This window comes from Episyrphus balteatus, chromosome 4 (assembly GCF_945859705.1).
Source record: "Episyrphus balteatus chromosome 4, idEpiBalt1.1, whole genome shotgun sequence".
NCBI classification, from domain to species: Eukaryota; Metazoa; Arthropoda; class Insecta; order Diptera; family Syrphidae; genus Episyrphus; species Episyrphus balteatus.
In genome coordinates, this window is record NC_079137.1 from 3,737,963 (window position 1) to 3,865,101 (window position 127,139).

Sequence of the window (127,139 nt, forward strand, 5' to 3'; positions counted from 1 at the left end):
TCAAAAACAGTTCAAACAGTTGTAAATGATGCTAGGTATGAAATTTTTACAAAAACTTACAAGTTTAAAAGCGTAAACGAGACATTCGCTAAAAAATTAAAAAATGTTGATGCTTCCAATTTACCACCGTGCAAAGCAGAGTTGTATCAGCAGTTACTTCGGGCACAGTATGTGACAACTATTTGGAACAACGCGTATTTGCAAATACCTACATTGCTGAGGCCTCAAGATCACGGCTGGGTTGAACAAAATGGGAAAATGGAGTTACTTTGGTTCGAAGGGGACCAATCCCCCAAATTGGTAAATGATGTCATAATACAACCAACATTGACTGATGGGAGCACCACTGATACAGGTACATTATAATCTACAAGTTTACAACATAATTTATTTAAAGTTTTTTTTAGGTACTTTAAAATTTTCTTACTATATATTTTCTTTGGTTTTCCTTGTTTCAGATGAATATGGTACGGATGATTCAATAAATGATGACTTTGCATCAGATATAGAATAAATCATCTTTTTTAATACTTTTATAAACATACATAGCTACTTGCATTTGTTTTGTTTTTTGTTTCTGCCTTCTTTTAATTGCATAAAACTTGTCCTTTTTAATAAAATATTTTATTGTATTTGATGAATTTTTCAATATGTACCTTGTTCTCGATATATTGCAATTTTTATATGAATATCCAGGAGCTTGTTAAAAATTTTGGCATTTCCATAACGTTAGAGGGATTAGATATTGATTAAGGTAAGTTTTGTAACGCTATTGATACATGCCAATAATAAATATGAAGACTTTAACTGGATTAGGGTACAAAATATTTACATTGTGGAATGACAAGTGTACTTAAGACTTTCTTTCCCTTTAAATGGAATGGCCTGTGCTAAAAAAAGCCAAAAGTCAAAAAACAATTCAGAAAAAATCCCTGAGAATACTGATCCCGAACAAAAAAACACAGTTTTCGATATTTTTAGTTTTTTTTTTCAAAAAGTAAAAGAGATTTTGACTTCTAGTTTTCGGTGTTTGACTCAAAATATATAAGTGAAATAAGAATTGGAAAAAAAGTTAGTACTTAATTGGGTAGATTTTTTGGAATAAAAACTGTTTGAACTGTTTTTGAATTTTTTTTCAAAATTTTGTGTTTGAAATTTTTTGTTTCAAAAACTATTCATCAAAAAACATTTATATAAAAACCAGAAAGTGGTATACCTTTTTCCTTTAAAAAAAGGTATCGTTTAGTTTTGAAAGTGTTGCCGTTCTCTTTAAATATTTTTTTTTTTGATTTAAGGTAGAGTTCTTAATTTAAAATTTTTTTCACATTCAAGTGCTTGGCAGACCGTTTTTGCCACGGCTGACTAGACTTTTTTTTTGCAGTTACATGCCTGGGGATGTCCTTAAACATATTTCATATGACTTAATACACAACCAAAAAAGTAAAAAAACTAAAAAAAATTAATTTAAAAAAAATTTTTTTTTTGTTTGTTTTGACTGTTTTGGTAAGGAAATTTTTTTATAAATTTTTAAAAAACATTATTATTATAGGAAATTTAATTCTCTACAAAATTTGTTAAGAACAATATCTCAAAATTATGCTTTGTTTACGAGATATATTGAAAAAACCAAAAAGGGGGCTTTTGCACCCCTATCTCCAGTTCCCACCCTCTCATTTAATAGCACTCCGCGGTTTTATCTTTTTTATAACCCATTGAACGATTCCTGCAATAAAACCCGTGAACATCTTACTTCCTTTCTGAAAGACATAATTAATAGCCGTAATTTTGGCGTTGGTGAAAAAATAGAAGGTTTGGTAATTTTCAGTTTTCTCGAAAAGTAAAAGAGATTTTGACTTCTAGTTTTCGGTGTTTGACTCAAAATATATAAGAGAAATTAAAACAAAAAAAAAATAATACTTGATTGGGTAAATTTTATGAAAAAAAAAAACTGTTTGAACTTTTTTTGAATTTTTTTTCAAAATTTTGAGTTTGAAATTTTTTGTTTCAAAAACTATTCATCAAAAAACATTTATATAAAAACCAAAAAGTAGTATACCTTTTTACCTTTAAAAAAAGGTATCGTTTAGTTTTGTAAGTGTTGCCGTTCTCTTTAAATATTTTTTTTTTGATTTAAGGTCGAGTTCTTAATTTAAAATTTTTTTCACATTCAAGTGCTTGGCAGACTGTTTTTGCCACGTGTCACGAGATTTTTTCTTTTGCAGTAACATGCCTGGGGATGTCCTTAAACATATTTCATAGGGGTGAATACTAAGCAATTACCTGCAAACTTTAGGTCGCTGGCTCTTAGACTATAGAGCCTATTGAAGTCAATGGTGCCGGCCCTGTCATTACTATATTCGCTGTAGCAAACACGTGTTCTTCATGTCTCGTCTGCGGTAGTCAATATTGAAATTTGAGATGCATGCGAGTTGCACACAAGCGTTAAGTGTTAGAAGTGTTGGAATCAATGGTATAGTTTCTTTTTACTCGTTTCAATATAATGACAACTGACCGAAAAAAGCTAAAAAGCTATGTAGGTGGTAAATCCAAGCAGCCATTTTTTTTTGTATGTTTAAATGTTTAGCTTATCAGTGAATTTTTACTAGCCACAATTTTCTTTGCTCATACGATAAATATTTTTGGTAAAAAATTTTCGATTTTGCGAAATTAACCTGTTGAATTCCATGTTGAATTCTTGTATTTTGTTAAATTTCTCAGTTCTTATTTGTCTTAAAAAGACGTTAAAGTCTTTAAATGTAGTTAAACAAATTTCCCTCAGTTTCAAGTTTTTTCTCAACATTTCGTTATGCCAACAGTTTTTCAATCAATCAATCTGTCAATAAATACCTAAGCAAGTTATTAATTATATTTGTTTGCAAAAACACATTTTTTTGTCATACCTGTTGCTTGATCAAATATCAACATCAAAGCTATACAGTTTTTTCGTCATATTTACATAAATGTACATTAATCTTGGGCAAACAAATTCAGCTTAAACTTAAACCGTCTTAATATCAAACATTTGCAAAACAATTCTCAAGCATAAAATAAAAATACCTATATGAAATTTAATTTATTACATTTAAAGACTTATCTTTAGATCCAAAATGATGCCAAAAGGTGAATTTCGCAAAAAAATCTAAAAGACATTGTAGCCAAACTTTTCAAATTTCCCCACTAAGGGCCAATTTATTGAGCCTCCATTAAATTTTGAAATTTATCGCTTTAGTTAACGGCCTCGTTAAACTATTGTCGCCTTTAAGTATACATCATTTAAAATTCATTTAATTCACTCTTCTTTAGTTAAAGTCCTTACTTTTAATGGAAACTTTAAATTTAAAACTCTGTTAAAAATATCCTAGGGATTTTTTATATTGTTTGAAAAATAATCTGTCAAAAGCTACAATTTTGTCAAATCAAATAGATTTGAATTGGAAGAAAAACCAAAAAACTATGACCCGTAAGTATTTTGCAGCTGAAAACGCCAGAAAATGAAAGAGATTAACGATATACCAGTGGTAACCAAAGAATGCTACAACCTACAATTGAAACCATGAGAAGAAGAAGGAGTTAAGTGAAATTTTTAATTTTTTCCATCGGTGTCAAATAACAACTTAAATTTAAGTGTTATCGGCATTCATCTCGTGTCATTGGTTTAGAAGTAAGCTTTATATCTCTTCTTCTCATGGCTTCAATTGCAATTTTATGTATGTTATGTATGTATTATGCAGCATCTCAAAAATGATTAGTTTTGAAGTGGAGAATATAATCTAGTAGATCTAGTATTATCTGTGCGAAGTAGACAAGAAATGCATTAATTTCTTTGAATTTTGTTCTTTTTTATGGTACAAATGCATGTGTGTATACCTACAAAAAATTCTAGTCTGGACTTTTTTCATAATTGTGATGTTTTTTTTTTTTAATAATTCTTTAGCTCATTTGACATTTTTCAAATAAAATAATAATTCAAATAAAAAAATTAATGAAATGACATTTGACACTAATGGAGAGTGAATAAATAGAAATTCTGTTTAAAACCTCCATTAGCTCTAAAAATCCCTCTTAAAAGGTCGATTTTGGTGTTTTAACTAAAACTACTTTTAAATTTAATGCTCAATTAGTTAATGATGCCAAACTTCAAAAAAATCCTTAAAAGAGACTGAATTAAACGAAATTGGTTTTTAATTTTAAAATTCCCTTTTTCAATGGCGATTTAAGTTTAATGGAGAGTCAATAAATTGGGCCTAAATGGTATAAAATAGACTAAAGTTTCTCTAACTGTAAATAATATCGTTTTTTTTTTTTTTTTTTTTTTTTTTTATAATGTTTTAATAAAAAGGTACTTCAGAAAGTTTCTTACAAGTTCATTAATTGAATAATAATTGCAATTCCTACTTCAAAACAATACAAAAATAAAACTTTGTTATCACAAGTAAATATTTTGCCTTGAAATTATCATCACAAAAAAATTAAATTTGAAAGTGAAAGAATTTATTTGAAAATAAATTGTGCTTCACATAAAAAGTACCAAATCGAAATGTTGTGAAAAATACAAAATAAATACATTCATACATAAAATATGCACATATGGTATATAAAACAAATTATATTCAATGTGCAAAGATACAAATAAGAAAGAATTTTAAAAATCTAGTTAACAACTATAAAAAAAAGTGAGTGAAAGTAATACATAATGGATAGTGAAAAAGACAACAATGACGCCCCAGAGAAGGGAGAACTATTTGAATACTTTCCTTTCAATAAAACTTGGAAGAAAATTGGAACTATCAACGATGAGGATAATGAAGCTAATAGACTGCTGCTGGAGCAGGAAGATTCAATTCCAAATGGTAAGTTTGTTTTTTGTTTAATTTTGTTATTTTGTTAAGATTAAAATTCAACGGATACTGTGGCGTATGCGTAACTTTTTTTCTTAATTGAAAAAGTTAGCTTAAATAAATTAATTAATAGTAGAGTAACTAAAGCAAATTATTAGGGAACCCGGCCGAACAGCTCTGATTTTGACGATTTTTTTTTTCAAACGTAGGTAATTAAAAATACTTTAAAGTCTATAGATTAAAAATTGCCGGTGTTGCCGTATTGTTTTTTAAAATTAAAATTAATTTTTTTTTTAACAAAACCATTTTGTTTGCTTAAATTTCATAAAACAAATGATAGCAAAAGATTCTCTAGGTAATTTAAGGAAGATATATAAAAGGCAGTAAGGGACAATCTTTCATCGTTTAAGCGATAAATGCAATTTTCTAACATTCTGACCTCAAACACAAAAAAAAATATTTTGAAAACAACGGCAACACCTACAATATTTTAAAATACATTTTTAAAAAGCCAGAAGCTCATTCTTATCCCTTAAATTTAAATCCACTAAATTTAACTAAGACTTTTTGAAAAAATGGTCCTCAAACTCAGAATTAAAAAAAAAAAATGTTATTAGAAAAATTTAAAATGACTTTTTTCCAAACTTTTTCTAATAAAATAAAAATTTATTTAAAAAAATTTTTGGCCATAAATATTATCAGCTGAATTTCGAAGCAAAAAAGGTAAAATATATCACACTTTTGAAAAAAAAAAATGAAAAATTACTTCAATTTCAATGTTTTTTTTATTAAAACTGAATTTTTGCATTGAAATAATTAATTTTCTCAAGGACTATGGTAAATAGGAACTTTAAATTTTTGCTATTTAACTTTCAACAGTAAGGGTTATTAAATGAATAAAAAATAATTTTTTGTTTAGATGTTGAACTTTAAAAAAAAAAATAAGTTGCATTTTTTTTCAAAACTTTTATTAAAAAAAGTTCTTCGAAAATGAAATATTTTTTAATTTTTTTCATAAACCGTAATACATATTGACATTTCCTTTTATAATTTGAAATCATAATAAATGCGACCAAAAAAAATTGAAAATAAATGCATTTTATATTACGACCAAGTTTAAAAAACGACATGTTAAAATTTTTTCAATAATTTTTTTTTTCAAAAATCTGAGTTCAATTACCATTCTTTCAAAAGCCGTTCATTCAATTAACTTAATTTTAATTTTACATATATGACTAAGCTTCTAGCTTTTAAAAAATGTATATTTGAAAATTGTAGGTGTTGCCGTTGTGTTCAAATATTTTTGTTTGTGTTTGAAGTCAATTAATAAGAAAATTGCATCTATCGCTTGAACTATGGAAGATTGTCCCTCACTCCCATATATGTTTTTTCCTTGAATTTCCTAGACAATCTTTTGGCATCAATTAATTTATGAAATTTAAGAAAAATTTTTGAAAAAAATTTGTTTTTGTTCACAAAAATCTTCAATTAAATTTAAAAAATCAAAACGGCAACACCGGCAATTTTTAATCTATAGACTTTAAAGTATTTTTAATTACCGACGTTTGAAAAAAAAAAGATCATCAAAATCTAAGCTGTTCGGCCGGGTTCCCTAACATTGCCAATTTTTGAGCTTTAGTTACTCCACTATAAAACCAATTGATATGAGAAGTATAACATAAGTAGTAATTTAAAATTTTTCATAAAGAATTCGCATACAAAAATAAAATGCACGACTGGGGCCCGTTTTTCATGTTAAAAATAGTAAAAGTAAAGTTTTTTTTTTTTTAAATTAAAAAAAATGGTTTTAATCTTTAGAAGAATTTTTGGGTAAAAAATTAAAAAATTATTGTTTTGTACAAGAAATAGTTTTTTTTTATATATGTAAAGTTAGTATTTAATAGTTTTTTTATACAAAAAATTTTCAAACATTTTCAAAAAAAAAAAAAAATATGTACGTAAAATAATTATTCGACACAAAAAAAAACAAAGTTTAACAAAATTCAGCGAACGTCCGTTTTGAAAAAATAAGATTTTGTTAAAAAAAATTTATTTCTTTTAATACAACAATATGTTTTTCTAAAATTTTAAGCTTGGACTATACATTACATCAAAACACAAAGTCAAAAAAGTACGAAAAAGTAAAAAAAGCTCAAAATATAAAAATCACATGTATATTTACCTGACATTTATTGGAAAAAAATTAACTAAAAAAGCTCTTTTGTTTTTGAAGTTTTGAAATTTCAAATAAAAAAAAATTTTAAAAATAAACAAATTACAGTCAACTCCATCTAAGTCGAATTGTCACAGGACACGAAAATTGGTTCGAGAATGAAATTTGACTAAGAGGAATCTATTTAATCTTTTTGCTGCAGGCGGTTTCATTAAAAACGGTAAAACAATTTGAGTTAGAGGAAAATTTGACCTAAACGAAGTACGACTTATAGGGAATCGACTGTATTTGAAATTTCAATTGTTTGTCAAAAGAGCTTTTTTTTGCAAAATGACAGGAACTATGTGATCGAAGAGGTACCTTACGGAAAGGATATAAAATATTGTTTGAGTGTATTTGTTTTTAAAACTTTGTGAAAATTGAAAGCTTGGTCTTGTTCAAGCTTTTTGAATCGAATACTTTTTTAAAATGAAAGAGAGATATATAGGGTAGAAGGGGGAGGATTTGCCAGGATTAAGGATTGACTTAACGCAAAGTTTTTACGTTTGTTTTAATATTATTATATCTGATATTATTATTGACTTTATTATCTTCACTTAAATATTTTTTTCATCTTGAAACGAAAAGTGAGGTGGCAAAGCCTCCACATGTGGGAGACTTTGCCACGGGGGTGGGGATGGATTGCCAGTTACCTAAATATCAAAGCTAATACAAATAAAACCAATAATTATAAACAAAACTTCTTTTTAGCTGAAAATACGAAGAACTAATTGTTTTTTTAGGATCCTGCCATCCTCTTTTGAGGAAGCTCGCAAAAGCAAAACCTACCCAAAAACAAATGGCAAATGCACCCCACAACCTAATCTTTCAAAAATTTACTTATAACTTTTTTATAATTTAAACAGCAAAAAAATCACTTCTACACAGCATAGTACACATAATTTTTAAAAAATATTTGTATGAAAAAGTAATTTAACAAGACAAATACCTAAAATCTACGACGGTTATGTATCTTCAAATTTTGGTTTTCAGCATTAAAAAACTAAACTAAATTTCGTGTCCAGCAAAAAGCTGTCAAACTTTGTGGAAAGTTTGCAATCATAAATGTGCAACAGAAAATGATTTTTCGGTATTTAATATTCTGTTGGTTTGGAAAAAAACCTGGGGTGGCAAAGGTACCCCATTGGCAAATGCTTCCCCTTCTACCCTACAAACAAGCTTCTAGGGGGAAGAAGAAAAAACATCTTGTTTACTTTTATGTACTTTTTTGACTTTGTGTTTTGATGTACATAGTTCAGGCTTTACAAAATCTTACAGTTACAAAAAAGCGTTGTATTTTTTTACTTGCTCTATAGGGCAAGTATAATTGGTTTCGTGTAGAAAAAAAAATCGAGGTTTTAATCAAAACCAACATTACGATGATGGAGAAGATAAAAAAAGTGGTTTTCGTCATGCCGTCCGTCGGTCTGTGCGTGTGTGCGTTTGTGCGTCCATCTGTACATGGAGCTAGGGCCTAAACGGATGGATGGATTTGCTTTAAACTTGGTACAGATGATTTTTACGTGATTCCCTAGGTCCGTTTTTTTTATTTTTTTAATATCTCCAATTTAACGCATATCTCCCATATAACGTTTTCGAGGTATTTCAAATTTCTCGAAAACGGCTCTAACGATTTCGTTTAAATTTGGTGTGCGCAGTACTCTTATTGATTCTAACAAAACTGCGTTTTTAGTTTTTCTCAAAAAATGCCGAGAGCGGAAATATGGCGTTGCCGTTTTTCAAAAATTGACATGTTTTTTAAGTTTATATATTTCATCAAAGCATAAGTCAATTTTTTCAAAATTTACAGACATCATAGGTATTGAAGTGTAAAATGTAAAAAAAAATTACAAAAAAAAAGTTTTTCAAAAAATATTTAAAAAATTGAATTTTTTTAACTTTCGATTTTTTTTTTTGTTTTTATTTTTTTTTTCTCCACAAAATCTTAAATTTCCAATAGATATTTAAGATAAAGATGCTTTGAACTACAAGAGCAAGTACGTGCGACCCAGTCGTGCATTTTATTTTTCGTTGAAATCGTTAAAATCGTTTGAGGAAAAATTTGAAAATTTTTTTTTAGAGCTATGTAAAATAAACAATACATACCATAGTGAGAAAAACCGAAAAAATCATTTATTTTCAAAAACGGCTTAAAAGAATTTAGTCAAATTTTGTGTGTATAGTGTGACAAATTAACGATGTTCCTGTCTTTATCTTTATTTTTGACTTACTTGTTAACGATTCAACCGATTTCAATTAATATTTTTATATAAAAACGTTTTTAAAACTTTAAAATTAAGAAACAAATTAAAAAAAAAAAAAAAAAAAAACATTTTTTAATTTTTCAATCTTTTTTTTTAAGTCAATTTTTTTTTATTAAGGGTTGATAATTTTTTTTAATTGTGTGTATGAGATAATTGCTTTTAAGCAACAAATCATTACCTAGTATTTTTTTAGATACATCCATATAGATTTCAAAAACGAGCTTTTGTGATATTTGGCAAGGAAACTCTGTCCAAGCCACTTGTAAGAAAATAATTTAAAAGACCGGTGGTGTTATTGCTCTTAAGCTTCGAATTAACTTTTCAAAAATACCAATTATTCTCGGTAGATTTTCATAAAAATAGCAATTCTTTATGGTGGTTTGAGTTTGGCCTCTAAAATGGCTGTTGTAGGAAGTTCTTTCTTAATCATAATAAGGAACCTACACCTCTCTTTCACCATAAATTTAAAAAAAATGGTACTGCAGTATACAACAACTGTAGTAACATGTATAGTTTTGCAAAAACAACAACATTAATTTAATTAATTGGGTCATTGACTAGATTAATGCCACTTGATCGTGGGTGCAAAATGTAAAACAATTATTTTAAATGCGTATATATCACATTAGATTAAAGTACTCCTTCTAATATGATTAAGGGCCAATTTTTCAATAGTCAGATAAACCTCAGTTAGAGCTTATTCCTAGGAATAAAAGTTTTTTTTATATTGACATTTATTCTTCTGATAGTCTAACTGACGATTGAAAAATCAGGGCTAAAACGAATAAAATTATTTCTAATTCTTTATATTACTATATTGTTCAGCAAACTTGTAGAGATACTTTTTCCCAAGTACACTTGAACTTTACAAACAGTCGTTGTTTTTTCCAGTTCAATTGGCGCGTACAAACTTTAATACTTTAGTTTTTTTTTTTCTTTTGCAAATAGTAGATTTATATATCGTTGACCATGATGTTAAACTATTTGAAAATATATTTTATGAAGAACTTAGATGAACCGACTCTATGACGGTATAACGACTATAATATGGAGATGTCAAATTAAATAATTTAGATTATGGCACCACTTGGCACTTAGTTAGTCACCCAACCATCACTGCCGCCAATCTATAGTCATTCTTTTAGTATGTAAGTGATGCATATAAATTTTTTTTACTAAGAATCCAATTTATCTATGATAAGTTTAGTAATAGACTAGAGAGGCTGATAGGGTAAATAGTTGTCAATTGTCTGTCCCACAGGGTTATTGTCATATCAAAAAAAAACACAGTTTTATCTCTGATTTATTGCAGCTTTGAATCTTTGACGTCATTAAAAAAAATAATCATGAATGCAGTCGAATGCACATTGTCAGCAAATGAAATGCTGTCGATCGGACGTAAAAAAGTGAGTCAGTAAAAATATTGTCGCAAGGGTCAATTCGATGACGAGTCTGATTCCCACGTTAAACAAATTAGACGTGTTCATAATCACGTTGGACTGACTCAACCGATTTATTTTGACGTCTCTCAAAGAAAAATTTTTCTCTAATTCTTTATATATTGGGGGATTTGAAGCTGTACGTCTGAAAGCACGTAAAATGTCTGTCATGGGTAATTTTGGAATCAGGAAGATAAGGGCAACACAATTTGACTATTGTAGAGTATTTGGGCAAGAATGAAAAATACGTCATGGGTGGTTTTGTAAAGAGGGAGAAGAGGGTGTCAGGATCTGACTAATTTGAAGTGGTTGTCCTCACTTAATCAATATTTAAAAATAAATGCTAGGTAACACTCGGGCAAGATGATGATGAATGCTGTCATTTGTTTGTCGTTGAGCTTCGGCTAATTCCTTAGGAATGTCTAGGTTTTGGGACCACAGTTTTTTTGCGCCATCTAGTAGTGATTCGACCGTTAGGAGATCTCTGGATTCCTGTTCCTGAAATCTATATAAAACCTAATGCTTGCAACGTATTGCGAGCTTCTATGGTTTACTCGTTAATGGCTGCGATTCACCTGCCAGTTTCCACTGTAAACTCCAAATTTCAGCGACGATTTTGGGATATAACAGATTCGTCTGCGATTAACCAGTTTAAGCTGTGATTTGCCTACCAGTTCTCACGGCCACCAGTTTCAGCTACAATTTGGAAATTTCACTTGTGATTTATCAGTTTCTGCTGGGACTTGCCTGCGATTTAATAGTTTTTGATGTTATTTACCAGGTTTCCCTGCGGTTGACTAAGTTGGCCTGCTATTTACAGGTTTAGGTTGCGATCTTCTTGGCTAATCTGTGATTTACAATTTTCTCCACCGCTACAATTCATCAGCTTTGGCTTTGATTTCCCAGTTTGTCTGTGATATGCAAGTGCGAATCACTAGTTTCCGATACCATTTTCCAGGTTTATCTACGATATATCAATTCAACCTGTGATTTATCAGTTTTTGTTGCTATTTAGTACCAGTTTTGGATGCGACCAACCGGATTTGCTTGCCATTAGGTATACCTACTATTTACCAGTTCTAGCAGCGATTTGCCAGTTTCGGGAAAAATTTACTATGTTAACTTGCAATTTACCAGGGCCCTATTGCACCAACCACTTTGCACTTTGCATTTTGCAAATTTGCACTTTAATTTTGCAAATTCTGTTGCACCAAACTCCAATTTGCAAAGAGGAAATTATTTTTTTTGAAAAGTAAAACAAAAATTCCTTCTTTGCAAATTTTGTTGCACCAACCACCAATTTGCATAGCACAAAGTACTTTTCTGAAAAGTGCAAAGTTTTGCCAATTTGCAGAGAATTCTTCGATTTCGTTGCACCAACCAAAAAAACTTTGCACTTTCCATATTAAATTCTGCAAAGCTTTGCAATTTCCATTTCTCGTGTAAAGTTTGCAAAATGCAAAGTGCAAATTGGTTGGTGCAATAGGGCCCAGTTCTAGCTACGATTCGTGTTTCGTGCTTCGCCGACTATTATAATTTTGTCTTAAATAACAATTATTATCCACTTAGATGGAATGGAAATGCGTCAAGGTAATACAAGTAGCAATTTATAAGCCCCTAAATGTATGGCAACCTAACCTAACCTAACCTAGAGTTCTATTTGTAGTCTGCTCTGTTATGAAATGCTAATTGAGGACTGTTTAGCTTTCCGCTTGAATTATAATGTCCAAATCACTTACCCATCCTTTTTTCTTTACCAACACTTGTTAACCCTTCAAAAATTTCTCTTAAAGCGGATTTGTTTTACAAGGCCCTATTTTCGGTCACTCAATGTGTACATCATAAGAACCATTAGATTGACAGGTTCTTAACACCAATTTTACTGTTTGCCAAATTAAAAAAATAAAACCTTTTAGTCAAATAGAAAAAAATCAATCAATTTGCCTTTGATACTTTTGTTATACAATCTTTCTTCCATTCTTTATCGTTTGTATAACTCACTTTCAATTTCCACAACGTCAAGTCCATTTTGTCGATTACACAGGTGACATCTACTCTGGTTCCGGTTGTCGCTCCATCACACAAAAAAAAAACTACAACCCCTACAAAAAACAATTAACAATACACAAAGAAAAAAAAATCGACAATGGCAACACCAGTGTGATGTCGGTTCTCATTCGCGTCCATACCTCATTCACCACCTCACTGTATTAACCCCAACCAACCTTCAATCTCTCCAAAAACGCCAACCTTCTCTATGCTTCGAGAATGAATTTACGCTATTTCACGCTCTCGTGATTTCAATTCGTGACTTTTCTGTTTTGCGGTAGGTCAGGGTCGTCGTTTCACCAGTTTCAGGGTAGAAAATTTGCTCGGTCGTCGTCGTCGTCATCATCATCATCATCGTCGAGCACCAAACAAGGTTAATTTAGTTATAATACAGGGGATGTTGGTTTGGTACATAAAATCGTTCGCGGAAGGTGAATGAGCTTAAAATTTAATGAAACAAAGCTTGGCTGCACAAATTTAAATGCACTTAAAGATACATCTACCTTAACCTTCTGATATGATGAGTTACCTAGCTACCATCATTCTCTGACTCTGTCTCTGGGGATGAGGGAGGTTATTCGTTAATCCCATTCATTTAAATTCCCGTCGCTTTGATTGATAGCCATCATCATCATCTGGATGCTAGGGATCTAGGGAGGCCTTGCTCTTTCGGTGTAGAAAATGGAATTTAAGTTTTTTTTTTTTTTGTTGAGTTGAGAATTCAAAGTCAGTTCATGGCTACCAGAGGTTACACGTGAGACGTGACAAGAATTTAAAAGTGTATAACTTGCATTTTTTATGCTCATATCTAGAACTTTTCTCGGGGTATTTGCCCTCGTCCTCGTTTAACCTAGTTGAATGTCTGCGAGGTAACTACTTTAAAAAGACATCAGTATTAAATAAGATTATAACTCAAGACTCAACTAAATTCGTGACGTTATTCAGATGGCCAATTCAATCAAATTGCACTAGTGTAAACAATATTCGAACAGGTACCGATATTCAATCGTGCGGTCGTGACTTTAGTAAGATTGTAAGAATTCCGTCACATAAAATAAAAAATTTCATGTTAAAAAGTCTGACTATACTTGTTGAATGAGCAATTAAATGAACATGCATGCATAATGCGGCGGGAGTGGATATGATTGGAACGTTTATTGTGGCGCCTTCTTAAGGTACATGATAATGTCGTTAATAGTTGCTCAGGTGGTGGTCGTACGGAAACTACATTAAAATGTTAGATTTAATGTAAGCTCCCTTAGCTGTAATGAAATAAACTTTTAACGAAACGAAATGTGAATTCTTTTATACTCGTATGTATAACAGTTTTTTTACTTCAATTAAGCATAGTCCATTGTAAGCTGCATCTCTCTTCATAAAAAGAAAAAATAGAAAAATAAGTATACTTTTATACTGTTATACTTTTATACTTTTATACTTTTATACTTTTATACTTTTATACTTTTATACTTTTATACTTTTATACTTTTATACTTTTATACTTTTATACTTTTATACTTTTATACTTTTATACTTTTATACTTTTATACTTTTATACTTTTATACTTTTATACTTTTATACTTTTATACTTTTATACTTTTATACTTTTATACTTTTATACTTTTATACTTTTATACTTTTATACTTTTATACTTTTATACTTTTATACTTTTATACTTTTATACTTTTATACTTTTATACTTTTATACTTTTATACTTTTATACTTTTATACTTTTATACTTTTATACTTTTATACTTTTATACTTTTATACTTTTATACTTTTATACTTTTATAATTTTATACTTTTATACTTTTTTACTGTTATACAATGATTGTGAAAATGCATTTTTTTTGCATTTCTCTGAGCAAATTAGAAAGAAATGTATTGATTTTAACACTTTTTCATTTATAGTCAAGTTTTCCATGTGATTTCAATATTTTGTCTATTTCTTGGAGATCTGCAAACGGTCAGCTAAGTGTCAGAAATTATTCAGAATTTTGACAGTTTTAACTTGGTGAAAATTATCAAACATTTTTGATTACCAAGTGCACTCTAGTGAAAAAAAAAATACCTTTTTTAAGACTTTCTAAGACAATAAGCACCGATGAGTAGTAAAAGAAAGAAAACTGAAGTCAATCTGTCATTCGTCTAAATGCGTTAAATAATTTATTTTCCTGCGACAGCAATACTTGGTCATAATATTGTGGTTGTAGTAAGAAATACAATTCGAATAAATTGAAATACATTCATGTATATTTTTTCCACTCAGATGCATTTTTGTTTATATACAATTTACCAAACATTGGATGCATATATTCATATTTGGATTTGTTGATTTGTTAAATTGAAAATTTGTGGGTGGAAAGTGAATATTTCTTGTTAAGAATTGGCTAAATTGGATGAAAAGAATTTTTTTTTTTTCAAATCTAAAATTGATTTGTTTGACTTTTTGAGAGGAAATTTTAACTCAGAAGTGTCAGAAACTTTTATACACTCCTATCATAAATTGAATTTACTTTTCAAACAAAAATTTCTTTCACAATGTATTGACCATGTTTTTCAATGGATAGGAATTTATTTGAAATTTTCGGCTTTTAAATTGAATTCGAATATTTGGTGCAATCCAAACATGTTTGCCTTGGCTCAGGGTCAGGTGGAGGAAATCATGGAAATCATGAAACAAAATATACACTTATTTCAAAAACGTAAACGATCTCGAAGATTTACCGAAAATTGAATATTCAATTTAATTTTTTGTCATATAGAGTCAAATTTTCTCAAGTGTGTTCTTTCTAAAACAGTCAATCTTAAATTGATGAAATGAAAGTCTAAAAAAGAAACCGTTTTTTGGCCCTAAGTTCTAATTTTTTAGGTGTTACGGAATTTTTAAATAGCGTTTTGTAATCGGTGAAGCAAGCTCTACTTTTCGCCAGCATATATTTTTGGTTTCACATAACTTAGTCGTACCATTGTAAAAAACATGTTATTTTGCAAAGTTTAAACATCCACAACTTTTTTTTATGATTTGCAATAAAATTTTCTTTCAGATAATGAAAGCTTATGAAATTTCTAATCGAATATAAGAAAAATGGTTTTCGTACATACCCCAAAAGTTAGTAAAAATTCCATTGTTTATAACAAAATCAATTGTTTATAAATAATTTTTTGTTTTTTTGAAAAATTGGTAACATATGTACCAAATTTCATTAATTTCTATTTTTTCATTACTGAGATACAGTCATTTTAACAAAAAGACGTACAAAATTTAATTTGTTTATAACTTTTAATAAAACTTTTTGAAAAATACTTTGGAATATTATTTTTAATATATAAATCTTCCAATGTATGCAAAAAAAACTATCAAACTCGACAAGTCGGTTTTAGGTAGCCCACTTGAGAAACAAATTTGATGAGTGACATTCGGTTAAATTATTAAATTTGAGCCTGTAAAGTTTTAAATTTTTTGAACAAAAATGGTTTGGCTGGAATTTAAAATTGATCGAACAAGGTCCAAGAGACGCAATGTTATTACCACAAGAAACTTCAACCGGTTGGCGGCACGTGTTAGAATTAAGTTAGAGACTTGAAACTTGGGGAATATTATTTTTAGTTTATTTTCAACCATATAAGATCCTTGGAGCATAGACATTCTAATTATTTTAAAATAACGAACACCCTATTGTGCACCTTGCAATTCACATCATGAATAGCCACATTTTCTATTTACGAAAAAGTAGCATAGATTCCGCAGTTTTGGTCAAATTCAATAAAAAAAAATACGCCAATTTGTGAATTTGTGCCTAAATGTATATTCTTTTAGAATATAACCTTACTTTATTTTTTTGTTTGATTTATTTTGCAAAAAAAATTGAGTAAAGTTGAAAAAATTGAGAAAAAAATCACTTTTTCAAGATTTGTGGGATGAAAACCTACACTTAATTCGTTTAAACCATAGACTTATATACATCATTCAAAAGGTCTGGAAATCCTCTTTCCAAAAACATAGAACATATTGAGAGTTGTTAGAAAAATGACTGAGATATTGATAGATTACATCATAAAGTCTGTAAAAATGGTTTTTTGTAAATAAAAAAAAAAAAATGGAGGGTTCCAAAAATATAACAAAAATATTTGTATGCATTATTCGACCATACAAACAGCCTACACTATGTAATTTGTCGGGTGTATTTTCAGTGTCGCACCGTGTATCCTGTTATCGAAATTTGATTAAAAAATCACATTTTTTTTTTAAATCCAAAAACTAAGTTTTTCAAAATTTTATTTTTGATTTATATTAAAATTGTATAAATATGCTTTTGTATACAATTGTTTGTTATTACTTGTTTGGGAGAAGTTCACTTTAAAAAAAAAATGTTCCCCGGCAGGGACCGTTTATAATGATAAACATGTCTAAACATTTTAATTTTTTTGAGAAAATTTGACTTTCACGAAATTGGTTCATGGCGGTAGTGATAGATACTGTTATTTTTGGTTGAAAGAAGTTACTTCCAAAAACTCCTCTGTAGGATTTCTAAAAAACGCTTTATACCAAGTTTGAAGTGAAGCAGTCCATCGGTTTAGGCTATAGTTCTACTTACAGACACACAGACGGTCTTACAAGACCAATTTTTTTCGCATCCACTATTATTGTTATATCATGTGTGATTCCTATTCCAACTTTTTTTCTACAACTTGATAGTAATTACATTAAATACATATGTTCATAAATTACATATATCGCAAGTAAACTTTTAAATTTAACTTTCAAAATAATTCCTTCGAAATCCCTTCTTTTTTTAACCATAGCATAATTATTTAAAAAATGCAAAATGAATCCTGTTTGGCATCCGCTAAAATTATACTTCTCTACATACTCTAGTTATTAAACTTCTAGTTAAATATACTAATTTCTTTTCATATAATTTATTTACCGCAAAATAAAAACCATCAAACCCCCATTTTACCAACAACAACTACCTACAAAATATCGACCACATGGCCCCATCATGATCATCAGCGATATTTCGCACCAATAAAGGTGCAACATTTTTCATCTACATTCCTTCGAAGCTAATTTTTCAAATACCAAAGATATACCTCATTCCTAGCATAGTTTGTCTTGTTCGTGTCGTCTTTGTGGCTTTCCTTTGCTATACAAGAAAATTTCATTTATCTTTCCCACATTCCCCCCATACCCAATATAGCTAGCCACCCAATCCACACCATTACCAACCCTCTAATGAGCTAATAACAATCTCTACCAACCATATAATGGGGGTAAAAAGTATACAAGCCAGCCTAACTCACTCAAATGAATCAAAAGGGAAGCCCCATGAATATTATTTTTGCAAAAAAAAAAAACAAAAAAAAACGAATAAAAGCTTTTAACCTCCCCCAAATAGAATGAAAAGCTCTCTCTCTCTCTCTATTTCTCTTTGGAATTAGTCTGATTCTCTTAAGTGCCTTTATGCCACCCGCAAATGTAAACAACAGGTGATGCGATGGCCTCTTTACAGGACAAAAAACCAAAACCATTCCACTAAACAAAAATCCAAAGGGTGGGGGGGGGGGGGGTGGATGGTGTTGAAGGTTGATGATAGCACGCAAAAAAAAAACTTCAAACGCCATGTGGATACCACTTGACTCTTTCATCCGAAGAGAATAATAATTGTGCTCTGGAGAGTATTTTTCAAAAAAAAAAAAAATCAAACACATCTGAGAGGAAGCTGTGTATCTTTCAGATGCAAAGAATATTTATACGGTATTCGTTTTTTTCATTGCTGCCGCCGTTTGCCGTTCGTCGTATTTATAAAAGTACTACAACATGATTTCAAATGTTCAGTTACTCTTTGGTTTCCGTCGTGTATTGAAATAATGTTTTCGATTGAATATCCTCCGTTTATCCGTTTGAAGAATTGAGATACATTTTGTATCTTTTTGTTTAAGGTCCTTTTTTTTTTTATTTAATTGCAAATAAATTGTTGTAATTTATTATTCGCGCGGATGATTGACGTTTAGTGCAATTTAACTATCTCTCTTCTCTCCTTGCACGTTGCCCCCTGATTTGAAAAAAAAAGTAAAAAAGAAATTTATACAAAGTTTATCCAAAGGATCTGTATTGTGTATCTCGGAGGAAGGATTGTAAACTCTTTTCTCATCTGTTCAAACGTTCATCGTGTCACGTTCAAAAGCGGATGTGAGTGTGCATCAAAGCATTTAAGCACACGAAAGCCAGGTACTCGTACTCCTTGAAGTGTCATAGTGATATCCTTCTTCGACGATTATAACAACGATGTCGTGGGGCTGCTGCTTTTGCTGCGTTTAATTGCAATTGCGACGTCGTTGACGTAAACTACACCAGACCAAAGTCCTTTCTGATATCCTATATCCTTGTCGACGAGGGTGGTGCAGGAAGTGTTGCTCTTTTTTTTTTTATAATCCTGCTGTTGTTTTTGTTTAACGCTACTTTCATGCTTAGCGAGCAGGGCTCTCTCCAACTTGATGCCGTGTATCCGTGATGCTGTGTAGAAGCTGGTATCAGCAGGACCACCAGTAAATTGGCTGGAGTTATCCTTTCACAAGTTTGAATTCCTTTTCTCTCCACATGCTGTGTACTGTACTATCAGAGAACTATTGTGAAACTAACCATCTTTCCGCCCCCTCTGGCCCACCCACCCCCCAAAGCAGCAGCGTGTCTGGACTTTATTGTCGTTGCATAAATAATATAGCAAAGTTGTTAAAGTAATATTTATAGAAAAGTGTGCGTTGTCCTTTATTCCGTGTGCGTGTTTGTGTGCTACATTATTCTGTGAGTGTGTCGTAGTAAAAAAAAAAGGATATTAAATCCTTTAAAATCGTAATTTAAATAATGAATCCTTGCAAATAGAAAGATATTTTATATATATTTTTTTTTGCTTTTGCTTTGCTTGAAGGAATAATAATTATTAAAAGTGGTCCATTGATAGAGTTGATTTGCAACACTAATACAAGAGAACAGAAAAAGAAAGCAAATAACAAATAAAAGTAAAGCAAAAACAAGGAAAATATCCTGAGTATTTATTCAACAGATATCCTGAAACAACAACACGCAAATATAATTCGTAACAGATTGGAAAAGATTCATTTGGGGTGAGTTGTTATTTGTTTTTTTTTTTTTTTTCAGATTTGTTTTTAGAATAAGGATTCTTTTAGACTTCGGGCTGGGTATAGTATTCTACCACCCACATTTCTATTCTAATAGATATAGATAGGTGTATATGGCAATTAGATACTTTTTTTTTCTTTGCTTTTTTTTCCTTGAGCAGCCGGTCTTCTGTGTGCCTGATTTGAAAATAATGGAATGGTTGATATAGATAGACCCAGGACACCTCTCTTTCATTTATAGGCTCTGTTTATATATAAAAATTGTATATTTTGTTATATCTTATCCTGATGGTATTTTGTAAAAGAGGATATTCCTCTGGCTTGTGTCTTGTTATGAGATTGAAATATTATTCACTTAGATACTCCATCGTATCGTAAAGATATTCTTGTAAGAAAATGCCACAAATATTTTTGTATTCGATTGATGTTATGGCGGAGTGGTGTGTCCTTTTGGATCCTTCTTCTTTTTTTTTATAATACAGTCGAATTTATTGGAGATTGGGACATGCTAAAAAGCTTATAGGCGATAGGATGGTTTTTTTTTTTTTTTGTTAGAAGAAGTTTTGGAAATGATTGGACTTTTTTTTATAATGTATTGGATTGGATTATATTTTCTTTTTTGTTTGTTGTTGATATTTTGTGAAAGTAGATTGAAGTATTTTTCTTTGATATAATTGGAGTGATGTTGGGGATTTGTGCTTATGAGGAATTGAGATTTAAATGTGCAGTCAGGTATTTTGTTATTTGTTTTGAAAAAAAAAAAAAATGGGATTTAATTTAATCCTTTAAAGATATGTATTTGAATTCAAAATAAAATAGAATCTTAATGGGATTATGTTATCATCTTTGATTTACTCGTAAACACCAAATACATTTACCAAGTTGGTATTCCTATTTGTAATTTATTTAACATATTTAAGAACTAGAAATGCTTTTGTTATTAATATATTAAATATACTTGATCTATCTGAAAAAAACGAGTGTGACTTAAACATCATCACAAAAATCCATATTGCGTACTTTAAGGTTCACCATGGCGTATACGTAACTTTTTTTTTCCAAACAGTACTTAAAAGAACTTTGGTTGTACAATTCGGGGTTAAATGAACTGAATTACAATGGTAAATCTATTTTCAATATTTCGTTTATAAATTAATTGATGTAGGTACTAAGTTTTGTAGTTTTTCATTTGTTTTTAAAATTTTGAGAAAATTTGTTTAGTAGGTTAGGTAATCCAAAAAAATATTTTTTTATTTTGTTGATTTTTTTCAAAACTATTACTCAAGTAGCACAAAAGTCTAAAATACACCAAAATATTTGGTGTATTTTTTGCACTTTCGTGATATGCATTTTGAATATAAAAAATACACCATTTTCTCGTATATAATAAACTCCGGTGGTTAAAAAAATATACCGATTTTGGTGTATAAATGGCGCTAGTGGTATATTAAATGATCTGGTTTTTGGTGAAAATTATCCCTTTGAAATTGAAGAATACACAATAAATCTACGGATAAAATACACCATTTAAATTATTCTGATTTAAAATTTGAACCAAAGTTTATTTTTTACCTCAAACAGTGTGATGAATTCTAATTCACACCATTTGTTATGAAATAAATGTAAATGAATTTTTATTCACTTTCATAATATTGCCATAAGAAACTAATGGTTAAATATGAATTTGTTTGCCTAATTTTAAAACGAAACACATTCTGTCTACTAATTTTACATACTACCCCCTCTAAAAATCGAGCGCCTCAAAAATATCAGTGAATTAATGATTTTTTTGTTCGATTTTAAAAATCAGTTTTTCAAAAATTTTATTTTTTTTGTTGTTTTTACATTTTTTTTAGAAGAGTTCTTTTATAATATAATAAACCGCATAGAAAAAAACAAATTTCGGGATAATTAGGTCGATAAATATACTATTATAGAAAACTAATTAATTGCTGTCTACTTTTTTTAAATGGCGGCCATTGAAAAATATGTCGTCTCCTACTTATGCATTCTGGTGAATTTTATGTCCACAGGGTGTGCTTTCTACACCAAAGAGAGTTTACAAAATGTACCGTTTTGGTTGATTTCAGAATCGAATAATTTTATACACCATTAATGGTATATTATAAAAACAACTGAATATCAGTGTATTTTTTGCACAGAATCTTAAAAAAATGTTGAAATTTTTTACAGAAAAGACAGTGGTATAATTTTTATACCACTAATTTTGAGAAATACACCATATTTTTTCAATTTCCTCAATTTTACACCAAAATTAATGAATTTACACCAATTTATACACCAGTGTGCTACTTGAGTACACTTTTATGGAACTTTTAAATAAAGAAAAAATATAAATTTACTTGTATTTTATGGTCCAAAATGTTATGTTATGGACTCTCAAAATTTGGTAGCTTGTTCTGCCCTCAAAAAACTGGAAACCATTTGAAACCGCTATTTGAAATTTGGAAAAAGCACGTCTTAAACTTCCAACAATTTTCATAAATATAACAATAGCAATTCTTATGGGTCATTTATGACCCATATTTCGAAAATAATTTTTAACCATCCAAAAACTAATTTTGCAAAATTGAAACTCTTTGCGAGAAGTTGGCGATTAAACATAAACATACCCAGAAAGTTGTAACGAAAACACGTGATTGAGTCTGTTACTGAAAAGAGCATAGAAATCCAAAAAAGGAAAGTGTATCCAGTACATATGTACACTCGTTTGAAATTTTTTTTCTGATAACATTATCATTATTTTTAGAAAGGCTATTAAAAGAATTCAAAATGATCAAGTTACCACATTTTTAAAGCCTTTAAGTTAGCCTATAAGCGTATTTCGTTTGGACCATTATATACTTTTGGGACACCCTGCATTGTTTAAGCTGTGAACCTTATTATATACCTAAATAAAATTATTAAATTAAAATAAAAAAGTTGCATTATATTTTTTGTTTTTTTTGTTTTTTTGGTTATCTTAAAGCTGCGCCCACAATATGTTGATCAACACTGTTTTTGTAGTTTTTGGCCAGCATACTACTCGTCCACACCCTCTGTTGAGTGCCATTTCACTGTCATCAAGCTCGAACGTTTGCAACATTCGTTGATCGGGTTGGCTTCAGGGCAACAAATGTAGCAACACGTCCGTATTTACTCCACTTTGTTGATCAAGCGTGTTGATTATCACAAATCAACATAATGTGGACGCAGCTTAACAAACATACTCTGAGGAGTCAAATCATTTTAAAATTGCATAGTTTAAGTATTAAAATTTCTTTTATATTTTCTCGAAACATTTATTTCAATACAGTTTTTATTACTTCCGTCTTTTTTACTTGCGATATAGGTACTATAGGTACGGTGACCATATTTCTAGAAGGGAAACCCGGGACAGATAAAAAATTCGTAGGATCGTTTTGAAAATATTGATTTATCAAAAAAAAAAAAAATTAAAATTAAATTTTTTTAAATGAGTTTTCATAATTGTTCCTTATTTTGATATCAAATTTCTTAAGGCCATTTTTTTCACTCGGAGTCGAACAAAACTTTAGAATTTTTAATATAAAAATTTTCAAGTTATGTTCAACTCCGAGTGAAAAAAATGGCCCTTAAACTATTTTATCCGAACATATTCTTTGAAATAATGTAAGCCGATTACAAAATCAGAAATCAAGAAAACGGTTTAATAATAAGAATTGTTCATAACTTCTTAGGAAATATATTTTAATCAAAATCGTAAGAGCTGTTTTCTAACGATTTAATTTTATATTTAATGATTTGACATTGTAAAATTCAACTTTTAACATGCTTAAAAGTCTTGAAATTTAGCTTGGTTCTTTACTCTTCCATAAGTAGCTTTTCAACCTGACAAACACAAGCTAGAGCTTAATAATTTGCGAAAAATTTTAAAAACTAATAAAGCCTAGCCCAGAGACGAAACGAAAATGTTCATACAAAACACACTCAACGAAATCGTAAACGAGAGTTTTGCTTTTCGTTGCACATTACGCAACCTAACCAAGGAAATTCTTACCCGTGCTAGAATATTTGGATAGCTTTTAATCGTTTGTCACTCAAATTTAAATTATTTAAAATTTTGAATACAAAAATCAGAAAGTTTGCAAATACGGGACAATCACGGGACAAATAACAAAATACGGGACACTTATACGTCCCGGGTTTCCTAAATAAAAACCCGGGACAAGCTGTAGAAATACGGGACAGTCCCGGGTAAACCGGGACGGTTGGTCACCGTAACTATAGGGCAAGTTTAGAATTCGTAAAAAAAATCGAACTCGAGATAACAATTTTACATGACATTACGATGATGGAGAATGTCAAAAAAGTGGCTCCGGCAATTCTGTCTGTCTGTCCGTCTAGAGCCAGAACAACTAGAGCGATTATCTCCAAACTTGGTAGTTAACAGTCTTAGGCGATTCCCTAGAGGGGAAATTGAAGTTTTTTTTTAGGGCCAAAACTAACGGTACCTGTGATATAACGGAAATAGAAAAGTTAATTTTTTTCAAAAACGGCTCTAACGATTTTAATTAAAATTTGTGTGTGTAGTATTACACATAAGAGCCAACTTTTGCAATAAAAAAAATAATTTTTGGACCTTTATTAACGGTACCTGCCATAGAAAGGTTTTTTTTTTGATTTCTGAATATCTCGTATAAAACTAAACTGATTTCAACGAAAATTTTTGCACGAAATCCTTTTAGTAAAGGTTAAATTAAAATTTAAGAAAATTTTCAAAAAACACATTTTTAGATTTTTGAAAAAAAAATATTTCAAATTTTTTTTTTGAAAAATCAATTTTTTGAAAACGGGTTAGTGAACAATTTTGAAATTTCGTTTTTATATTTAAATTAATTATTTCTTAAAAATGGCATACCAACTTATTTTTTGAAAAATGTTGGAAAATTTTTATATATAAAAAATTATTTTTTTAAAAAACGACTCTAACGATTTTTGAAATTTTTTTCTAAAAATTCCTTTTTATATAAGAAATAAAATGGCATACTTGGTTTTTTGTAAAAGACCATTTAAAACGGTGTTTAATTAATTTTAAAAACAGATTTTACTTCTTTTTTTAACTTCTTGAAAATATCAATATTTAAATTTTCTCTAATTTTCTTGAATAAAAACCTTTAACATAAGAGTTACTTTTAGCATAAGAGCAAGTACGTGCGACCCCAGTCGTGCATTTTATTAATTTAGAGATTATATCGCCTTTAATTTTTAATTAAAGCAATAATTTTAGTTGGATTTTTAACCCTCTACTGCATACGAAGCCAAATATGGTTTTGTCTGTTTCTATGCACTTTTCTCTTCTCTGTCACAAAAAAATGGTAAACATTAACTACAATCCTCTTCTTTGTGTTTCTGAGAACCCATAGAGATAGTTTTTTCGTGTGTCCGACACAAAATAAAGGTGTATTTTATGATCACAGGTGAGTCAATCAGTCGTGTGCAATGAAATCGAAAGTGTAGAATTTATTCATACTTTAAGTGTTAATTACTGGTTTGTTTGGAAGTAAAGTGGAATTAAAAATTTATTTTTGATAGATTGTGTTATTGTGTATGCTATGAACCAATTTTTATTGAAAAAAAATTATTGGCCTGTTCTTGGGAGGGCAAAAAGTACGGAAGCCATATTTGGCCTCGTATACATTAAGGGGTTGTAAATCTACACAATTTGTAAAATTTTTTTGTTGGAAAATTTTGTTTCTTAACATTGTTAATTTGCTTGGAAGCTATGTTTTACTTCAGAAATGGAGCCCCTTCGCTTTTAGAAACATTTTTCTCATGTTAACCCCATTTCCAGCCGCGTAAACACAAAAATTTTAGGGGGAGGGGGGCTCACCTATAATATTTTTCAATCATTTTACTACTTTTAAGTTATTGTAAGATCTGGGAGTGGGTGAAAATGTTGGAGCAAGACTTACTTCGACAGTGGAAAACAAGTGAACCAGAAAAAATATATATACCTAACGGACAAAAACAAATTGCTTTTCTCGGTTCCATGTCTTAAAATGAGCTAAATTTGAATTAATTCTTAACCTTTTGTAATGCAATGTATTTATTTTACTTTGTTTTGTTTTTAAATGATAAATATTTATCTTTTGATATTTTTAATTGTATTTTTTACATAATCTGAATAAATAAAATTAGTAAAATTTCTTACCCCTTAATGCACACGAAGCCAAATTTGGCTTATAAACAAATTTTTTAAACAAATTAATTTAAACAAATTTTTTTAATGAAAACCGTTTTAAAATAACCCAAAGAACCCATGTAAAGCATTTTTTAATTTTTTCGTCCGCTAATATCAATTCATGCAGTAGAGGGTTAAAGGATTTTCATCAGAAATGTCAGAATATATTAAAATTAATTTTTATAACTAGTTAATATAATAATTAAAAACCATTTAAAATTATTTTTGTCACAAAACGAAGTGTGAAAGAAATTTCAAAAAATTCATCAACCCGTTTAAAAAAAAATGAATTTTCGTTGAAATCAACTTAATCGTTTACGAGAAACTCATGAAATACTTACGCTTCAATGGCAAAAAAAACGTCTGCGAAGCGGGCGAGATTTCCTCTAGAAACACTTAAAAATTTGAATAAAAATCTTCTAAGAAACAAAAAAAATATATGTAAATACTTTTTTTTTTTGTAGATACTGAAAAAATTTCAATTTTCTTTCTTGGGAATTACTCAAAACTGTTAACTACGAAGTTTGGTCCAGCTGTTTAGGCTACATCACAGGATTTGAAATAGTTTTTCACTGATATATAACTAATTGTACTCATCATTTTTTAAAAAAGTAGAAATTTAAAATTTAAGCATAAAGTCGAAAATATACAAAAATGAAGCTTTAAAAAAAAATTTAACAAAAGTGAAATAAAATTAAAATTTCCAATCCAACGATCAACATATTCATTCATTTAATATTATTTAATTTTACGCAAGAAAAGTCTTAAACAACCTTAGAGTCAAACCACATTCTGATAAGAATTTTATTTTAAGTCAACCTCAAATATAGAAACCGAAAGCGAATAAAAAACAAGTCATTAAAATTCATTTTGTTAAACATAAATTATGTACATAATCGTAATTATCGTTGTTTTAGTATTTATTTTTATTTTATTTCAAAGCTGATATAAAATCCCATTTTTTTTTTGCACGAGTAGCTAATCAACAAAAATTGAAATTGAAACCGAAACTGAAGCAAAAAAAAAAACAGTTTGTAGACCTCTCTGAGATGTGCGGTCACAGCTGACGACAATGTCGCTCACTTTCATTGCGATTATTTTCATATTTTTTTTTTTTTTCTGAGATTATAAAGATGCTTTCGTTGTCATCGTCGACGCTACTAAGTGGTAATGTTTTTGTTTTTCTGTCAGACATTTATCTGTTTTGTTCGTTGTCATTATATGAATGTCAACTCTAAACATACAAAGTCACTGAATTTACACCTAAAAAAACAACAAAAACAAAAGTGACTTGATTTCATGTGAAACTGTCAGTTGTTGTTGTTTTTTAATTACGTGTTTTTTTTTTTTTTTGTATAAAGCGTTAAAACGCGCTTCGAGCGTTTCAATGTTCTGTTCATTTTATTTTGCCAGACACAAATTGTGGGTGGCATCAGAACACAAAGCCTATCTATACAAACAGAGTGATGCTAAAGAGTTTTTGTTTTTAGTTGTTTTGTTTGTGAGTATAATGACAAGTGAAGCAGCACTTTGCTGCTCAATTAATGACAACAATCGTTTTTCATAATTCTTTCCAATTTAATTGTGTCAAATGTCAAAACAATTAAATTATAAATTCTTCTTTAAAAAATACAAAAAAAAAAAAACAGTATGATTATTATTTCTACACAATCAGGATGAGTATTATGATGCGTTCGGAATGAAGGAAGAGCAAAAATTTGATGTTTGTTTGTTGTCTGATGCTATTCATGTGATTAAAATCTTGAGGATTCATAAATAAATCTATGAATCAGAATGTTGTCAGATGACATCTTTCATATGATTATAAATTTTTTAAATTAAATTCAAGATTTGCATTTGGAAAAAAAATATACATAAAATAAAAATAAAATTTAAAACTTTCCATAAACCCATTTCTATGGTGGTTCACTTAGGCGTATGCGTAATATTTATTTGGGAAAAAATGACAAAAATTTTAAAAAAGCACCAGAAACTTTGTTTTGGGTATTTATAAAATTATTTTATTAAAAATTAAATCATAGGATTGATATAATTTGTTTTAAATATTTAATTTATTCAAATCTTTTGGTTAAATAAAATAAATAACAAACAAACATAAATAAAATTAATATACATTTTTTAAAGTGGAATGGAGTTTATTTTAATTATTTTTTAGGTTTTTCTTATAGCATTAAGAACATTGAGAACGTTTTATTTTAAAATCTTTACTTAGGTATCAAACAATCAATGTTACATCTTTTGTGTTGTAGATATAATTCATATAAGATTATCGTCAATTAAATACCTACCACAAGAAACGTCATCAACAATCTGATTTCTTTCCCCTTATCACCGAATACACACACATAGAAAAGAAACCTGATGGTAAATTGAAAAATAAAAATTAAAGTATTTTAAGTGGAGGAAATATTTTCAATCATCAGAAAAAAGATAGAAATAAGATGAATTTCATTTCAAATGCAAAATATGCAGATGAGACAAATTCATTCACCGAGCGAGAGAGTGAGGGTTAACGAAATTGGCGTCTTCTTCGAAAATAGAATTTTCATTTTTCATGAATTAAAAATGTGATGATATAAATAATTTATGGTTATTTTTTTTGTGTTTGCTTTGAATTTGGTACCGCCGCTTTTTTTTTTTATTTATATTTTTTGATGGAAAATTCATTGAACGTGCGACAAAGCGGTGACAAATTTGCATGTGATTGGCATACAACACAAGGTGTTTTCTAATTACTGACTTTGTATGTAGTGAGAAGTGAGTGCAGGAAATGTGTGTTTTTTTTTTTTGTGGAGAAGGATGTAACTTGTATGTTGATGTTTTAATTTTTTTTTTCTCCATAAATCTATTACAAATGGGAATTTTCAATGAGTGAAGACAATGTATTTCACCATTTTATCAAAGAGCCCAAAGTATTTATTTTAGGAGTTCATAAAATAATTTTTCTGTTTCAACTATGTAAGTTGAAATTATAAAAAAGAAATTATTGATTTAAAGTAAATACTTATTTGGCGTGTTTAATTGGCTTATTGACAAAAAAAAAATAGTTAATCAAACAAAGTTTTAAGGTTCGATTTTTTTTCGAGCACTTAAAGAAAATGTTTAATAATTTCGGTATTTTACTTATGATTTAATCAAGATCAATATATATCATATACATATACAACATATAGGATTATAAAGAATTCCAAAAAAGTTTTCACCAAACTGTCCATAATATCTGTAATTTTTAAAGTTGGGTTATAGTCCAAATTCCTTAAAACCGAAATCTCGAAAAATCCCGAACAAATTTCAGAAAACCAGAAATCCGAAATTCAGAATTTTGAGTCTTTGGAGATTCGGAATTTTCGGAATTCTGGGGATTCGGGATTCTGTGTTTTTTTGGATTCAGAAGTTTGTAGTTTTGTTTAGAACGCTTTAATGATTTCTATTAATTTTTGGCGTTATTAATAACGTTGATATAAACACGGAGATAAAAGTCCACCTAAAAACAAAGGATTCCTCATGAAATTAAGCGGATTTCTGTATGTTTTTTTCTAAGATGACTTCCGTCCTAAATTAAGCGGATAAATTATCGTAATTTCTTGAATGTGCAAATTTAAATGAAACCCACATAATTTAAGCGAGAGATAATCTTATTTTTATGCGGATACATTTTAATAAAAAAAAAAAAGAATTGGTAACCACTGCGATCCAACCTACAACTGTTTGGTCACTAGGCGAATATTTTTTTTCAAATTCGTTTTTGAGCTTAAAACTATTTTAATACTAATGTCAATGGTTTTTATTTTTCATCAGGAAAAAATTTGAAAAAAAAAAAAATAGAGCTATCTGCTCTAAATTTTATCTGCAACTAAAATTTTAAAATTTTTATTTTTTGTCCTTAAATTTAACAGATCTTAAATGGAATCCACTTATTTTAAGCGGACATCTTATTGTTTTAAGGTGACCTTTTTTCCCGTGTATGTAGATTTTTTTTTAATGCCTATACCTTGTAAAAGGCTGAATCAATTTTATTCAATTTTCATAGAGAAATATTTCAATTCATTTAAAAATATTTAAAAAAAAACTAAATATTATTTTTGTATCACTTATCTTTAGATGTTCCAGTAGAATATTTCTTCAACATCTTAAGATGCATCGTGAATTGAAAACCATTGAAAATATTTCCGACTTGTAAGATGTCTGTCTTTGATTTAAATTTTTTTATTAAACACAAAAAAATAAACAAAATAATACGTATACGCCACAGTGAATATTTTTTAAAAATTTAAATAAGTGCCTTGAATTTATTTTATATACATATTGAAGAACTCTATCAAAACCCAAATAAGAAAGATTTTGAATTTCAATTTTAAGGGCTTTATGTTAGTCACTTTCACACACAAGAAAATACAAAACTCACTTCCTGACATTTTCTTATTATTAATTCATACAAACAAAAAAATATAACCATTATCTTATTGAATCGAGCAAACATATTCATCAAAAATGAATCACATATTATGCTGCAGTCTGTCTTTATGGAAGAGGCTTTAAATTAACAACCCACACATTCATTCGACCAACCATTGCACAGTTGGCCAACAAGATTATTTGTCGGCGACAAAATTGTCGGAAAGATTTATACATTACTTAAATTGCATACAAATTCAACTTTTACTTGGTTTTCATGAAAAGCTTACAGTTCTCAATATTTTGGCTCATAAATTATTCAATAGTTAAAGTTGCATGAAATTTACGTCTTGGCAAAAAAAAACAATAAAAACTCAAACTTTTCGCAGGAGTTAAGCTTTAGAGCAAAAAAATTAATGTTTTTTTTTTCTGAATTAAATATTTGTTCGTATCAGTTTTGAAAACATTTTTCCCCACTGTGTCTTCAAGTCCATCGGCATCAGTTTTTGTGAGAGGCCGATGACTGCGAGAAAAATTTCTATAACATTTTCCTCAATTCATCTTTAATGGACTTTAAATGCAACGGCATTTAAAATATTTTTCTTTCTCATTTTTATTTTTTTGTTTTTTTTTTTTTGTAATAATTTATAATGAAAACCTCCCATAAATTAAATTAACGCCAAACAAAGCTGCTGCCAATTATCACAAATTAGCAAACAAAAATCCTGGTGTTATTATATATCTTTTTCGCGTAATAATTCAACAAATTGAAACAAATAGCTTTTTGTTGGTTTTGATCCTTTATTTCGTGTTTTATGAATAAAATACATCTGTTGAAAGTGTGTGTGTTTGTGTTTGAACATTATTATGGTCAATTTGAGCAACTGACCTCCATTAAAAAAAACTCCAATGCCAACTGACTGACCCACCAACCGACCCCCATCATATTGAACTGAAAATGCAACCAACTGAAAATTTGGAATTCGCAAAATTAAATGTTTTTTTTTTCAGTCTTTCTTTGTTAAAGGGACAATTTGAATGCCCTTAACCATTTTATTGCGCGTCACTCGATTCGATTGTGTCGTCCTTTGATGTGTGTGTTTGTGTGCTGTGGTAGGGGGGCCAAAATTCCGCATATATGAATTCCGGCCTTCGAGCGGCTGCCTCTGATTTGTGTTCCTTTTTTGGGGAAATACATATAGGGAGAATGAAAAAGGGGCCAGATGGTAGAGTGTTATGGGAATGATGCGTGTTGTTGGCTAAAGCCACACACTGATGGTGACCTCGGAATAATTAATTGATGGCTGGAATTTTATCAGCCATAAACCGCACGGCCAGCGTGTGATGTTCAATTTGGTGTTGGTGGTGGCTCTGCGCTATTACACATGATTAACTCTGTTAACCATACAAATTCAACTGTCATCACGCACATAAAATCTATGGCTATATAAATGTGTGTGTGTTTTGTGTATATTATCTTGGGGCAAGGGTACATTATGGCGTTAGGTATGAATTGTAATCAGTTATCAGTTATGATTGCTACCAGCAGATGGAATTTTCAGAGAAGGGTAAAAAGCATTGAATAATTACAAATAGAAGTGACACCGCAGATTACTCATGCGACTGTAAGAGTACCGGAAGATAGATGAACTACAGGTTTGCGCCTCAACTATCATGTATTTTCGAGTTGAGTCTTAACTAATAATTTTTTTTAAACCTTCATAAAAAAATTAGTAATTACACTGGTCTGCAAAATTTAACTTATTTTTTCTCCTTCAAATATTTTTTTGATATTATGAAAGGTTAGACTTTCCTGAACCTAAATCTGGTTTCAGAAAAATTCTATCAGGTACCATTTTTGTAAAAATGATTTTTGAAAAATGTGGGTAGTTTCTAAAAAATCAACCTTTTAGATTTATTTGAACTCGTGCAAAATTAAAAATATTTGTAGCATTGAGCTCAAATTTGAAGGACTTATTCCTCGTAAAATGGCCTATCGATTGACACCAAATATGTCCTTTTACATTAATGTTTACTCATATTTTAAAATACTGATTTATAAAAAAAGCAGAAATATTGAAATCCTTTACTTTTAAGTAAATCCAACATGAACAAAAACACCTTAATTATAGAAAATGTAAAATATCAACGCCCATTATATTTAAAAAGTCAAATATGTAAAGAAAACCATAACAAAATACATTAAACAAAATTTTTACGTGTTTTGTAATTTTATATACTATTTATCTATTTAGAAATATCTTATTTGTAATAAACCATTCGATAAACTGCCTTGTAAAGCTTCAAATTTGTTTCTCTTAGAAACAAAAGTATACTTTTCTTATAGTTTTTGATGTGTTGAGTTAGAATCCGAAGTCAAAAAAATTCTATCACTTGAGGATTTTAAGATATTCGCATTAAAGTATCACAAAATCTAGTTTTTTCTTAGAAAATCTCAATAAAAACCACTATATCTCACAAACCAGAGCTGACCGAAATTTTTTGAGTTCGGATTCAAAATCAGCACACTTAAGTTTATTAGAAAAGTATATTTTTGTTCTAGCGAGAAAGATATATTAATTTTTAGAGATCAGTTTTTGTTATGATAAGATAAGCCAAACCTACTAAACTTACTTAAATTAAGATATCTCGGAGACGAAAATAGATATTGAGAAGATTGAAACTGAATTTGAAAGAAAAAAATAAGTTCTTTTATAAACCGTAACAATTTTTATTGAAAAATATTACATTATGCCAAAATATTTCTTCGAAAACAGCAAAAAAATGGGTTTTTGAGATTTTCTAACGGGAATATCTAAAAAAACGTGACGTGCTAGATCAATTCTGACTTCGGATTCGGAATCAGCATACAAAAATCCTTTAGAAAAGTATAGTTTTATTAAAAGGAGGATTTCTTTGCAGACCAGTGTGATAATTAAAATATCAAAACAATATTTTTATTATCAGGGTGATATTTAAATATGACATTTTTGAAATATTTTTTTTATCAATTTATCATATCAATATTTCATTCTAAATTATTGAAAATTATTAAATAAAAAATTCTTAATGTGTACAAATTTAAAGGCGCTTTGTGTTTTTTCGAAGTAAAATGTATGATTTACTTATAACATTTGATCGGCAATAAGATTTTACTTCACATAGTTTATATCACCTATGCTATAATAGAAAAAATAATATCACCACTATTTTATAAAGAATTTACTTTCAATTTTAAAGTTCAAGTGACCTCAACTCCAAATTTATAAAGCGTTTCGCCCAGGTACGACAGTGGGCTCATCAGTTAGATCTGTCGTACCCTTACTAAGACGCCTTATTTTGGTCGATGTTTACCGACACTATATAAAACTCACAGCATGAATATACTGTGAATTCTAATATTCAAAGGGAATTTGTTTAAATTCAGACCTTAGAAAAATGTATGCCCGTGGTCAGGCTGATATAATAACGAAGAAAAAAATAACAAAAATAATAAAAATTATTTAAATTATTTCTATTTTAAGTGGAGCGATTGAATATAATTCAATTTTAAAGTTCAAGTGACCTCAACTCCAAATTTATAAAGCGTTTCGCCCAGGTACGACAGTGGGCTCATCAGTTAGATCTGTCGTACCCTTAGAATTCACAGTATATTCATGCTGTGAGTTTTATATAGTGTCGGTAAACATCGACCAAAATAAGGCGTCTTAGTAAGGGTACGACAGATCTAACTGATGAGCCCACTGTCGTACCTGGGCGAAACGCTTTATAAATTTGGAGTTGAGGTCACTTGAACTTTAAAATTGAATTATATTCAATCGCTCCACTTAAAATAGAAATAATTTAAATAATTTTTATTATTTTTGTTATTTTTTTCTTCGTTATTATATCAGCCTGACCACGGGCATACATTTTTCTAAGGTCTGAATTTAAACAAATTCCCTTTGAATATTAGAATTCACAGTATATTCATGCTGTGAGTTTTATATAGTGTCGGTAAACATCGACCAAAATAAGGCGTCTTAGTAAGGGTACGACAGATCTAACTGATGAGCCCACTGTCGTACCTGGGCGAAACGCTTTATAAATTTGGAGTTGAGGTCACTTGAACTTTAAAATTGAATTATATTCAATCGCTCCACTTAAAATAGAAATAATTTAAATAATTTTTATTATTTTTGTTATTTTTTTCTTCGTTATTATATCAGCCTGACCACGGGCATACATTTTTCTAAGGTCTGAATTTAAACAAATTCCCTTTGAATATTAGAATTCACAGTATATTCATGCTGTGAGTTTTATATAGTGTCGGTAAACATCGACCAAAATAAGGCGTCTTAGTAAGGGTACGACAGATCTAACTGATGAGCCCACTGTCGTACCTGGGCGAAACGCTTTATAAATTTGGAGTTGAGGTCACTTGAACTTTAAAATTGAATTATATTCAATCGCTCCACTTAAAATAGAAATAATTTAAATAATTTTTATTATTTTTGTTATTTTTTTCTTCGGAATTTACTTTCAGTAATGTTTTGTTTATTTTTAAATAAAAAAGAGAGAAAATACTTAAAATAATAAAAATAATAAAAAAGAAAAAGAAAGAAATATCATTATAATAAACTGAAACGTAAAATCTAGTCAACATTGATATTTTAATTTTCAAAGTGAAATTATCACTATATACACCTAAATTTAAAAAATGTCAAAATGATATGATAATCATATCAAAATTGATATTTTAATTGTTGGACGACTTTTGTCACTCAAAAATGTTAATTTGATAGCTGTTATTATCAAATTTTTGAAGTGAAAACTTCTTTAGTATCGTAGTGATTTGAAACAAGATGAAACGAAAACGCGACATGACTTCAACTTGTTATAACTTTTTTGTTTTAATAGGTAGATAAATAAAATTTGTACTGTAGATAGGTAATTAAATAAATTATAATTGTACAAAATTTCAATTAATTTCATATTCAAAATTCGGAGATAACGGTAAAAAGATGTTCTTTTCCAACACACGTTATATCTTTTGATCTAGTGCACATACATGTGGTTTAACTTTAATACGCATGCTGATAACATAAGCTTTTATTTGATATATCACACATAACGTTACGTGCTCTACAAGTTACACAATCTTAAATTGAAAAAAATTTAAAAATACCTCAAAACACCTGTGGAGATCTGTTGGCGATGACCGGCTACCAGTGTAGGAAGTACCGTAATCTCAGTCTGGAAATTCGACATGGTTGACTTTAAAAAATTCTAACTTCTCTTGTAGACATCTTTGAAATAAGATTTATACATCATTATACAAGGTGAAACAATAAGCTTTCACATGGTATACAATTTTGTATAGGTTGTCAAACAAAAAAATTGATTTAATAGCATGAGAACATAAAAATAAATGGTTTTTTTTTGCTTTTTGGATGAAATTTCATCGAGTTTAAAAAATTCTAGCTCTTTTTGTAGATGTCTCATACACCTAATCGATATATATATTTTGAGGTAAATAAGCTTTCAGATAGTGTAAAAATTTGTATAGGTTGTTAGGGACAAAAATGGATTTAATAGTGTGAGAAGATAAAAATACGTGTTTTTTCGCTTTTTTTTATGGAAATTGATCGAGTTCAAAAAATTCTAGCTCTTTTTGTTGATGTCTCATAGACTTGATCGATATATATATTTTAAGCTTAGACAATAAGCTTTTAGATGATATACAATTTATCTAGGTTGTCATATAAAAAACATGGATTTAAAGGTGATAGAATAAAAGTAGGTAGATTTTTTCTATTTTTTTTTTTTTGCAAGAAAAATGATTTTTTAAGGTTTCACTTCTACCACGTGTGAATTGCACACATGATTTTTTTTTACTTTAAAGATTCATGTCTCAAATCCGAGATAGAATACCTTTTTGATATCAGTTAAGTTTATTTTCTTACTAATTTACTATTTAAAACAAAAAATTCTATTTTAAATTTTATCCTGGCCAACATTTTGTATAAAAAAAAATACAAATTCCGGGGTTTTGAAGTCCAAATCAATCAATTTGATTGTATTCATTTTAAACTCATTCAAAAATCCTGTTCAACATAGTTTCTGAATTAGAGATATGTAAAGTTATTGTATTTTTTTTTTGCAAACATTTATTATCAAGAACCACACTTGCGTTTTTTTTTTTTCTTTTCGAACACATACTACGCATATTTGAACGACTTCCGATTTCTTATCTCGCAAACAACAATAATATTTCATTCAAGAAATTTTATAATGAAATTCAGCATAAACATCCGGTAAAGTAAACATTTCGCTCACCCACAAATGTCGAAAAAAAAAATTAAATGTACGACAGACACGAGTAGATTAAACATATACATAGTTCTAAAGAACATTGAAATTATTTTAAGTGTTATTGCTTTAATGAAGCTTTCAATTTGTAGCAAAGAAAACTATCTTCTTAGTCTGCTTTCGTGTATATCATCAAAATCATTAATTTTGCTGATAGTTTATACAAAATTATAAAAAAAAAAATACACAGTAAAGGCTCTCTTTAATGGTCACATTAAGATAACTTCAGAATTTAAATTGAAAAACCATCATTTACGAAACACTGAGGGTGTGTAGGAATTTTTAAAATTGCCTTACGATCTTTCAGAATGTGATTTCTTGAGAATAATATGTATTTTTATTAAAGAAAATTGCTGACTGTCAGTAAAGACACCCTGCACTGTAAATATATTGAAGCATACTTTCTGTGCTCTCAGAAGTGTGTTTATAATTCAAAAAGACATAAATCCACCATCGATAGAGTCAATTTGAATTCATTGAATGCAGGTGCAGAACATTATTCAATCGACAAGCAGCATATAAAATAAAATTTTTAACAACAACTTTTACAGAATAATAAATTATTATATCAAATGCAAATTTATATAAAGTTGAATATTTATTTAGTATGTGTAAAAATTGAATACATTTTGTAGCAACAAACTATTATTTAAATTGGCACTATTTCAAACAATCAATTAGGGTGTACTTTTCATTCCTTACAAGTAGAACAAGTGAATGCAATTATGATCAGGTTTTTTTTTCCATATTTTTCAAAGAAGAAATAAGTAAATTAGAAACGAAGAACATTTAAAAATATTTCTGAAACTAATAAAAATTTACAAATATGAAAAAGATAAGTTATTTCAATTAACTTACTATAAATTTGTTTTACGGAAGCGAAAATAACAACTAAAAGATTTTAAAATTATAAATGACGTCATTATAAAAGTGAAGAAAAACTGTGACAAGTGAATACATCTTCTACATAGGGTGATATGCATAAAAACGTAGTACTTACTTAAAGTAAAAGATGAAAGTAAATACTATAAATTCTAGTAAAAGGTAAAATTCATAGTATATACTTAATTTCGTATGCATAAAAAAAGTACCTGCTAGCAGGCAAATACTTTTAGTATATACTGAATTCATCCAAGTAAATACTAGAATTCACCCAAAAATTATAATAAAATAATAAATAAATAATAATAAATAATATAAATTAATTACATATTATAAATTATACTTTTTTTTAGATTATTTGTATTCGTTTGGTGTTTACAAATAAATTGTTTTGGAAGTTTTACGGTTTAATCCATTATAAATTTACTGCTTCTAAATTTTAGTTTGTGAACATCTGTTCGTGCTATTTTGTGAGTCAAAAGTAAATCAGCAGCAGAGATGAGTAGCAATACGAAAGGTTTGTCAATAAGCCAAATGCACTTAGCTTTTGTGCGAATTTTAAAAGTGCATAATGTACTTATGAGTAAGTCACAGCAACCTTCTTTTAAAAAAGCTAAGGCGGAGGCTATAAAAATATTTATTAATGAATACAAATCTGAAACTGGGGCGACACTAAACGAAGAACCACACGAACCAAAGTAATTTTTGAAGGTTTTTTGAGTGAACTCGAATCTGAAGTCAGAAAAAATTGATTTGCCTCCGTTTTTGAAATATTACCGTTATAAAATGACCAAAAACGTAATTTTGGCCGTTTTTAATGCTATATTTTTATGTGAGGTAATTTATTACAAACAAATTTCTAACGGTTCTATATTTTTTTTTTCCAAAAACTGTTTAAATCTTTCCGATATCTTTTTTATTGCCCGAGATTTCTCAAGTTTAAGTTGATTAGTCAAAAACAAACTTAACTTTATTTAAAGTTTAAGGGCGAAATTCATAGTTGTTACTAAAGTTAAGATTTTTCTCAACTTGAGCATTGACTTGATAAAATATTTTTCTCAATCAAACTCACAATGAAATTTTAATGATTTGATTAAACTGTCATCTAAAATAAATATTTTTTTAATTATTCGCTATCATTTTTTTCCTTTAATGTTATATCGTTAAATAGAATTTTTCAGGTTTCGGATTCGACCTCAGTACCCCAAAAACCTTCAGAAAAGTATATTTTAGTTATTGTGGAAAAAAAAAGAAAATTTTTTGTTTGACCAGTGCTGTCTTTGAGCTAAAGATTTATTTCATCTTAAGATATCGCGGGTAATCAAACAGATATCGGAAATATTTAACGAGGTTTTTAAAGAAGGAAGCTCTTCTTCTTTGTTTGTAATGAATTACCTCTTGTGGCAAAAACCTTATTGATCAGTATTTTTATTTTACTGGAAATTACTTACCAATAAAGTGTTCACTTAACCAATCCACATTTTCCCTTTCAAAACGATAAAGTTGTTTATAATTTGATTCAAAACCCGGTCTTCGATTTTTATAGACTTTTTGGGAATTTAATAGGTACAAATTCTCCCATTTGGAAAAAAAATTAACAACCCTATTTTAATAAATATCAAGAACCGATTGCCTCAAATGTGACTTAATACTGCTATTCATTATTTCCACGGCTTCATATACGGTGTTAAAATAAAAAAAAGTATATGCTATGAGATTTACAAGTTGGTATTTTGTAACCTTGAAAAAATCTAGTAATTCCTAAAGTAAAAAAGTACTTACTAGTTTTTATGCATACGGAATAAAGTATTTACTGAAAAAGTTCATCCAAAAAAAGTAGTTACTATGACTGATAGTAAATACTTATGGCGTTTTCGATTGGCAGTCCGGAAGCGTCCGGAATCATTCTGAAAGCGTTTTATTCGCACAAAACTGATAGTTTTGTGTGAATAAAACTTTTTCAGAATGATTCCGGACGCTTCCGGACTGCCAATCGAAAACGCCATTAATTTTCAGCATTTACTTGATTTTTATGCATATAAAAAATAGTATATACTTGAAAACTCTCTAGTAAAAGCATTTACTTTTTTTTATGCATATCACCCATAGTAAAGAACAATTTTTTTATATTATATTATTAAGTTTATGTTTTATTTATTACCTTCTTTGTTTTGCTTCTAAATTAAATTAGAAACTCATCTTTTTTTTAGAAAATGTATTTATTTTTGTCCTATATATTTCGAGGTCTTACTTGCCTCATCTTCAGGGTCTAAAAAATAATTACAATGCGTTTTAATAAATTTTATTACAAATAATTTGAATTAAAAACAAAAAAAATACCATTAACATATTATTTAAAAATATGAACCATTTCCTTAATTTTTTTTTAGACATTTAAAACAATTGAAAAATCAAAAATTAATAAAATTTATTAAAGTGCACTGTAATTATTTTTTAGACCATGAAGATGGACAAGTAAGACCTCGAAATATATAGGACAAAAATAAATACATTTTCTAAAAAAAAAGATGCGTTTTTAATTTTTTGTGCAAGAAATTAAATGACATCTTTTTTTTTTTTAATTTCATTTTGAAATTTTGTTGGAAATACCCAACAAAAAATTCATTAAAAATTTTAGCCCTTAAAAATAAAATTTAGTATTCGCCCTACGCATTTGAAGATTTCTCATACAAAATACACGTAAGTTTGAGTGTATTTCTTTTTTAATTTCTATAGCTTAACTGAAATAACACCGACAAAATTCAGAAAAATACAAAAAATAGGCAAAAATGTCTCACTGGTGGAAGTCCCAGTAACGCTATTTTAGGCATTTTTATAAATCGTTCAATACGTAGTGCGAATTTGGTTTATACTTTTTCATGTCGCTATAACTTTTTTCTGCCTCAATATTTTATAGAGAATCATATATGAAATTGATGTAGAATTTTCTGAATAATTCGAATATTGTATTCACAATTCCAAAGATATATATTTTCACCCTTATTAAGACACTTTCTTGTGACCACTTTTTTAAAAAATTGTAATTTTTTTATTTTTGTCGTACCAAATTCGCACCAGTGCACTGCAGTGTGCCGACAGAGGGTTAACTCATGAATGTTAGTGATTGGTTTAATTGAAAACTGTACTGAAAAACCCTAAAGTTGGATATCAGGAGTATCGGCCGAATAGTTGGCCAAAGATGTGCATCTATTCCACTCCTACGTTGCACCTGGACCGCAAAATAAGTCTTTTTCAAATTATATATGGTTTTTGGTATTCAGCCGAATGTTGTGGAAGTTTGAGGAACTACTCGGCTATATTCGCCAACTATTCGGCGGCATCACTAATCTTAACAGTAATAGCAGGTGAGGTACATAGGTAGCTAATTGTGTAATTGAACACTACAACTTCTGTATAATACTTTAGTGTCTACTGTCTAGATTCTAAAAGCAACAAATCTTGCAACCGCAAATGTCAATAACATGTTAAATTCATACATATATCCAATCAGTTTCATAAACAGTATCACTGACAGTTCGATGACAGCTTATATGAAACTGAACCTCACTCTGACAGGATAATCAAAACATTTTGACAGCTTTCAATTTCTATTTATTTTTCATACAAAACACTTCAAGGTAAAATTTCAATAGGTATTTGCAAATATGAAAATTCTTAAAAAATAAAACATTTTCTGCAGAAAACAAGAAAATAATTTTTCACTTAGACAAGTGTGCTGAAAATCAATTTCAAAATCATCTCATAACATTTTATTTATTTTCATCTGACAACTAATTACCCTTGACCATTCAGAAACGTCGAAGTGTCAAAACAATATTCTTCGTCGTCACACACAAAATGTGAGTAAATAAATATGAACAAAAATATTAATTATTCTCTTTACCCTTAAAAAAAAAGTTCGCACGAATTTTTCTTAACATATGTCATTTCTCTCTCTTTTTTTCTGATGTATTATATTTAACAATGTAGCACGTTTTTGGTTGATCAATTGACATCGAGACGTAAATTATTTGATGATAAAAGGGGAAGGGTGCAACACAAAGTGGGTAAAAAAAAAGTATATTATAGATAATTAGAAATATCATGCTCAACATGTCAATTTAGCTGTGCGACATTTTCAAATGTCTAAGTGAAACTTTTTGATGCGCCGCACCACCAAGATAGTTTTGTGTAGCACATCAGAAAGCTTTTGTTGCACAGGGACAGATTTCATAGAAGAAAAAAAAAATTAAGGCCCATGTCAAAAACATTTGAAAGAATCTGTTAATTCATCAGGTTTGATCTTTCTGAATAATGGGAACTGTATTAATTTGACTGAGAACTTTCAAATTTTGTATAAAATATTGGAAATTATTGAACACATTTAATTGGGCTAAAATGGCGCCCTAATTTTGTTTAGTCAAAAGCAGCAAATTTACTAAATTAATAGAAACTGTGTTCTTGAAAAGCTTCTTATATTAATCTTCTTCAGAATTATTGCAAATACCCAATTAATAAGCAGAAAAATTGGGCCCCATAGAATAAAATGTGTTTTCAGGCACGTTAACAACCAAATCCACTTCTGATTGTCGGCGACTAAAGTGCGGTATTCTCGTTGTCGTGGACAAAGCATCACAGCCATAACACATCGTGTGGGCATCTTAATTATTTCATTTTGCATGTTTGTATGACTAACTACAAACGACACGACGACGACAACACGAAATGTACGACGACAACGTACCTTCCGCACCGTGTGTCGTACGTCTATACTAAAATATATTTATATAGAGCGTAGATTTTTCTAATGCACTTTACACTGCAAATAAAATTCAAATTAAAATAAAACCAATTTGTTTGTGATGCATACTAATTGGGAGGTGTGTGACGTGTGGCGTTGGTTTATTTTAGTTTTCTGTCTCATGAATGACGACGCGACATTATATCAATAATATATTTTGTTGTTGTTGTTTTTTTGTTTGTTTTTATTCTTATTCTCTTACTTAAGAGTAAATATGTAGACAGATACAAATTTTTTGAAGAATTATTAGTGAGTGGCGACAGATTGTCTGTGTTGTTTGAAATGATTTGACTTTTAGTTTGACTAGTTGACTTTTGTAAAATGATGAATGGGTTTTTTGTTAAAATGTTTGTTTTGAATTTGAATTACAAACAAAACAATGGAAAAAAAACCTTAGGCTCATGTCTCTTAGTTAAATGTTGCTAAAAGATAAATCTCTTGGAGACACGTCTTTTATGAAGAAATGATTCTTGGCAACATGTTTCAGCAACATAATGTCCCCTTGTCTTTTAGACACATTTCTCTTGGGCGAATACGTATTTTGGGGACTGCCTTTTAGAGACATATTATGTATCAATTGGGGATTATGTTTATTAGAGACATGTGTTTTCATAAAAAGTACCTTGGGGACATGTTTCTATGGCTTAGGAGAAATGTGTCTTGACGACAAGAATTTTTTAGAAATGTGTCTTGGAAATATGTTCGTGCGGAAAAATGTCTTATCTATGGCTAGAGACATGTCTCTTGGAACAATGTGTCTAAGGGACATGTTTCTTTTGCGACAAGAATCTTAGGGATATTTGTCTTGAGGGACATGTGTTTTGTGAACAATGTATGTATTTTAAAAACATGTTTCTTCAGAACTCTGCCTCTTCGAAACATGTCTGGATACATGTTTCTTGGGGATATGTTTTTGGGGTTATGTCATTTTGGGTAAGCCACGATTTAAGTAAATGTGTCTTGTTTATTTTTGTTTATAAGAATATTTCCAAAGGTGCTATAACGCAGATCCAACCTCAGTAAACATACATCAAAGACTAATAAACTTTTTAAAAATTGATTTATTTATACAAATATTTCTAAAACACGCATATTTTTTTTCGGGTCAGTGCAAAATTTTTAAATTGCTTTTAGATTTCTAAAAATTTCCCACCCACATACAATTTACTTGAAACAGAAAACAATTTAAAATACCAAACCAATTCAATTAACCAACAATTCGTAATCAAAATTAAAAAAAGAAAAAAAAAACTAATATTATTTTTCTATAAACAAATTGCTATCCTTTCCATATGTAAATATTTTTACTTTGTTATGGCGTTTAAGTTCAATATTTACTAAATAAACACAAATGAACTTTTTTTGTCGGACTCGAGAGATTCTAAAAATATTTATTTTTTTTTTCTTTGGCAACGATTGAGGAAAGTTGCAACACATACGTCGCGCCGCCGGGCGCTCGCAAGTCCGTGTCGACCGTCTCCAGAATCAGATATGCTCAATTAAATCAATTTGGCAGACAAATTAGAATATTACAGCGAGCTGGTGGCAGAATGAATTTATATTTTTGGTACAAAAATTTTGTTTACAGTTATAAAATACTTTTCATGATCAAAGTGTTAGCTCTTCTCCAAGGCCTAATAGTTCGAAGATATTTGTTGGAAAATCTGTTCTTGCTCTAAATGATAACTTAAATAAAATTTCTTTTTTGTCTGAATTGCCATCAACTCCCTTTCTATTTTTATAATGAGAAAATTTAAGATGATTATAAATTGTTCGGAAAGAAATTTAAATGAAGTAGACAACATATAGCTCGCATTCACACCTAAAATATTTTTCTTCTTAATTTTTCATCGAAATAAATAATAAATTTCTCAACGCAAACAAGAAAAGAATTTTTAGATTTTTTTTAGAAAACAAAACCACAATGAAAATAAATTGGTTTAGCCACGCGTAAAATTCGACAATAATAAAATATCTGAAATAATAGCTAAAGTCTTAAAATTATAAGAAAACAAAAAACAACAATATTATATTATTTGGCGTTTCAATTAATTATGTTGTCTGAATTAGTTTTCAAAATTTTCGTAGTTGCATTCAGTGCTGGAATATGGACAATGGGCCTCTTAACACGAGACTAGTACAAATGATTTGTGGGTCACTGTGGCGTATGCGTATTAGAGTGGAGCGTTTTTGGACTTTTCTTTCAGATCACTGCGTGCAACTCATGGTTTATGCCTTGTGCTCTTCTGAACATATTCTGATACTTTTTTTTTATTCGACAATGGAAAAATAAAAATCGGGAAGCCTCTGAAGATTGCTCGTATTTCACGAAAATCGATATTTTATGAGGCGTTAGAACCCATCTGAATTGACTTTATCTTTTTCATTCCACTACCAACTGCTCATAACTTATGCTGAGTGATCTCTAGTACCAGATCTGAACCCCTATTTTGAGTCGTTAAGTGAAAAAACGAAATCGGGAAGGCTCCGAAAAATGCACATTTTCGCAAAAATTCAGATTTTTTAAATTGTATAAAATCCCACCCAGAACAAATTTCTTTTACAACTTGTTTGTATTTGCTATATTTGTGAGAACCTCATTGAACCTAATAAGCTATGGAGCACTCAAACTGAGAACTTTTCTGTAATATTGACGTCGTTTATGGGGGATTTAAGAAAATGCTACTTTGACATCCCCTGACCCATTTCAATAGAATTTTAAACTCTAATACTACACTTAAAAACTTCGTCAATAAATTTCATTTTTATATATAACACTAAGCTTTGTAACTGCGTTTAATTTATGTCGATATCTTAGTTCAATCCTTAGATATTTGACATTTAGGTATTTCCATAATTCTTGCCCATGCTTTTTTTTTTAACTTTACCTGCAGACGGTTTTCTTAAATACCATACAATCTTTTGTTTTCCACAAACTTTTGTTTTTAATATTGTTAAATTCATAAAAATAAATCGTTAAACGGTATAATTATTACGCCATTTTGACTTCGAAATAAAAATTTAGCATGGGCAAGATAATAGTATAGGCAAGAATTATGGAAACACCTAAATGTCAAATATCTAAGGATTGAACTAAGATATCGACATAAATTAAACGCAGTTACAAAGCTTAGTGTTATATATAAAAATGAAATTTATTGACGAAGTTTTTAAGTGTAGTATTAGAGTTTAAAATTCTATTGAAATGGGTCAGGGGATGTCAAAGTAGCATTTTCTTAAATCCCCCATAAACGACGTCAATATTACAGAAAAGTTCTCAGTTTGAGTGCTCCATAGCTTATTAGGTTCAATGAGGTTCTCACAAATATAGCAAATACAAACAAGTTGTAAAAGAAATTTGTTCTGGGTGGGATTTTATACAATTTAAAAAATCTGAATTTTTGCGAAAATGTGCATTTTTCGGAGCCTTCCCGATTTCGTTTTTTTACTTAACGACTCAAAATAGGGGTTCAGATCTGGTACTAGAGATCACTCAGCATAAGTTATGAGCAGTTGGTAGTGGAATGAAAAAGATAAAGTCAATTCAGATGGGTTCTAACGCCTCATAAAATATCGATTTTCGTGAAATACGAGCAATCTTCAGAGGCTTCCCGATTTTTATTTTTCCATTGTCGAATAAAAAAAAAGTATCAGAATATGTTCAGAAGAGCACAAGGCATAAACCATGAGTTGCACGCAGTGATCTGAAAGAAAAGTCCAAAAACGCTCCACTCTAATGCGTATCATTTATTTCTACATCAAAGTCTACATAAGAACAGTTTATATGTTTTTCTTGTAAGTTTTGTATCAATTCAATTAAATTATGCATTCATATTTTAGTTATAGTAACACTGTTGTACTTTGATCCATAAGAGGATCACATTTGCTTCAAATATAACTAAAAAAAAAAACATGTAATTTTGTTTAAAGTTAAAAATGCTGTCAGATTATAATCAGGATAAAAGTGAAAAATCCAAAATCATTCAAAATAATTTAATGATCTCTATAGAAAGGAGCCTATTTAATTACTTTGGATGAAAGGGTGTTTTTTCGATCAAAGGTCACATAGAGATTTTGAATAGAAATTTTATTCGTAGGTATTTTTCGTTACTTCACTTAAAAAACACCCTTTCATTAAAAGTTTCATTGATATTTGTTTAAAATTATTTTATGATGTCTCTTTGTTCTACATTTCTATCCCAAGTTTAATGTTCCTGCCAAATTTCACTAGGCTAACTTATCAATTTTCTGGTAAAAAAAAACACCCTTTTAATAATGTTATTCTTATAGACACTTTAAATTCTTACTTCCAAAATAAAAAGAAAACATATTTAAATTAACCATTTTAACCTTTGATTTTCCTTATTTACAAAAAAAAAACACCCTTTCATTTTTAACAATTTGCAATTAAAAAAAAAACTTGATTATGAGCTGGAGCTTTCTTTTAAATTTAGCTTTGAATTCAACTGAATCCAGCCCTGATTGTAAATTCACTATATTTTCTTCTTTTGTTTTTTCAAAAGATAAATGTTGTAATTAATTTTATTTGCTTTTCTCCTATGAATCTGATTTATTTATATCTACAATTTTTTAAAGATTTATTATAAGTATATCTGAGCCAAATGTTCAATAAGTTAAAATAATAAATTTGTTCAATTCAAAATGACAGCTGTAGATTATATGGTGTGGATGTTTTTTTGAATTCTTTCTTAATTTTTATTACATAAAAAAAAAGATACATTTCTTTTGTGGTTTTTTTAATTTTATTGTTGTTTTTTTATAAGAATTGTTGTTATTCATAAATTTGAATAAATTATTTGGCGTCTTTGAAGAGAATAAAAATTTAGAATGACAAATTGAATTGTTGCATTTTCTATCTGAACGAATTAATTTAGTTTGATTTGTTTTGTTTGTCTGGGTTTTATATTTGTTTGAAAAAGATTTTTTTTTTATTGTGGAAGATTTCCCACTTTTTAATCAAAATCAGTAAACACTTCGACAAATACCGTCATATTTCTTTTTTGTTTGTCTTTTTTTCTGAGAACGTTTAGATTCTGTCTATCTCTTTTTAATTTAATTGTTTTAAACCCAGTTTATTACTCATTTATTCTTATCTTTACCAAAATCAGTCTTTAGAGTTTTTTTGTATCCAAAAATCCACTTGTCACTTGCAATTCTCAAAAATCTGCTTAACTTGTCCATTTCATTTAGTAATTCATCAAAAGAAAAACTTCTCTCAAAAAAATATCAAAAACTGCCCATTGTAATAGGACTTTTCTTATCTTGAAGCTTAAAAGTTTTTCATTCATCGAAAATACAAAAAAGTATTTAACTTTCACAAATCCCCCAAAAATACAAAAAAAAAAGAAAACCTCAGATGAGAAAATTAGGAAAGGATTAATAAATATCCTTTTTCGGTTGTATGAACATTGAGTGAAAAAAATCATCACTGGCCAATGAACATGAACAAAATAAATAACAGAGACTTTTTTTTTCTTCTCATCCTTCGAATCCTTGAAAAGCTAAAACGATATCCAGTCAATCACATTAACGAATTAAACAATTCGCCAAGCAAATAAAAGAGAGAGAAAAAGAAAGAAACAAAAAAAAAAGGGAAATGCCAATCAAATGACAGGATATCGAAAAACAATAAAAACCACAGAAAACAAAAGTCGATGATGGACGAAGGAAGACAAAAGAAGGTAGGAAGGAACACACAAATGGGCTTCGTTATATTTTTTCCATTGAAGTGCACTCTGTACTACTTCGATACTAACTTGTCGTTCTTGGAAACTGAAGTTGGTCCGTACGTATATTGTTTCTGGATCTTATTGATCTCCATCCATTTGTATATTCTCCTCAAAGTAATGACCATACTTAGAGGGAACAGACTTTTTCACTAACTCACGACCAATATGCCACAAATCCCCCCGACTATAACGAAGGAAGAATAGGAAAGGATATACCCTAGCCACCCTCCTATTACGAGTTTTTACCTGATACCTATTCGTTACAATTGCAATCAATTTAGGAAAAAAAAAAAACGAAAAAGAAATCCACTTTAATTCTTCTTTTTCGAAGAAAAGAAAGTTTCCAATTGAGTGAACGATCACAATGGTTTTCTTGCAGTCGTCCTCGTCGTAGTTGGTGGTTTGGGTTTGGCTTACAAAAAAAAAAGGATATGAATGATATCCTGTGATTATGATACAAATAAACTAGAATCTAAATTCCTTTTCTTTTCTTCTTCGTTTCATTTGTTTTTTTTTTTTTTTTGTTCTTTTGTTTTTTTATTCGAAGAATAAGGATTATATGATCGGAAAGTTGTCTACGTTGCGTGTTGCATGAATTTCAAAAGAGGTTTTACAAGAGTAAAAAGGATGTTATTCGTTGAGTCCATCAGAATGAACAAAATAATAAAAGTAGATTTAACCTTCAGCAGGGAATAAAGTTTCAGACAAAGTTATTGTGAATAGTTTCAGTTTAAGCAGATGAATGACAGTTGAATAATCCTACAAATGACAAAGACAGCATTTCAAATGGATTTTAATCAAAGAATGCATGTTACGTTACTTTATTAAGCTTGTTAAACATTGCAGGGGTGTGACACACATACACAAGAGTGAAGAGCGTATAAAGTTGAAATTTTATATTCAGTTCAAAGAGAATAAATGATGTGAATCTTTACAGAATGGGTACTTTAAAGAACCACGTAAAATCAATGAAACATTTCAACCCGATATTATTAAAAGTTCAAAACAAAAAGATATTGTGTGAGACTGCATTCTCTCCACCCTTTTCAGATATTACTGAGTTTTATTATTTGTTTTTTAGTACATGCATTGTCCATTTTACTACTTTTCTCAAAATTGACTAAGATAATTCCACTTCTTTTTCGCTTTAAGCTCAAAAATAATGACGCAAAATTAGTGTTAAATTAAATTTTTTGTATTGTACAAAATTCAAAATTCTTTGGATTTATAAAAAATTCTGCATTTTTTCTGTTTTAGGAAATCAAGTTTTCAAAATTCTTCTATACATAGATAATTTTTTTTTCTATTTGCAGAACTTTGTAAAACCGATTAAAAAATAAATAAAATTTTGAGAAATTGAATTTTGGCAGGAGAGTTAGTAAAAAGAATTTTGACCTAAGCAGAAAACAAATCGCATTTGGAGAAAATCATTGAACTATTAAATTCATTAATGGGTTATCCTTAAATTCCTGTAACCTTTAAGGCAAAATCAATGAATTTGAAATAAAATTTAGGCCAGGGTGTTTCGTAGTTTCAAATGACTGATTTTCAAGCTAATTTCGGTGAGTCCGTGTAGTATTTTTCATCGACTTTTTTGAACATTTTCAAATGCATATCTCCTGATTAATTCCACCAACAAATTTAAGCATATTATTACTAAAAAAATAAATATATTTTTTTTCATTTAATTAAAATAAATCAAATAATTTTAGTGGAGTAACTAAAGATCAAAAATTGGCAATATTAGGGAACCCGGCCGAACAGCTTAGATTTTGATGATCTTTTTTTTCAAAAGTTGGTAATTAAAAATACTTTAAAGTCTATAGATGAAAAATTGTCGGTGTTGCCGTTTTGATTTTTTAAATTTAATTGAAGATTTTTGTGAACAAAAACAAATTTTTTTTCAAAAATTTTTCTTAAATTTCATAAATTAATTGATGCCAAAAGATTGTCTAGGAAATTCAAGAAAAAAAAATATATGGGAGTGAGGGACTTCAAACACAAACAAAAATATTTGAACACAACGGCAACACCTACAATATTGAAATATACATTTTTTAAAAGCTAGAAGCTTAGTCATATATGTAAAATAAAAATTAAGTTAATTGAATGAACGGCTTTTGTAAGATGGGTAATAGAACTTAGATTTTTGAAGAAAAAAAAATTATTGAAAAAATTTTAACATGTCGTTTTTTAAACTTGGTCGTAATATAAAATGCATTTATTTTCAAATTTTTTTGGCCGCATTTATTATGATTTCAAATTATAAAAGGAAATGTCAATATGTATGACGGTTTATGAAAAAAATTAAAAAGTATTTCATTTTCGAAGAACTTTTTTTAATAAAAGTTTTGAAAAAAAATGTAACTTATTTTTTTTTAAAGTTCAACATCTAAACATAAAATTATTTTTTATTCATTTAATAACCCTTACTGTTGAAAGTTAAATAGCAAAAATTTAAAGTTCCTATTTACCACAGTCTTTGAGAAAATTAATTATTTCAATGCAAAAATTCAGTTTTAATAAAAAAAAAAACATTGAAGTAATTTTTCATTTTTTTTTTCAAAAGTGTGATATATTTTACCTTTTTTGCTTCGATATTCAACTGATAATATTTATGGCCAAATTTTTTTTTAAATAAATTCATATTTTATTAGAAAAAGTTTGGAAAAAAGTCATTTTAAATTTTTCTAATAGCATTTTTTTTTAATTCTGAGTTTGAGGACCATTTTTTCAAAAAGTCTTGATTAAATTTAGTGGATTTAAATTTAAGAGATAAGAATGAGCTTCCGGCTTTTTAAAAATGTATTTTAAAATATTGTAGGTGTTGCCGTTGTTTTCAAAATATTTTTTTTTGTGTTTGAGGTCAGAATGTTAGAAAATTGCATTTATCGCTTAAACGATGGAAGATTCTCCCATACTGCCTTTTATATATTTTCCTTAAATTACCTAGAGAATCTTTTGATATCATTTGTTTTAAGAAAAAAAATCGTCAAAATCAGAGCTGTTCGGCCGGGTTCCCTAATAATTTGCTTTAGTTACTCTACTATTTAATTACATAAAATATTAAACTATTGTTTTTTTTTAAGAAATTTACTTTAAATCCTTAAATCGTTACAAATTAAAAGATGAAAATGGTTCTATCGAAAGAATTATAAATGACGCTTCCAAAAATATAATTGAATTCAAAATGACCATCTCATTTGCTGTACCAATTCACTCCAAAGTTTTTAAATCAAGTTTTTAGATAATTGTCACTCATACACCACAGTGACCTATTAAGTTTGAATTAAAAATATATTTTTTTTTCTCTATTTGATCAATACATGAGATGGTATCTATTACTTTTGAATATTATATTTACCGAAGTCATTACTGATTCAAATATCGAAGACAAAAACTCCTTTATTTTTATTCAATACGTATTTTCTTAAATCCATTAAATATTTTCTCACACACAATTCAATTACTCTTTAAATTTATTTCCTGATATACGTAACTACTTACCCAAACAACATCCACATGACACTACACACATAAATAAATTCTCTAAAGTGGATACCTTGAGTGTCTTTAAGTGCCAATTATCCATTAGCTCGCGACTTATACTCGAACACATATAAAATACATTGTGTGCAGTTAATATACATTGGGTGCACCCATCATTGATCCTAGCGCAAGAGTGCTTTTACGTGCTTGAAAATTCAACAATATATACTCGTTTGAATAAGTCCATTGCCGTATTTTATTGATAAGAAAAATATGCATCTTTATATTGTATGATGTGAGATTTTAATAAGGGCGTTTTTATTAAAAAAAAACAAAGCTCAGAAATGCAACGCTAAATTAGAAATAAATCGAAACTTAGGCAAACAAAAAATCAGGTGGAAAATCTCACAAAAAATCCAATCCAAAGTGGACGAAAAAAGGCGTTAGAAATCATGGAAGCAGTTCTGAAAAAATTCGTGTTGAATAACTTTTTAGTTTCATAAATAAGACCTTGTAACATATTCCTTCCACCAAACCAATGTTTTCATTTTTGTTATTACTCAATAAACCACAGCATCCTTGAGGCGACAATATTTCTTAAATCCCCTACTGCCTTACCCACATCTTCTTCCCAACATAAACCACAAAATTAATTGGCAATAAAATTTAACGATTCACCATCACCACCATTAGAGAAGGTGAAGGCGATGCCAAAGGATAACACTTTGACTTTTTGATGCATCAAACGACGACGACGACACTAACTGTAAGTTGATGTGGTGAAGAACCACAAAGCCCACCTTTAAACGGCCAGGTCAAGGGCTAATTAAATAAAAAACCACAATGTTACCTGTCGGTCTGAGAGTAAAAGGACCTTTATACAATATAAATTGAACAAATACTACACAAAACACCACACATACTCTCTCAATCCTCATGCAGCAAGTGTGTGTGTGGAACATCATATAAATATTGCCTGTGTGTGGTTATATGTGTGTGATGACATTAGAAAGATAGAGTGTCGAAGTTCAAGGATTCAACCAGTTGCATGATGATGATGGTTATGGTAAATGATGTTTCCTAGGATGTTGCAACCCATAAGGATTGTGTCCCTATATTCTTTTCTGATGCATCCACTTTAACACACATGTCGTTTCTATATGCAAAAGATGCAAAGTCACTATTTGTGGTTAAGATTATGTAATTGAAGATGCGGAAGACACATCTTGAAAGACTCCTCGTCCTCAGTCAAGGGTTTGCCCCAGAGAAAAAGCAATGATGGGGTCGATCAATGTGATGTGACACTCACAGAAGCTAAACCAAAGGACATGTAACAGCTTTCCAATGAGGTGACTTAAGTCCTTTTGCCTTGGTATTGACTCGATTCAGGGATTTTTTATTTTCTTATATTTATTTTCATTTGACTACATCATTGAGGATGGACTCTTTTGGTCCTTTATAGAGGGACATTGAAACACCATCATATTGTTGGTTTGGTTCAATGTCACTGAGAGAATGTGGAGATTTGATTTTATTGAACGGTTGTCGGCCATAATAAGCACGTGCTATGATTCAAAGGGATTACATGGAATTATCCTTATCGATTGTTTGTTTCTTTTTCTCCTTTTTTTTTTGTGATCTAATGCGAACGTGTCCTAGTGGGCATTGGATTATTATGTTCGATGGAGAGTATCAATGTGATGGCTTGATAATACCTTTGGGTATCGTAAAGTTTTTTTTTTTTTTTGTATACACCTGAGCAAAAAAGGATATAATATGTAAGAAAAAATATTCACATAGTTTATGGACTTTTATACGAGTTATCCTTAACAAAATGACATAATACTCAAAGAATGATATTCATTTTCAATGAATAAATAATTAAAAATCCCATTATTTATTCAAACACTCTCTTGACTTTCTTTTGAATACAGCAAAAAAGCACATAAAAATCCTATTAAAACATCAATATAATCTTCAATTAAGAACTATTAAGATCGATACACAAAACATGTCATTATTAATTATTTAAACCATTTATACACTATAATATTAACACAGACGATATCCATTTATCTCAGAGTCATTCATATATAAAAGCTTATACCCTTGTTTATAGATGGGATTTAATGTAGGTGTAACATAGTTCAATTATTTATCCGTATAGAATTGACGACGAAATTCTTGAAACTCATAGAGAGTGTGGGTTGCAATGTTGCAATTAATCAATCAATAAACACACTGTGTTATGAGTCGCAATCAATAAATATTATACGAGTGCGCCATAATCAATAAGTTACAATAACAAAATAACACCAGTGCACATTAATAAAGCCAACAATATATTAAATGGATGCATTTGAAGCTTATATGAGATTGGGAACAGGGCTGGGTTTGGGTTGGAGGCGAATGCAGTGTATAGTATAGGAGATATAAGCTGATTTTTAAACTTTTATTCATATCAATTGAAATGTGTTAGAAATTTTAGAGACCTTATAAGTTTTTTGGATCTGAGATTGTAATTAAAGTTGAATAATTGTAATTTAAACATTTTATAAAAAGCAGCATCTACCACCCGAACATTTCAATAAAGAACAAAAATGTTGCGCATACGCCACAGTGACCGTTTAAGTTTCAACTATATTTTATTGCAAAAAAGGGATTTTTTCATTCAAGACAATTGTTAAATTAGTTCGGTATGACAGGTTGCTTTATCTCGTAACACATTTATTCTTACTTCTGGGGTAACACCACTCAAGAACCATACAAAAGGTCTTAGTTTGATAAAGGGGGTAAGTGTTAAGGCAATTTTCTTGTAGAGTAAAGGACAATTAGGCACATACTGGAATAATTAAATACATTTTTTAATGCAGATTGTTTTTTTAATACATATTTCGCTTGAAACGTGACATCACATACAAAAATCTCCGTGTATTACAATTTTTCTGAGAGCGGCTCTAACAATTTTGAATAAACCTCGCACTTATAATAATCGCAGCAATTTCAATATGATTGCATGTTTAAATCCAAAAAAAAAAAAACTCAAACTAGAGAAAATTTCTGTTTAATGGGACATATACAATGTTCTAAATTTTATGACTTTTTGTCAAGAAATGGCCTTGCAAATGATTTTTGACGCCATAAAACACCAAATGCACCACTGTGCAGCTAGGAGAATGATAAATAGTCAAAGACCTCTTGATTTTTTAACATTTTTTTCAAGAAATTATTGAAATAAAGATTTCATTAACCTTCTTTAAATTGTAATTTTGCTTTAAAAAATTGTAAGTGTAGGCATGGTTAAGAATTCAATAGTAGGTATTAAGACAAAAGGTTTTTAATAAATGCACTTTTATTTATTTCATATATAATTGTTTTAAAAACCTTTTGTTAAATAAATAAAATCATTAAAAATATATAAATTTATCTTGAGCAGGATTAAAATTTAACGGTCACCATCATTTTTTTTTACTTGCTCTATAGGGCAAGTATTGGTTTCGTGTATAAAAAAAAATTCGAGTTTATAATCAAAACCAACATTACGATGATGGAGAAGATCAAAAAAGTAGTATTCGTCATGCCGTCCGTCGGTCGGTCTGTGCGTGTGTGCGTCTGTGCTTCCATCTGTACATCAAGCTAGGGCCTAAACGGATGGATTGATTTGCTTGAAACTTGGTACAGATGATTTTTACGTAAATCCCTAGACCCGTTTTGTTTTTATTTTTTTAATATCTCTTCTTTAACGCATATCTCCCATATAACGTTTTCGAGGTATTGCAACTTTCTCAAAAACGGCTCTAATGATTTCGATTAAATTTGGTGTACATAATACTCTTATTGATTCTAACAAAACTGCGTTTTTAGTTTTTCTTAAAAAATTCGGAGAACGGAAATATGGTGTTGCCGTTTTTCAAAAATTGACATATTTTTTAAGTTCATATATTTCATCAAATCATAAGTCAATTTTATTAAAAATTTACAGAAATCATTTTGAAGTGTCAAATGTAAAAAAAAAAAAAATTAAAAAGTTTTTGAAAAAAAAAATTTCTAAAAAGTTTTTGAAAAAAATTTTTTTTTTATTTTTTTCTCGACACTAAATAAAATCTTAAATTTCCAATAGATATTTAAGATAAAGATACTTTGAATTACAAGAGCAAGTACGTGCGACCCAGTTGTGCATTTTATTTTAATACAAGATAATTTAGTTTGAAACTGTATTAAAAACGTAAAAAATTGCATTTGGCAAACCTTTTTTGTGATAAAAAATTGAAAACAAGAAAAATGAATTTGTGTATTAAAGTAGAATGTAAATATTACTGACAATTAATCGGATTTTCCATGATGATAAATAATGTTCTTTTTTCATTGATAATAATTTGGAAATTATTATAAGGTTGTGTCGTTCAACTTAAAAGTTCAAAATTTTCGAAAACTACCCAAAAAAGAAAAAATAATAAAAAAAAAAAAACATGAATTAGATTATGAATTTTTCCTAGAATATAAATACTAGACTGATTCAAAAAAAATTTTGTTTTTTTTTTGTTCAAAGCATTGTTGAAAATATTGTTGGAAATGATGAAAGAAAAATACTGTAAAAGTTACAGCCCTTAATGTTAACATTTAGTACCGCCGAAAAGGAAAGATTGTGTATTTGTGTTTAGAATTTTGTATCTTTTTAATGGTTCATCCAAAAGGCTTGAAAAAATTATTTTCTTTTATAAAATTGTCCGCTCTACAAAAAAGCTCTTATTAATTTTTTTGATTAACCCCCGCGTTTCGAAGTTATTCAACTTTAAAATATAAAAAGTAATTTTTTCTCATTTTTTTTCCGATTTTTTGACGAAATTATTATGTTTTTCAAAAAATTTGGCAAAATTTTCGAATATTTGTATTCTATGTTGTGTTTTGGTTTCACAGATCCTTTTATATAACTCACAAACCCCTAAAACTATCATATTAGATTTCTTCAATAAATTCGAATTATTCATTTTTTCAACTAAAAATTATTTTAATTAATTTTTCGCGTCCGTTTTTTTTTAATTTCATAAATGCAAAATGCTTTAACTTTTACAGTATTTTTTGTCGTCATTTCCAACAATATTTTCAACAATGCTTTGAACAAAAGAAAAAAAATTTTGTTTGAATCAGTCTAATAAATACTCTTAAGATTTTAGCGTTAAATGAAAAGTTATTAATGATTCAAATGTCTAAAAAAATCTTGTTTCTTGGAATAACTTTAGGTTAAAAAAAAAGTCTTTTTTCCTGAGGAAACGGCTAAAATACAAGAATTTTTTTTTTTGTGAAAAATGCCTTCAAAGTTTATTTAGCAAATGAACTTTGTATTAAGAGGAACATTCACTAAGTTTTCCTCAGTTACCCTCCAAAATTAACTCCACCCCTGCGTCCACAACCAGACTGTAAATTGCACTTATTCCAAAGAAATTGCATGTATATATTCGCGTATCGCTATTGAAATCTTTACATGGCTTATAATAGTTTGACATAATAATAATTGACATCTAAATAATGTAATCAATCACTTAAAAGACTGAAGTTGCATTCTGTCATTATTTGTCATTACAATCAACTACAAAGCTTAGCTACGGTTATAGAGGGTTGGGTGGGGGTAATTAATGTAGTGAAATCTGTTGAGTTAAATTAATTATTATTTTATAAGCGCGCGAATACAATATTACATCAATTTAGACAGATAATTTATATTCATTTGACAATATGTACATTTGTCTATAATTTGATTTATTTGTTTCAATTGAATGTAAACAATAATATTTTGTTTTGAGTGACTTGTTATCATGTTAAGGTGAATTTGACTATTTTACTGAATAGTCGTCATATGTAAAATAATGTTTTGACGTCATGAAAATGACCACGTTAAGAGATTACAAGCTTTTTTTCTAAAACTATTACGTATTAGGATTTTAAGAAGAAAGATCTGCTGGTTTGTTTTTATTAACAAGATAATTTTTTGAACTTCAATTTTCACTTTATCAAAATCGTTTGTTTTGTTTTTTTGACGAAACTGTTTTTAATTAAAAATTAAAAAAATCTGCATTTATTTTCAGTCAAATTCATCAAAATGCCAACAAATAAACCGTCCCCAGAAAATGACAGTAACCGCTTGCCCACCACAGTTCAAATGACAGCGAAAATAAAATCTACATCACCATCATTGACAATTAATTCGACAAGTGGCGGTGGCGGTGGTGATAACACCGATGAAACATCATCACCTACACCACACAATATCGCCGTAACAAATAATATCAATTTGACATCTTCCAATATTGGTCTAAATAAAGCTGGTGTAGCTGCGGGAGGAGGTGAAAATAATCATAAAGGTGGTGCTGGAGCAGCATATGACGAATTAGACGATGAAGCTGGCGAAGAGACTGATGTCATCGGGGATTTAGTTGGTCATTTTGGCAAATGGCAGTTCCTAATGACAATATTATTGTCACTATTTCAAGTACCGAATACGTTTCATATATCGTCGCCAGTTTATCAGGTGAGTTGTAACTTGACAAAAACTAAGCCTTATCTGTAAACCAAAACTTGTTTCGTGACTTTGATCCGAAAATATCTCCTTCAAAAAAAAAAAAATTACCTATTTCAATTGCAAATATTTCAGCAACCAGACTTCAAAGGAACTTTTGGTTTTCAACTATCAATAGAGCTAAAAGAGACCTTTCTTTTGATGTCTCATTCGATGGGTTTGGAAGAATTTTTTCAAAATCCAATTTTTTTGGGATTTTCCTAAATTTTCCTTGATTTTTTCTTGAAAATCCGAAAAAAATATATATGAATTTTTTTAGATAAATAGATAGGAATATTCATTGTGAACTCGTATCTGTAAACCAAAACTTTTTTTGAGGGTGTGAAAAAAATATATGAAAAAGTTTGAAAAAAAAAAATATTTCGATTGCAAATTTTTCAGCAACCAGACCTCGAAGAAACTTTTGGGTTTCAGCTATCAATAGAGCTAAAAGAGACCTTTCCTTTGATGTCTCACTCAATGGATTTGGAAGAATTTTTTCAAAATCCAATTTTTTTTAGGAAAGGGGTTAACCTTGATTTTTTCTCGAAAATCCGAAAAAAATAAATATGAAATTTTTTTAGATAAATAGATAGGCATATTCATTGTGAACTCATATCTGTAAACCAAAACTTGTTTCGAGACTTTGATCCGAAAATATCTGCCTCCAAAGTATGAAAAAAAAAAAAAAATTAAAAAATTTGAAAAAAAAAAATATTTTGATTTCAAGTATTTTAGCAACCAGACATTGAAGAAACTTTTGGTTTTCAGTTATCAATAGAGCTAAAAGAGACCTTTCTTTTGATGTCTCATTCGATGAATTTGGAAGAATTTTTTTAAAATCCAATTTTTTTAGGCAAAAACCTTGATTTTTTCTCGAAAATCCGAAAAAAAAATAAATTTGTAATTTTTTTTACATTAATAGATAGCCCAGTTCATTGTGAATACATATCTGTAAACCAAAATTTGTTTATATCTGCGTCAGAATGTAAGAAAAAAATATATATTTCGATTGCAAATATTTCAGCAACCATACCTCCAAAAATTTTAGATTTCTAACAATTATATGTCATCATCTTCTATACCTTCTCTGACAACTGGTTCCAATTCCTCCACACATCCTCCCAAAAACTAATATCAGTCAAAGTGAAACAGTTTGTATTGAACTTTGCCCTATCATCGTATTAATTGTTTCAAAATCCCTAGTTCTAATCGATAATCGTTTTGTTCCTCTTCAACCACTTTCTTGTTTATATAAATGTAATCTCGTTGAACTTTTCAATATAAAAACGACCTCCATTTCAAGTCCCCTTTGACAGACCGGCATCATCATCTCATAGGCACAATTTTCCTTTAAAAGTCAATATCTCTCATGTCATGGTTTTTGGTTATTGCAAACCAATCCAATTTCAAATGGCATTATCACAAAAGTCTCTTTTTCTTTGACATGCCTTTCTGGCTTCCAAAATTTAACAACTTCTCCCTTCCTTCCTTCTTTCCCCACAAACATAAATCCTTTCAATCACTTCTCAAGCAATAAACATACGATTCCAATAAAGAAAAAACACACAAAAACAATACGCAACATGGTGCCAAAGTCGGAACGGAAACCTCATCATCATCATCTTCAACTTTAACTTTGTCTTCATGTTCTTCAGCTATATCCTTCAGGGCTGATTTGGGGTGCGGTAGGTAATCGGGCTCAATTATTAAAAAAAAAAAAATCAAGCCCATTCAAGCTTCAAGTGGGATTGAGAATGTGTTCGTTCATCGAAAGTATCAAAAATTCGATATCCTTTTTTCGGTTGAGGTTTTTTTTTTTTTGTTTGTCTTTTTATCGCCTGCTGAGATGCCTGTCATTGGCAACTGTTCACGCATATGAGACCTATCATACATGAATGGCAATGGAAATGCTATTATATGCATATCTTCACCGAATTGTAAAGCCTTTGAGGCTTTTTCGCACAACTTTATGTAGATTTTTATCTCCTTTTCTGTCTCTGCTCTGCCTCTAACCCTAAAGCCTAAAAGATCAAGATGAAGGCATGCTGGAAGGTATATTTTGTGAGGTTTTTTTTTTTTTTTGAAAAAACAATTTTGTCTGCCTTAAATATATTGATGTGATTTTTATCGTGAGGTTTCGTTTTTTGTTGTGGCAAACAAACAATCCTCCTACTCAAACAAAGTTCAAATTGTTTAAGAGATGAGAGAGAACTTCAGTCTCCGGTGAAAAAGTCACAAAAACCCCCCCAAAATTCAGAGTCGACCGCTGTTCTCTGAAATGAGGTTGGGTGATAAAAATCAATTCAAGCACGCTGCTGGATGGAAAATGATAGCTTCTCAGACTTTGATGTTTCATATCGTCGTCGTGTTGTTCGTTCGTGTGTTTGGTGTGGTGTCGCCGCCTTTGGCACGGTAACCCACAAAAAAAGTAGAAAAAAAGAAGACAAAATATAGAAGAAGATACCAGTTTTTGAGGGAAGTCATTACTTGCGAATGGCTGAGCTAGAAAATTGCCGACTTCTAATGGCACAAGTGCCATGTCGATGTTGATGATATAGCTACTTCCGGGGTGTGCAGCAGGTGAGACATAACGGATGTGTGTTTCTGTTTGCTCTCAACTGAGTATACATTTGAGTAAAGAGGATAAAAAGCTATATGAACCTATTTTACTATACTCTACAACCGCAAAAAGATTGAAAGACTGTTGGAAAAATTGAGCCAAATTAGGAACGCTTATGTAGTTATGAGCTTGAGGCACAGGGTGGAAGGATTTTTTTGCTTGTGTTTCGTTGTAATGAAATGTGGGCGTTTAGAACAAAAGAAAGTTTAAACAAGAGCAGACGGTTTACTGGAGAAAGTACATTTATCTTCTTTGCAGGAAGTTTATCTATGCATATGGGTCACAAAAGAGCTTTAGACTTTATAGTTAACCATCTCAAAGACGTTGAGGATTAAGTTTTAAATTTAAAAGAGCAAGTTCGGTATATTTTCCTTTTGTTTTCTAAATGAGAAATAAAAGGAAGTACAGTCGACGACGTGTGAGTACAATAGGTGATCATCAAAATATTATGGTTCACTTTACAGTAGTCTTGAAATTAAGCTTAAGGTACATTTTATGTACAAGGAAGATTCCAAGGAATTTTTTGTAGAACGTTTAAGCCGCTACAAGAATATATCTTGCTAATTTGAAAATAATGAACTGGAAAATTTTAAAAAATATAAAATGTTTTTATAATTTTTTTTAACTTTGACCTCGAATATCTTAAGAATGGTTAGATTAATGAAAAAAGTTAACAAGACCTTTTTTGTGGAGCAATCAATTTCCAACAAGAATATGTCTTGCGCGTTTGATTATTATAATTTTTCAATTTGTTACAAAATTAAGAACAAAAAACGAATTTTTAAAGATTTTCTCGATTTTTGGACCTAAAATATCTATTCAACGGTTAGATAAACGAAAAAAGTGTATAAAGCCTTTTTTTGTAGAGCGTTCAATTTCCTACAAGAATATGAAAAGAAATTTGCTAAAAAGTCAATTAATAAAAAAATTATTTTTTTTTAGTAGAAGCTTGATGTAAAAATGGAAAATTGCAAAGCGGAGGACCTTCCCATTAATATAATGAGCTCATATTTGGTGTGTATATTCTAGAGGGGTCTAGCAATCGATTTTTCGGAGTACCAAATCAAAAAAAAAGAATTTCGATTTTTTGGACCCACCCTAATGTACAATGTACATTAGGGTGGGTCCAAAAAATCGAAATTTATTTTTTTGGTTTGGTACTCCAAAAAATCGATTGCTAGACACCTCTAGAATATACACACCAAATATGAACTCTTTATATTAATTGGAAGGTCCTCCGCTTCGCAATTTTCCATTTTTACATCAAGCTTCTACAAAAAAAAAATCATTTTTTTATTGATTGACTTTTTAGCAAATTTCTTTGCATATTCTTGTAGGAAATTGAACGCTCTACAAAAAAGGCCTTATACACTTTTTTCGTTTATCTTACCGTTTAATAGATATTTGAGGTCCAAAAATCGAAAAAATCTTTAAAAATTCGTTTTTTGTTCTTAATTTCGTAACAAATTGAAAAATTATAATCATCAAACGCGCAAGACATATTCTTGTAGGAAATTGATTACTCCACAAAAAAGGTCTTATTAATTTTTTTCATTAATCTTACCATTCTAAAGATATTCGAGGTCAAAGTTAAAAAAAATTATAAAAACATTTTTTACTTTTAAAAATTTTCCAGTTCACTGAAAAATTATTATTTTCAAATTAGCAAGATATATTCTTGTAGAGGCTTAAACGTTCTACAAATAATTCCTTGACATCAAATTGATTGCTTTAACCGTTTAGAAGATATTCGAATCCAAACCAATGCCCACTGATTTCAATAGTTTTCTTATGACCCGCATGCATTGTGATTTGGATACGAATATCTTCTAAACGGTTAAAGCAATCAATTTGATGTCAAGGAATTATTTGTAGAACGTTTAAGCCTCTACAAGAATATATCTTGCTAATTTGAAAATAATAATTTTTCAGTGAACTGGAAAATTTTTAAAAGTAAAAAATGTTTTTATAATTTTTTTTAACTTTGACCTCGAATATCTTTAGAATGGTAAGATTAATGAAAAAAATTAATAAGACCTTTTTTGTGGAGTAATCAATTTCCTACAAGAATATGTCTTGCGCGTTTGATGATTATAATTTTTCAATTTGTTACGAAATTAAGAACAAAAAACGAATTTTTAAAGATTTTTTCGATTTTTGGACCTCAAATATCTATTAAACGGTAAGATAAACGAAAAAAGTGTATAAGGGCTTTTTTGTAGAGCGTTCAATTTCCTACAAGAATATGCAAAGAAATTTGCTAAAAAGTCAATTAATAAAAAAATGATTTTTTTTTAGTAGAAGCTTGATGTAAAAATGGAAAATTGCGAAGCGGAGGACCTTCCCATTAATATAAAGAGTTCATATTTGGTGTGTATATTCTAGAGGTGTCTAGAAATCGATTTTTCGGAGTACCAAATCAAAAAAATGAATTTAGATTTTTTTGACCCACCCTAATGTACATTGTACCTAAATGTTCAAAATTTTTGAAAGTATTCTCCCGAACATGTTTGAAAATGTAACTAATTTAGCTTATACCAGTTGCTTCAATCGGAAACTCTGACTTGATACTTTAACCTCTTACATTAACTTTTTGCCTCTGCTGGTCAAACTCGGTATCCGAATTAGCGAAAATCTCACAGTTTTGGCACCTTGAAATCACCAAATTGCGTCAAGCAAGGTCCAAAACAAGTTTAATGGGTAAAGGCGGGGGCAACAAATTGGAGCAACAAACTAACCAGAAATTTTTGCATACTTACTTTATAGAAATTTTGAGTTTTAATGCGTTTTCTCGTTTCATCCACATATGTTCCACAAATGCTATTAAGATCCAGAAGGCATTTTGGACTTGAAGGAGCTGGATTTAAAACGTGATATATGGACCTTTTTGAAAAGGTTTCAATGACTTCTATAATTTGACACTATATTCTTTTGACAGATCTTTTTTGTACAATCTTTTTTGCGTAAACTGTTGAACAAATTCAAGATTGAAGCAAGAAATTAGCATGAAATTCCTGCATATTTTGATCTTCAAATTTTCGTTGTGGCGTACTTAGCTTGACGTCAAGCTAGGTCCTCCAGAATTTTAAGGGGTAAAGTCAGGAGCAACAAAAGGATTGGAGCAACAAATTAACAATAAAACTAGCAAGTAATTCCTGCATACTCAGATTTTGGAATTTCCTTTGTGTGGCGCACCCAATTCGACATACCTCTCTTAACAACGCATTTTAGTTTTGACAGTTTCAAGTTTAGCCGAAAATGTTTAGGTGAAAATGTATTCAATTTTTTTGTGTTGGATAAAGAGACCCTACATTTTTGATATCTTGTAGAGCTGCTCGGTAGTTTGGTGTTAAGCTCAAGATGGTAAAAAAAGGTAAAAGTACCGAAAGAATGCCTGGAAAGTAGAACTACTCGATAATATATGTAGATGATCCGTTAATTGGTCTCAAACTGCTACACTTATCTATTTTTGGATAACTTGACACCTGGTTTATTTAACTTTATTTCTGGTATAATTAACTATATTATATGATTAAATATACCAGAAGTAAAGTTATTCCTTGTGTTATTCTTTCTATGTGTACATACATATAAACGTCAAAAGCTTGAATATTGGTGAATTTATGGTTTAAATATGAGCTAACTCTGATAAAAATTACGCTTAGGTTATAGAGTTGCAAAAAATAATAGATACTAGCATTTTCTATTTTTAAAATTTATTTAAACTTAAAAAAAAGTAATACAAAAATTAAATATTTTATAAAATTTCCTTAATACACATAAACATACAAAAAACTTGTGTAATGGATAAATTTTTTAAGAATTTTGTTACAATATTTAAGCTTTACTTTAATTTTAATTTTATTTTTTTTTGTTTTTAATTTTAGGCCGCCAATAAAAATTTTTGGTGCAATCGACCAGAAAACCTTCGTTCCATTCCCGTTGATGTGTGGCGAAATTTTAGTGATTCAAAAGACAATTGCTATCAAGTTGGCTATGATTATTATAGCATATCACTTTCCTCAAATTCAAACATGGAGGTAAGTTGAAATTTATTATTCATCTCTAGGTACAAATAAAATCATTTTATATCTTCATATTTATTTTCTTTTGAATTATTGTATCTTCTTAAATAAATAAATGTATTCAAATTGTATTTCATTTCTATCTTTTTTTTTCTATAAAAAAAGGACAATCTACCAGACATTCCACACAATAACACAAGAATAGCATGTACATCCTGGGAATATGATATGAATGATGATCTCGGCAATACATGGACATCAGAATGGAATTTAGTCTGTGACAAAGAATATCTTAAAAATGTTGCAGAGATGTTCTTTTTGTTGGGAGTCGCTTCAGGTGGCATCTTATCTGGTTATTTGTCAGATAAATTTGGTAGGAAAACCATGTTATTCATATCAGCAGTGCTGCAGACAATTTTTGGTAAGTTTTCTTTTTTTTTCTTATTTAATAAAAAAAATATGTAGGATTTACCTAAAGGTAATTAGAATTTGATTTCAATAATATTTATAGATACTTATAGATTCTATAGCTGAAGAAGAAATTTGTTTATTGATTAATTTTTTTTTTAAAGGTAAAAACATTTTTCAATAATTCCTTTTTTCACAATAAAAATAAAATAAAACTCCTCTCAAGGCTTTTGATTCTTGACAGAAGATAAATAAACAAATGAGATTTTTTATTATTTAATCCGTTTCAAAAATCAGTGCAAATTTGCTGTTCAATTAAACTACTTCAGCTTGAGTTCGAGTTTTCAATAAATGTTCGTTCTTGTTGATTCTCATGAATTCGAATGACCCTCTTTAGCAAGTTACACTAACTTTTTATCGACGATTTGCCAACGATAAATAACGACACCTGAATTATTTCGTAATGGAAATTTTCATACACATATTGTCACTAAGAACGGATTCTGTAATTGTATTTTCGGGTTTTGTAGTAGGTACCTAAATCTACGATACAAATAGATTTCATGAAAAGGTCTTGTACCTATTAATAAACTTTAAAAATCATATTCCCATATTTAAATGGAAATGAACTATGGTCAGCAAAGAGAATCCCATTTTACCTCACATTGGTATTTTTAAACAACACCTCACTGCAATCACTTCAACTTGAAACGAATGATCTATTATAATTTCTATTTTTATACACAAAATCAAAAAAAAAAAAAATATATAGCTATAAAAAAATGTAGTTATCCTTGATTTTTCCAATTATAATCCCTCTGCTGCTGGGTTTATACCATCGAAAGGCTACGACCTTTGTCCACAAGTGCAATGTGCTTGTGTGCAAACCAGCCCCAACCAACTATCTAACCTATAACACTTTATACAAACAAATGACATTGACATTTGATTTCCTCAAACACTTGAATCGCCCTTCTCACTATATGAATCTATTTTTGAAAAACTAAAAAAAAAAAAAATACTTAAAGGTCATAAATCCATCAACTTTATCCGTCTCGTTCATCGTTTTTTTTTATTTTTTGTTTTTTTTTTTTCTATATTTTGCAGGTCTAGCATTGTATTTTGCCAATTCATTTGAATTGTACTTAATATTGAGAACCCTCCTCGGACTGGTATCTGTTTCGGTAACCTATGCCGGATTAATTTTAGCCATTGAATATGTCGATGGCAAATGGCGAACTATTGCCGGAATGTACAATTTATTTCCACTGCCAATATCCTATATGTTAATATCAGGAATTGCCTATTTGACACAGGATTATCAAAAATTACAACTTTGTATTGGTTTTCCTGGTATATTTTTGTGCTTTTTATGGTAAAAATAAAAACTATATAGTTTACAGATCCTTATAAAACTTATACAAATTTTTATCAATTTTTTTAAGGTTTGTTGTTCCAGAATCACCACGTTGGCTTTTATGCAAAGGACGTGTGCAAGAAGTTAAAAAAATTGTCGAAAGTGCGGCTGCATTTAATGGACGTCAACTGCCAGAGAATTATGAAAAGATATTAACGCCTCCGGTGCAAGAGGAGAGTACACGTCATGATTTTTGGTGTTTGTTCCGATCGAGATATCTGCGAAGGATAACGATATGTTTTTGGCTAATCTGGTTCACAATGAATTTGGTCTATTATGGATTGATTCTAAATATGAACACGTTTGGTGGAAATGTTTACTTGAATTCGGTAAGTGTTTTTGTAAAATTTGGCATAGTGAAGAAGTTTTTAGAGTTTGGAGAAGTTTGAAAAGGCCAATTTTTTTGTTCTATAAAATCTGGAAATACTAGATCAAAAATTCGTCAATAGTGTTTGCTTCAACTTTTAAAAAGATTGGTGTGAGTGAAGATTCTTTTTTCTAAAATTTACTTAAAAATGATTAAATTTAACAGATGTCATGTTAGATTTAAAACGATTCTTCTTGTTCTTGTTAATGACAACTGTTGTCATGGATCGTTTCAAAGAAAAATCTTCTCTTCCTCCTACTGACTGTCAGAGTCCGTTCCAACACGAATTTCTACTTTATCGATCATAATTTTTAAGTACATTTGCCAGAAAATGCCTTCATGCAAGAAATTCAAAGCGTGTTTGTTTGCCAAAATAAAACCGAAAGTGATCGCAGACTAATCGTAGAGATTACGATACTGTCTTGTGCCGGTCATTATCATCGGTTTTCGCGTCTGCTATGAATGATCTGCGCGTTAATATTTCATCTTTGCGTGAGAATTAATTGATGGTGCGTCATTTCGGACGTCAGTGTACTATTAATGTTGGAATTTCAAAAAGTTATACTCAGAGGGCTGGCTTTTTGCCCGAATTATGTCGCTCTTGATTTCTGTTTGTGTTTTTGGGTCTAGCTATAATAAATTAGAATGAAATTTTTTCTTAAACGATTATAAATATATAAAAAAAAAATAAATTTTTAAAAAAATTTTAATTTTTATATGATTGAATTATGAATTATAGGCTTTAGCTGGTCTAGTCGAAATTCCTGCGATTGCCATTGCTATGTATATCATTATGAAAGTTGGCAAGAAATGGCTTTTCTGTGGGACATTGGTTGGTGCTGGTATTGCATGTTTGTGTGCGGCAATAACTGAAGGTCAGGATGATATACTTTGGTTGAAAATTACATTCCTGATGATTGGTAAGTGACGATTTCAGAATATTTGTTTTTTTTTTGAAAATTATTGTTTTTTTTTTTGTATAGGAAAATTCACAATTAGTGCTGGAAACACTATTATGCCAGTTTATACTGCTGAATTGTATCCAACGGCGATACGTAATGTTGGTGTTGGAGCTTGTAATGTTGCTGCTGGATTGGCGTTAATATTGACACCATATTTGTCATTGCTGGTATTTTTCAATTTAAATTCATAACATTTCCATTTAAATGGAATAAGAAAGTTATTGCCAGCTTCTAATTTCATATTTTTTTTAATTTAAGACAAAAATCGAAAGCCATCTGCTAATGACATTACTAACCGCCTGGAGTATATTCGGCGGTGTGGTTGTATTGTTCCTGCCTGAAACTATGAAACAACATACTAAGCAGCATCCGCCTGAAGAAAAGTAAGTTTGATTTGGAGGGAATCATATTTCAACTGTTCGTGTTATTCATTTACAACCGCTGCCATCGAATGCAAGTTGGGGAAACAATTGTTGATATGTGTCAATATACAGTTTCGAACAAAATTACTTAAGGGTAATAAAGTACATTTTTGAATTGATCGCTGAACGTGCGTCGTCATTCTGAAATAACAACAAAAATCTTAAATTATAAAAAATCGAAGAATCTAGAATTTTGCAGGGCTTGAGGTTAAAAAAAATAAAATGCACGACTGGGTCGCACGTACTTGCTCTTGTAGTTCAAAGCATCTTTATCTTAAATATCTATTGGAAATTTAAGATTTTGTGGAGAAAAAAAATAAAAACAAAAAAAAAAAAATCGAAAGTTAAAAAAATTCAATTTTTTAAATATTTTTTGAAAAACTTTTTTTTTTAAATTTTTTTTTTACATTTTACACTTCAATACCTATGATGTCTGTAAATTTTGAAAAAATTGACTTATGCTTTGATGAAATATATGAACTTAAAAAACATGTCAATTTTTGAAAAACGGCAACGCCATATTTCCGCTCTCGGCATTTTTTGAGAAAAACTAAAAATGCAGTTTAGTTAGAATCAATAAGAGTACTGCGCACACCAAATTTGAACGAAATCGTTAGAGCCGTTTTTGAGAAATTTGAAATATCTGGAAAACGTTATATGGGAGATATGCGTTAAATTGGAGATATTAAAAAAATAAAAAAATGGTCCTAGGGAATTACGTAAAAATTATCTGTACCAAGTTTTGAAAAATATAATTAAAATTTGTTATGACATTTTATAGCAATTAAATTTAAAAAATTTGGTTTTTTCAAAAAAAAAAAACAAAGGCAATTTTTTTCAAATACAAAATTTAGTTTTCAAAATTTAATGGCTGATTTATATTGAAGTTATGTATGTATATTAATGGTATATCAGTTTGGGATAAATTGAGAAATTAAAAAAAAAGGTTCTATATGGTCTGTACCGTTTATTATAAAAGTAGTTTCTAAAAAAAACACAAAAAAAAAACTACAAAACTTTTGTTTGCATAATTTTTAATTTTTCAAAAAAAAAAAAAAACAAATTGAAAAAACAAAATAAATTATTGATCTACACCTTAAACCAAAATATCAAAAAAATCATTATTCTGTTTTCAAAAATTTGGTTTTGTTTTATTTTACTTTTTGTTTTTCTTCTTTGGAAAATTAATATCAAATTAAATCAAAATAAAATAAAGCTGTGACCCTGTACAAGGGGTCCACCCAACATTTGCGCAAAATCCTTCTTGGCGCTGTGAATAGAAAATGATGCAGAGGTCCCCTTTAAAGATCGGCAATACAGCCAGTTTGTAAAAAAAAAACATGGAAAGACTATAAAAGTTCAAATACGTGTTCAGCATCCAAAGAACATCGTTTAGGACTTTCCTATTTAAATACAATAATTTAACTGAACAAAATAATTTTTGTAAGAATTGCAGGCAAACCTAATTCGGTCCAAATGACGAAATTAAAAAAAAAAAAAAATACCAGGCAACCATGTGATAGGAATAGGAATTTAAGTTATGTGAGTGTTCTTAAAAGCATTACTGCGCAAATTCAAAGCTCCTCCCTCAACTACAAAGCCATGTAAACGTCTTGAAATGGATACACCCAATTTAGTTTCTTTAAATTCCACCCACATTTTGGATGCCTGTTGTCTGCTTATGACTGCCTGGTAATTCAATTGAATTTTTTCTTGTTTCCAAAGCCAATCTATCTCCTGCTGATTTCTAAAATCGTTTAGCAACAAAAATGACAGAAATGTTATTTTCAAACAAGCGATCTGCCGGGCCTTCAGTAACTTATTTTCAAATCTATCCACAAGCATGTGTTAGGTTATCACTTCTAATCTTTTCATGTTTTGTGATTAGCTTTGCGGGATTCCATTATTTTTTTGTTTCTTTTTTTTAACTCTGTCATATAATATAATTTATTTTTTTTTTTATTTAGATAGGTAATACGGGTTGGGGTCAAAATTCTGCCGGGGTCAAAATTCTTTTGTCAAAATTCCGCTTTCAAAATTCTGATTTTCAAAATTCTGTTTTTCAAAATTCTCTTATTAAAAACTCTGCATTTCATAATTCTGTTTTTCAAAATTCTGCAAAAAAATTAAAAAAGGGTTTGGAAAATGTTAAAAAGAGCGCGCTTTTTAACATTTTCCAAACCCTTTTTTAATTTTTTGCCGAATTCTGTAAAATCAACTTCTTGAAAAATGATTACTTACCTTAGTAATTTGTCATTCTTTGAAAATATTAATATTGTCATTAAATTTGAAAATATTAAGAAAAGGTTTTTAATACTAAAAATTTCCGAAAATAATTCAAAATTTTTTAATTTATCAAATAAAGATGAATATTCACAAATTTGAATAAGAAAAGGAATATTTTGTATCAAACAACATCGGTTCCAATAATTTATAGAATTTATTTAAAGAAAATCAGTCTATGCATTTTAAAAAATATTTGCGACACTTAAACAAAAAAATTTAGGAAAGTACCAATGTTGAATTACATTAATGAGGTGTATTTTTCTTTAGTCAACGCATATGCTATAAAAAAAAAAAAAACAGAATAGGCAGAATTTTTTGTTAAGTATAATAATGGCAGAATTTTTAAAAGCAGAATTTTAAAAAGCAGAATTTTGAAAAGCAGAACAGAAAAAAAAACAGAATTTTGAAAAACAGAATTTTCGTTAAAAAAGCAGAATTTTGAAAAGCAGAATTTTGAAGCCAGAATTTTGACCCGATCCCAGGTAATACAAATAAGAGTTTTTTTTATTTAATGCTGAATTTGAAATGAACCGTTTAATATTGTCAATTTTTTTTTTCTGTCAAACATTTTTTGGTTTTGGAGGAAAATAAAAATATTATATCAAAATTGACAAATTAACAAAAAAATTAAATTTAAAATAAGCAATTTATAACTTTAGGTATTTAATTTTTTTTTTATTTTTTTCTTTTCAGATGTTAGGTGAATTTATATTATTTTCAAACAAAAATTAAAAAAAACATCACACAAGCAAACAATGCAATAAATAATATCCATATCCAGATTAAATGTGAGTCTCATAAAAAAATCATTATATTTTAAGCAAAAAGTAGTTTCTCAATATAAAAATTGAAACTAAAAACACAAAAATAAGTAAAACTAAAAAATTTATTTACATAATTTTAATATTTTCAAAAAAAAAAAAATATACCAAACAAAATAAATTTAAAAAATTGAGAAAAACAATAAAAAAATATTTCTGAAAAAAAAAAACTAATAAGATAAATGTTGTTAAAAAGAAAAATAAAATATGTAGATTCATATTGTTAAATAATTTATATATTCGTATATATTATAAATTCGTGGTCTATACAATAAATTAAGTTGTTGGTCTTGACAAAACTGTTTCTAACTAAACATTCTCATAATAATCGATGTCTTTACAGAAAAAAAAAAACACAAAAACACAAAAATAAATATAAGCAAACAAAAAAAAAACAAAATTGTGTATATTTCAACAAAAAAACAAAACAAATATCCATAAATCTAAATGTCTCCATAAATAAATAGATAAATAAAATTTTTGGCTGGTCCAAAAATATTTCTTAGTCCCAGGTAATTTTTGTTATATAATATTTTATTTTGTTTTGTTGTTGTTAAATTAAAAAATAATAATAATAATTTATTTAATGTCCATTTGTTTAAAACAGAAAAGGTGCTTTTTAATTAATTATTTTTTTATATTTACTAATAAACAAGTTGAAAACATATCCCTTACACAATAGATTACATACAACAAAAAAATAAATACTAGATATTAAGGATTTATATTACAAAACAGGCAGGTCCTTTTTTGTGTAAGACATTTTTTTAATACAAAAATACAGTTAAACAATAGAATTATACAAACAAACAAACAAAAAAAACATTTTTAAACAAAGTTCAATCCAGTGAAATAAAATATCACTTAAAACAGAAAAATACACAAAACATTAAACTGTTCAAAATTTTTTATTAAATTACTATAAAATTTAATAAAAAAAAAAAAAACAAAATTATCATAATTATATAAAAAAAAAAAAGAATAAATATAAATTAAATGTGTAAATGTAAAAGTGTAGTCAATTAAAGTTAATTAAATAATTATTGAAAGTTAGATTTGTATTGTCAATTATATATAAACAAAAATTTATATTTAAAACAAAACAAAATGCATTTATTAATGTTGAAAATTATAATTATAATTTATTTTAATTTTGTTTTATGTTTAAGCAAAGAAATATTTATAGGTAAAATTATATCTAAAAAAAATATCCATTGTATGTATGTAAATGTAATGTACTTATTTCTATGTATGTATGTTAAGCTATGTTATTGAGATGATTTTTCTTTTATTTTGAGGAAATTCAAAATTTTGAAAAAAAATTGAAATTTACGAATAAAAATTAAAACGATTTACGCATAATATTTTCATCTTAAACTTTTAGAAATTAAATTTGTTGTTATTTTCTGTTTTTAAATTTTCCTAATTTGTTATTTAAATCTACATAAAATAAAAAAAAATCTATGTTGTACTTAATTAAGATTTGTTAAGTTTTTTTTTATGTTGTATAAATAAAATTTGAGTATAAAAGTTAAAATAAATGTCAATAATATTATAAAAAAAAAATACAAACAAAGTGTTACACAAAAAAAAAGTATGTTAGATGTAATAGCTCTATTGAAAAATAAAATCAAACAATGTGAGTGAATTGTTGTTGTTTTTTTTTTTTTTACTTAGTATAAATCTAAACATTTTTTTCTGGACAATATTTGAAAAAGGACAAAAAGGTAAGCACAAGTGAAACAGGACTTAAAAAACCTTTACACTCATGAACGTGATAAGTATTATTTTTGTTATTTTTCTTCGTTCTTGATAAGTATTATAAACATAACATTCCGGTCCAAATGATGACTTTTTTTAAAGAAACACCAGGCAACCATGTGATAGGAGTAGGTATTTAAGTTATGTGCATTTTTTTAAAAGCACTGCACATACATTGAACCCAAAAGTTAAAGTCCCTTTGCAACACATTTAAAGCTCCTCCTTCAACAACTTCCTTCCTGAACCAAATTTTTGTCAACATTTTTGCTGCCTACTGTCTGCGCATGAGTACCTGGTAATTCATTTGAATTTTTGGTTTGTTTCTCAAGCCTGTCTCCAGCTGATTTTGAATCGGGAACCAACAAACCCTCAAGGTGAACACTCGATTAGCTTTGCGGAATTCTGCATTCGTGACGACGATGAGCAATCAATGCATTTAAAAAAAAAATAGGAAAAAAGGATATTTCAATTCCTCGAAAGATGAAAAACTGCTGAAAAATAGCACTTTTAACCAATCTCAAATTCTTTTTTATGATACCTTGTGAGAGTTGGTAGTAAAACATTTACGATTTGGCCACCATTTTATTGGTTTCAATGGGTAGTAAACAAATTGTAAAACAAGAAATTTAGTAAATTAAATTTAAAATTTTGAAGCTCAAAATTCGCTAAAACTTTTTTATACCATTTTTTTATACAACTTATTTCGTATATGAATACAAAAGTAATTAATATTTTCTTATGAAGAAACACCATTCATTTCCATACCTACCTACTGTTTTATAATTACACTGGTCAGCAAAAAAAAAAACAAAAACAGTCGGGAGAAAGAACTCTGTAATTTAATTTTAATAAACTTGAGTGTGCTGAATTCAAAACAGTTTACAGATTTTTTCCATCAAGTCTAGTTTTTGAGCTCTGCTCATCACAATTTTAGCTATAAAGTCCCAAAAACTATTTTTTTTGACATTTGATCTAAAAATATTATTTTTCCGTAATATTTTGCTATTTTTTCAACCGAACCAGGGGTCGAATTACGGCACACGATTACGATCATTCGTTATCGTTTTGACTATTTCTGTCTCTATTTAATTATTAGGAAACGATAGGGACACATAGCAACCATTCGTTAACGAACGTATGCCGTAATTCGACCCCAGGAGTCGAAAACTGAAATTTACTTCAAATCTGCTTCAAAAACCATAAGTTACATATTTTAACCACCAAGATTTTGAGATATCATACCTTTCTATACCAAATATCTTTTAGAAAAAAATAATTTTGGCTTTTGAATATTGCATTATGTAGTTTTGCGAAAAAAAATTTAACGGTGATGAAATTCAACGCCAAAAGTACCACAAAAACGCGTTTTTCACCTGTTAATATTTAAATATTTCGAAAACTTGACGTGCCAGTGAAATTTTGACTACAGATTCGGAATCAGCACACAAAAGTCCTATAGAAAAGTATGGTTTGATTTAAGCTCCATTTTCGTTGCCGACCAGTGTTATTAAGAGAATGTATCACCCTGTTCCAATTTTAAATTGAAACGCTTACGCCTTAAAATATGCTATCTTTAAACATTTTCTGATACGATAGTACAAATTTCAAATTAGCATAGACTCCAATTGACAGTAATTCCACCATACACAACCAATCGAAATTATTTGTTCAATGTAGATACAACAACATGCTTTAATTCAAATATAAAAGTAATTTTAACTCTCGTATTGAATAAAAATGAGTTTATTTAAGACAGCAAAATACGTGTCATTTTTACTTTAAGGTATTCCAGGTGTGTACCTCCATTTGAATGTGATAATCTGATAACAAAAATACACTACGACACTTGACATTCATCTGGGGATGTAGCTCAGTGGTAGAGCGTTCGCTTTGCATGTGAAAGGCCCCGGGTTCGATCCCCGGCATCTCCAAGTTTTTTATTTTTTTTTTTTTCAATGTTTGAAAATGTGAATGGATGAAATATTTACTTTAAGTTCATTCAACCAGAGCAACTCTCGATTTTTGCGATAATGGGGAAATATTTTGCTTCATCAATTAAAAAATTCAAAGTTTACTTTGAAGTAAAAGAAATTAAAATACTTACCAGGTGAGTATGTGGATCAATCAATAAATCAATCTTTATCAACAAGTTTATCGTGCAAATGCAAATTGCTTATCAAAATCAACAACTAATCAAATCAATTGAAAGAAATTTAAATGTTTAGTTATTCAATTAGCATTCTATCATCGCTACAATATGGGCACATGTTTTAACTCGTGGATTGAAGTTTTGTTTATACAGATCATAACCAGCTTAAAAAAAAAAAAACAGAAATTGAAAGTAAGACTTAACCTACCACAACATAAAACCCGTTTTGCTTCATGATGCCATCTCTGGCTTTGCAAAACAAGACTGTCTGTCTGAAAAAGATATGAAGACACATAAATCGTAAGACTGTCAAAAGCTATGTAAGCCACACTTCTCTGACTCACGAGTTTGGCAAATGGGACACAGTCCATAAGGCTTAGAAAAGTTTGTTTCTTCAATTACCTGTTGAAACCGATAAATGTTTTGGTTTTTTTGGTAGATAAAAAGATAAGCGCATCATTGCTCAATTTATATGAAAATTTGAAGAACCGGCTTTTAAAATAGAGAATGAATCAATAAGAGCTGCCCAAAGCACGGATTTATCGAGTGAAGCTAAAAAATTGTAGTTTTTGTATCATGTTTATTATTTTATTTTTTAATGTAAGTTATTTATTATTAATTAATGAAAAATATTTTTCATTATTACGAAAAATTTAAAATTAAATATTACTAAAAATTTTCAAAATGCATTTAGGTAAGTAAACTTTGGGTAGAATTGCAAGCTTTGTATATTAAAATAATTTTAATGTAATTTTGAATTAAATTTGAGGTTATTTCAATTTTGACATTATTTGGTAGGTATTGTTTTTTTTTTTTGAAAATTCTTGTACTTTCTAAAAACTTGACTTATCTTGAAAAAAAAATCACAACAAAAACATTACTGTTAAAAAAAGAGCCAAGTTATCCTATGTTGAAATTATGCTGGCACAAAAAGTATTGAGATATAAAAGTGTACCAAGTTCTAAAGCTTGGGTTCAAATTCGTATCAATAAAATTTTGATTGCTTACTTGACAATTTTTGTTTTAAATACCGATTTTTAAAGTTATTTCAAAAATTTGCCAAGTAAACAATCAAAATTTTATTGATACGAATTTGAACCCAAGCTTTAGAACTTGGTACACTTTTATATCTCAATACTTTTTGTGCCAGCATAATTTCAACATAGGATAACTTGGCTCTTTTTTAACTATAATGTTTTTGTTGTGATTTCACTACTTTTTGCAAGGTATGGCTGTAGAATTGAAAATCTCTATATTTGATGAAAATTCAGTGAAAATGGGCGGTTGCCACGCCCCCTGGCTGAAATTCTCAAACTTTAAATTTTTTCCTTTGTATAAATTACCAGCTCTACCATTCTACCAAATTTCAAGATTCTACGACAATCAGAAGTGCTCTATAATAATTTATGAAAATTCGGCGAAAATGGGCGATTACCACGCCCCTTAAATTGAAAATCTCAAACTTTCGATTTTTTCCTTTGTATACACCACAAGTCCTATCACCATGTAAAATTTCAAGTTTCTACGATAGCGGGAAGGTCTCCATAATTTTGATGATCTGTCAGTGAGTCAGTGAGTCAGTTACGGTTTTCGCGATTTTTGAAGTCCTTTATCTCAGAAACTATTCATCGTAAGAAGCTGAAATTTTGTGAGGAATTTGGGTTCGGCGAGTTCAACAAATGTAGCGAGTTTGAAATTTCTGGCATCTTTGGTGTGGAAGTTAGAGGAGGGTCGAAAATGGCCTGAGTTGTTTCCTGTAAATAAGGGTGTAGTGCCAAAGTTGCTAGAGAACTTGGCTGGGCACTACCGTGCCCCTTGATTACTAAAAATCAAAGGTTTTACTTACAATTACAATAACGTACTATGCCTACCTTTTTTTAAATCCAGTAACTTTTTCTTGCATTTTGTTTTTAAACTAATCTGTTTTAATTAATATTTTTTGAAAAATATATTTCCAAACTCAAAATTTTGAAAAGAAAATTGAACTACACATTTTTTTTTAATTTTTAATTATGTAATAATACCTATGTATATTTTGTTTTCAACATTTTAAGCCAAAATCATCTAATAATCAAGTATTTTTTTTTTATAATTTTTTTAATTTTTAAATTTAATTTTTGAATAAAAGCCAATCGAAAAAGTTGATCTTCTATTTTTAGTTAAATATTTTGATTATTTATTTGCTATACTTAAAATTAATCAAACTGTTTCAACATTTAATGATTTCAATGTATAACTTCAATGACTTTTAGTTATTATTTTAATTTTGAATAGAAATTAAAATTTTTAGGGAATTAATTTAGCAAAGAAATTCGTTGAAATCCGCAATAAACACATTTATCTATTATTCGGCTCTTGTTTGTCCTTATTTGTTTTTTTTTTTCATCGTTTTATTCTCATAACTTTACTAGATGACCGTCAAAATTTTCACCTGTCAACACTACTTATTAACATCAATAAATGCAATAAAACAGACTATCTTTGTTTACTCATGTATGTACCTCGTAAGAATGTGATTTGATTTACTTTTGTTTTGTTTATTTTTATTTATAGGCATAAAACACGAATGAGAACACACAAGAAAGAATCAAACTATAATAAGGTAAGGTATGTATCAGGAAACTCCATTCTGTCTACCGTTTTAACAAAATATTAATTATGAGGTCTACAAGTGTTTTCTATAGAGCTTTTAAATAACGGTAGTTGTCTCACTAAAACGGGTCATTTTATGGTTTCGAAAAAAAATATTTCAAGATGTGATCTCACGAAGTTCTCATATAATTAAATATAAACGAAAAACTGCTCTTAATTATCGTCTTGAACTCAAATTTGAAAAATTTCGATATGGATTTTTGATTCTAAAATATTGAAAATATTCCAATTTCAGAAAGTCGTGCATTTTTATGCAAATTGCACGGAAATAGGTGAATAAGCAAAAACAGAAAAAAAAAAAAACAACAAAACACTTTGGTCATACGATTTCATGAGAATCAACAAGAACGAACATTTTACAACAATATATTTGGAGAAGAGGCCAGCCAATGATCTATTACAGCAGGTATCTACGACTCATTTAGCTACTTATTCTCATATTACCGGCGCCAATCTCAAGTTGCAATATTGTGTCTATCTATTTGGTGTTTAGTATCTAAAAGTTTGCTCACTAAATCGACCTTAACAAAGCCTTAAGTACATCAGCCCCTTCTCCATACAACACAATCAGAAATCTACAAAGATTTGATCAACTATCTAAAGCTTTTAAGCAAGCTTGTAAAACAAAAACACAAATAATAAATTCAAACACTTTTGTGATACTTGAAAGCATAATATAAAGCGATCAATTGCAAATGAAATAATGAAAAAAAAAGCTCACTTTACTTGACTTCACTTCATTTATACAAAATACTTCAAATGCAGACAAGAATTTTCTCACTGTTGCGCGCCGCCAAACCAAACGCCAACCAACGTTGTTGTCGTCGTTGAGTAGTTATAAGCCGCATTTCATCCCGGATAACATTTCATATTGTTTGCAACCGTTGCGCCGCATTCATACCGGTTCAAAACAAATATTTTTTTCTTCCAAAAAATATTAATAAAATCATTTCCAAAAAAAATTAAAAAAAAAAAAAAAAAAAAAAAAATGAGCGGTGTCCTTCGGCGTGGTACGTTAACATTCACACACAACGGTGTTGAAAAATCTGGTCCAGCTTATTGGGATCAACGGAAACAACCCAAAACTCCGGAAATAAGTGTAATTTCAATTGATTTCCGCCGGAATTCCGAAGATTTGCGGAAAAGTGATGTTATTAAATTGGATGTGCCTGATGGTGTTTCACCACAACCAACTTGTGAAGTTATCAAGGATCTTAGCGAAGATATTGATAGTGATATTATATCCAATTACATTGGACACTTTGGATGGTGGCAATTTGTTTGGACATTTATTTTGTGTTTATTCGAAGTGCCAACAACTTTTCATATATTTTCTTTTGTTTTTCAGGTGAGTGTTTGTTTCAGAAATTTTAATCTAAAATGTGACAAGAAAGAATGAAAGACAGTTTTTAATGGATCTGTTTTATTAAATTTAAGAAGAAACTTAGTGAAGGGTCTCAAGAAGTCGAAGTTTAGATTATAAGGCTGTATTAGCAGTGTTAAGAGTTTTAAATTTTTTTTTTTTTTGAAATCTTATAGTTATTTATGTCAAAAGATGAGAGGATCAATGAAATTATCATTGCTTTTGTGTGTGCGGAACAACAGTTTTTTGCTCGCAGGTATCAACACAAGAAATAATTAAATGGGAGCTTTAATAAGCTCAAATTAAGACATAAAATTCATGCAATATTATTTCCTAAGGAAGTACAAAATTTAGATCTTTTTATAACCCTTAGGCAAGCCAAAGGGGGTCTAAATTAAGGTAAAACAAAAAATTGCAAATTAGCAAATTTGATGGTCACAATAATACGAAGTCTTAGCGAAAATTTGTGGAAAGTGAATAAAAATGAAGAAGGTTAAGAGTGAACTATGTAAGTTTAAGGAAATTGTGCCAATCATTTTTGAGTGAATTTAGTTTAGTCAAATGAAAAATGATATTTTAATAGGTTTTTTTTTTAATATGTATGATGCAGATTTAATAAACCATTAACTTAATTATTTAGCAGAAATAAACTGAATTAATAACCGATTCTAGTTCATAATACCTAAAGGTTTTAGGGCAATTTTTAGATTAGAGTAAGTGGCACTTAAGGTGCATTGGAAACTTAAGTGTCAATTAATTTAAAAATATAGGTCTAGGTAAATACTTTATTATTTATCATAAAACTGGCGTTTAATATCTAGAAAGTATAGGTACTTATTTGCGTGTGTGTAGGTATTAAGTTTAGATGTTAAGCGAAATACAAAAATTTTCAATTTGATACGCCAAATATTTTTACATAAGATCTAGAAGTAAAATTAGCAAAAAATACACTCATTAAATAGACATAATTAATCTATACAAGAAGATCCCTAACAATTTTTTTCGATACGAGCGATCAGTTAATATTTTTTGAAATTTTCTAGCTCTTGAGACTCGTTTAAAGGACACTATTCATTTAAAATTCATCCTTAAAACTGGTTTTAAGAGCTAGAGCTTTGATACAAAATTTAGCTTAAAGGTTGAAATACTTTAAACTGGAGAAAAATGTCATGGAAATTTTTGTAGATAACACATTTTTCTATCAAGAACGTAATTTTATATTTTTGACTGTTAAATAATTATGTAAAAAATAATTTCAAAAAATCATTTCAATTAATTCGGCGTTTAAGAGGTGTTTTTTTTTTTTTTGCTAAATGATTATTTCAACGCTTTACTTTTTTAAAGTTTTTAAAGTGCTGAAATTTTGTGAGTAATTGCTCGTATTGAAATAGTGTCGTGATATTTTTTTAGTTAACAAGAAAATCTATATAATCTAGCACAAAATATATATACGAAGTTATCAAAGTTATTTAAGAGTTAAAAACAAAAAATTCATCTACAACAGTCGTTATTTAATTTTATTTTTAATTCAAAGTTTAGATATTATTTTTAGAAAAAAAAAAAAATTGATTTTTACTTGATTAGGATAGTCCATTAATGCACAGAGTGGTGGAGATGAGTACTGGATAGTTTTAATTTTATTTTCATACAATTTAAATTTTTTATGGTCACTATGGCGTATGAGTAACATTTTCTTCAATTGAAAAATTACCAATTTCTAAAAATGGTTTCCGTTCCAGACTTTACAGTTAAACCAGTGGTCTTAAAAATAAGCATTAGCTTGGTAGTTTTTACCAAATAAGTATATTTTTTCCATAAAACAAAATTTAAAATTAGGTACTGTTCATTGAAGGAGACGGACCTAAGACATAACTTATTCATTAGATGTTTAAATTTATTCAAAAATATGCTTTATTTAATAAAAATAAATATCACATTATTCACGATTAAAACAATCACAGTTGTCTAAAGGTAAACAAAACAACGGTTATGAATACGCTCAAATATGTTTAAGATCTTAAGCTAAATATTTGCTGAATTTGCAAATTTGTATGTGGGAAATATTCGAGTTGTTATTATAAAAATGTGGAAATGGACGAACCAAAAACCTCACTTAAACTTTCCCGGTAATCTGAATTTTTTGACTCAAAAGACTGGTAATTATTTACTTTATTACCGACTTCCAAAAAGGAGGAGGTATTCAATTCGTCTGTTTTTTTTTTTTTTTTTTTTTTTTTTTTTTTTTATGTTTGTTACCGCATAACTTTGGACTGAGTGAACCAATTTTGATAATTCTTTTTGTATTGGAAAGCTGGTGGCTGCAGTGTGGTCCCATTTCAATTTCGTTCACTTTTAGCCATAGGAACTATTTTAAAAACCATAAAACCCAGTTTTGATCCATGGAAGTCGGTTTTGTTTTTTTGCTAAAAATGATTATTACTTTGCCTAGTCAAGTTTATTTTTAGTCATGCTCAGTTTTTCAGACTTAAATATTCGATTATTATTTTTTTTCCTAAGAAACAGACACTTTAAAAAATTCTTAATTTTCTTGCACGTGCTTTTAAGAGAAATTGTGATATTTATTATCAAAAAAGTGTATTTTTTTAAATGCATGTTAATGTATTGTTTAAATTTTACTTTGAATATCACGTACTAGTACGTAAATCTCACTTAAAATAAAAAACAAAATTAATTATACGACTGCGTCGCATGTACTTGCTCTTATTGTCAAACTTACATAAAATGCAAAATCTGTTTTACAAAAAAAATTACATTAAAAATCAGTTTTTAAAGAGCTCAAGTGAATATTTTAGAGACAAGACACCAATTTGAATATATCTTTATTTATAATTTAAAAAAAAAACTAATTAAAAATTAATTTTTATTTAATGAGTTTCCCTGATAAAAATATATAAAAATAATTCCTATTACAGAAAAATTACCAAATTATTTTTGGTTTTATAAATTCATAACACGTCATATAGAGTAAAATAAGCAAAAACAACCAGTCAGTAGCATTTATTTTATTTAAATATCATACATTCCGACTAAGGCAAATAAAATTCTTGTTAAATTACTCTCACAACCCAATCAAATCAAGTTGATGAGTTTATTTTTTATTAACAAAGTCGGCTTATCTCAACTTGCATTGATTTATGCATTTTATTTTAATAAAATATAAAAATAATACAAGAACCGTATTCAAATTAGATAATCACATCCTTACAAAGAAAGCCAATGAACTTCAAAGGAGATAAAAACCTATCAGCAAAATACTTTTTTAAATGCATCTGAACTAAAAAAAAAACCACAATACGGAAGAACAACTTCCTTTCTGTTCTGGATTATTTCTTTTTATATAAATTTTTATAAATATGGTAATAACAATTTGAGATAGTGAATCTTTTGACAGTTAAGTTATTCTCTTATTTAAGACTTGCTTGCGTGATAAAAAAAAAATTGGAATTAAAAATTACTTAATATTGTTAATCTGTTTTATATAATTAATTCAAGATTAAGATAAATTACGTTCAAACGTAAGCTTTTGTATATTAAAATTACTAAAAATAATTTTTACTGATAGCTTTTATTTATCTGATGGAATGATATCAATGTCTGATGACTGAAGTTTATTAAATAAAATTAAACATTCAAATTGATGGGAAATAAACGTGTTTTGTGATCGAAAGATTAGTAGGGATGTTTAAGGAAGCAAAAGCCTGATTAAATTAGAAACAAATATTATATAATAATTACGTTGAAGGATCATTATCATGTAACTGGCAAATATGGCTGCTTATTAAAAAAAAAAAAGAAGACAAGATGACTCCAACCTGTTTCTTCTTTTTACGAAGTCAAGAATCAGTTTCGGCACTCTCAGAACTTCAATTAAAAACCAGTTGATTTGTGTTAAGGTTCACGTAGGATTTAACTGCTGTGTAAAAGTGATGCCGTGTGAGCGTAAAAGGAAACTGTTTTTCTTCTATATTCTATCTTAGATTTCCATGGCACTAATTTCGGTGTATCAGCAGTAGGCATACCAGGTGCAGTTCTTGAAATTCGCTGAACTAGCAGAAATTTCCACCAGGTAGCGATACATGGTTTTCGTACTTTTTGTTTAAAGTTCATTTCATTTCTTCTTGCACTGTTGTAATCCACTTCGAGGTGCGTTCTTTTCATCTTAATAATTCATAATTACACTGGTCGGCAAAAAAGAAAAATAATTCAGGAGCAAGTTTTTTAGTTAGGTGATTTTTTGACTTTATTGTGCTGAATTCGAAACTGTTTACATATTCATTCTATCACGTCTAGTTTTTGAGCTCCAAATTTCCAATTAAGTTCTTTTTGATGTTTAATCAAAAATATATATTTTTCCATAATATGTTGATTTTTTTAGGACCAAATCAGAAGACGCAAACTGGAATTTATTTCAAAAAAAAAAACCTTTCATTATTTTGAAAAAAAAAACAAGCAAGATTTTGAGATATTTATCTTATAAATTTCTTTTTTCAATATCATTGATGAACAAAAATGATTTTGAAAAAATAATAAAGACCTTAAGGACGTTTTAATATGGCGTTTTGAGCTTTCATAAGCAATTTTGCAATAAAAAAATAACTTAACGGTGATGTAATTTGACGTACCCAAAAAACGCGTTTTTGACCTTTTAATATTCAAGTATTTCCAAATAAGTGATGTGCCAGTGAAATTTTGACAAAAAAAAATCCTTTATAAAAGTAGGGTTTGGTTTATGCTCTATTTTCGTTGCCGGCCAGTGTTATGGTCAAATTGATCATGGTTTGAAGAACGTTTTTTCAAGCTTGAGTTAATTTTTTTTTTTCAGTGTTTGTATCGAAGTAAAAATTTACTGTTTGACAAATGTCAAAATTACATAGCTATATACTTGAGTTAACTAACCCAGCTATTTCATCGTATCTATTACTATTTGGTGAGACTGCTTTTGTAATAAATAAAATAATTTTTTGGTCGTTATTAACAGTAGGTATACTTGCCATTAAACCTTTTTATTGATACCGTAATTTTTCGTAAACGGCGTCACGCGATTTCAAAGAAAATTTTTGTTCAAAAACGTTTTTAATGTTATTATTAAGAAAAATTTTCAAAAACATAATTTTTTGGAAAAATGAATTTTTTAAAAAAAGGATCAACGAGTTTTTGTAAACTTAAATTGTATAATGTCGATTAATAGTTCCTTTTTATTGACAAACCAATTTTTTTTGTTTGAAAAGTTTTTGAAAATTTTTCTACGTACATATTTTTTTAAACCGACTCTAAAAATTCAAAATTAATAATAATTTAGAAAATGTTTATTATTGCATACTTAAAGAGATTTGTTTGCAATTTTCAAAACAAATTTGATATTATTTTCAAGTTTTAATTTAATTTCTCTTAGAATTAATAAATTAAAAATATTCTTTAATGAATTTTTAAAAATCTTTAAGTATTATAAACAATTTTGTGACCCAGTCGTGCATTTTATTTCCTTTGAATAACAAACTTTATGATTTTATTATTTTTGTATTAAAGTTATTGAATAATTTTTTCCAAGTAATTCGTTATCGTTTTTTTTTATTGGAGGGAAAGTAAGTTAGTTTGTCTTCTCTCCTTAGAGCCTTCAAATACTAAGACTCTTAAAGTTAGTCCTGTGTTCTCGTCTAACGTCTGCATTTTTTGCACGTCTTAATTTTTCTAATCTGTATCGAACGCGACTTTATCCAAGAATTCGAAATTATAGATTTCTTAGTTTTTGATAATGAAGTCAAGATCGTTACAACGGTTTTTAAAATATTTCTTTTTACAAAGTCAATTTTTGTAAGCTGAACTACTTTTAAAGGATTGAACTACAGCAATATTAAAAAGTATAATTGGTATTACTATTAAATATCACAATTACCCAAAATTGTATGAACCTATTACCTTTTTCGGTTTATAAGTTGAAGTGAGAGCCTTAAGCTGTATGTTTTTGACAAAACAGTGGGTGGTTGTTATTGACCCATTGACAAAGTCATATATCACAAAACTTCTCCAATCTCATTCGTACCAAATTCATTGCTTATCAAATCAAAATCTTAAGATGACTGGCACTCCAAGGAATGCAACACTGCGGCCAAGCCTTATAAATAATAACTTTTGTCATAAAAATGTTTATTTTCTGTTAATTTGTCATTTTCGATACATCAATTTCCTGTCATATATAATTTTGATCCTAATGCGCAATAAATTAAATACCTCATCAGCTCTTTGTTTGTGAACTTTAAAAGTGTTATGAAACAAAAATTTCTTTCAAAGTGAAGTTAATACCTTGAACTGTTTATTTTATTGAACTACTTTTATTTTTACTTCAAATTTAATTGATCTTGTTTCACAGATGGTATTGTGTGGTTAGTAATCATTGTTATAAATAAATTAACAAACAGAAGAAAAAAATAACACTTTTGTTAAACTTACCGAAATACCAAACTCAAATAGCTCCCAGAGCAAGGTCATTGTTAACCACCTCTTAAATCACCTACAATGCAAACAAAGCTTTTTTGACAGATTACAAAAAACTGATAGCAGATAAATTGCTTTGAGGTGTCCGATCTAAAAACATAAAATCGCCATTATAGGTTTTCAAGGTTAATTTGGCAGAAAGTTTTTTCTTTCATGACAGATAAATGTGAGTGAAGGTATTAATACAATTAGAAATTAAAAGACATGATATATTTTTTATGTCATGTCAATAAATTTGTTGATTTTACTACTATCGCACATACTTAAATAGATACACTTAAATCCTATGAGACAATTCATGAATCTAACGTCGAACAATTTTATTATTATTTATTTATTATTATTTTTTATTGACAAGCTTATTATCATGTACTTACATTTATATTTGATGTCTATACTTATTAAAGTTTTTTGCGGTTGTTTGACAATAATTAGATTCACTGATGATGATTTGATCAAATTATCACAAAATAGAATGATAATAGGCTATATCATATCTAATCACAGCGATTTTCTAGACAATGTTTATTTTAAAAAGCTTATAATGTCAATTCGATATGGCATGGCGTGTGTGTGGGTATAATAATAAATTATTCTAATTTTAAAAATTTTGGCATCACCTTAAAACAACATAGATTAAAAAGGCTTTAATTGACAGAGGAAAAGAAAGCTATATTTGTACCTATGACACTTAGAAAGTAATTAAAAAAAATTATAATTAATGGAGAGCGGAACAAAGTCTCGAAACAAGTTTTGGTTTACAGACATGAGTTCACAATGAACAGGCCTATCTATTAATGCAAAAAAATTACAAATTTATTTTTTTCGCATTTTCGAGAAAAAAAATTGGATTTAAAAAAGATTCTTCTAATTCCATCGAGTGAGACATCAAAAGAAAGGTCTGAAAATCAAAAGTTCCTACGAAGTCTGGTTGCTGAAATATTTGCAATCGAAATATTTTTTTTTTTGTTTCAAACTTTTTATAATTTTTAGATATTTTTGGATCAAAATCTCAGAACAAGTTTTGGTTTACAGATACGAGTTCACAATGAACAGGGTTATCTATTTATGTACAAGTTTATTTTTTTCGGATTTTTGGGAAAAAATCAAGGTTAACTTGCCCTTGCCTAAAAAAATTGGATTTTAAAAAAATTCTTCCAATTCGATCGAGTGAGACATCAAAAGAAAGGTCTCTTTTAGCTCTATTGATAACTGAAAACCAAAAGTTTCTTCGAGGTCTGGTCGCTGAAATATCAGCAATCGAAATATTTTTTTTTTTTAACTTTAAAAAAAAATTTTTTCATACTTCGGAGGTAGATATTTTCGGATCAAAGTCTCAGAACAAAATTTGGTTTACAGATACGAGCTCACAATGAACAGGCCTATTAATTTATGTAAGAAAATAAAAATTAATTTTTTTTTAAATTTTCGAGAAAAAATTGGACTTTAAAAAATTTCTTCCACATCCATCGAATGAAGTATCAAAATAAAGGTATCTTTAAGCTCTTTTGATAGCTGAAAACCAAAAGTTTGTTAGAGGTCTGGGTAATGAAATACTTGCATTTGAATTATTTTTTTTTTCTTACATTCGGAAGCAGATATTTTTGGATCAAAGTGTCGAAACAAGCTTTGGTTTGAAGATACGAGCTCACAATGAACAGGCCTATCAATTTATGTAAAAAATTATTTTTTTTTTGGATTTTCAAGAAAAAAATTGGATTTTTAAAAAATTCTTCCAATTCGATCGAGTGAGATCTCAAAAGAAAGGTCTCTTTTAGCTTCATTGATAACTGAAAACCAAAAGTTTCTTCGACGTCTGGATGCTGAATTATATGCAATCGAAATATTTTTTTTTTCGGTAGCAGATTTTTTTTCTTTCGTATGCAGATATTTTCGGATGAAAATCTCGAAACAAGTTTTGGCTTACAGATATGAGTTTAAAATTAACAGGCCTATCAATTTATGTATAAAAATATAAATTTATTTTTTTTCAGATTTTGGAGAAAAAAATCAAAAATCAAAATCATAGCTGAAAACCAAAAGTTTCTTCGAGGTCTGGTTCCTATATTTGCAATAGAAATATTTTTTTTTTTGTTTTGTTTTTTTTTTTTTTTTTTTTTTTACATTCGGAGGCAGATATTTTCGGATCAAAGTCTCGAAACAAGTTTACAGATACGATTTCACAATGAACAGAGCTATTTATTTAGGTAAAATTTATTTTTTTTTCGGATTTTCGAGAAAAAATCGAGGTTAACTCTTGCCTAAGAAAATTGGATTTTGAAAAAATTCTTCCAATTCTATCGAGTGAGACATCAAAAGAAAGGTCTCTTTTAGATCTATTGATAGAAGTTTCTTCGAGGTCTGGTTGCCGAGTAATTTGTATCCAAACTTGTTTTTTTTTTTTTTTGTTAACAACATCCCAGGTAGAAGGTTAGGTACAGGATTTCATACATCACTGTCTGCGACACATTGAGTCCTTCCGATTTTATACCAAACATTAAATTGTAGAATATTAAACGAAACAAAAAAAAAATTGATGTAGAATGATGCAACGAAATAAATTATACCTTTCAATGGTGACATCTAGCAGCAACAGAACTAAGAAGTCAAATCGTCTGGGAAACCAATATGAACTCAGAAGTCAATTGAACTGAAAGATATTCAACCTAGAGTATTAATAAAATTTCATTCCGTCCCATGTTCACTTCGTTATCATTTACTTTGTTAATCCACCACTGCTTTTTCTAATAAAAAAAAAATAATAAATAATATCAGTGTTACCACTTTATAACAATTATGATTACAATTTGATGAACAACATACCAAAGAACCTTAAAATCAGTTTACACTTTGGTATTCACACAATTTTTATTCTGATAAGAATTTTGTTGAAACTGGCATCTTTTATAAACTTCAAGATTTCGATTTGAATTGTTCAAGAGAATCAAAGGTAACAATGGCCCATTCACTGTACTAAAACAAGCAATCAATTCACACAATTTTTTTGATATATCTTCGAAAACTGGATTAAATTTCGATAAGCTGCATGTATTTCTCCTCCAAGTTCAAAGTACTATAATCAAATCGTTCAATTTTTCCACCAAAAATATAAATTCAATTATACTCTTTCACAATCTTCAAGTAATAATGCTTTCCATTCAAAGATCAAAGAACATATAAACCCTCTCTCAGTTTTGCAAAACCCACAAAAATATCAACTGATCGATAAGATATAAATTTCTACAACTAACCAATATCTCTTTATCCATTATACACACAGGAACCTACCACTTGATATTGGTAATGATAATGGAGGACTCTATCATCGTGTCTTATGATGACAGAGAGACGAACTGTCATTGTCAATTGACAACAAGGCTATTCACATACTTATGGGTGACTTCACAAGTTTTATTTGCAATCGTATTTATGTTTTGTATTATCTTTACTTATTTGAAAACCTACTTCAAATCAATCAGTCAATCAATCCGCATGTGTAACCATAAAAGTCAATGTCATCTTTTACAGTGCCACCTGTTGCACAAAGTTGGTATCGAATTACATCAAATGCATGCCGCCCCTTTTAATTGAAATTAAATATTTATTTGCACCCCAAACATCATCAAATTAGTCCCTTCTATTATCATAAATGCATTTTGGCGCACTTTTCAAATAAATATACTCCTATAAGACTCCGTTTACAAGTACCTTACCGATTGGTTATCTGTCAGTCTAGATGTCATTCTATTTGACGTATTGACATGGTTTTGTTGACACATAATATTAACTCTGAGAACTGCACCTAATGGTCTAATGTGTGCTGTGTGACCACAGTTGTTTGCACTGCTGGCTGGCTGGCTGGCTGACTGCTTTCAACTTGCTGAAAATGCTTTTAATCATCGATATTGATAATTACTCTCGAAAGGTGTCTCTCTCTTTATAGTCTCAATGTCGCTTAGTGTTAATAACTACTAGCACCAACTTAAACTTGTGTGTATTATGGATTACATTAATGTTTTAAAAGATTAATGGGTTCCGGAAACTCGTAGTATCCCACTGTTATAGGTATATCGACAATATCGACCGTAAAACTAGTACCGATCGCTTTATAAGAGCCATTCCTTGAGACTGTGTCGCATCACAGGGGGGCATTGGTATTTAAAAAAAAAAAATATTTAGTCTTTAAGTGAATCGTGTTGCGAGTGGACGCGTGTCCGAAGTGAAGAATTCGCGAAGAATTTTGAAAAAGTTCGAAAATATGGGAAAACCGCGTTATCATACAACAAATATCGATGATTACGATGACGATGAAGAAGATTCTGCCAAGATTACAGCTTTAAAATTTGACCAAATAACATATTTATTTGGTGACATCGGTTTGTGGCAAGCCACGTGGGCGATTATTTTGTCAATGTTTCAGTTAGTTTGCACCTTTCATATCTTTTCGTTTGTATTTCAAGTAAGTTTTTTTGTTGTTTTGATATGTTTTTGCACAAAAAATATCGATAAGATTTATCGATAACACCACAAAATAAGAAAAAAAATAAAACTGATTCACTCACTATTTTATTTCTTTGTTGAGATGAAAAAATTCAAATTCAACAGAAATTAATAATAAATTCGTTAAAAAATTCGTTTTCGTTTGGTTAGTAAATGCGTTTAAGAGTATAGGGAAATCCAGTCTTAGATAGGTTTTTTTTTTTTTTTTCGTCTTAATAAGTTGTTGTTGGGAGATGACTTTTTTGTGGTTATTTTTTTTTTTTTTTTGTGAGAGAGTAAGATGTTGTCAGTCCAGATGGTAAATTGAAACCAAATGAGAAAATTCAAGTGGTTAATCGAGTTTCATTTTATAGCGTCAATATGTGTAGCTAAGCTACCTACTACTCTACTCAATCTCAGACTCACCTATATTGTTACGACTCTAATGATTTCAAAGTTCACACAATCGATTTGTATCTTCCCTCATCAAAAAATATAAATTGTAAACAACATTATTTAAATAAGAAGAAGATGGTTGTTGATAAATAATAGTTTTTTTTTTTCCTTTTGAAGCTCGTTTAGAATGTTAAAAATGGCTCACTTCGGGTCGCTAGAAGGTGCTCAGAAAAACAGAAAACTGGTTAAACAGTGTAGTGTTAATTTTATTGATACTTTACTAGGCTCAATTAAAGTTCAATTAAAAGTTCAAGGAGCCACTGACAAAATATTTGTTTTGACTAGGTAAGACAGTGGGGTCATAAGTTTGATAGAACCTAGAAGTAGATACCTTTCTGAGACGACTATTTCAATGTCTGTTCGAAGTTCTTCCATACCTTTATCAATAACGCATTTGATAAACTGAAAGTCGAACTGCATAACCGACATTGCAGAACATAATGTAAGCTTGATGAAACTGCACTATACAGAAGCTTCATGACTAACGAACTGCATTGCCGACATTGATGTAGTATTTTTTAAGTACCGATTGCTAAACCAATTGAAAGAACTGGCGAACTGTATTACCGACTCTTCAAAACATCAAATCACTCTTTACAAAGAGGAAGCTAAATGAAACTGAAAATCAACAACGTGACGTAAGAACAGTTTTCTAGATTGCTCTACGAAAAATATTATTTAAATGCGCACTGTCTTACCACATTTACCATTGAAATGTCATTTCCGGCAGCTATGGCTGGTCCAAGGTCCTGTTGTTTTTAAAGAACTTTTTAATCATTGCAACCGTACTATACAGAAATGTAAATCACTGTAAGAAATTTTTCCCTTAAGACCAGTTTTACAGACAACCTTCATGTTAAGAGATGATAAGGCAGTGTACATTTTTGCATAGAACTTTAAAATTGATTTTGCATAGAAAGGGTCACTTAATTTTCACAGTGGTATTGGTCAAGCAGTTTTTTAAGAACATATAAAATTAATTTTTCGTCGTGCGTCGTCGGTTATACAGTTTCATTGGACTGCAAAATTCGTTAACTGTCCAAAAAAAATTCAAACTATACAAAAAAATGCATTCAAATTCAAATTGCTTTCAAATTTATGTCAAACTTAATTTTGACACATTTGGCTTGAATGATAAAAAAACCGTCTATTGATATTGCTAAATTTTTTCGTTCAGCTTTTTTTTCTATTTTCCAATAAAATCACTTACTTCTTATGTACCTTTAGCAACAATTTATTAAAAACAGATCACGAAAAATACATTTTCTCACATTGTTAGTCAGTTTGCGTGCTTCCGTTTATCAAAAGACGTCAAAATGTATTGAAAACAAGAAAGTAATCTCTATGTATAACTCCCGCACCAATTAAAAAAACCTGCTGCATCACAAAGAAAATATATATACTTTTTTTAATCTCTTCTACAAAATTAGTAAAACAGTTCACGTTTTTTTGAGAACTTGTAAATTACCCATTTTTCTCCGATGACGAATTAAATGTGGATTCATCTTTAATAAGAATTTTCTATACCTAAATTTTATCTTTAAATTGGGTTTATTATCTTCAGTGGCGCTAAGTGGTTTATCAGCTAATGTTTTCATGAAATGTAAAATTTGGGTAATTTATCATAATTTTCGATCTGATTATTTTTAAGGTACTTTCCCGAAATTTTTCGATACTTTTTCTCTGATAGAAATTTCTCAGAAGAATTCAATAATTTAATGCTTTTAGGCTTAGCATGGCAGGAATTTATGGTTTAAATTAGGTATTTGATCTTTAGTATTCATATACCTAAGAGTAGGTAGTTGTTCGTTCTTGTTGATTCTCATAAATTCGTGTTACTAAGATGATTAAAAAATAAGCTACTTATTTTGTATGGTAGGCTTAACAGATTTTCATCTTTTGAACTATAAATATCAGAGTTTTGTAATATTTCACAATAATATCCAGTACCCTGAAAAAAATCTTTGTAAGTTAAACATTTTCAAAATAAGTCAAAATAATTAATTTTACGTCGCTAACAAAAATGTAATACCTATGTACGTAAAACGACTTTTTTGCTCAAAAATCTGCCAAAACAGTTTGGTCAAATGGCAAAATCCCTAAGGCAATTTCCTTTTGATACTAATTTTCGTACAATGCCTTTGCTGCCTTAAACGATTTTTTTGAATTTTTGAAAATTTGGTTAGGTTTAATTTTTGTTTATTCTAAATGATACAATAGTAATTAAAATGCATTTTATAAAAAAATATAATTAAAAAAAATTGCAACACTTTATTTTGCAACTTTTATTAATAAATTGTGTATATTTTTAATATAGGAGAGAACAAAAAGTTCATGTGAAAATTATAAAACTGCACTAAAAATAAGTAACCGATTTACGAAAGTTAATAGTAGAAGTAACTAAAACACCTGAGAATTACCTTCTTTGCGAATTATAAAGTTATTAGTCTTTTGAACATCGGCTTTAATATCACTGTGACAGTTCAAAAAACCGACAAATAGCGCTCGAGTACGCTGAATACGATGGCATCCTTCGTTTATCTAGGTTGGCTCAGTTAATTAAGATTTTGGCCACTGAAGCTTTCTGTTCAAGCCAGAGCAGAGATCAGCGATGAGCCCCTTAATGCCTGATATATTTATTTGTTATTTATTGGTTTTAACAAAAGCCCTGTTTTTTTTTTTCTACAACTCGAGTATTAGCATACTCGATTTATATTCAGTAAATATTGATGATATAATTGAACTTACTAGGGTAGTTGCAGATCTTGAAAGCCCATCATTAATCAGATAACATCGAAACAAATTCTGGAGAAAAGATTCGATAATTCAAAATCAATATATTCCTCTTATCCATCGATTTTGAAACTGCTTAAATGAAGCTCTCGTTTAAACCAACACATTTAACTGGCATATAGGAAAAATCGCTTAAATAAAAGTGGAAAAGAAGTCTGATAAGACGAAAAAGCGCTCTTGTTACTTACATTTTAAAGTTATGACTTTTGACACTTGGTTTTAAAGTAGATTTGTAGGTAAAGTAAAACACGGTACATAACTGCATAAATGTACTTGAAAAAAAAACAATATTTTCCAACGTTGTTAATCTGTAATTTTTTTCTTATCGAAAATATTTAAAAAAAAATCATATATAAAAAAATAATTTACTACATTTATTTTTTTTAATTTTTTTTATACGACCAATATGAAACCGAGTTCTTTAAATGCCAAGATGACGTATAAAATTTAAATCTGATTTTATTTTTATATTTAATTTCCCTGAATATAGTTGCTACTTTACCCTTTATAATATTTCATAAGCTTAATTTGCAATTAATAAAGTCAAACATAAAAAATAAATTCCACCACATTGCATGAGCTGAGCATTAATCGATCTTAAGCCAATTTGTACTTTAAAATTATAAGATATTATCCATATCCAACAATACTCGTAGACAATAGACTAGACTCTTATAAACAAGTTTCTGCAAAGCTACTATACTCTACTCAAATCGAAAACTATTGTAAGAACTCGTGCAATTTTAATTGAACTTCACAGATCCCAACACTCGTTGTCGTCGTCGTGTGTTATTTTATGTTCATATAGCAAGTTCAACTTTTTTTTAAATAGTAATTGATGTTATTTTAATGACACATTCTGATCTAAAAGATACTAATCTCGTAAACGTTTTGAGAAATCATCGGCAGACTACACCACATGTGCCATTGCCAGTAGTACCTTGTTTGTATATAAATAAGATAACCTCTCTGCTGAATCTGATTAAACTCTGGTGGATTAAAGAGCGAACGCGGTTTAATTGAAACATTTTAAATAGCAAATGTTTTTAAATTATACATCACAAACAATATACACCGCTCTGTAACTATATAACAATTGTTTTCAAAGGTGTTGATAGGTTGGATTAATTAGAATGCTTTGACAATTAAAATTTGATAAGTAGGTATACCTTTGTGCTAGAGAGTGTTGGATGCAAATTGACATAATAAAGGCAAATAAACAATTTTAACGTAAACGATTTCCATTTAATGAGTAAACAAATGTGACTCAAATTTAAATGATGCCGCATACAAGTTTTAATGTTTTTTTTTTTTGCAGATTTAGTTAATAGCTACTAAATTATGCTAAGTTTGTTTACAATAGTTTTAATTTATATGACAAAAACATAAAACATAAGTTCATAAAGTCATTTTATGACGATTTTGTTTTCAAAATAAGTAATTAAAGTGCAGCATTAAATTTTTATTGTCTTCAAGGTTAAAATCTAAAAAAAAACAATAGGTAATCAAAAAAGACAGTGGAAAATTTTTAGAAGTCTATGAAAAATAGTTTGGGGAGTTATTCGTTGAGTATGTATATTGCCAACAAAAACAACACACAAAATAAATTTGTACCACTCGAAATCCCAAGACTCTTTTCAGGATAGGTTACTTCCCCATATATGATGAGTTGTCGCATGATAAATTGTGTTGTTTTTTTTTTTAATCTTCTTCTTTTTCTTGATTTTCAAAAAATGTTCGCCATTTTGTTTATAATTTATTTTCACCATTTGTCGGTTTAACTAAAAAAGATTCACTGTGGTGTATGTGTAACCTTTTTTTTTATTTACATATTATTATTATTTTTTAAATATTATATTTTATTTACATATTATTATTATTATTTAAATATTACCGGAAAATGCAAATTTTTCAATTTTCAGCAATGAATCCAAAGGGATGACTATATTTTTATTGACCTTTGAAATGCTTGTGCATGCACTAGAAACCAGTGCACTAAATTGCCAGTTTAGAATTTGTGAAAGAGCAATGATAAAAAAAAAAAAACGATTTTACTCTGAACTGTTTTGGTTATGTTTGCACAGATTTTAGAATGTTGAAATTTCCATAAACTTAAAACTCTTCTTTAAGATTTAAATTTAATGGAATTTTAAAATTTTGAGTGACAAAAAAATCCAAAGCAGTTTGTTGATCTTAAAATTTTACAATTTTACAAATTGCAAACAAATATACGCAATTTTTATTTATCTACTTTATAGACTATTAACACTTTTACTACTCAGATGATTTAAATATTTCCCACAAAAAAATAATAAAAATTCAACTTTATTGCCGAACAAACAAAAGCCTTTATTATTTGTTTAACAATTTTTTTTTATTTCGTTTTAAAATAGCCGACAAAAAATTTAATACTTTTTTTTTTAAGTATTTTATTTGTAAATAAATTTTTTATATTCTTTAAAGATAAACAAAAAAAAATCCATGCAATAATTTGTTTAAATCAAAAATCTTGTCGTTTTGTGTTCTTTTACTTACAAATTGGTAGTACAATCATCATTGTGCAATTAGCATACCAAAATAATGTTAATCAAAAATAATCAGTAGACCAAAAAGAAGGTTTCACTTGTTTGTAATGATTGCAATATTAAATCAATTAACAATTATTGTTAATCAATTTGTTAGGACATAATGGTTTTGTAAAAAAAAAAAACACAATTCATCGTTGGATGAGTTTAAAAAAAAAAAGAGTTGAATGCACTCTGTCTGGTGTAGATTGGATTGTTTTTTATTTTTTTTTTATTTTACCGGCACAATCTCCAAAGACTGTTGAAGGTCGATTTGCATGAGAGAATAAATATTTAGTTTCACAATAAAAATGCAGAATCTTATAAGTGCTTACTTGAAGTATTGATATTATACTCACATGTACAGTAAGAGACATACAAAATTCTTCTTCAAATAAATTAAAAATCTAGAATCTTAGTTTTCGTTAAGTATCGGTCACTGTGTTTTTGAATGAAAATATCGCTCTTGACTAACTAACGCACATGCCTCCAAGTTTATCAAATAAACATTTCAAATTTATATCTTGTCGACAAATTTGTACCAAATTATGTCATTAAAATTAGCATTAAGATAATTAAAAATTTAATTTTATTTCAATTCAACTCAGTTAAGACAATATGATATAAATTTTAAAAATTATTAAACACTTCGTAAATATTTTTGGGAATAAATTGTACAAGGAAAAAAATGACAAAAAACTGTGTATTATTTAAGTTATTAATTTATTCATAATTCATAAATTTTAATTTGCATTTAGTACTTAATTTGCATTTAGTACTTTGACAAAAAAAAATTATAAACGATATTTCTAAAAATACAAGTGCTTATGACTAAAATTAAATTCAAATGAAATACTGTTTGTGTGCATTATGTTTGAAATAAAACCATTACCAACGTAATACACCACAGATTTTTTGTACAGCAATCAATTTATTAGAAAAAAAAACTTTGAAATCGGATTTTAAACTAATATACAATATTTTTTTTTAAATTTTAATATTGAAGTTACTAAAACGTGTTTTTACAAAAAAAAATTCAGTGAAATCGACAAGACATAAAAAAAAAACGGTTCTATGACAAAAAAATGTTACCTACTCAAGTAGCACAAAAGTCTAAAATACACCAAAATATTTGGTGTATTTTTTGCACTTCCTGTGATATCCATTTTGAATATAAAAATACACCATTTTCTCGTACATAATAAACTCCGGTGGTTAAAAAAATATACCGATTTTGGTGTATAAATGGCGCTAGTGGTATATTAAATGATTTGGTTTTTTGGTGAAAATTATACCTTTGAAATTGAAAAATACACAATAAATCTATGGATAAAATACACCATTTAAATTATTCTGATTTAAAATTGGAACCAATGTTTATTTTTCACCTCAAACAGTTTGATGAATTCTAATTCACAAAATTTCTTATGAAATAAATGAAAATGAGTTTTTATTCACTTTCATAATTTTGCCATATGAAACTAATGGTTAAATATGAATTTGTTTGCCTAGTTTAAAAACGAAACACATTCTGTATACCAATTTTAGATACTACCCCCTCTAAAAATGTCAGTGAATTAATTATTTATTTTTTCGATTTTAAAAATCGGTTTTTTCAAAAATTATAATTTTTGTGTTGTTTTACATTTTTTTAGAAGAGTTATTTTATAATATAATTTACTGAATCGAAAAAACTAAGAATTCGGGATAATAAGTCGATAAATATACTATTATAGTAAAATAATTAATCGCTTTCTTCTTTTTTTAAATGGCGGCCATTGAAAAGTATGGCGCCCCTCACTTATGCAGTCTGGTGAATTTTATGTCCACTGGGTGTACTTTCTACACCAAAGAGAGTGTACAAAATATACCGTTTTGGTTGATTTCAGAATCGAATAATTTTATGCACCATTAATGGCATATTATAAAAACAACTGAATATCGGTGTATTTTTTGCACGGAATCTTAAAAAAATGTTGAAATTTTTTACAGAAAAGACAGTGGTATAATTTTTATACCACTAATTTTGAGAAATACACCATATTTTTTCAATTTCCTCAATTTTACACCAAAATTAATGAATTTACACCAATTTATACACCAGTGTGCTACTTAAATATAGCGCAACTAAAAATTGTTACAGCTGATTTCACAACTTTTACAAATAACTTTTAACCGATTCTGACGACGAACAGTTTAAAATGGGTGCACTGATACATCAAAAAGTGTAATACGTCATTTATTTGATTATAACTAATGGACCACTTATTTCTTAAATAAAATAGGTCTGTTTCACTTTCCAGAATAATTCCAAAACAACTTTTATGACGAAATTCAATTGAATTATATATAATTTACAATTTAAAAATCATAAAAGGTATAATTGGAATTTCATTACACTTGCAAATTTGATCTGTGCGAGACCACTAACCTATCAAGTTAAAAATTTTTATTATTTTTCAGAACTTGAATAGCGTAAAAAAAAGACTAGAAGATTCTTAATTATTTGTTATTACTCAAGCCTTACATTTTTCCCTGAATAGTTCAAACTTATTTCCGTAATGTAAAGCTTTAAACTTTAAATTTTTAAACCTACAAAAAAATTAATCAATTTAAACTTTTAATTAAAAACCTCCAAGTATGTAATAAAAAAGAAATATATATATAGATTCCGGTCGCTCAATCTAATCGACCTTAATTTTTGTTCCCCTTATTCAGCAATAAATTTCTTTGATTTCTGTCACTTCCACAATGTATTACCTATGTATCTACCTGCTTGTAATGTTTTGTTTTGTTTATGTTTTTTTTCTATTACAACGGAATTATTTATGAACAACACAGCTGTCAATTTTATAATTAATTCCATTTATAGTTAAAGTAGATAGACTATAGAGAGAGGTAATTGAAAAAAAAAAACTCTTAAATATTTTACAACAACGCCAACAACAATATTGATCACGAATGCATCTAAATTTATTTCAATTTTATTATTTGCTAGCACTAATCGTTTGCATTTGCAATAACTTAGCTTTGGATTCGTTTGGAGTGGTGATTAATTTAACTATAAGAGTGTCTTACATGACGTAAGGAGAGTAGATATGCAGATATTTTTTAAGCTGGCCAGATATTGGTTTGTTTACTCGCTGGTTATTTTTACCTTAAAGGAATAGTTTTTGATAAAAATGATTAGGAACTATTTTATTCTTCATAAAATTTCCCATCTTTTGAGATTGAGAAGATCTCGCTGAGCAGAATTGTTTCCAAAATATTGCTTTCCAAACATACTCAATTTTTCAAAAACTGATTTTTTTTACTATTAGGTATAGTTGTTATGGTGAATTTTCATCACAATTAAAAATCTGGTCACTCTAGAAATGCAAAATTTCAATCCACGATCACAAACAAGTAGACAAAATTATACACTTGGTTGCACTTGCATATTATGGCTTAGGTAGGTAGTAGGTTCACCATAATGCATTTTTTTTTCTTCCCTCCTCCATCAAGACCAAACTTATCTATTGATCAAGTAAACACCTTTTTTGGAACGTGATACAAACTTACTTAATGACATAGGAGTACTCAAGTATACTCGAGTATGCATTTCCATTTCGATCATGGATAAATAATAAATCGAAGAAAAAAAAATGTGTCTTGCAAATAAAATAAATAGTGCATGCCAATTGCTGTTGTAATGACAGCTATTGCATTTTAAAATGACCTAAATAAGCCAACAGTTCACACATAGTTTTGTAATTTAATTCCGTAGTCGGTGTATAGAATCGCGTGTGATTGAGTAGGTGCAGATTATTTGCTTTCACTTTTTTTTTGTATTTTAATATGAAACTTTACAACCTACCTCAATGTCATTGAACTTGATCTCACAGAGAAGAAAAATATAAATAAAAACAAACAAATAAATAAATAATACTTTTTGTTAAACACCGCGACTCCGATTCATGTTTATTTTCTGAGGAGAAAAAAAAAATGTTGCGCATACGCACTAGTGACCGAATAAGATTGTGATGTGAATTTGTTATTCAATTTATTCAAAATCAAACTAATTTTTGATGCAAATTTTATTGTTTTTTTTTTTTTGTTTATAGTTTAAGGAAATAATTGGTAGTTGAGTGTTGAAATTAGTTAGATTAGATATACACAAATTAAATTGTAGTTTATTCTATGTAATTAGTGTTAAGTTATTGTAATTTTGATTATAAATGGGATTTATTTTTGATTAGGAATGATTTAGTATGAGCTAATGTGACACCAATCAAGATCTAATTTTGACACTGAATAGATAATGTTTAGAAGATTTATTACATATCAGTATTTTATTAAGTTTGAAGGCTACAGGGGCTTTTAAATGTCTAATGAGCTAATGGATTTTTTTTTTTTTTACTATTAAACAAGTTAATGAATTCTTTCAATAAGTAATAGCAACTACTGACCGGTCGCAAAATAAACGCAGCCGATATAATAAATATGTAGACCTTTAGCCTGCCAAGCGTGATGGAAGAAACAAAAAATCAAACAGTTCCCTTTCGATCTTGTGAACGATTCAACTGATTTTAAAAATATTATTTTACTTTGGTTTTAATAATCAAAAAAATTAAAATATCAGTTTTAAACAAAATTAATTAATTTTTATCACCCCGAGAATAAACTTGTCAGCAGACTTATAAAATTAAGTGTACATATTATAATTCTATTTGTATTTTATATTTCATCCATTTAATAAGGCAACTTATATGCCAACGAGTTTTTTATCAATCAATGTATCTTGTGGAATTGCATTTTGTATTTAATGTCACACCCGTAACAAAAATATGTCACACCCATACAATTTTTAAATTATTATACAAAAAAAATAGTATATTATAGCAAAACAGTATATATTAACTTCAAATACTTTTAAAGTCACAAAACAGACTGACTGACGTCACACCCACCTAATGTTAAGGTGGGTGTGACGTAATAAAACGTCTTTTTCAAAAACATATTGACAACGAAATACATTACATGTTTAAGCTCTTAAATATCTTAGTTAGTGAATAATACATGAATCAGGAACAAAAAATGAATTAAATGTATCACACCCGTAACAAAAGAAGTACCTAATAGCAGATCTTGCGCACTTACTATGTTCAAAAAAATTTAAATAATTTACTTTTTGAAGGGTAAAAATTCCCACAAAAATAGTCTAGAAAAATTGTATAGGAAAGATATGATTTTTAGGATGGTGAATGTCACGCTAAAACAAAATATTTTTTTTTTTTTTTTTTTTTTTTTTTGACGGGAGGAAATCTTCAAAAGACACTTGGCAGTATTCGACACCAAGTAGTGTGGGACTCTTAACCACTAAAACCACCTCTTTATCAGGACCAATCTTTAGAGATCGACATCAGATTTTTCTTTCTTAACTTTGTAAAATCACTTTGGGGGAAGTTTAAACTTTTAATACTTTCCCATGTTTTTTTAGACCATAAGCTCATGAGGCTTGGTTCTTCTTAATCTCCGAACATGGTTTCTAGTATTCAAGACGGACACCATTTCAGAATTGGTATGACATTGCAGTCTCTGATTATGGGATACAGCGTATTTTTTAACAACTTCTGTAACCGTTTCTATTTGTAAGTCACGATGTAGATCGCTATTTCTTATGTACCAAGATGCATTAACTATTCCACGAAGGACTTTGTTTTGGAATTTTTGGATGATTTCGGTATTTGTTTTCTTTGTACAGCCCCATAATTGGATACCATAGGTCCAAACAGGCTTTAGTACTTGATTATACAGCATTATTTTGTTTTGGGTTGATAAATCAGAGTTGTTACCAAGTAACCAGTACATTTTTCTAAATTTCAAGTTTAGTTCTTCTCTTTTCTTTTTGATGTGCTCTTTCCACTTTAGCTTTGCATCCAAAGTCATTCCAAGGTATTTGGCCGTATTGGCGTAAGGTACAGCTTGATTATTAATGAATATTGGAATATTGTTTATCTTTTTATTTGTAAAGTTTATATGTGAAGATTTTGTTTCATTTAGTTTGATACGCCATTTTTCGGTCCAATCTCTGACTGTGTCGACGGCATATTGCAGCTTTACTGCTCCCCTAGAGACACATTTGTCGGGTACCAAAATTGCGGTATCATCTGCAAAAGTAGCCATTATGGTGTGATTCCCAACTGGGATATCCCTTGTGTATAGTAAATACAGGGTAGGACCTAGGACACTTCCTTGTGGTACACCGGCTTCTATTTTCTTCAATTCCGAATATTCTTGATCGTACCTTACTCTAAACAATCGGTCTGAGATGTACGATTTTAATATTTCATAGTACTGTCTGGGAAGATCTCTTTGCAGTTTGTACTCAAGTCCCTCATGCCAAACCTTGTCAAAGGCTTGAGCAACATCTAAGAAAATAGCTGAACATACTTGTTTTTCTTCTAATGCTTTTTCTATTACATCCGTTATTCTATGAACTTGGTCTATCGTGGAATGTTTATTTCTAAAGCCAAACTGATGATTTGGGATTAACCTTCTTTCTTCTATAATTTTGCTAAGTCTCTTCAGAAGCAGTTTTTCAAAAACTTTTGCCATAATTGGTATAAGCGATATTGGTCTGTAAGACGTCACTTCTGTAGGTGGCTTACCTTGCTTGGGTATGACAAAAACTTCAGCAATTTTCCAATGGTGTGGGACATACCGTTGCTTAAGGCATGCATTTATTATATATTGGAGTTTTATGAAGGCTTTCAAAGGCATTTCTTTCATAACTTGTGCAGTAATAAGATCGTAATCTGGTGATTTTTTATTTGATAGTTGAGAAATGTTATTGATTTATCTATAAACTGATAAACAATCAATCAATAGTAAATTACTTTTTTAATTGAATTTTCTGAAACAATCTCTAAAATTTTTTACTGTCACAAGCTTCTGTTTTGCATTATATGAAATCCGTTTTCAATAACTATTTATATACCAATTAAAATAAAATAAAAATTAGTTCACAGGTACTTTCAATAGTAATAATTTGAATTTATAACAATAATGAATTACCTATTAACTAGTATATAAATTGTTATCAATTAAATATAATATACGAACTAGAAACCATTTGTTCTTTGAATGAAATTGATTGTAATCCATTTGAGACCACATTTAAATTAGTTCACTTTATTATCTGACAACTAGGGAAATAATCATAACGAGTTATCTAGTCGTTGAAATCAATAAATTATAGGTACTATAAAGTTATATGTATACACGATACACCTTTAAGGTGTCTTTTGAGGTCATATACAACATTAACCTTGCCTTCTGTTCTGTGTCATTATAGAAGAAATACAAATTTACATATAAAAGATAATTAAAATAGGTAGGTACTTGCACCGGGCGCCACTTATTTTGAAAAAATGAAATACAATGTATGAACAATAAATTTGAAAGGTTACCTTGAGATCTTAAAACTAGCTACTTTTTATATTTAGATTAATCCTGTTACCAAAGCTTTCAATCTTGACACTTTTCGTACAAAATTTAAATACAACCAAAATCTAACTTTTTTTTCAGTCTATGTCAAGGGACTTTTGGTGTGCTCGTCCCGATGGAATGCCAAATATGACAGTCTCGAGTTGGACGAATCTCAGTCAACCACAAGGAGCTTGTTCGATATTAGACTTTAAATTCTCTGACATGTTGGAATCCAACTACAATGACTACCTCCAACTGGCGACCTCTTCAGACGCCTCCAACATGACGAAATGTAATAATTTTGAATTTTCCACCGATGATTATGGAATGACTATTGTCGAAGAATACAATCTTGTATGCGAACGTAAGAATCTGCTAAGTGTGGTGGAAATGTGCTTTTTAGCTGGAGCTGCAGTTGGCAGTGTTTGCAGTGGATGGATATCAGATCGTTTTGGCAGAAAACACACTCTCATGGGATTTGCATTGGTCCAGACTACGTTGGGTGAGTTTAAAGACATGTTTGAGTTCGACAAGATTAAAAGTGACACTTATGCGCAGCTCTAATATTCAAATGCTACATGCAACAGTTGTTTGTTATTAGATCACGTTTTTATGCATTTTCCTGAGCAATTAATAAAAATACATCTCAGACAAAAAAGTAGATTGCAATGGGATGCCTTTAAAAGTTAATGCAAATTAAAATTATGGAAATAGTTCGAATTTTTATTGTTTTCCATAATGGTTAACGACGACGAAGTATCATACACGATTGTGTATGAACTATTTAAAAATAAAAAGGTGTGACAAGCAGGCGTGTGTTGAACTGACATTTGCTGATACAATCGGGGCAGGAAATTTCATTTGATTCGGAGAATAAATTTTTCGACATATGTATGTCTTTAAATAAAATTCTATAAGTTATTACTTTTATATAGGCATCTAGATTAATGATCAAATCGAGTATAGGCATATTATTTATTTAACAAGAGGTTATACACAAGCAAGGTTAATATAAATAGGTTAACATTTGCATGAAGGTGCAGCAGTTGATGAGTGGATTTGTTCTCACACTTGTTGTTCTTAATTATGGGAAGTATATACGTTTCAGATATAAATTCTCAGATTAACAAATTATAATTGTATCAAAAACTATAACCACTCTTTATTGTCAATTTGCTTTAAAGAAAAGCATTGAAATTTAAATATAAAAGACAATTAAAAAATGAAGGTACTTGCACCGGGCGCCACTTATTGTTGGTAATAAATTACAGAGACTAGAAAATAAAATACAATGTATGTGCAGTAAGTTGATAGGTTAGTTTAAATCTAAAATTATCTAGTAGCTTTTTTATTTTTGATTTAATCCTGGTATCAAAAATTTCAATCTTGAAATTTTTTGTAAGAATTTCAATTTCAGTCTATGTCAAGGGGCTTTTAGGTCCGGTCAAAAGTACTGACTATTTTTTTTTTTGTGGGCCGGTGTGGAACGATTGATTTATAGAAATCTTTTCTGTTTTTTTGAAAACTTTCAAAAAATTGTTTCGATAGTCATTTAAACCTTAATTATATGCATAGAGCATAGCTTATTTGTGTATAAACCTTTTTTATATACGGACACTAGTCTTCCAATTTTTTAACTGATGTTTTTTTAATCGGATCGTCAAAATTGAAGTCTTTCGAAAAAAAAAAAAAATAGAGAAACAGTTTTACTGGTAGACCAGAATGTGTGTCTGTGGCTTGTGTCTTGTGTCGCTGTCAAAGTTAAAAAGTATGAAATTAGTATATTGGTGCCAGAATACGTAGCTGTGGCTGTGGCAAGGAAATTCGCTGTGGTACAAGTCGAGTCGACTTTTACTTCAAGCTACAAGCGGAATGACTTTTGACGTTTCTAATGTGGTTACTCAGTTAAAATTATTTTTTTTTCAAGGCAATTGACATTTTTGTACGCCACATAATTCTTTTCATCTTTTCTACATTTTGAGCGAATTTATTTGACATCTTGTACCACGACGTTTTTCTTTGCTACAAGCGAATTTTCATTCTGTTCAACCAGTTTATAATACTCAAGCAAGTTGACCCAAATTAAAGCTGTATGCTCATTTCATAGTAACCCCCCAGAATTTACTGTGGGCTCTTGGTATGTTTTGCCAATGATTTTATCAAAAACAAAAATTAATTACTGAAGTAATAACTGTTAGATTACGAGCTATCAGACCATACAAATCTTCATAATCAAATATTAGTCTGATAATAAAATGAATAGCAATTTAATTTTTTAGTGACCTTTGATTTGCATCATTATATTTTAGGTTATTTTAGTAATGATAATTGTTTTTAGTGCATAATTTAAATTCGTGATTAGATTCAAAAAGTAATATCCTTAATCTTAATTTTATTGGAAAAAAAAACATTTTGCTGCATTTTTTGATGTTTTTTGTTTGAAATTACATAAATATACGTCGTATAAATTTCTGTGGAAAAAGAAATACATTTGACGAGTACCTTTGTATGTAAATTTGGTTAGCGTTTAAAAAAAAATGAATCTTAGAAAAATGAGAAGCTCTACTCAACACACACACTTATTGTTTTTGGATAATACATTTTAGATTTTTGAAAAAATGTATCAAATTAGTAAAAAAGTGTGCAAAACACTGAAATAAATGAAACTTTTGTTGCAAGATATAATTTCGGTGCGTATGTAAAAAAAAATCATTGTAGAAATGGATTTCTCATTGCAAACTATAAATTACCAAATTAGGAAACACAAGAAAACTTAAACAATGCGAAATTTCAGAAAATTAAAAACTGAACAAAAAAAAACTGGAAAATTTGGGGCAATTCACTTTAAATCCCGGATTAATCCTTTCTAAAATAATTTCGTTACCAAAAAAACAATTGAGCAGTGGCTTTTCAAGAAAAAGATAAAAAAACATTTTGTCATCAGAAAATCGAAAAAACCGAAAGCAAAATTGTGATTTTTCATACTATTTTCAATTTTCACCGGTTTTCAAACAAAAATTTGGTGTGTTATTAACAAGAAATAATTATAATATATTAAATTTTAAAATTCATGAACCTTTTTTCAAAAAACTTGATTTTTCAAAACAATTTTTAATTTTTTTTTTTTTAAATAAAAAATGTGTTTTTCAAAAATTTTTACTTACCGTTGAATTCAGTTAAATCGTTTACAATCAAGTCAGAAATGAAAAAAAAAAAACGGTCCAAAAAAATTTTTTTCTTTACAAAATATTTTTTGGATGATTGTCACTTTGTCACCAAGCATTATTTCTACCAAATTTTCCACAACAACTATGTTATTGAACGTCCTTACGATTTTTCGTAATTTTGTCGGAACACGACGACGATGAAACCAAATAATTTACCTCCTTTAAGCATTTTCTTACCATTTAATCAAACGTCAATATTAATTAATGGCTACCTGCCATTTTATTTCATTCTTTCACACTTTTAAACAAAAATCATCATCATTCCAAAAATCAACCATAATAAATCAAAAATTCTCTCTTTTTGTTTGTGTATAGGAACCCTGCTTGCATTCTCAACATCCTTAGCCATGTTCATGACATTGCGAGTCATAATTGGATTTGCATCGATGACTGTTGCTGTGGTTAGTTTTGTTCTAGTCGTCGAATTGGTTAGTGGCAAATGGCGAACTATAATTGGCATCCTGAATATCCTTCCGGTGGCGATCTCGTATATCCTTACTTCGGGGATAGCTTATTTAACGCGCGACTGGCGCCTTATGCAATTGGTTATATCAGTGCCATGGATTGCATTGCTATTCATTTGGTAAGTTTTATATGATTACGTTAGGTACACTAAAAATTCTCATCATCATGGTGAGGTGATTCATTCGGTCATTGTTTATAGTTTTTGTGTTAAACAAATAATGATTGATGTTTTAGGAGGTGTAAAATTTATTTACACTTTTGAGAAATGTTTGGGGAATTCACATTGTTTAGGAGAAAATGGCTTTGAATATTGTTAGATTTTCTCTATAAAAGGAATGTTAATATTTATCCATGTAATATTTCCTTTATAGACAAAAAGGCAGGTTTCTAGCTGAATTTTGATTAGAATAGTCAATGATTCAACTAATCAACCAACGTAACGCATTGTTTGGAAATTTGAGAAAATTTGCGGTTAACTTAATAATGTAAAAATCTATTACATTAACCAAACATTTGCATATACAACATTTGCGGTAATTTGAAAGACTACATCCGTGGAAATATGGTTTTCCAGCACGATTTTCTAAAAATTTCGTTCAATCAAATTTGACTTCTGACGTAGAGAAATCATTGAAATTTATTACATTTTTTTGTCATGAACAAAGTTATTTTCAGGTAACAATGATTTAATTAATGCGGAATATTCGAAAAATGTATTCATCTCACGAATACCGTGCGATAGGTATTTTGATGTAATAACTTGATCATAACCTTACTCAATATTATAAGGGTTTCTATTTTTATTATTACCTAATAAATAAATTGTTTGTGACGGATTCAGTTTGATTTTATTCCCCCTTTGCTTGGAATAATAATAATATTAATAATGATGTCAAGAGGCTTAAGAAAAAAATCTTTTGGCGTTAATTGGTTACAAGCAAGCTTGTTTGGCTCACTAATTAAAGATAATCTGCTTTCAAAAATCTAATTTGATTTATAAGTTCCATATTCCCGATGGAAATATAAGTAGTTGGCGATTTAGATTTCTTTAGCTGTTAAACAATGTAAACCTACTATTTTGGCTTTATTTTAGCAAATTATAAGGTCACAGTGTTTCAATACAAAATAATTTTTTGTTTTTTTTATTGACTTTTCACATTTTCTATTTTAATTAGACGAAAAAAAAACATAATTTTAAAAATATTTTTCTCGGGACCTAGAACGTTTTATATTACTTACAAACATAGTAAAACTGAACACTTGTTTTTTGTTAAGGGGGGAAATCCCTCTGGAATTTTTTATTTTTGCATTTTTTTTTTTTTGTGTAATAAATTTATTTATCTACCGAAGAAACTATTTTCAGTGGTCTTAGCCTTAAATGAAGCCTCAAAAGTGCCTAGATAGTCCCGAAACCAATGCGCTCCGAACCTACCATAGTACGAAAACGAAAACTTTAAACACAGTTTTTTTCCTCGCCGTGCAATGTAACTCAAAAGCTATCGACTTGAAATTTGAAGCAAATTACTCCTTAACTTATTGGCCACAACATGATTCTAAAAGTTGAATAAAATTTGTACAGTAAATATTTTTTTTAACTACATCTTTGTAAAAAAAACATGTTTTTTTTTTCGTTTTTTTGATTTATAATTTTTATTTTTCATGTAAAAAAAATAAATTTAGGTTCATGCAATGCGTACTAATATCATCTAACGGAAAAAAATTTCCTTTTTGATTTAAGATAATTTCCTGGACCTGTGCATTGCACGGCGTAAACTAGAGGCGTCAACTTTGAAAGGCTCCAGAGCCGCCATTTTGTTATTTTTTCATTTCAAAAAAATTTTTTTCAATACTTAACAATGTCAGTAATATCTTGTCTTTTTCCAAATTTCAACAGGTGCTTTCAGTTTTTCATAAAAAAATATTGAAAAAGGTGTCGTCCAGAGGGATTTCCCCCCTTAATATATTCTAAAATCTTGATTTAGGTACGAAAATGTTTATTACACCTTCAATCATTGAAAAAGCTTCCTACATATCATCGGTCTCATAAGGAAACCTCGTAACTCCACTTTTTTTCTAAAATGACTTTTGAATGCCATTTTTTAAAAAATATGTCAGCGGAGCAACCCAGAAAATTTGAAGTCATTCCGAAAACTCTAAATAGACTTAAATTCAAATTTTGCACAAATTAGCACTTAATAGGCTAACGCGATGGACCGTTATGTCAGAGGTCTGTGTTCGAATCCCAGCATCCACCACTTAATTTTTTTTTCAATGGGAACTGCCTTTTGCGAGGTATTGCCAAAGCCTCCAAGATGCACTTATTCATAGCTACGATATTCTTGTGCTTTGTCAATGGATCAAGAGATTCACTTCAGCAAACTTCTAGATAAAAGTTATAGGGCCTTAGTAATAGACAAAAAAATTAATGGTAATAAAATATTTATATCAAACTTCTAAGCTTCGAATTGGCTTAGAGGGAGTTCACCTGTAACTAAGTCGATTTTAAAATGATATCACTTTTTTCTGTTTCTTTTCTCATCTATACCATTTTTTTAATTTTAAAAAATCTCAGCAACTTTGCAACTAGATAAATTCATATAAATTTTTCGAAGAATAATTAAAAAATAAAGATCTTTTTCATTGATTTTCACTTTTTTATTATATATTTTTTAATTAATTTTAATTATAGAGGTAAAAAATCATCTTTAACCTAAAAAAAAAAACACTTTCGACAAAATCCTAGTTCAATATGACACATTGCTTTAACAAATTTTTATGCTGAAACTTTTGGTTAAAAGTCGTTTTCTTTATATAATTAAATAAATTAAATTTTATGTAGTAAAAAAAACGTTTGTATCAATATAAAATATACTAAAATATTGATATACGTACATAAATATTCACGGTCCTGTTTTGCATTTAGCCTTTCAAAGCCCTTATTTTCTTATTTCACATTTCTTATACATAATTTCACATTAATTATTTTTACTATACTTTTATTGCCTTCTAAGAAACAATTTTTACTTTGGAGAAGAATAGTTCAGTAAAATTTCAATAACTTGCAATTAAAAAAAAAGTGTATGGCGTATGAGTAATTTTTATATAAAATCAAAAACACTGTTAGTTTTGTACTACTTCAGTTTTTTATTTCACTTCCTTATTTTCTTTTTGGACATCAGAAACTTAGTTTTGGTCACCTCATTTATCTTGTATGTTCGCCGTTTAATAGGTTTGAAAATTATTCATTTCCGAGCTTAATACAAAATCAGTACCTATTCCACCTATCTTTTTGCACGTAAATAACTCTTATTAAAGATTTCTATTTTCCCTCTCATTAAATTACATTTTTCTTCCGACAAAAAAAAAAAAAAAATTAATCGCACACAAAACATTTTCTGATCTTTGGGTACCTACATTTAATTGGATAAGCAAACATTCTTGTACAAAGTATTATACAAGGTCGGATTTTGTCAAAATTTACTTACTTATCGTTTCAAGACCAAACATTTCTACATTTTCCTAAGAGCTTTTTCCTGAAAAATAAACAAAGAAAAATATCGTTTTCTTGTACAAAAGCGCTAAAAATTTTGCTAAAATTCTTCTTTATGGAAATTTATCAGGAAAAATTATGACAAAAAAAACACCTCAAAGACTTCACGTAAGAAATCCAGCACTGAATGACATTACTCATTCCAAACTCAAACCAACCTCATCCGTCCGCATCCAAATAAGAGAAGCCAATATCTTTGTTCAGTCAACAATAAGAAGAATTGTTATCCGATTCAATTGATTTTATTTATTTTCGCATCCTTTCTCCTGTTGTGTGTGCCCCCATTTATATAACCTACAACAAACACACATACTTTTAAAAACACAACAACTATACTCTACCACTTTCTAATTGTTTGGCCAAGCTGAGAGGGAACAAAGACCGACGGGAGGCAAGTTGTGATGTACCATTTTCATTTCTCTAATTTATTAAATCAACATGTGTGTTGATGCCGCAAGTTTGTTCTTTGTATATGTATTTCGTCCTTGTCATATCACACACACAAATACACTTAAACTATATTTATGATCGAATACTTTATATATAACACTTTAACTAACTATCCTACTGGTTTTCTCTCTCTCCTAATCAATCATAAAGGTATTGTGTCCCAGAATCACCACGCTGGCTGTTGGCCCGAGGTCGGCTCGATGAATTGGTTGAGCTGATTGAACGTGCGGCAAGGATGAATGGTCGAACGCTTCCATCGAATTATCGGAAATCACTTGAAGCCAACCTAAAGGAAACAACTGCACCATGCTTACCATCAGGTGGTGGTATTGGTCCACTGTCATCGCCAACTTCGTCACCATCATCACCACCTGCTTCGATGATGGGTGGTGCAAAACAAAGTGAGGCTGATGCTTGTCATCCAGTTAATGGAACTGCTGCCAGAACTCCTGCTGTACCTGAACTTCGAGCTGATATAAGCAACAAGAGTCCCTTGGTCGTAGTGTTTAACAAAGACTACTGGCGTACAACCGTACTCACTCTGATTGTATGGCTGACATTGATTATCATCTATTTTGGATTGACATTGCATCTGAGCAATCTGGGTGGCAACGTTTATTTGAATACGGTAAGTTCAGAAAATGGGGTCTTTTGATGGGACTTGGGGTCGTATATGGTATATCGTATACTAGAGTAGAATTGCATTAATAGAGAAGTTATAGTGGATGGTTTATCCTTGGAAACTTGTTTGGAAATGGATGTGAAAGAGAAATTTAATTCAAGTGTGTTGCACTGGGATTCGTGGAAGTTCGTTAAGTTGATGTCCATTTCAGTGATTTGGGGGAATTTTTTTGTTAGTTCGCCTTTTGTGGTTAAGTTCTAATTAAATATCACTCTCTAAGTGAGTAGAAAGGTACAAAATGAAACCCTTTTCTCTTGTGGTAAAAAATTACAAATCTATTCCGTTTTCGAGTGCACCCCTTGCCTGCAAATCCTTCGAGTGAGATATCAAAGGAAAGGTCTCTTTAAGCTCTATTCATAGGTGAAAACCAAAAGTTTCTTCGAGGTCTAGTTCCTGAGATATTTGCAACCAAACATTTTTAATTTCTTTTCCTTCCATTTCGAAGTCGATATCTTTTTTGCAATGTCTCGCAACAAGTTTTTGTTTACAGATATGAGTTCAAAATTAACTGGCCTTATTTATGTAAAAAAATATAAATTAATTTTTTTTTCGGATTTTCGAGAAAAATCAAGGTTATTTGGATTTTGAAAAAAATTCTTCCAAACCCATCGAGTAAGACATCAAAAGAAAGGTTCTTTCTAGCTCTATTCATAGCTGAAAACTAAAAGTTTCTTCAAGGTCTAGATCCTGAGATATTTGCAACCAAAGACCAAACATTTTTTTTTTACTTTTCTTTTCATTCCGAAGCCGATATCTTTTGATCAAAGTATCGAAACAAATTTTGGTTTACAGATATGAGTTCACAATGAAGAGGACTATCTATTTATGTAAAAAAATTACAAATTTATTTTTTTTTCGGATTTTCACGAAAAAATCAAGGTTAACCATTTGCCTAAAAAAATTGGATTTAAAAAAAATTCATCCAAATCCATAAAATGATACACCAAAAGAAAGGTCTCTTCTAGCTCTATTGAAAGCTGAAAGTAAAAAGTTTCTTCGAGGTCTAGTTCCTGAGATATTTGCAACCAAAGACCAAACATTTTTTTTACTACCTACTTTTCTTTTCATTCCGAAGCCGATATCTTTTGATCAAAGTATCGAAACAAGTTTTGGTTTATAGATATGAGTTCACAATGAACAGGACTATCAATTTATGTAAAAATTACAAATTTATTTTGTTCCGATTTTCGAGATAAAATCAAGGTTAAAAAAAATGGATTTTATGAAAATTCTTCCTTATCCATCAAAAGAAAGGTATTTTAAAATTTTACAATCATTAATAAAGAAGAAAATAAGGAATTCAAAAACTCAATACTAAATTTAATCTACTGCACTGTGCCTTCTTTTTTTAGTAAAATCCTGTTTCCTTAAAATTAGGACTCAGTACAAATTTATTGAAAGAGCCTTGTCATGTAAAACTTTTGAAAGAATTTAAACAAAAACATTTAAATTGTTGCATAACTTGTAATAAATTCAATATTTATTGTAAGTACCTAATATTTTTTTTTTTTTCTTTAAAATTGTATAACTTTTTTTTTTAATGTTTAACTTCCCACTCAATTTTTTTAACAGCTTCATTCGTTTATATAAAATGTATTTAAAAATTAAACTTAATTTATGCATTTTGAATGAGATTTTATATATTTTCAAATAAAATCAAACAAGTTCAAAATATTCTTCCCTTAACGTAAACAAAACAAAATAAAATTAAAAGAAATTTATTTTTTGCAAATAAAAATATTTATATTCAGATTGTGATGATTTACGATTGTCAATAAAACAAAACATTTAAAAATATAAGCTGGAAATAATTAAAACATTGACCAGAGATACTGTAGAATCAATATAAAAGGTCGCTGTACCTACTTGATATTACGTCAAAGTATAAGAAGTAGATGTTTTTTATTTTAAGAAAACAAACAAATAAATAATGATCATCAAGCTGTCATTTCTTTACAGTTAATTGGCGTTTATTTCTGTACTTTAAGGTAAAATAAAATATTTGTTAAGTAAGGCCCAGTTTAAAAGAATTTGCAGTTAACTTAGTAACAGTTGACTACGTTTGGATTTGACAGGTTCATATATGGCAAGATATCTTCTAAACTATTTGTAGAAAGTTTACAAATGAGGTATCGTTGGAAGCTGAAAGAGACCTTTAGTGTTATTAGATTCTAAGATTTGAGAATTGTTGGGTCTTTTTCAAAATAAATGCATTTTTTTAAATCCCCGCAAATTTTTCGGGAGATACTCCACTCGTTAGATAGATCTTCTTTGTCGCTATCCTAACGTGAAAACTAAAACCTCCTGAGATCCTTAGTTTAAGATATATTTCCATCCAAAGTTATGTTTTTTTCGTTTTTTAGTACAAATCGGGTTGTTTACGTCTTATATTAATATTAAATTAATTTTTTACAGGCAATTGCAGGTCTTATAGAAGCAATTTCCATCTGTGCCAGTATCGTAGTGGTCCTTAAACTTGGTATTCGTCAAAATCTCATAGCCTACATGCTTATTGCTGGGGTGTGTTGTCTAGCAGCTAATTTAGTTCCGGGTGGTAATCTCTTTGGCGTCATTGGACTAGCAATGATAGGTAAGTTTTTATTATGTTGCAATATAATTATCCTCATTATCTATTCTAAACCATAAAGATTTTTCAACCACACAAAATCATGATTATCTTTACGGAAAAAAAAAAATAATAAATCATAAATTTATTTGTTCTTATAACTCTTCTTCTCTTTGCCACGCCACAGCTAAATGTGCTATCGGAGCTAACAATGCAATCATCCCAACTTTCACCGCGCAACAATATCCGACAGTTGTGCGAAACTTTGGCCTTGGCATGGGCAACCTAGCTGCTGGCGTTGCTCTAATACTTGTTCCGTATATGTGGTTACTAGTAAGTATATGGCGGCAACTTTATATCTTTATCTCATACTTAAATCATTTTTATGAAATAAAATTCAAATTTAATGGGGTTTTTCAAACTTTTCCCTTTTTTTTCTTTGTAAACTAAAAAAAAAAAAAAAAACCAGGAGCACGTCTCACCTCTACTACCTTTAACCATAATGGGTGTTTGTGGAATTGTTGGAGCTGGAGCTCTCATGATGATGAAAGATGTTTCTCGGGATATAGATTGAGAGGATGCGGAGGTTATTTTGAGGAGGGGGCGGGTATACAATGCCCCTATAATAATATTTATATTGTATAGTTGTACCTTACTGTGATAGAGGACATCACACTCAAAGGATATTCTCTTCGTTGAGAAAAATAAACTTTGGTGGGATATACCTTTCCTGGTTTAGTGGTTAAGTTTTTTTTTAGTTCTTTGTATATTATTAAGTTCTGTATGCAGTATTTTTGTGTTTTTTTTTTTTTAGAGTTTGTAGAGTTAAGGATATTTAATTTTTAAGACGTATTTTATATTAATAAAGTTAAATTACTTTTTAAAGTTATGGTAATTGAAGAGCTTCTGTGTTTTCATTCTTGGTTTTGGATCATGAAAAAAGGACTATGCATATTAAAAGAAATTGCATTTATTCAGTGAGATGTTGCAGATTGTTCTGCAAAAGGACGGGGAAAGTTGAACTGGTAAAATGTATAATTTGGGATGTAATTAACTCTTTTCTGATAGTATACAACAAGAAACCTAAAATACTTTAAAAACAGAACCTCGAAAACAGCCAAAATGACGTTTTTTAGCATATTATAACGGTAATATTTCAAAAACGGAGGCCAATCAAATTTGTCTGACTTCAGATTCAAGTTCAGCACAGGAAAAACCTCTAGAAAAATATATCTTGGTTCTTGTAACAAAAGAAAGTATAATTTTGTTGACCAGTGTAATTTTTTTACCCACAAAATGATTTTTTATGGCCTATTACACTTGAAGACCTATTGAACAAATCTAGTCTTACAGAGCATCAATTTCTTTATTTCTGTCACTAGTTTTGTCTATAAATCTTATAAAATCGAGTTCAGTCAGGCTAATCAACGCACCATTAAAATTTACCAAAATGTCAAAGAATAAGGCGGTGTTAACATTGGACTCAAAAAAAGCTTGTCAAGAAGGGTCCTTACTTAAGAAATCCTCCTTCACTTGCTTACATATTTTTTACCACGAAAAGCGAGTGAGAAAGCAACACAGAAACGTCAAAATGAATCGGATGACTAAGTCCAATGTGAACAGCGTCTAAAACATTCGAGTTTTATCGTACCCGGCAACACGTTGACAGCATTTTTCGTTTGCGATCACACGACATGACTAATTGACAAGCAAAATATTGTATGAGACCAAACATTCATGTTCAATGTAAAAAAGAGCAGCCATTTTTTTTTTTAAAAAGCTGATTGAATTATTTACATAGTTATGGAACGTCATCGTTTGGTCAGCTATTTTCCTAAAAGCACAATAACCTTTAGACCTCTCATCTGTCACTTCTTTAAGAAAAGTCATAATTTAAGCATTCAGTACATTGCAATGATCAGAATGTGGTTAATTTGGTTGACACCTGTTTATTTATGAGATGTCCGCAAATTGCTTACATACTTGCTACCATAATATTTTTGTCTTCAATTTGACAAATTTAAATAAAAGTCTTACGATGCTAACGAAGATGCTAAGAATTTTTATTAATACCCCTAATATGGTTAAGATTGCGTGTTTTCTGCTTCGTAATTAATGACTTCTAGTTAAAAATTCTTTGGTTAAACAAATCTTCACACTACTTTTGATAAAGTAGCCTTTTTAATTTATAATTTGTTAAACAATCTTTGCAGTCTATTATTAAATGACATCGTTCTTTTTGTGTTGCATATAATAATATGCAACCCACCTGCAGTTTAGCTATAAGCTAAAGCTTAGATAATATTATTGACCTTATTTTAAACAATTTGTTTTGGATGAGAAAATAGAAAAAACTTATAATTTTATACAAACATTGTTTAGGTGACACGCAACTGGAGTCAAATGTCAACACTATTAGGGACAAACATGATTAAACCTTGGTTCAAGGTTGTTGCGGATTGGTTCGACTCTGGTTTAAAGATGGTTTTGTGGCTTTATCTATATTTATAACAATCAGATGGAAACTAATAAAGGCTCTCCGAAGCCAACGATGATTACTGATATTGTTTTTTTGTCTTGGGCGTTCAAGTGGGAAATATTAGTTACACATAGCGTATTATGGGAGTCCCCAACCTCTGTGTTATTAATTTTTGTCTTCATTGTTTTGGATGTGCCTTAAAGTTAAATTTGTAGCACTGTGAAAATTTAAAAGTGCAAAAACTCTACAAAAACCCTAGAAGTGTAGACTCCAGTTAAGGTTATAGTTGACATTTCTGTCAAAGTGTCAAATTTTTGTAATCAATTTAAAAAAAAAATTACAATACGGTCGTTAAAACTTAACAACTTTGACAGAAGAAAATTTTGCTATTTAGTTATGTCATGGCGAATGTTTCGTGATTGTTTTGAACACCATATACAAAATTAGATTTTCACGCATCTATCTTTCATTTCTATTTTTGGTCTCTCTTGTCAAAAAATCAAGGATCTTCGGCAGTCTCTGTGTAAACCCATACTAACACATTTATGTACTTCACAGTTGTCGCACATAAAAGGTTTGTTTGATTACTCTCAAACTACTCATTTCTATGATGCTACCTTGGAAAGCGATGTGCATAGGTTACCACACAAATATTAATATTCTATGCCTGCGAAACTTAACAATGTGAGGCGTGGTAGAGTGTGGTAATAAAAAATCCAGTGTGTTATTCAAATAACCCTCACTCACAATCAAAAAATCCCACGATATGTGCCAATTTAAACATAAACAATGTTTAAACAAACAACTCAAAAAAAATTTAGTTTATAAACACAAAAAAAAATAATTTTATCCAAAATGCGTAACATTGTTTAGACAAATTAGCCACAAAAGAAGGAAATTTACTAAATAACGGTTGGTAGCCAATTAAATTAAAAGCTATATGCAACTGTAAACTGGTATAATCATTATTTCATAATATGTGAGAACAATTGTAGTTTTATGAAGTTAGTTATTCTAATACCTTGCGTGACTATCTTAACTATTTACCAGACACTAACTAATATTTGATTTAATTTGTTCGTGAATTATGGAAAATCTCTTGATAACTTTAGATAAAAAACTAATAAAGAATTCCCTATAAGAACAATGCAATGTAATTTTCTCATCAAAAGTCAATTCTAAAGCGTAAGCTTTCATTAAAAGTACAGTTTTAGTTAATGTCAACTAAATTTAAACACGGATATATTCCTACTTAACAATAATTGTGTAGCTAAAGTTAATGACTCTATTAGATTGAATTTTCGTTTCTCACGTTTTATTGCTTATTTTCAGGACAAAAATTTTATTATAATGACACTTATATGTATGACAATGACTTGACATTTAGGTGGGAAAATTATTTTATATTACCAATTTTTTTTCTTGATCTTTTCAAAATTGATTTTTAATTGTTATATTGCTAAGGTCCAATTTATTCACACTCCATTAAATTTAAAGTCGCCATTTAAAAAGAGATATCTTAAAATTAGTATGTGATTTGACAGATTTTTTATTTTTAATGGAGACTTTGGATATAATGGAGAGTGAATAAATTGTGCCTTAAAGATTCATCACAAGAAAACTACTACAATTTTGTTGATTCTATTTTAGGGAAGAAGCTTCCCTTCAAGCAAGAAAACGGAGTCCAGAAAAGACAGTCCGACCTCCGACCGAGAAACGCGGGGTTGCACTCACACACTTGCAACTTTTTGTGTATGAACACAAAGTCGAACGAGAATCGTGGTGGAAAGTGAGAAATGGAAAAAAAAGTGAAACAGACATAGCCAACAAGAGCAAAAGCGTCATTTTGTTATGTTTCGTTGAAGTGTATAGTCGCGTCGCGTCGTGTCTCGTGTCGTTGTTATTATAATATTAGTATAATTATAAACAATATCAAATTATAAACAATATGGAAACAAAAAAAGGTATGTTGTATATATCGCTCAAAGTGTTTGGGTTAAAATGTTGTTTCTTCTTGTGTTGTAGATGTAATCTCTAATGATGAAGAAAAATCTAGAAGGTGAAACATGCGATTGGTAATCTAAAAAACACCAACAACAGCAGCAGCATCAAATGAAATAAAATGAAAAAAAATGTATTGTATTTTATATTGTATTTATTGTGAAAATTTCGTTTGCCAAAATAAAATAAAAAATAAAACAGTTTCAGTGAAAAAAAAAATAAATCTTGTTCTTTTTTTGGTCGCAAATGCGAAATGTCATCCCTTTCTTATTCCTCTTTCTGGTAGGTTTTCGCTGCTCCGGCTCAGGTCCGCCTTCGGCTCCGTTTTCTCGGAATGGAGATTTTCACCACACCAATACATATGCAATCGACTTCGCGGTGATTATAATTTCCATACTAATTTGAGCCGCCTTCGGACCAGTTTCTGATCCGAAGTCGGACTCAGCTCCGCCTCAGGCGGAACGGATTCGGACCGAGGTCGGACCTGTTTGCTTGAAGGGTTTTGTACAATGTTTGTTATCTCTATTACTACAATCTTTTTACCACCTTGATCTTCTATGTGAGTAGTTCGAATTATATAGACATTGTTGATTGTTTGAATGTTTACAAAGTACTCGTGAAAGTACTCACGAGTACTTTGTAAACTACCTCCTACCTCCAAAGAAACACGGGTTTCCTCGGAAATTTGAAATTCAAATTTCAACGAAAAAGAAACTCACCTTTAATGCATGAGAGGTGAGTGCCGCTATAAATTTGCCATAATACAAAATTCAACTTGTTTAGTTTTGGTTTGAGTTCAAAATGAGCTCAGACACCAACCAATTAATGGTTTCTTTCGTTAAGTAAGTACACGAATCAGTTTCATTTAGATTGTTGACTGTTACAAAAATCTTTAATTTTGAATTTTTGGCGCGAAGTTTGTAAGGAAAAAGTAAAAATAATGGACAATAATGAAAAAAAATGATATGTATTTTCTTGTTAGCTAGAATACAAGAATATTATCACTAAGAAGTACAAAAATATTATCATTAAGAAAAAATAAAAAAAAAAAATTATTTTCGAATGAAAAATATCAATTTTTTTTAAATGATTTTTTTTAGACCTTTGGATTTATGTGTCAATTAATTTGTAAGAAAAATTATTAAAAAAAAAAACTAAAAATTATATATCTGAAAATTTTTATAAGAAATTGTATAGCATACTTTTTTGGGGGTAAAAACATTATAAAAAAAAATTTGTACCTAATTAAATAAAAAATTTCTTGTTTTATTGAATTTCTTGAAAGATTATATTAAAAATATTTGTAAACGATTTTTTTAAAAAGCTTTAATATTCTAAGCAACTTTTGCCATTAGAGCAATTACGTGCGACCTATTTGTTAAATTATGGTGAATCACTAAGAAGTTTATGCTCAAATTCATAAGAACCACTTAAAAACATGTCCTTATTTTCTTATTTTTTGCTACGATGTCGTCAAGTAAAAAAAAGAGTATTTTTACCTAAAGCAAAGATGTGTCAATTTCCATCTAAATCTGTACGATTTATATAAGACTTCCCCACTGTGTAAAATTTGTAATAACGAATAATCATTCAAAAGATCAGAAAAAGGTTATAAAATTCTATTCGTTCGATTAATCGCTCTGGGATAGAAATTTTGTACTTATTATTTATTAACTTTTTAAGTTTTTCTATAGAAAAAATAGTACGCATACACCACAGTGACCCACAATTAAAATAAAAAGTGATTAAAGTTATAAAATGAATATTAACATAAATGCAAAAAAACGCCACGAAAAGCAAGATGGCTTTCCTATTTCATGACATCGAGTAGGATTTGATGGCAGTAGCTATTTAAAGTGGATGTATTAAATATTTGACAGCTCAATGACATAAGATCAGCTGTCATGATGAAAAGAAAATAAATAATTCAAATCCTCTAAGTAAAAAACACCATATATTTCGATTGTTTCTTACCATTTAACCTACCTAAATGAGTATTTACCAATTTATCCTGCTTGGCAAAATTATATAAACAAATCGATAAATATTCAATATTTTTTGGTGAAAGGTAAAAAAAAAATTTACATACTTGACGTTTATACTTCTCTGTCATATCCAGGTGACGATCACCTCATCGGCATCGATAACAATAATTTTTTTTTTAACATTACGAACTTGTTTTAAATTTAAAAAAATTTTAATTGGAATAGTTTTATTAGTTTATTCTTAGTTGTTTATTTTTTTTTATTTTTAAGTTAAAAGCATTCTGATTAATTTAGAGGACAGCAAGCTTTTTTGATTGTTTCTAATCTAATTTGTTTGTTTTTTTTTTTCTCTAATCAAAGACAGTTTTTTGGTTCTTTATTTATTAAATGAATCTAATAATGAAAACTATATCAGTGAATTATATTAATCTTTTATTTATATTCAAAGGCTTTTGTTATCTTAACCGCAAATTGGGATTTTAAATTAGAATTTATAAAATTATGTGGGATAGTGAACCAGTTATACATATTTGCCATTTAAATGAAGGAAGTTCTGTAACCGGAAAAGGGGTTTCTTGGTTAAATTGGTTATTTTGTTTGGGTTTTTTTTTTAATACATCTCATGTAAATGATTTTTTTAACATTTAAATTTACCCATCAACTTTTAAAAGTATGGTTAGTAAGAAAGAATTCACGACAGATTATAAAGCATTATTAAATGTCAGTTTTTTTTTCTATTTCACGCACAGAAATTCATTTAGCAGATTCACTTTGACATTCTTGTCAAAAAGTAAATTTCACTTCAAAAAGTTCAATGAACCTTACTCATCTGTCAAAGAGTTAATTATTTCAAAGAACAACAATGACAACCAATAAAAAAATGCATATATTTAGAGCGATTGAGTTAATTAGTTAACTTATATAATTTTGACATTTTCTTGGCTTATACGCACAAACTTCCTTCTTTTGAAAGTTTGAATAAATTTTGTATGCAAAAGGAACTGGCCTTCTTTTATAAAAACCGGAATCATTATAGCATGCCGCCAAAATACTTTATATTATATTTTAACCAGTTTTTTTTTTTTGTATCCATAAAAAATAGTTTTAATAGTTTAAGCAGGATGCTATATTTTTTCACTCTCTGATTTGATAAACAAACATACCTACACCCTCGTCATCTGAGAATCGAGTTCATTATGTTGTTTTAAAAATAAAAAAAAAAAAAAAAATTGTTCCAAAAAAAATAGAAAGACGTGTAACATTTTTTATAGTCCTGATTTGGTCTTGAAAACTAAAACAACTTTCAAATTTACATATAAAGCATAAAACTACTTTTTTTTAGATGGCCACAAAATTAAATCTTCATCACACGTGTTTAAAAATAAACACACACAAAACATAAAATTACAATAATTTATACAGGAATTTGTATTTTTTAGGCAAAATTAATGATTGCAAAGCCGCCGTGAAGATGTGTGGCGCCCTTAACTTAATTTTTAGATATTTTGTTGAATAATTATAATAATAATGTTGAATAATATAAATATGAACGCACCTAATACTAAGATAAATTATCTTCAGTGGTTTTGGTTCTGTTCGTTCACTTTTATGAACAAAACTGAGATAGTCTGAATATCATAGAAAAGCAATTTCTTAAGGTGGAAACCCAGTTTTTTTTAGTGGAAACTTTGGCACTTTATATTATGACATTAACGTCAATACATTAACGTCAAGGAAAACAAAAGATGTCAAAAATATCACCGTGGGAAACCAATGATAGAGAATTTACGTGTTGTTTCACAAGAACTGTCAGATGCCCTTGCTCAAAATTCTGGCAAAAGAATGTGAAATTTATTTTTTAAAGCGGCTTGACTTTTTGAGTAGATATGTCAAACTCGATATAAGCATTTTATAAAGGCCCTCTGAACGCTTAAATCATCCCGAACCAACCCTGTTCTCTGAATGACGGAGGAAGTTAGGGTGTGACTTGTTTTTTTTTTATTATAATATTGATGTTGAGGAGTATAACATTGAACTTGACCATCAGTAGTATTGCATTGATTTAGTTAATGACCACTTAGTTAAATATTTTTGGTTAAATATTTTATCTTTCAATCATTAAATTAATCATAGCCAAAATTGATATTTTAAACATAATTAAGGTAAGTTTTATCTGTTTATAATTTTGTGTGTGTATGTGGAAGTAAATAAGCTATTTTTTTTTAGATGATTAGTTTTTTTAGGGTACTTAAAAAACCCTCTGAGCCCACGATATACATTTCTCTTTTTATATTGACCAAAGTTATTAATATCACTGACTAAATGTCATTTTTATTAAATCTCAATTTTTTGACATTTGGTATTTGGACATTCATTATTTGAATCGAGAAAATATATGTGTAATAACCAAGAAAATCTATCGCATCGACCACAAAAAACGCATGTATGCACCAGGCCTAAGTAAGTCAATAAACTGTCAATTTTAGATGCGTTCATTCAATAGTAAAGACCCACATCTGTTTTTTGAAATTTATTCATTGCTAATTTCCGATACAATAAAAATGTATTGTTAACTTCTTTCACAAAACAATAAAAAAAAAATTATGATAATTTATTTATGTTTATGATTTTTATTTTATTTCCTCAAATCATTATGTGTGTCATTAAGTTAAGGTGCAGTCACTTAATAACGATGTTAAGAACAAATCAGACTAGATATTTTGTAGTGAGATAGGTCTAAGTTGCACAGAAACAGATGTGATCTGAGTTGACATTTAAGCTTTATTTGAAAAAAAAAAAAAATAAAAAATCATAACAAAAGAATTAAAACCTATTAGGAAATCGTTAAAATAAATAAATACGTATAAAACAGGTATAAATAGAGATTGTGAAATGACAGGTGATGGATGCGTTTTTCATCTAACAAAAAGTTTTTTTATTTTTTCATTTTAATATGAGGACTCACTTATCTTCTTTTTTATAAAAAAAAATAGTTATGTGTCTGCATGAATCTATCTAAATTCTACAGATATACTAAAAAGATTTATTTACGATGATAAAAATCTTTAAGAAAAAATTTAAGAACTCTTAAACTTAATAGGCATCATGACTTCACCTTATATTGTTACTTGTAAATTTTGACAGTTGACTCCGCTTAACTTAAAAAAAGTCGCAACGCAAAGTTATTTGTAAAATAATATAACAATTTTCAATTTGAGCATCTCCTAGAAGCTCAACGGAGTCATCAAAATTCTGACAATTGAATAGGTGACAGGAGACGTCAAACAGTTTTTCAGAAGACCATGTGTTGTACTAGATCCACTTATCATCTTCTCATAAGTAGTCTACCAAATTCAAAGGAACGTGGTTTAAGTGTCATAAAGGATAATCGGCGTGTTAACTGTCTTGAATTTCAATAATGCCAAGTATCCACAGAAGGCTTGGAAACTATGCAGATTTTTTCGCAGGTACTGACTATTTTCCAGTTTATGTGCACAGTTTTAAATAACGATGATAGCTGCTCATTTGAAAAAGGTTGGTTGCGAATGTCATTTTTTTAAGTCGTACAATGCTTTGGTATCCTAGCTGACAGCTTTTTAGCCATAAACTCCTTGACTGTCAAAAACGACAATACGAATAGTGGTAACCCGCGCTTATGTCAAACTTATCTTATTTCCTACTTCCTTCCGATATAATATGCTCTGTCGGCCAAATTATACAAAATCAAAGATCATTATGAATGTCGCCGAATGAATCTCTAAAGTTTTTATTCTTTTTTTAAGCAGCTAATTTGAATTAAATTTGTGACCTTGTAAGTGGTGTGTAGTCGTAAATCTTGGTCAGCCAGGTTTGCATTCCAATTCGAGGTAAATAACTTCCGAATCTCAACAATTTAATCTCAACTTTGGTATATAATTTGCATCAATCTAAATGAGTGTGTGAACAAAAGTTTCAAACATTTAACTCACATGTTGCTGTCAAAGACAACAAAAATACGAATATGATAGAGGCATCAAATTAAATCATAAATTAATGAGAAAACAAAAATGACAATCAGAAATGTCAAAATGATATTGTAATTATCGATGACAGAAACTAATGACACTTAATCAATTTTTAGGTTTTAACTAAATTTGATTAGTTTATTGTAACTGGAGCAAGGTTAACACTCGTTTCGAATTAGGCTTTGACAAGCCAACTTATTGTAACAAGCTTGCCGGCTTTTACGATGATATTAACATATTTTCGTATAGTAGATACTTTCATTTATTTGTATAGGAAGGGAAGACATTTATCAAATGTCAAACCTAGGTTCAACGCACTATTTTGACACTTAAATTTCAAAATGTCCTCCTGTCAAAATTACTTCTATATGGAATAGAATACCACTTTTTTGCTAGAACAAAAAAACCCAGATTTACTTAATTTCAATTTCTCATAACAAAGCTTTGAATAAATTAATTCAAAGCGAAAAAACCGTAATTTTTGATCAATAATATTAAAATATTAGTTATTGATTAACACAAAAGAATTAAAAAAAAAAAACTCCCATATAAGTTGACAAAAATAAAACCACCAATGAAGCAAATATTTTTGGTGTATTTTTATGTTCTTACACGTGCATTTTTAATCAGCTTTATATATTCCATAGGCCGGCAAACTAATGTCTTTGACTGTACAAAATTTTAGTAAAAGAGAAAAAACTTGAAAACCTTCTTTTGTATCCCACAAAAATTGGAAGTGGCAAACTAGTTTGTAGAATAAATTTTTAAAATTTACAATAAGTAGAAACTTTTAGTTTGGCTATTTTACAGTAAATGGTTAAAGTGAAGGGACGTATTTTGCAACTTGAGATAGGAAAAGTATTTAAGGCGTTTATACTATTTAAGGGTAGCATGTTTCTGTAAATGACACATTTTGATGTGGGAAGTTGAACAATAAGGAGCTGTTAAGAATTAAAGAAGCTTAAAATGGACTAATTTTTGTGAAAAAGGTTCTGGCGAGAGACTTGTTTGACAAAATATGGTGGCAGAAGACAGAACTAAGAGGGAAGCACTTTTTGTATCAATAATTTCTCTGCCAAACACTGATCTGTCACTTGGTCATGAATTCAGCAAATAAATTTACATTTCTGTGTCAAAAACTAAAGAAGTCACCAAATTTTACTGTAGGATGGGAAAAGAAAATCCATTTTATATTATTTGACATGTGTTTATACTTTGTGAGATCGTGTAGAAGGACTTTAAGTGACAGGTGTCAGCTAGATTTGACAGAAGCTTATTTGAAAATATAGGAAAGCTATCAAAAGTCAAAAATAGTCTGGGATCGCTCAAACTGTCTCGACTTAGGCAAATAAGATATTATTTCATCAAAAGCAATCTCAATCCACGTTTTATAATTCTTTCAAAAAACTGTCACGTGAACTCAGTAGGTACAATCTGTCACTTTGACTTTTTACAGTTAATTGATTGAAATTGATAAAGATGGAAGAATGTCGCAATGAGTAAAAAATTCTATTCAGTGAAATGGCTGTTAACTTCAAAACTGACATTCAACATCAGAAATGAGCCGTTTACACACACGTAACTAAAAGTGTAGACTAGTAACATGCTGCTGAACAATTGATAGACCAACAATGTTGATCGACATACTCGTAATAGGTATTTTACTATTTTAGCTCAGAAAAGAGTTCTTAACAGAGTCCGAGCATATCCATCATTCTTTGAACATCGTCCGAACAAAGCTCAGAACACTGAGCACTCAGAATTATTTTTGAAGAGCACAAGAAC

General features: G+C 29.1%; 2 protein-coding genes, 2 long non-coding RNA genes and 1 other non-coding gene across 6 annotated transcripts; all 5 read left to right on the forward strand.

Annotated features, from left to right (window-relative positions):
- Positions 1-4,522: 4,522 nt before the first annotated feature.
- On the forward strand, positions 4,523-68,765 carry LOC129917760 (organic cation transporter protein). Its single transcript, XM_055997851.1, has 9 exons — positions 4,523-4,850; positions 57,945-58,387; positions 64,925-65,077; positions 65,228-65,483; positions 66,578-66,845; positions 66,916-67,216; positions 67,994-68,174; positions 68,238-68,383; positions 68,475-68,765. The coding sequence occupies exons 1-9, from the start codon at positions 4,694-4,696 to the stop codon at positions 68,601-68,603; spliced, it is 2,034 nt and encodes a 677-aa protein (XP_055853826.1). The 5' UTR covers positions 4,523-4,693; the 3' UTR covers positions 68,604-68,765.
- Positions 68,766-71,647: 2,882 nt separating this feature from the next.
- LOC129917762 (uncharacterized) lies at positions 71,648-78,376 on the forward strand. Its single transcript, XR_008772856.1, has 3 exons — positions 71,648-71,712; positions 78,209-78,262; positions 78,340-78,376. It is a non-coding gene; the product is annotated as an uncharacterized LOC129917762 (long non-coding RNA).
- On the forward strand, positions 75,366-75,437 carry Trnaa-ugc (transfer RNA alanine (anticodon UGC)). The gene has a single exon. It is a non-coding gene; the product is annotated as a tRNA-Ala (tRNA).
- Positions 78,377-79,077: 701 nt separating the features above from the next.
- Positions 79,078-115,590, forward strand: LOC129917761 (solute carrier family 22 member 4). 2 transcript variants are annotated; one of them, XM_055997852.1, is made up of 7 exons: positions 79,078-79,655; positions 104,045-104,447; positions 107,488-107,755; positions 111,788-112,265; positions 114,735-114,909; positions 115,073-115,218; positions 115,355-115,590. In XM_055997852.1, exons 1-7 carry the CDS (start codon positions 79,296-79,298, stop codon positions 115,457-115,459), a joined length of 1,935 nt encoding a protein of 644 aa, XP_055853827.1. In that variant the 5' UTR covers positions 79,078-79,295; the 3' UTR covers positions 115,460-115,590. The 2 variants fall into 2 exon arrangements, with proteins under 2 accessions (XP_055853827.1, XP_055853828.1); XM_055997853.1 differs by lacking the exon at positions 79,078-79,655 and adding an exon at positions 90,373-90,642.
- A 3,441-nt stretch (positions 115,591-119,031) lies between these two features.
- LOC129919495 (uncharacterized) lies at positions 119,032-119,563 on the forward strand. The gene is made up of 2 exons (XR_008773080.1): positions 119,032-119,328; positions 119,390-119,563. It is a non-coding gene; the product is annotated as an uncharacterized LOC129919495 (long non-coding RNA).
- Positions 119,564-127,139: the final 7,576 nt, after the last annotated feature.

Coding starts and splice junctions, on each gene's coding strand:
- LOC129917760 (XM_055997851.1), top strand. CDS start 4,694: ATGGATAGTGAAAAAGACAACAATGACGCCCCAGAGAAGGGAGAACTA. Junction 66,846..66,915: donor ATATTTTTGTGCTTTTTATG/GTAAAAATAAAA, acceptor AATTTTTTTAAG/GTTTGTTGTTCCAGAATCAC. Junction 68,384..68,474: donor CACCATATTTGTCATTGCTG/GTATTTTTCAAT, acceptor TTTTAATTTAAG/ACAAAAATCGAAAGCCATCT.
- LOC129917761 (XM_055997852.1), top strand. CDS start 79,296: ATGAGCGGTGTCCTTCGGCGTGGTACGTTAACATTCACACACAACGGT. Junction 79,656..104,044: donor TATTTTCTTTTGTTTTTCAG/GTGAGTGTTTGT, acceptor CTTTTTTTTCAG/TCTATGTCAAGGGACTTTTG. Junction 104,448..107,487: donor ATTGGTCCAGACTACGTTGG/GTGAGTTTAAAG, acceptor GTTTGTGTATAG/GAACCCTGCTTGCATTCTCA.